At 39.1% G+C, this 142,644-nt stretch overlaps 8 protein-coding genes and 1 pseudogene across 13 annotated transcripts in view; 6 read left to right on the top strand and 3 right to left on the bottom strand.

Moving 5' to 3' along the window:
- The first annotated feature begins 3,251 nt into the window (after positions 1-3,251).
- On the top strand, positions 3,252-36,329 carry LOC146461771 (DNA-directed RNA polymerase I subunit RPA2-like). The gene is made up of 36 exons (XM_085086535.1): positions 3,252-3,359; positions 3,444-3,521; positions 4,442-4,501; positions 5,228-5,302; positions 6,333-6,452; positions 7,138-7,203; positions 8,567-8,641; positions 9,123-9,221; positions 9,950-10,045; positions 11,797-11,873; positions 12,198-12,271; positions 12,774-12,846; positions 12,976-13,029; positions 13,114-13,231; positions 14,322-14,406; positions 14,677-14,783; positions 15,130-15,265; positions 15,719-15,792; positions 16,414-16,620; positions 22,716-22,868; positions 23,012-23,056; positions 23,296-23,403; positions 23,873-23,947; positions 24,688-24,789; positions 25,599-25,682; positions 25,836-25,893; positions 26,687-26,783; positions 28,053-28,125; positions 28,274-28,342; positions 29,893-29,951; positions 30,733-30,830; positions 30,918-31,043; positions 31,516-31,643; positions 32,454-32,501; positions 32,936-33,052; positions 34,026-36,329. Exons 1-36 carry the CDS (start codon positions 3,267-3,269, stop codon positions 34,257-34,259), a joined length of 3,441 nt encoding a protein of 1,146 aa, XP_084942661.1. The 5' UTR covers positions 3,252-3,266; the 3' UTR covers positions 34,260-36,329.
- On the top strand, positions 17,435-21,251 carry LOC146461772 (uncharacterized). 3 transcript variants are annotated; one of them, XM_085086534.1, is made up of 4 exons: positions 17,435-17,907; positions 18,024-18,263; positions 18,549-18,750; positions 21,115-21,251. In XM_085086534.1, the coding sequence occupies exons 1-4, from the start codon at positions 17,529-17,531 to the stop codon at positions 21,155-21,157; spliced, it is 864 nt and encodes a 287-aa protein (XP_084942660.1). In that variant the 5' UTR covers positions 17,435-17,528; the 3' UTR covers positions 21,158-21,251. The 3 variants fall into 3 exon arrangements, with proteins under 3 accessions (XP_084942660.1, XP_084942659.1, XP_084942658.1); XM_085086533.1 differs by lacking the exon at positions 21,115-21,251 and adding an exon at positions 19,550-19,757 and having other exon boundaries at positions 17,443-17,907; positions 18,555-18,750; XM_085086532.1 differs by lacking the exon at positions 21,115-21,251 and adding an exon at positions 19,550-19,757 and having other exon boundaries at positions 17,444-17,907.
- A 1,119-nt stretch (positions 36,330-37,448) lies between the features above and the next one.
- LOC146461773 (uncharacterized) lies at positions 37,449-49,437 on the bottom strand. Its single transcript, XM_085086688.1, has 10 exons — positions 49,344-49,437; positions 44,284-44,383; positions 43,778-43,944; positions 43,638-43,684; positions 43,094-43,157; positions 42,638-42,717; positions 41,407-41,470; positions 40,198-40,266; positions 38,716-38,796; positions 37,449-38,378 (listed from the first exon to the last, which is right to left on the bottom strand). Exons 1-10 carry the CDS (start codon positions 49,383-49,385, stop codon positions 38,340-38,342), a joined length of 753 nt encoding a protein of 250 aa, XP_084942814.1. The 5' UTR covers positions 49,386-49,437; the 3' UTR covers positions 37,449-38,339.
- On the top strand, positions 45,458-48,766 carry LOC146461774 (uncharacterized; annotated as a pseudogene). The gene is made up of 4 exons (XR_014857316.1): positions 45,458-46,027; positions 46,125-46,517; positions 46,781-46,913; positions 47,210-48,766. The product of XR_014857316.1 is annotated as an uncharacterized LOC146461774 (transcript).
- On the top strand, positions 49,437-56,675 carry LOC146461775 (vacuolar-sorting protein SNF8-like). Its single transcript, XM_085086689.1, has 9 exons — positions 49,437-49,596; positions 49,712-49,762; positions 50,806-50,944; positions 52,027-52,079; positions 52,464-52,515; positions 53,459-53,528; positions 53,690-53,831; positions 54,750-54,824; positions 55,804-56,675. The coding sequence occupies exons 1-9, from the start codon at positions 49,543-49,545 to the stop codon at positions 55,894-55,896; spliced, it is 729 nt and encodes a 242-aa protein (XP_084942815.1). The 5' UTR covers positions 49,437-49,542; the 3' UTR covers positions 55,897-56,675.
- On the bottom strand, positions 56,524-71,015 carry LOC146461776 (metal cation symporter ZIP14-like). 2 transcript variants are annotated; one of them, XM_085086684.1, is made up of 11 exons: positions 70,417-71,015; positions 69,794-70,084; positions 66,776-67,273; positions 66,078-66,249; positions 64,447-64,616; positions 63,152-63,352; positions 62,544-62,687; positions 61,255-61,362; positions 60,016-60,325; positions 58,802-58,989; positions 56,524-58,215 (listed from the first exon to the last, which is right to left on the bottom strand). In XM_085086684.1, exons 1-11 carry the CDS (start codon positions 70,633-70,635, stop codon positions 58,072-58,074), a joined length of 2,445 nt encoding a protein of 814 aa, XP_084942810.1. In that variant the 5' UTR covers positions 70,636-71,015; the 3' UTR covers positions 56,524-58,071. The 2 variants fall into 2 exon arrangements, with proteins under 2 accessions (XP_084942810.1, XP_084942811.1); XM_085086685.1 differs by lacking the exon at positions 61,255-61,362 and having other exon boundaries at positions 70,417-70,998.
- Positions 71,016-91,538: 20,523 nt separating this feature from the next.
- On the bottom strand, positions 91,539-109,213 carry LOC146461777 (metal cation symporter ZIP14-like). 2 transcript variants are annotated; one of them, XM_085086687.1, is made up of 10 exons: positions 108,931-109,213; positions 108,253-108,540; positions 104,379-104,852; positions 103,618-103,789; positions 101,214-101,383; positions 99,820-100,020; positions 97,950-98,093; positions 96,026-96,311; positions 95,163-95,350; positions 91,539-93,134 (listed from the first exon to the last, which is right to left on the bottom strand). In XM_085086687.1, exons 1-10 carry the CDS (start codon positions 109,147-109,149, stop codon positions 92,991-92,993), a joined length of 2,286 nt encoding a protein of 761 aa, XP_084942813.1. In that variant the 5' UTR covers positions 109,150-109,213; the 3' UTR covers positions 91,539-92,990. The 2 variants fall into 2 exon arrangements, with proteins under 2 accessions (XP_084942813.1, XP_084942812.1); XM_085086686.1 differs by having other exon boundaries at positions 96,026-96,314; positions 108,931-109,210.
- A 6,370-nt stretch (positions 109,214-115,583) lies between these two features.
- Positions 115,584-125,747, top strand: LOC146461778 (uncharacterized). Its single transcript, XM_085086683.1, has 6 exons — positions 115,584-115,878; positions 117,284-117,871; positions 118,620-118,840; positions 119,455-121,138; positions 121,862-121,959; positions 122,431-125,747. The coding sequence occupies exons 1-5, from the start codon at positions 115,800-115,802 to the stop codon at positions 121,948-121,950; spliced, it is 2,661 nt and encodes an 886-aa protein (XP_084942809.1). The 5' UTR covers positions 115,584-115,799; the 3' UTR covers positions 121,951-121,959; positions 122,431-125,747.
- Positions 125,748-134,073: 8,326 nt separating this feature from the next.
- LOC146461779 (3-oxoacyl-[acyl-carrier-protein] synthase, mitochondrial-like) overlaps positions 134,074-142,644 on the top strand; it is a 9,821-nt gene continuing 1,250 nt past the window's right edge. The window contains exons 1-12 of the mRNA XM_085086546.1: positions 134,074-134,281; positions 135,317-135,406; positions 135,504-135,530; positions 137,031-137,101; positions 137,612-137,719; positions 138,481-138,552; positions 139,807-139,893; positions 140,714-140,865; positions 141,269-141,383; positions 141,930-141,996; positions 142,145-142,282; positions 142,630-142,644. The exon at positions 142,630-142,644 is cut by the window's right edge and continues 63 nt beyond it. Coding sequence (XP_084942672.1) covers positions 134,161-134,281; positions 135,317-135,406; positions 135,504-135,530; positions 137,031-137,101; positions 137,612-137,719; positions 138,481-138,552; positions 139,807-139,893; positions 140,714-140,865; positions 141,269-141,383; positions 141,930-141,996; positions 142,145-142,282; positions 142,630-142,644 — 1,063 coding nt within the window. The 5' untranslated portion in view covers positions 134,074-134,160. The remainder of the gene's footprint in view (positions 134,282-135,316; positions 135,407-135,503; positions 135,531-137,030; positions 137,102-137,611; positions 137,720-138,480; positions 138,553-139,806; positions 139,894-140,713; positions 140,866-141,268; positions 141,384-141,929; positions 141,997-142,144; positions 142,283-142,629) is intronic.

Below are 142,644 nucleotides of genomic sequence, written 5' to 3' on the forward strand. Positions count from 1 at the left end.
CCGTCATTCTGAATGAACAACTTTTCAAACTCGAATACTGCTTTATTTGAATTTGTAATATACCAAAAACTTCATGTTTCGTGCATTACGACACGCCATGCAAGCTAATTAGCCTTTTTATTGGTACTTTTACGCCGAACAATTAGTGTGAACAAAGTTTTTCAAATGCTTAATAATAATTCGTCAACCTTTACAAAGGAAACTTATGAAATGACAGGTATGATTAGGGTTGATTAAAAGAAACGAATAAAAACAAAAGGCGACAAGTGAACACAAAAGAAACGACTTCATTGATAAAACGAAAAGGACGGTTTATACGAATGTGCTATTGGTACTCGTCCCCAGAGCTCTTTCCTGACTCTGTCTTGGGGGCGATTTTGCGTGATGGTTAGTTCTATTCTATGCTTTTTTTGTTTGTTTTGTTGTCGTTGTTGTTGCTTTTGTAATTTAGCATAGCATTGTTGGGATTATTATTATTATTATTATTATTATTATGATTATAATTATTATTATTATTAATTAAATTCAAATTTACTTTTACTGACCAATATCAGAGCATCGTTTGATGTCGAGTGACGGTTACATACAAGGGGGACATGCCTGGCAATCTAAGCTTTCGATAGGCCATTTTACAGTTGTGTGTTTAGTGACCTGGCCTTGGATTGGGAGCGAGGCTAGGGGTGACCTTGTTTTGGTACAGACCTCACCGCTTTTCATATTTAAATGAAAACTAGTTAGCATAAGAACAGCATGATCTACATGTGAAAAGCAGTGAGGTTTGTATCAAAACAAGGTCACCCCAAGCCTCACTTCCAATCCAACGCCAGGTCACTAAGCACACAACTGTAAAATGGCCTGTTGCTTATGTTTTCGAGGCTGAGCAAGCTAAGGTGCATGACGGGAAGGCAGACTGACCGCCTCAACTGAATGTCTTGAACGTTTACAACTTTCTTTCATTCGATGTCTCCGCACAGATAATTCGGATTTTTCCTGTTTTGTACAAGCTTTGGTCAAATTTCTTACCGCTTTTTACGCCTTTTTTTTAGCATAGCAGTGTTTATATTAGTTTAGTGTAAGCTTACTGTAGTTTGAGTATTGTAAATGTTGTAAGTATTGTAAGTCATATTGTAATCATTGTATTTTCATTAATGAAAGAAAGAAAAAAAAATAGCAGTGTTGATACAAACGGTTTACGTTATGTGAGGACATTTCTACATTTCTCAAATGTTTTGCTGTCACTTTTGAATACCGGAACGAGGTTAAATAAAGCTGGCTTAGTTTAGATTCCATTTCTTGGCAAAAACACCTGCTAAAAATCTATAAGACTTTTTGAAATCTAGCTACCACGTGACCAGGGGCCCGTTTCTCGAAAGCCCCGGTAACTTACCGGGCCCGATAAGTATATTTTTAAATGTTTTTTCGCTGATTACACAGTGATTACAGACATGGTACTTGGCCAATGTTTTCATAGAATTATAAGATTTTAAAATTTAGTATTCAAAGCTAACAAAAATTGACTTCTGTTAAGAAACATCTATCACCAAAGACACTTATCGGGCCCGGTAAGTTACCGGGACTTTCGAGAAACGGGCCCCGGCCTTCGTCGGGGTTTTCTCCCGACCAGTCGCTATCTTGACTGTACTGAGTGTACATATCATCGGCAGAAAATCCAGGCAATAAGTATTAAAAAATGCAATCTACGTCAGGCTCATTAACTCGATCAGATTATCATCTTAAGTGAAAGTGTGGTGAAGGGGGTTAACATTGATGCCCGTTTCGCGTGGAATCATTTTGGGAACTGTTTATTTTCTTTCATCGTAGTCCTGGTCTTGAAGAACATAAGCACTTTTATTGTTAGAGGTCCCTGAATCTCTTCGTGGTAAATCTCGCCATATTGGAAATGATCAGCGCATACATTGTGAAATATTGAGCCTCTCTATGGGTACTGTGCGAACGCCGATTTCGTCGCGCTTTTTTCATAAAATCGTCGCTTTTATATCTAGAATCAATTTTAAGAAAAACACGACACTCCTGAGTTTTACAGACATGTTTTGGCAGTTGCCTCTGCCATCTTCAGTGTGAAATGAACAACAAATTTCAGTGAAATATAAATGCTAGAGAAATTAAAATATCTAGAATTGTTTTCCGTGAGAGCTTTATTGGTAATTGAAAGACATTTTCACTTAAAAAAAGTGACACACGGGATTTAATATAAGACGCAAAAGAACATTGGACATTCAATTCTTATTGCAGTTGAGAAAACGATTGGTATACTCGTCAAAACCTATTTACGGTTCTAGTTACTGACGCTACTTGAATGATAAGTTGTCACTAATCGTTCCTTGTCTTCCTTATAACTGACGAGAGTTAGTACGGATTCATATCACTGGCTGCACTAATGACACTGTTGATCAAGGTTACCTTTTTAGTAGTAACAGGGCCCGCGGAGCGGGTTTTGGAGCGGGGGAAGGGGGGGGGGGGGGGGCTAAGGCGAACGTGTTAGCGTGAGACAACTAGGGGTGCCTGGGGCATGCTCCCCCGGGAAAATTTTAAACTTACGTCTTCTGAAATGGCTAGAAATGCATAAAAAAAAACTGTCAACACTGATGTAAACTTTTAATGGTATCAGCTAAAATATGCCTTCTTTTCTTTTGAAGAAAGTAGTCAATGCTTCAGTCTGGCCCTAATTACTTTTGACCAACACATCACGCGGATGAGGCAGAAATTTTCGACTTGTTTTCTTGTGAAATCCAGCAGCTTGTGAAGACCCAGTTTCGTTGTTCATGTTTCCGTAAATCATATGTGCTTCTTTGTTCGTTATGACAGCAGGATTAAATGATCTAGGATGACCATAGCTGTACATAATTATCCGTTTCAAATATTTACGCGTAAAAGCGATAAGTAGCTTTCATAAATGAATGCCTTTGTGCAAAAACTCCCTCGAACTTATTCAGTGATGAAACTTTATGTTCGTGAAACACCGATCCAAGAACGTAAGGAAATGGAAACAATGGCTGAAATTCCATTATTTCACGGTTGAAATCTAATCGTCCGTTCAGCAGCAAAACTAACGACAAACTGTCTGAAATTGTCGGGTTTGTCTGTAAGTGATGGATATGGTTAAGTAAAATAAACTAAAATATTTTTTAACCATCCAAAAAGTGAGGGGGTTAAAGCCCCCTCAGCCCCTCCCCCTCCGGGGGCAACGAGCTTGCAACAAATTATTCGCAGGGGTGATGGGTAACGTAACACGTGCTGATTTCAAAATGGCGGCTGTACAAGACCAAAACAGCGCTCTTCCAAGTTTGAAGAATTTGACCTCGGAAAACTTCGGAAAACTTTCCAGTCAACAACACAAGGTAGAGTTTGTTTCGTAAGTTATTTTTAATGTAAGTTATCCAGAAAAGGTAATGGTTTTAAGTGTTTTGTTTTCTCTTTAATAGGCATTGCAAGATCTCGTCAAGCCTCACATAGAGTCCTTCGACTTTATGTTGGAGGAAGGTCTTTCTCTGGCGGTTCAGGTTTGTGGTTCAGAGTTCATTACTATGTACTGCGTTCCTAGAGAGTCGGGAAGGATAACCAAGTGTCAGGTTAAAAACAACGATAAATAAACCTATTTAAGAGTCTGTGCGCTTTAATTTTGGAAGGGAAGGTTAAAGGTGCAGCGTTTGTATGTGATTGGGACGTCCACAGCTGATTGCCCGCTCATCAGTGGTGTTCGCTCGCAGAAGGTTAAACTGTGATGTTTGTGTGTAGCTGACGAGAGGTGTTTCTTGGTTAGCGAAAAGTGCAATGTTTTTATATGTTTGGGGGGGGGGGGGTAGGGGTTAGGGGTCATGACTGAGCATTCACTTTGAAAGGGTGTCTGCTTACAAGAACAGATGTACTGTTGAAGCTCTTGTAAGTGGACACCCTCAGGATGCAAAAAGGTGTGAGTAACTGGAGCTGGCTTCTTACAAGAAAGGTTCTTGTAACTGGTCACTAAAGGGGTAAGGGATAGATGGCCGCTTAAGGGAGCTTGTCCAGCTAACAATAAACATTGGGAATGCAAAAAACAAAAACCCACAATAATGTAATAATGGCAAAAACTAATTAATCTACTGTAAAATCATTGTGACGAACAGCAATGTGCTAAATCGTAACCCCTGAAAGTGCCTGCTGCCTCTTACGGGAATGTGTGAATAGAGGGTTAATTTGTATGGGAGTTCAAACAGGGTTTTGTGAAGGTGGTTGTAAGTAGAGCTGTCTGCTTACGAGAGCATCCGTAAAAAGAGCTTCCACTGTATCAGCTTTTTTTTTGTGTATGGCTACAACCAAATTGTATGTCTGCTTGGTAGAGCTTGGTGTCCACCTTCCTGCGTAATAACAAAGGTTTGGGTACCATTGTGTCAATTAAAATCAATCAATGATAAAAATGTTTCAACTGCTTTCTCATTTTTAGGGCATCCATCCACAAGAATTTCTTCTTGCAAATGGACAAAAAGTCACTCTATACTTCACAGTAAGTTCTTTAAAATATGTTGTAGCACAATCATTGTTTTCTGTACAAAGGTCTCTGTTAGATCTTATTTATTCCTCGCGAAGCGATGGCCGAAGGCCCGAGCGTAGCAAGGTTAATAAATTTGTTGGGCCGAGCCGGCCCGAGCAGAGCTAAGCCGCGCGAATTCGAGCGAAAAATATATTTATATATATATGTTTATATCTTTGAAGGTGTCCGCACTGTTGTCTAGCAATAGTGAAAAACAAACTATGAATGACGTCAGACTGTCTGGCGTCGTCTGGAGCAAAATTTGCATACATCGGAAAAAATATGCGTGCATGATCAAATTTCAACTGCAATGTTCATCAATATTCACTGGATACAGAACTATCTCTCCAGAATCTTTTCCCTTTCTTTTAGAATTCTTTTTTTGTGAAAGATTGTATTGAAGAAATTACACGTTTTGTGGCCGGGGTAAAATAATTTTCCGTGGGAAATAAATTCATCCAACACGACAGCGCTGCACGCCCGTTGTACATTACGTCGCGTCAGAAATAGATTTTCAACCGCAAACTAGCCTGTGGAACTACGAAAAGACCATGCTCATAAAAAATATCCTATGCCCCTTTTAATCTCCTCATTTGATGCTACAATACCAGTAAAGAGGGCTTTCCACCCAGCCCCAGCTTCGCGAGGTTTTGGGAGTCTCGTATTTCTAGTTTTTTTGAGTAATTATGCTTATTTTAGGATGCTTCTGTTGGAGTGCCAACTTTGTCAGAAAACAATCTCCATGCCACTCATTACAAGGTCTATCCCTCAGAGGTTTGTTTATAATAGAGACTTAACACTTGAATGTGTCAACTATGTTAATGAAAACCAAACTGCTATTATAGAATCCTTACATACAGGGACTTAGCAGCTCTCATGAGGTCTCACATCATTGTGTGAGTACCCTTAAAGGAAACATTACAAGAAATAACAGAAGCAATGTACCTTAGCCATTATATATCACACAGCGGTTTGAAGACATGAATTTTATTTTTGAGTGGTAAAAACAAGATTTTACTCACTCGCTGCACTCATTCATAAAATAAAATATTGTTTTTACCTCTTGAAAATAAAATTCATATCTTCCAGCCACTGTGTAATTTTCTTTTTATTAATTAAGTAATATATAGACAAAAAAATGTGAATTAATTCAAAGTTACAACACTGTTTATTCTCCAAAGAGTAAGCTTCTTCACTGGCAAGAAACTCCTTGAATAATAATTATTATTTTTAAGTCTTACTAAGTTTTCTTAATATCCTGTTCCTCAATGAAGGTCTTTACATTGGCTTCAGAGAACTTCACAAATCTATCACTCGCCAGTTTTCACTGGCTATTTGCATAAACAACCATGAAAAATGAGGAAATTATGTCATCAATATCCTCACTGGCAAGGATATGAGAAAATACGTTACTCAGGTCCCAGATGTAGTTTTGTATTAATTTTATGAGTGGCTTATTTTCCAGTAAAACACTTTGGTCTGCATAATAAAGCAATATATCAGCTCCTTGCTAAAAGCAATAAAGCTAGCTGCTACGCTAATATTACTTCCATAGACTGGGTAAAAGTGAATGGTAGCGGGAAGGGCCCTGAAAATGCTTGGTACAAGATTTCTAAACAGTGACCGACAAATTATTTAAATGTACAACTATACTTCTCCATTATACATGTCTAGCTTGGCTTGATACTTGACTTCATCCAGTGAAGGACATTACAGCTTACCCTGTTTATCTGTTCTTTGTAACTGCCACCTCTTTCTTTATAACTGTGTGGCTCAGAGGCCTGTATTCATTTCTGCTTCCTAGTGTCGGGAACGTGGTACTACATATAGAGCCAAACTTCAAGTTACCTTACAGTGGAAACTTGATAACCAGCCTCAAGGAAATGTAACAAAGGCCATTGCAAATATCCCTATCATGGTTAAGGTAAGATCAAAGTATGTACTGTCTGTCTTGCTTTATAATTAAGTTGTGTTAAAGGTTCACACAAGTGGCTCAACCTCACTAAGTTTATTTTCATGTTTAGATCAGTTTGAAAACAATGGGACTTTTAATTAATTATTTTAACAGTGTAGCAGGCATCCATATTCTACATGTATGTTTTCTGTGGTAAAGCAGCGCAGTGGTGGAGTACTCTGTGTACACTTGACTAACTAGTTTGAAGCATTTACTTTAAATGTTTTGTTGAAACCATTGTAAATTTATGTCTTTTAGGATAAGTCTTATTTCCTATGATGTACAGCGCACTTGATCATTTTATGGAAAGTCGCGCTATATAAATTATTAATATTATTATTGTCAGGCATGATAATGTTATCGATTTGATGATGAAAATTACAGGTAGAATCATATTTACTCTTGTTATCTGTTGAATATTATATTTTGACCTGATGATGGTGTCATGAGGACACCGAGACGTTGTCTGAAATATGACTCTACCCGTAATTTTCATCATCAAATATTATTATTATTATTATTATTATTATTATTATTATTATTATTACTATTATTATTATTACATAGAATCAATGGAAATACAGTCCCTCCTAAACAGTTTCCTTGTTATAATAATAATATTATCATATATCCATCTGTCAATAATTTCTTGCAGTCCAACAACTGCTCTTTAGCAAAGCTCACTCCCGCTGAACTGGTCCGTCACCATGAAGAGGCAGAGGTATGTTTTAAGTCCTTAGTATGAATTTTAGTTATTTATAGTTTGTTATGTCCTGTGGAGAGAGTGAGAAGGTAGGCAAAAATATATTTTCTTGTCATAAGGTAGTGTTAGCTGTTGTGTTTTAAAATTTTTCAAACCAGTTAGATATTTAACTTTTATTTTCCTTTGTGCAGTATTAATTACCATAAATTATCTAAGACAAAGGGAAATAAAAATCAAACTGGTTTGAAAAATTTTGACAATGGAAGATTTTGTAAAACATTCTAGAATAAACAGCAGCAATATAAAAACATGACATTTCGGCAACGACATGTCACCATTATCAAATGCAAATAATTATTACAAGATTGGTAACGTTATATATGGACTCCATTCCAGTGAAACTGTTTACTTAGTTATTTCCTTTTTTTTATTCATTTATTTTTTCCACATCTCATTTTATCCAAAGGCTAATATGTTTTCAAACTTTCATTTCTATATATAACGTTACCAATCTTGTAATAATTTGTATTTGATGATGGTGACATGCCGTCGCCGAAAAGTCATGATCTATGTCGCTACTGTTAATTGAAAAATTTTAAACCAAAAAAATTTAAACCACAACATATACTAACAACTGTACATGTAGGCGGTGATTCAGTTACTGCGAAACCATGCCCTATAATATTAATTATATAGAGCATTGATTTCTGTCCTGAGTGTGTGAGACGTTATGCAAAAAATTGCAGCACATGATGGAGGAGAAAATAATGATTGGGGGGAGGCCTCTTATTTTTATTGCATTCTTGTCTCATGTCTCTCATGCTCTTAGGAAGAAAAATTAATGATGTTTACACCAGTGGTACCTACTATAATATACCTGCCAACTTTTTCTGGGTCAAATGCGTGACATTTTTGCCTCATCATGAGCGGGATTTCCGAAAACGTCCGAGCCACTTCCGAAGATTTCCGACGATTTTACGAAGACTTCCGAACGTTGCCGAGAATGTCCGAAGATATTTGACGACCTTTGAACACTTAAGATTCAAACGCATTGTAGACATTTGAAAGCTTTTGCGATTGTTATAAAGGGCAAAGAAATAATACATAACAAATCTGAAATAAAATGAAGTTTTTTTAGAACAACTCGTCCGGATTTTTGAGTCAGGCGTGAGAAATTGTCCTTGATGCATGAGATCGCTGTCTTTAGTCCGCAGGCGTGAGACTTGGCAGGTATACTATAATAATCACTGTTACGCAGGCGCAACCAATTGTCCACATCTTCTTGAGAGTTTATTGTAGCCCTGAATGAGTACTATGCTCAAGACTAAACTGATCAATAGCCAATATTTCGTGTCCTTAAATAATAAACTCTCTCTTGTAGGAGGCTGGAGGTTATTTTATAATCAATGGTATTGAAAAGGTGATCAGAATGCTTATCCTTCCAAGAAGAAACTTTGTAAGTTTGTTTATTTTCTTGTAATACAAACTAGTCTGGAGTATCCTTAAACAACAAAACTTTGTTTAGAAAGAAGTGGAAGTCTACCACAGAACAGTCATTTAAGTTGGGCCGAAAAGGAAGTTAGATGAGATAAAATATAGATCATAAAATAAAACATGTAGCTTTCTTTTTCCATACTACATGTAGTGCAAACACCTACATGGCAACGTCCACACATCTGTAGAACGGTGGGCCTGGAGGGAGGGGGGGGGGGGGGTTTGGTATTAAGTCACTTAAGCACAGATATTGTAACTCCAGAGTTAGAGGTTGTTGATGTGTATGACTGAGAATTGATTAAAGTGAGGGAGGAAGGTGGGGGGGGGGGGGGGGGGTAAACATCACAGTGGAGTATGTGGTCATTTAAGGGAGGTCAAAATATTGTTGCTTTTGAGATTGGTGACTGTAACATGTGCATATTGTGATCTTTTTTTTTTTTCAGCCATTAGCTATCACCAGACCGTCATGGAAAACAAGAGGTCCTTTATATACAGAATATGGAATACAAATGAGATCTGTTAGAAAAGATCAAACAGCTGTGGTAGGTGCTGTTAAGTGATATGCATATATTTAATTGCTAGCAGGATATTTCTGTGTCAACTCAAATTTTAAAGCCAATACAATTTTGTCAGTTATGTCCGTGAGATAGGTGGCATCTTCTATGACCCCCTTACCCCTGACAGGGTGGATCCTCTTCGAACAAACTTGTTATGACCAGTTCGCTGAAAGGGTTAAATGTGGGACACAAAATATTGCCAAGGAATCCAATGTTACTACTACTGGAACTTTTAAGAAAGAGTCAAAAATAAATATGAACTTTACAGCTCCAATTCACCATTAATTGAAATCTAAAGTAGCTGTACTGAGAAGTTCACACATCCATGGTCCCCTTTCTTGGAAACAGGCCCTCTAAAATCCTCTGGAATGGAGCCCTCATTAGTCCGTTTATGGAATAGAACAATAAATTGTACAGTCAATAAGAGATTTGCTTTGATATGTAATCTGCAAATTTGACTGACTTTATCATTCAGCCTGTTTCTCAACTTGTGTACATTGTGCTTAAGGTAGGGGACTCAGTTTTTCCTCACACCATTTTGCATCATTGTAGCCCATCTGTTCGGTACAATTTCACAGTCAAATTGTTAACCAAAAGTAATAGTTTTTCCATTGATTTTCTGATACCCAAACGAAAAAACACAATTAAACATAATTGATAAATAGTATTCATTATAATTGTAACTATATATTAACTTTCATCATATCTTGCAGAATATGATTCTTCATTACTTATCAGATGGAGTGATAATGACTTCAATTAACTTCAGAAAAGAAATATTTTTTATTCCTCTTGTTTTCATTCTCAAGGCAAGTACCAAAAATGTGTGAAGTAGTAAATCCCTGGGCAAGGGATAATAAAATATAAAATTGACATCTGGGCCAGTATGCCTCTGTACTTTTACAGTATCAATAAAATTGGATAATTGCAAAGTTTCTTCATTCCCAATTATATTCTTCCGCCAAGGCCAGAATAATAAGTAATTATTTTATTCTACTGGTCAGATTGTTTGAAAGTCTAACAACAACACAAAAATTATTCATAATCCTGTTGTTCAAAAACTAGTGAACACTAACCCATGATTGAATGTTAACCAAGTTTTCACATTGTTCTTTGAAAAAGTTTTTCTAAGCTCAAGTCTAAGTCCAAACTAAAGACCAAATTAAAATCATTGGGAAATATCTTAAATTATTATTTTCTAGTGATTTAACTGGAATCAAAGTTCACACTAGCCCTAGCACAGGATTACAGCTGTATCAAATGAATATGTTTTGTTTAATCTTACTTACACTGTAAAAGATATTTAGTAAGTTATTAGCTTGGCTTTAGTTTTGAAACACCAATTAATAAGTTATTCAAAAAGGATAGAGATATCATTCTCAAATTTATGTTACTTTCCAGAACTGTATGAAGTCAAATTCTAATTCAAATTTGATACCAATCTTGGATAATTTATGTTAGCTACGACACATTGAACAAACAGGCACTAAATTCCAATTCCAGTATCATGTTCTCCAGCTGAGCCAAATATCCTGTTGAAACAAATTGAAAGGCTCAGTGCATACATGTATTCTCGGTTTTCACGTGACGTCACAAAATTCTAGAATTCAAAACTGGGAGGCCTACAAAATTTTTACCTTCATTCAAGGAAAGATTACCTAAAAATATGTCTGTTCACAATTTCTTAGGTCGATGTCGTGCTTCCTTTTGAAAATAGAACAGTTTCAATTTCCGAGTTTCCATTGTGCGTGACATAAGGAGGATGGCCGTGACAGAGCTTTTCCGTATCTTTAAAATGACTCTTCGGGTGATTTTCAGCATTCTAAACAATTTAAGTTTGAGGAGAAATATTAATCTAAACATTCGAAAATTCACAAGGGCAAACAAACCTCTTTTCTGGCAAAAAGTGAACTCCAGATGTTTTTTCGTATTTCCGGCCGCCATGTTTGTGCCCCTCAGAGGGACACAAACATGGCGTCTCCATACTAAGCTCTATAAATTTATGTGGAACATTTTGTCAAATAACTCGAGTACGGAATGCTGCACCGACCTGACACTTAGATGCCTTATTTATTTATCCTCTATACCATGTCAATTTCTTGACTTTATTCATGGAATGGTTTCGATTTTTTTTTTCAATGGCGTGACAGTGAAAACCGAGAATAACCGACTAATAGTGCATTTCAGATCGCTTTTTGTTGTTTTAGCTCAAATTCACTAGAGCTTTGCTTGTGGCCTTAAATGAGTTCATTCAGGAAATGTTGCTCCAATGTTTTATCTACTGTTTTGCACTTTGTTTTGTGATTAAAATGGAGTCATGTCCATAATCATAGGTTTTTATTACAAACGAAGCACAAAACAGTGGATAAAACATTGGAGCAACATTTCTTGAAAGAATCCAATGCCGTATTCAAAAATTCTGGTGAATCTGAGTTAAAACAACAAAAAGCTTTCTGAAATGCGACATAGGTCGGTAATGCTCTGAGCCCTTCAATTTGTTTCCACAGTGTGAGAAATGTATAAGACTGCTCATTTCCTTATTGTTGTTGTCACATTCAAGGCCTTGGTAAACATCACGGATCAACAGATCTATCGTGATCTTGTTGCAGGGGAGGAAGACAACACATTCCTTAAAGAGTGAGTTGAAAAAGTTCCGGTGTTAATTTCTGTATTCCGGTCGAAAATTCACTTTAATAATTAAAGTGGACAAGTGGAAGCAAGAAAGACAAATTATTTGTCTTTCTTGCTTCCACTTGTCCAGTTGCATATTCGTTTATTATAATTGTGTATGTCTGTTTACTCTACTACTGACCTCATTACATGTAGTGCACTACAAAAACGAGACAATGAAGGTTAATAAATCATCTGGGCGTATTGTGAGAAGAAGTTGCCATTGTTCATCCATAAATTAAAGTAAAAGGCATTTTCCTTTTGTTAACTTTTCTGTTATTCTTGTTTAAGCTGTATTGCAAGTATGCTACGAACAGCACAGTCAGAGGGGGCATCTACCCAACAGGCTATTCTTAAGTACATAGGTAAGAGAGAAAGGTGACATGATTATCATTTTTACTGACCTGACCCTATTGTCTACATAGGTTTCAACTGAATGAGATGTACCAACTATTCCACAAGTGGCTGCCTGTCTGGGTGATAGACACCACCCCTTTTGTAAAAAAAATATGCCTAGGGAACCCCAGGCTTTAGTCTTGCTCCTTCTTCCTTAAGGTCTCCTCGTTACAAGATATTCTGGAGCTACGCTACAACCTTCCTGTCAGAATACTTGTCTTGAATCCTATTAGTACCTAGTATACATGCTCTCCCGCAAACTACTTTATGAAATTCCATTATGCAAGGGGCCTGGCCTGGCCATTCTCACCTTTAGTTGTCAATCAACCATCAGAGTGTAAATAACTGACAAATATGCATCTTTTTCTTTGATCCTTACTGATAAAATTGGCTTAGTTTTGGGAATAAACTCTGTAAACCAAATCAACTAGACAAGTATTAGTTACAGATTTGTTTGCCATTTTCCAAAAGGTGAAAGATTTAAAGTCAAGATGGGATTACCAGAGTGGTATTCGCATGAAGCTATAGCAAAATATCTTATCAAGTAAGTGATGTTTAAAAAGGTTCGAATTGCATGGCGCATAAAAAAGTGTTCAGTCTGTCTCTTTTCTTTTGGGGGGCGGGAATGTTTTTGTTCGTTTAGTAAAGTGTCTTCTGTCTTTCTCTTTGTCAGACAGTGCATTTGTGTTCACCTGGATTCCAACAAGGACAAGTTCAATTTATTAGTGTAAGTACCTTAAGTTGTTGACTTAGCTAACTGGTCAAAACTTTCTTGTTTGTTTCTGTACTTAATAACTCACACATCTTTCAGTTTTATGGCCAGGAAGCTATATGCATTAGCACTGGAGAAATGTGCGGCAGAGTCGGCAGACAGCCCTATGATGCAAGAAGTCCTACTTGGTGGTCACTTGTATCTTATGTCATTAAAGGTAATGGACAATCATCTATTCAGCATTGGGTATGAAAATGCATGATTGTAAAAGTAATGCTCTGCAATTGCCCTTATATGCCAACCCTGTATTCTGTATGTCTTGCATTGTAGTAGGTTTTCATCCTGATTTTCTTGTGTGTTTAGGTCATTATCACTTTTAAAGTAATTAAGTAAAAGTTATTTAAAGTTGAAAGCATAGGAAAAGGTTGTTGATTCTTCCAAGCAGGTGGATCCTGTTACAAGCACTTGAGCATAATAATATAGAACAAATTCTATAACATTACAACTATGCAAAATTAGAAATTATTTAGTAAAGATGCCATCCCTGCAAATGTATTGAAGACAGTACTTGAATCTCGCTAAAGTGGCCAATTTTCCTTTAGTTATCAACTCTGTTGATAAACCAAACATTCGTTTGACACAGTGCCACAGTTTCTTTATAAACTAAGGGCGCGTTTTTTTATTCACAATTCTGGAATGAGAATGGACAATGTAAAATGCACGCGTTTTTCTATTCCGCATTCCTATTCGGGAATGGACAGAATGTCATTCCATCCATTCTGCTCCCAGGGGCAGAATGAACAGAATGTTGCGAAGGAAAATCCAAGATGGCGGACGGCGAGATGAGCGCTGCGGATTCAAATACGCCTCTACCGGAGAAAAAATCAGGTTACACTTTTGGACAAAATGAAACATTGTTTCTAATTTCATTGTACCAAAAGTACGGGGAAAATTGCTGCGATAATGGCTTTAATGGCAACCTCTTTGTCGGCCGCCATATTTGTTATGCAATGTTTACTCGGCCAGGACAGACGGGGGTTTTTTTATGCAGACAATCTGAATTATTCCCAGCATTCCGTACCAACCATTCTTATTCCAGAATTATTGTGGCTGAAAAAAACGCGCCCTAAGCTCCTTATCCTCTTTCATTTGTGTGGTCACACTTTAGGTTCCATCCACAGCATCAACAATTAGGAACCATTTTTTTTTCTATGTGCAGTGCTTGATATTCTTTCATCCCATCTCAAACCTCGACAAAATTTAAACACTAGTAGAGTAAAATAACGACAAACTCTTTATTATTGCAGGAAAAGTTGGAGATATGGCTATATAATGTACGTGCAAACTTGGAAAAGGATATAAAGAAGAAACCAAATTTTAATTTAAATTCCTGTGAGTATCCTAGATCTCAAAGTCAATCGTCTAAGCACATGTAAAAATCACTCGGAAATTTCTGAAATTTAGTCCAACAGTGTCAGATGACCAACAGTTGTTTTAAAACTTTAGATTAGGCAGCCTGGAAAAGTGTTTCACAGTTTGGCAATTTTCACTTTTTTTTTGTTTCTTTGTTTGTTTGTTTTTTTAATTTAAAGCCATTTTAGAGGTTGCTCTCTCAACAGCTGTCACTCTTGCTTACTGTAGTTTTATTTCATCTTTCCACAGCCACTTTGCTTCAAGCCATGGCACGCAGCACTAACATATCACACCAGATGGAGTATCTTTTGGCAACTGGAAACCTTGTGTCTAGATCAGGCCTCGGACTTATGCAGGTTAAGATTATGAATACATTTGAATCAATTTCTAATCCTTGATAGCCTGTTGCAGGCTTTCAGATAATAAAAAGTGACACCAAAAATAATTGATGTGTGGACTGTGGAGAGAGTGGCTTTTCCTTTCTCACTCACATTATAATTATTTTGTTCCTTATGCTAATCACTGGCCATTACAAATGTTTTGATAACCTCAAATGAGAAAATTGGTATCCCCTGGAGGGAGTGGTTGGTAAGTGACCTGTGACTGTCCAAGAACCAGGCTAGATTCCGTCTTTTTTTATCAGTTTGGGAGCAGAACACCTTTCATAGACTTCTCTTCACTCACTTGATCATTTTTTTGCAGACATCTGGATTTGCTGTGGTAGCTGATCGCCTCAACTTTTACAGGTTTCTTTCCCATTTCCGCTGTGTCCATAGAGGTTCATTCTTTTCACAAATGAGGACAACTTCTGTTAGAAAGCTGTTACCAGAAGCTTGGGGTATGCTGTTGCTGAATATGGCTATTTTCTATCTCTTGTTAAAGGAGTACTGTGAAGGAGATTTTACTTTAGTTTGTTAAAAAATTCTCAAATATTTGACAAAGAACCTTTTCTCTAAAACTAAATTTTTCTTAGAGTACCTGGAGGAAAACATTAAGTGACTTATCTAGAGAAGAAAAAACTGGAATCAGTTTTTAGTGATATCTTCAAAACACACAGGAAGAACTTCAAAAAAACTGGCCAACTTTTTCAAGTTTGTAATCCATTTCCAGCAGCCAAAGATAATGAATATGTTAGCTATTGTGCACTAGTAGTGTTATTGCTAAGAAAACTTAAACATTATTTTATCATTTCCATCAGTACAAATATATTTTTTAGCTATTCATACTGTCGCTTAAAATAGGTTTTTTTTCAGCCAATTTGACCTGGTGCTTTGTTTTGTTCATCTTTTAGGGTTTTTATGCCCAGTTCATACTCCAGATGGTGCACCTTGTGGTCTGCTCAACCACATGGCTGCTTCTTGCCAGGTGAACAACATAGGTTTTATATAGTGCTTGCTCTAAAATGACAGATTAGAAGTTAACCAGCTTCAAACAAACATAGAATTCCTTACAACTGTAAGATGTCTAGATTTATAAAACATGTGATTCGTGAAACTTCCAGATTTAATAAAGCTGGGTTAACAAACAACCAGACGTAACCAAAACCAAAAAAATTACGTGGGTCAAAAACAGAAATACCTTTATCAGATTTTTTTACTGTAGTTGTTCAACTCTTTAATGAAATCCCGCAACTTGTGTACCACAAGTTGCTTTAAGTTAGATATTTCTGTGTTGCTGTCAAGAAAATTGAAAAACTTCACAAAAATAGCTATCTCACTATGTCTTGTTCTGTTTCTTGTTATGCTTTCAGAGTCCAACAATTTAACAAACTACATGTACTCCATGCACTAGGTTTCTTACTCATACTAGTCTACAACCTCTTTTCACCCTATTACTAACAAAATTACATACCAGAGCTTATCTAACTGCCTTCTACTCAGTACTATATTTTTTCCTAACTCGAAACCTACTATCTCTCACCCACACACTGGACTTGTCCCACTTAACTGCAGCGCTCACATGTTGGTACCCTGTGTTGCTCATTAGGTGGTCAATACCATGCCACAGACTGCCCATCTTCTTAGGCTGCTCTGTTCATTAGGGATGAGCCTGTATGATGCCCCAGCCCCAGCTGATATCAAGTCTTGTTATATGGTTATACTGGATGGAAGAGTGATTGGCAGGGTTGATATGGATCTCGCACCATCCCTTGTTAACAGGCTGCGTATGTTAAAAGTACTCGGACAGGAAAAGGTATTTAGTTTAGAAAGTTATTAGAGATGTTTAGAGTTTAGAGAGATGTTTTTGTTGTCTTGTTTCAGTTTAATTTAGGAAATTTTTAATCATCTAAAACAAAGACTCCAGAAACTCACTGATGGAAACAAACATGGCAACGAGAACGTCAAAAAAGTAATAGGCTTAATAACCCAAACAACCACTCTGCACGTGCATTACACTTTTTGTACATTTCTTTGCCGTCACTGCACGACTTAGACGTGAAATTTCCTGATGGGACGTTTTATGGAGGACGTAAACACACAGCGACAATTTTTTTTTCACTTTCTAAACTTTGGTGCAGTCTCCAAGAATTCAACTCCAGGAAATTTCACGTGGGAATAATGGCGACGACGTTTGAAAAAACGCAAATTCATTTTAATAGCGATGTTTTCGCTGCCGTCGCCGTTGCTAAAGCTCCCTAATTTGATGGAGTGGAAGTTCACTGACATTAATAGATGTACTCGTAAAGGAAAAAAAAACAGGTTCATTTTTTTTTTATTTGCCACCTAATAATGATACAATATTAATTTACAGAAATTTGTTAAAGTATGGTAGGAAAGCCCAAAGCGGAAACCATGAGGCTTATACAACGTGGGCTTTCCATGCTAAATTACTAAGATAAACTTAATATTAATTTAACTGAACGACAAAGGCAGAGTAACAATAATACGAAATAAAAAGGTATCAAGAAAAAGAAGACGAAGGACAAAGCTAACAAAGAAAAGGGAGAAGAGGAAGGGTATTGAAACGAAGAAACGTCTTATGTTACTTCTGCACTTAAGCCCCATTTACACTACAGCAAAAACTGGGTCCGCACCTATTAAAAAGCTGGTACCGACCTTATATTTTTGTCGTGTAAACTATCCGTACCATGTTTTCATGAAATGGATCCGGACCCGCTTTTTTCTGGTTTTGGGGCCATAGCCGCCTATGGCCCCAAAACCAAAAAAACACGAGTCCGAACCCACTTTTGCTATTCAAGAGCGCTGTGTAAACGCGTCTCCATTCCGAACCGTCTTCTTCATGTGAGCCTGCCGTACTTCACGGCGGTTTCTGGAGGCTTTGCGCATGTGCATTATTGCACTATTTTCTACAAGATGGCTTCCATGGCGTCAGAAACGAACGTGTGGACTGATGAAGAAGTTAACCTGCTATTAGACGTTTTTGCTGAAGAGACAATTCAGATAGGCCTAGAGAAAGCAAAATGCCCGAAAGACAAAAATGCTGTTTACGTGGAAGTTCAGAAGAAATTAGAAGGTCACGGTAAGCTTTTACATGCCAAAATCTATCTTTCGATAGTTGTCCAATGCCGTCAGGCCACTTTCATTTCCCTCTAATACTTTTAATTTTCTTTTTATATTCCTGGTTGTTTCACAAAGGAATGTTGAAAACTGTGGCGGCAATTACGAGCAAATTGAAGAAACTACGTTCAAAATACAAAACTGTGAAGGATAGTGCCAAGAAGAGCGGCAATTCAAGACCCAAGAAGCCTTGGAAGTTCTTGGAAAAAATGGACCTAATTTTTAAAGATAACCCAACTATTGATCCACCGCATCTGTGGGATAGCAGCAGCAATGATCACATTACTGACGTCTACAAGGAAAGCTCACTAGAAGATGGTAGGGTGTTTGTTGGTTTTGTTGTTGTGTTTTTACATTAACAACCAGAATACGTTTTTGTGATTTTTATCATACATTATTAATCTCCGTTATTATTTTTTAAAATCACCAAATAAATGTATTCTGTGTATGTTTACCATATAGCATGCCAGGTGAAAAATGTGGTGGGGATGAGAATGAGAGTTCTAATTTAGTGCGTGATTTCAAATTTTGTGATGCATGTACACAAGATAATATTTTATAAAAGGTGGTTATTTACTATGATAAGTATCACTTTTTGGCTAGGAACAGATACCTCAGCAAATAGCTCAGGCCTTACTTCTGAGAAAGAAGGTGATGTGGTCTCTGATGATAGCAGTTCTGAAAGGAAGAGATCTAAGCACATCACAGGTGCCACACCAAAAAGTTCTAAGAAGACAAAAATGGAGAAGTCAATCGAATCAGTGTGTTTGAGTCTCCGTGAATCCTCAGAAGCTGAGATGAAGAGGTAAATACAGTTGTTTGTTTTCAAAGCTTTCAAAATGTTCGTAGCTTGAATTGATTTGTACACTTTATGTGCTGATTAAATAATACATAGATAGGATACAAAGAGATAACAAAACCCTGGTAGTTTTGTAACATTGAAAAGAAAACATTGCGACTGTAAAAACAATCCTAAGGATAGTAATTATGTAATGTTTAAAAAAATTAGCAGGAATGTTTTATCGGGTTTAAAACCACCAGGCGCAGCCAATTGGTTTTAGACCCTATAAAACACATGCTGCAAGTTTTTTGAACGGCTTCAAAAACATTCCTGGAAAAGCGTGTCAATAGAGTTCATAACAACTATGCTTTTGTGAACATCGGAAATTGACACACGAGAAAAACACCGCATACTAATGAGGAGTGGTTTATTTTCTGATAAAACACCGCATACTAATAAGGAGGAGGTTTATCAATTTTATGTCACTGCACGAGATGTATTATCGACCATTTAATAGGTCAGTGGGCTTATGAATTAATAATGATTTTGAAGATGATGATGATCAAAATGATGATCATCATCATTGTTATGAGAGAAATGTGATGGTATATTTCCAGCCTGGTGAATGAATGAGAATGATGATTATTCAAGAAAGTGACGCAGGCATACTCGGAAAAAAGAAATCCGAGCACTCGGATTTCTTTTTTCCGAGTATGCCTGCGTCACTTTCTTGAATAATCATCATTCTCATCATCATTGTTGTCATTTTTGAGACTCTTGCAAGAATCAAGTTAGATTTGTTGTTTTCTGGGATCCTTCACAGATTTGAAGAAATTGAAGAGAAGAGACATGAAAGGGAGTTAAAATTTCGACTTGAAATGAGACGAGTAGAAAGAGAACATGAATTGCGTCTCCTTCAAATGATGATGCAAACAAGAGGCATTAACACTCAATGGACAACACAAGGGCAACAGGAATCTGAATATTCTCTTGATGGACAAACTTATTACCGTTTGTAAATAAATTTAAACTCCAGGGGAAAAACGAAAGATAACATTCCAAGAAAGTTACCGTTATTTTATTAAGTTACCATTGTGAATTGGTTCGTTAGTGGGAGATGGCCAGTCACTATAGGTATTGGTGAACAGCTGTGTAGGTGATTGCCATTACATCCCACTCACCACTAAAGAGCCTGTTCACAAGCAAGAAAAGCAAGAATAATAATTATTCTCTTTAGTGGTGAGTGGGATGTAATGGCCTCACTTCCAATAAAGGCCAGGTCCATTAGGCACACAACTGTAAAATGACCTATTTATTGTTTTATACCTAATGTAAATAAATGAAACAAGCATTTTGAGTTTGAAACTAAACTACACAGCTTCTGTTTCTGTAATTTAATTACCTCATGAAGTAAAATATAACAAAACGTTTCCTTTGTGGTGACCATCGTTGGTAACATTTAGTTGAGTTTCTTCTAACATGTAACTGATCTCTAGTTAAAAGCAACAATAACAACAACAACAACAACAACAACAACAACAACAACGACAGTTCAGCTATTGTTAAGTTGTGAAAACGTGCAATGACGAAAATCGGAGGTCTACACCAATTCCAAGTTTTGGCCTTCAGGTGTCATAAAAAAGGCAGCAAGAGTGTCTCTCACATCAGATCCAGCCTGTTCGTCAATTCGTTCATCCTGGATTACTTCCTCCCCAGGCTGTTCAAAACCTTCTTGCAACCACTCTTCAAAATATGGCTCCTTTCTCATCTCGCAGATGTTATGAATTACACAAGCAGCTGCTACTACCTCGACAGCTCCAGCAACCTCCATATCCAGGCGCTTGGAGAATCTTGGAAACCTTCCTTTCCAGCGTCCAAAGGTATTCTCAACTGTCATCCTGGCTCGACTGAGCCGATAATTAAAACGCCTTTGAATCCTGGGGGTGTTTACATTCTCTGGGTAACCTTTAAGTAGCCAATTTAACATGGGGTAGGCTGGGTCACCCAATATAACAGGATGAATTTCCTTTCCCAAGATTTCCTCTTTCATATCAGGTGGAAATAACCTGCCACTACACCCTAGAGTGTACAGTTGTGAGTTAGAAAAGACCCTTGCGTCATGTACACTTCCTGGCCACCCTACAACAATGTCACGAAATAAGTAACTACTGTCTACAAGAGCTTGCATCACAATGTTGTGGTACGATTTTCTGTTGATGTAACTTGCATGATTCTGTTGTGGTGTTGAAATTGGTATGTGCGTGCCATCAATTGCCCCAGCACACATGGGAAACCCCCATTTCTCCTTATAATTGGCTATCACGCGAGCAAGCTCATCTCCTTTAGCAACTGACATGTACTTTTCTTTAAATTTTCTCAACACTGCAGCAGCTACTTTGCGGATGCAAATGCAAACAAAGCCCCTGGATAAACCAAACAGGTTTGAAAGTGTTCTATAACTTGCGGTTGAAGCAATGAAGTACAAGAACACAGCCACTTTACGGTCTACTTCAACAGCTTTTCGCATCTTTGTATCTTGCAATTGCAGTTCTGGTTTAAGTTCTTCAACAAGAAATCGAAAAGTCTCCCTCGACAAGCGAAAGTTACCATACCATTCTTGGTCTGAAAAATCGTTCAATGCAAGCTGAAACCAAGCGCCTGTTCTCGGCAGCTGCCATATGGTTCTCTCGATGGTACATTGACTCATTATGATAGCCACTATAAGCATCGACCACTTAAACATTTTCTTTCTCCATTTTCTTCGAAAACGGTTCAATGTTTCTGCGGATTTGTCCCCTGAAAAGGGAGTCACTCTCCTCATAACAGGAAATCGCAAAAGCGTGGACGCCATAATGGAAGCCATGTTTCTTCCCTTCGCGCACGCTTTTTGTGTACTTACAACTGTGCTATAAGGAAAGATACCGAAGGCTCAAATAGAAAATCTGGTCCTGACTCCCAAATTCGGCAGTGTAAACAGTGTGCTAATAACGGGGCCTTAAGGCCACTATTATCATGACCCAAACCTAATTGTTACCTGTGTAAACGGCGAAAAAAAATTGGTCCGGAACACTTTTCAATGGGTCCGAACCCGGGTTTCTCTGTAGTGTAAATGCGCCTTTAGGAACATGAAAGGAACTGGCATTCCTGGTATCATAACCATGAACCTGGTTCCTTCGTAGAAAGGTGTTATTTTCAATTTCCAATTTCAACAAAACAATTTTAACAGGTAGTCATTGTTGCTCCTCTGTTACAACAATCTTGTATATTATATTGTGTTCTTGTTTGTTTTATTTGTACTCTCCTTGTTTATCATGGTTCCCTCAGGTGCCAGAGATTTGGCTCTTAAATCTGTAGTTTGTGACTCAGAGTACTTTCCAGTCTGTAAATTGGAGGGGGTGGTGCAGCAAAATCTTGAAAAATAATCACTCCGAAAATCGTACGCGCAATTTTAAAGACATTCAAAGGACTAGGATAAAACTTATCCTTCCAATAGAACCTTCTCCAAAATGGCGGCGACAGATTTGAATGAGTTAAAATTGAACTGAATGAAAAACTGATACCAGCACTGGAAAGAGCACCTTTACTTTAGTAACGTTGCAAAGTTTCAGCTTATTAGGCGTTTTATCAGCTTAGGAAATGTAAGATGAAATTTGACAAATTTACAGACGTTTGTATGACTGGGGGTATACGTCATACCCCCAGTCATACAAACGTCTGTAAGTTTTTCATTTTTCAACTAACATTTTCTCAGCTGATATAACACCTGATATTCTGAAACTTTGCAGGGTTACTAATGTAAAAGTGCCCTTTCTAGTGCTGGTATACGCTTTTAATTTTAACTTATTTGAATTTTCGGCCGCCATTTTGGAGAAGGGTCTATTGGTACATTCTGTTTACGAACTCACTGACCAGTCTGGCTGACCAGGTCTGACAAATGGAAAATGCCAAGGATGTAATCTCGTTTGGTGTATTTCTCTTGTTTTTCACAGGTTCCTCGGATGCTGGAGATTTGTCTTGTACCCATCACCAGTGTAGCCAGTCAATATCCAGGACTGTACATCTTCTCGACTTTGGCACGCATGATGAGACCTGTTCTTAACCTAGCAGCTAGTCAAGTGGAAATGATTGGCACATTTGAGCAGGTTTGTGCTACAGAGACAGTAGTTTGTGTCACTTCACAGTTGCCCAGATTGTACTTAGCTTGTTAAGTTGCTACTCTTGAAAGCCAAACCCTTTTGCATCGAACAATTTAGTTCTCAACCGATGAAATTGTATTTTTTTGTAGGTGTACACCAACGTGGCCATTGTCAAAGAAGAAGCGCATGAAGGGGTATGTAAGGAGAATATTATATAGTTTATATAGTTTATATAGAAGAAAGATTCTCGCAATCATCTACGCAACCAGATTGTTGCAAAAAAAAACCTGAAAAACAAAAATTCAGGCTTGAACCTGTTGAAGCTTTAATTTTGTTTCTTTCATCCGCAGTACGTATACATGCTTCATAATTATTTACAGTTTGTTTTCTTACTTTTTTGTATTTCAAAAACAGTTTTTTTTTCAATGCACAGGAAACAACTCATCTTGAACTGAAACAGACAAGCATGTTAAGTGCTATTGCCAGCTTAACTCCATTTTCTGATTTCAACCAAAGTCCTCGTAACATGTACCAATGTCAGGTAGGAACAACAATCCGTTCCAGGTTACAAATGTGTTGATACTGTCAAGATTTATATTGATCATTCTACTTTCTTGAAACTTAGGTCAAGAAGGTAAATAGATGCAGGGGTTTCATTAAGGTCCAGGTAGCGGCAAATTGACCATCTGTGAACAGCTGCTTGCTTTTAACAATCTCAACCAATGTTTTGCTCAAAAAAACTTATCCTATTGAATTATCCTGCCCTGGTGCACTAATCCCCTGCCTGCCAGTTCAAAATCTTAATGAAACTCCGCAGATGCAAATTGAAAACTTTTGGGGCTACTTCCGTTCTCTTTTGACGTTGCGCAGTTTCTTTATGAAAGTGTTGTCGTTTGTTCGCCCCATTTAAAACGTTGTTAGTATGTGTACCTTGAAGTGTACCAGGTGTCTGTGTATGATTGACTATAGCGGCATCAGTATCAATAGGTCAGCTTTCTTATGTTCTTTAGATGGGAAAGCAGACAATGGGAACTCCAGCACAGGCGCTGAAACATCGCGGAGACAACAAACTCTACAAACTGCAGGCGAGTCTTGGAATTATCATTAGGGTGATTTAGCAACAGAACGGGAATGTCATTTGAGGACGAGAGAGCGCGCGGAATAGTCTGGACGCGGGTCTATTTCGACTATCTTATGGGTATTCCGCTTGATGCGCGCGTCGTTGTCAACTGACGTTCCCGTTGTCTTGCTAAATCAGACTGTTAGGGAGTTTAAGACTGTCGATTCAAATTCTGTTTCAAATCAACAATTGGTTCAGCGTTTGGCAAGTTCGCCCTGATCCAAACTTTACCTTGGCAAATCAGTCCAATCCACTGCCTGTCAGTAGAATGGCTTGTAACAAGTACGACGTCCGAAAATAAATGCTTCTTTTTTTTTTTTGTTTTTGCAAACCACGATGACCTCGGATATAGCACTTGATTAAAAGGTTTAATGAGCAGGGCCATAGTTTTTTCACTAGGTGAGAAAGTTTTCTGACTCACATTGGTCTTTGTTAAATAACGAGTCATATGATCAAAGCCTAGGACTTCAATGCAATGGGAACAGAGAGCGACTTTTTGGTGCTTTTAATTGAGTCAACGTTGTCTTTGGATCAATCAAGGATGTGAGAAAGAGTTGAAGAGATTTTGGCAGTCATACCATTCTCTGCTTTGTGTACGTCTTAGTTTTTTATCAGATGAATGTACAACGTTATACTTGAAGTTATGTCGCTAATCGTTTTATGTTATCGTTCAGCTAACACTTTGCTGCTCCTTGTTTTGTTTAGACTCCGCAGTCTCCACTAGTTCGGCCCGCTGCACATGACGAGTTAGCCGTTGACAATTACGCTCTTGGAACAAATGCAGTTGTGGCTGTTATTTCCTACACCGTAAGTTATTCACAACACAAATGTGGTCAGAAAGACTCGCCTGTGATTTGTGTCTTTGTGGCAGGTCAGAAAGAGGAAGACTGAGGAACTTTGAGGGTAAAAGACATAACAACATATCAACAATTACAAACCAGTAGCATAACTGAACGCAGGTCCCTCCCCTTTCCAGTTGACATCCTTCGAACTCAAGTTTCTCTTCTCTTAGCGTTCCTGCAGCAAAAGCTTGTAATCAGTTCAAGCTGCTTCATTCAGCGCTTTTGAGACAGCAACCGTTTGAGACAAGCTGCAAATAGGACATTGCGAGAGGTGTTAATTTATACCTTGCGTTTCAGTCGAGCCTAATGTAATTCAGGCTTAGAACAAAACAACAACAACAACAACAACAAAAAGCAAAAAGAACTGGCAAAAATTGCAGTGCAAGGGTCGGGTTGCACAAGGCACCTTTAAGATAAGTGGGGGTTTTTGCAACCATTTTCTACATTCCTCAGAGGAGTTTCTTGCGTGATTCCCGGTTCTGGTCAAAGTTAATTCGGGTGAAAAGCTTCGAGGTTTTTTTTCTCGCGGCTTCGTCGTTTGTTGCGCCAGCTTTCAGCTGATAACAATCTCCGACAAATCAGACGTGAATGGTGTAAAAAAATCGAACTGAGTGCTGTTTCGATTGTTATGTCTAACAAGCAGATTCTTATTGTCAATTTGAGTGCACTGGAACAAACGTTGGCTACTCAAAACTTGACAAAAAGTGGAAAGAGCTCACTTTCAAGGTTAATTCATAACAGAACTAAGCACGACTTTGTTTTGTATCTTACAAGGGATATGATATGGAAGACGCAATGATCCTCAATAAAGCATCCTTTGAGCGTGGATTCGCTCATGGTACTGTGTTAAAGTGTGAGGTATGTAAACCTGGATAACTTTTTTTTCGTTTTTGTTTTTTCTGTATCAGTGCACTTATTTCGGCCTTGCTTCTTCACATCATTTATTTTCTTGTATGCAGTTTTTCACTGCAATGGACATTTAACCGTTCGTCGTGATTTTACCATTTTCAGATAGTGGATCTTAATAAACTTTCTGGACGCCGTGGGGAGGCTACAAGCCTCAGATTCGGTAAGCTGACGGTTTTCCTTCGTTGCTTCACCTACTGACCTGACAAACTAGCAATCCATTTCCGAACTGTCGTTAAGTGTCTTCCCTGTAACTGAGGCCTGGTGTGTAGCATTTTATATGGAAACAGATTGTAGTTCACCAGTTGTAAATAAAGTCATTTTCATTTAGTTGTTGCACCAGGCCTCGCAGTGATAACCAGTCGTCAGGTAACGTGGAAATAGTCTTCTAGTCTTCTGTCTGGGACGGTTAGGAAATTCCTCACAGTAAGCCAAAAATAAAAGGCAGTTTTTACTTTTCTTGTAAGTAATCTATTTTAGCTCACTTCGTTTACTCTGATGGGTGACAGCAAACAACCAATTAAAGTGATTTTTTGCTATTCAAATAGCTTCGTTGACCCAAAAGGTTCACTGACTTGACGTATAAACCTGACAGCTTTTATTCCCTGCGTTGAAAGTTCTCCTAGTTAATTAGATCTCTGTTTACCGTCTAGCGTCCAAATCGGAGCTTTCCTTGTGATCTTGTATCTTCCCTTAGCAGATTCCGAATTAACGGCCAACGGAGTGTTAATTCACTTCACTGAACTATTCCTTGTTTTAGTAGCTTGTCATATTTCTACGGAGAAGACTCTGTCATTTTTAAATGAAGTCTAACTTAGATAGTGTTTTAAGACAATTAATAGAATGAAATGGGTTTAGACCACGGCTTTGTTAAACCCCGTCCAGTTGGGTTGTTACTTTATATGTACGATTATTCACAAACCCATTACTACAATTTCAAACTACTTTGCATGCAGGCTGCCTTCCTAATGACGACCGAGTCCAGGGATTTTTGGATGTCGATGGTCTTCCACCAATTGGAGCTAAACTCGAGACGGGAAACCCATATTACTGGTAAGAATATGGTATTTCTGGAAAAAAAAACTGCTAAACTTGCACGACACTCGAATTACTCTAATCAAAGTCTCATTTGCAAGTTACTTTTGCAATGGCCAGAAAGTGATGACATCATGTTATGCGTGTCATTTGATTGGCTCAGCGTAAGGCGTCACGTGATCTCAACCAGTGTTTTATTGGCTGTAATTTGCGCAACGTCATTGCTCTCAGTCAACCTGATAAAACGTGAAGTCTGATTCTGGCTTTTGATCATAGTATATTTTGTCAACTTTAAAACTTAGTGATTACCATCAACCACAGCTTTTTTTTTACCAACTTTAAGGTCAAGAAACCTTGATCGTGATTTTGTCACTAGGTTCCAACCAAGATTTTTTGAATTTTTTTAACAATTGTACTTCCAACAAAATGACTTGAATGTATAAAATCATCAAATATATGAACTGTGGATAAAATATCTTATGAGTAAAAGTTGAAGTCTGGATTTATTTTTCTACAAGGGACTTTACTCCTCAAAGAAGGACTCAATACTTAAAATCCAATGTTTTCCACATAAATGTCATGAATAAGTGAATGATCCTCGCAGTTATATACGCAACTTAAACAGCTGAACGGTCTCAGTTCAAACCCATGACCTCTGCGATACCGGTGCAGTGCTCTACCGACTAAGCTATCAAGCCAAATAGGAGCAGGTCATATTGTGAATCCGCAATATACCCGTAGAGGTGATGAGATGAAAGTGAATATATGAAACTTCATACATTTGAACTGCGGAAGAAAGAATGAAAAAACTCTCGGTTTGATAAATTCATTGTGTTTGGGAAAAAAATTTACATAAATGCCAACCTCTCAATTCCTTCATTCCCACTGGTTTAAGGCGGCTAGGTTGGCGTTTACGTAATGTTTTAAGACACGAGGAGCAGTGTTTTATCGGGATTTAAAACCACGAGGCGCAGCCGAGTAATTTTAGACGATAAAACATGTGCTGCGAGTCTTTTGAACGGCTTCAAAAACTTTCCTGGAAAAGTGTGAAGAGAGTTCATAACAGTGATGCTTTTGCCAACGTTGAAAATACGAGAAAAACATTTAACACCGCATACTAATAAGGAGGAGGTTTTATGGGATATAAAACCACTGCACGTGATGTTTTATCGACCATTTGATAGGTCAATGGGCTTTGAATTAAGAGAGTACGCGGTACATTACACGGTGTTGGTCTTGGCTTTGTCAATTGTCGCTTAACTATCCTTCCTTTGGGTTCTCTTATAGTTACATAGACGACAACACCGGAAAATGCGTCATTAAGAATTACAGCAGTCTGGAAAATGCCATTGTTGATGATGTAAGTAGCGTTTTTTGTTTGCATTTGTTTCTTTGTTCCATTGATTTTGTGCGAATTAAGCGTTGCGCAAGTTCCGCGCGCTGGGTTGTTTTTGAAAAGTCTTTGCAAAAAAATAAACAAAATGTTGCGTTTTTAATCTTCATTTCAGGTAAAAGTTCTTGGAAATGACAACGGCACTGGCTTGTTGCAGAGAGTTTCCATTAAACTAAGAATTCAGGTATACTTTCCTTCACCAATGGTTTCGGCAATGATAACGGCCTTTTGTCACAACCGACAATCCATTCACTTTCATGCGCTCTAATATTATTGCAGTCACTTGCCTACAACTTTCTGTTTTAAGCCTCTGCTAAACGTTCTTCCATAGTTGAACAACAAATCCAACATTTGTTGGCTAAAAACGTTGGGTGCGCGGCTAAATGCCATTTAAGGTGGCCGAATACAGTTTTTTAGTGAACAGGTGTTAAAAGACGCTATTTGGAAACTACGTGCTTCTGGACGCCCAAAATTGGTATGGGGTAAGACTAACTAAGAAGGAATGTATTTTCGTACGTCTTGTTGAGCTTAATACCGTTTCCATGGCAACGCAGAGAAATATTAAACGTCCATAAATCATAGGTTTCCTTTATTTTTAGAAAATGTACTCATTAGATTTTTTCCATTTTTTGTATTTAGAAAAACTCACAAAACACTGACACAGTTGCACTACTTTCATGTAATTTTAACAGAGAGATCTCCTGTAAATATCGATTTTGCATTTTCATGTTTTGTGAAGTTACCCTCTGTTAGATTTAAGTTTCTCTTTGTAGACGAGTTACGCTTTTAGGGAACTATTTTCATGCCAAATGTCACGAAATTCTAATGAGCGGTTCCTTAGAAAACAGTTCATTTCCACGAAAACAACCAGTCACAATTTTTTGGTCTAATGCGCATGCGTGGCCTTAATTGGGTTTCGTGGCAACGATGAAAGCATGCATAATGTCTTAGTGAATGAATTGTTTTGCTCAGAAAGAAAAGAAAAAGTGTCCAGAAATGAGAAACTTAGCTATTTAAGACCAAATTTAACTTTATTATCCAATTCATGTGAAATTGAGGGATCACTTTATCGACCGCCGTATTAGCGTACCACAACCCTAGCGCGCGCTTAATAGCATCACTAACAGAATCTGTAAAGCGCGCGCAAAAAACTGTGTTCGGCCACCTTAACATCACCTTACCACAGCGGGATAGTAAGAAAGGAATTGGGGCAAAGTTAGCCTGTTCCAGGCTCCTAGAGAGATGCGCGAAGGAGAGTGCAAGGGGACTCCCCCTCGTTTTCGTGCCCTCGCACTCTCCTTCGCGCATCTCTCTAGGAGCCTGGAACAGGCTAGGGCAAAGTTATAAATTACAAAGTGGCGGACAGGGCAACAATCGTGGAAATAGAAGTATCAGTGGAAATTATGCTAAAGAAACTAGAAGGGTACGCGATTAGGATTTATTTATGTCTTATAAATCTCGAAGTATCCACAACAATTTCAACCGACAACTTACCGACAGATTACCAACAGTCGGCCGACATGTTACCGACAGTTGGCCGTCTGTCGACCGACAGATCGTCACCACTGTGGAAAACACTGTCGGCCGACTGTTGGTCGACTGTCGGTCGATGTTGGTCAATTGTTGGCCGACAGTCGACCGACAATCGGTGGAGGTGAGCTGTTCTTCACTTTTACCAAAACGTCTAGATAAATACCGGTGTATAAATTGACTCATACCATTGCTTTATTTCAGAGAAACCCAATCATAGGAGACAAGTTCTCCAGTCGGCATGGACAGAAAGGAATTTGTAGGTATGAGTCTTTGACTCTCCAAGTACCTACTGTGCTAACGGATAAAATAAAAAACCAGTTCACTAGCGGTGGCATCGAGTAAATAACAGTAGAATAACAGTTCGAAAGAGCAAGAGCAAACTCGATTTACTCAGAGTACCTACAGGGCGTGTTCAAACCATTCAACACAGGCTATCGAAAAAAGATAGCAACTCATTAGGGGGTCTGAAACTCGTTGCACGTTCTCCCGGCACCAGTTTCATATTTTCCCGCGCTTAGCACCGGTTACATGTTTGCCCGCGCTTGGCACCAGTTGCATGTTTTCCCGCGCTTGGCACTGGTTGCCTGTTTTCCCCGCGCTTGGCACCGGTTGCATGTCTTTCCCGCGCTTGACACCGGTTGCCTGTTTTTCCCGCGCTTGGCACCGGTTGCCTGTTTTCCCGCGCTTGGCACCGGTTGCCTGTTTTTCCCGCGCTTGGCACCGGTTGCCTGTTTTCCTGCGCTTGTCACCGGTTGCCTGTTTTTCCCGCGCTTGGCACCGGTTGCCTGTTTTCCCGCGCTTGGCACCGGTTGCCTGTTTTTCCCGCGCTTGGCACCGGTTGCCTGTTTTCCCGCGCTTGTCACCGGTTGCCTGTTTTTCCCGCGCTTGGCACCGGTTGCCTGTTTTCCCGCGCTTGGCACCGGTTGCCTGTTTTTCCCGCGCTTGGCACCGGTTGCATGTTTTCCCTCGCTTAAAACTGGTTGCATGTTTTCCCGTGTTTGATAAGTTCGTTAGATCACTTTTTTCCGTTTTTCCTTTCAGCCAAAAATGGCCGATTGAAAATATGCCATTTACAGAATCAGGAATGACCCCCGACATTATTTTCAATCCCCACGGATTTCCATCGCGTATGACAATTGGTAAGGTCGCTTTCTTTTACGGAAACTTTTGAGAGGCGAAAGGTTTCTTAAGTTTCTTTTATTTGACATCTTTATTGCATTCTGCAGGTATGATGATTGAGAGTATGGCGGGTAAATCAGCCAGTCTTAACGGAGTAGTGTATGATGCCACACCATTTACATACTCGGAGGATGACCCGGCTGTAGACTACTTTGGAAACCTCCTAAAACAATGTAAGAACCTAGCCGTCACGTTTGTTTATTTATCTTTACCGGCTACAGATTTTGTTAGTTCAACAGATATATTGAAGTTCTATTCTCAGCGGTACTTAATCAAGTATTTTCTCACGAGTTCGTGTCGCACTCAGGACAGTTGAACCATTTAAGTCACAGAAATTTGAGGAACGTAGGTTACATAAGATGTTAATGTTGTCTCGTCTGGTTTAACTTAACCAAAAAAACGTTCTTTTTTCGAATCTAATTTTCGCGATTTTTATATTTTTCCCTTTTGTTTCGTATAAAATAATGTAGAGTGGTAAGGGCGCCGGGCATGAAATCCGGAGGTTCGCCCCCCCCCCCCCGTTTGACCACTAGCTGTAGTTCATTAAGATGGAACATGATTTCGTTGTCCTTAAGGCTTAGACTGTTTTGTTTTTCTTTGTATTTTTCTGATATTTGTTCTCTACTTCAAATTATCCTATTTCAGCTGGTTACAACTACTATGGCACAGAGAGAATGTACAGTGGTACAGATGGCCGCGAGTTTGAAGCGGACATCTTCTTTGGCGTAGTTTATTATCAGCGTTTGAGACACATGGTGGCAGACAAGTATCAGGTACCCTTCCTTCCCTTCCAGTGAATTTGGTCTAGTTTGGTTTTTGATGCAGATATCTTTTTTGCGGTTTTATATGCCAGTGAATGATGACATCATATTATGCGTGTCATCTGATTGGCTCTGCGAGTTGTGTCACGTGGTCACACTAGTGTCTTACTGGTTGTTATTCACTGACTCTTCTTGTTTAGCAGTCAACATGATAAAAGCTTCTGTCTGACACTGGTGTCCTGCTGTTTGCATAAACCTATGGTTCTTTCGCCTTCTTAAACTTCATCTAAAAGGGCCGTTACACTTGGTTAGTACACAACATTTCCTACAACTTGACTCGCAAAAAAAAACCACGCAAGTTGTTCAAAAAATTGTCTACCATGTAACATGTCCTGAGGTGGAGCTTTTCACACGTATGTTTTGTTGTTGTTGCGGCAATCCTTTCGCAACTTATCTCTCCCGCTACTTTTTTTCTTGTGTTGACTTGTATTACTATGATTTGTGTCAGCAATCAATTTGAACGTTGCTAGATCACTTCTTAGGTAACAGTACACCAAACGGCTTTATCCGTAGTGAGAAAAGTTGGACGAACCTTTACCAAGTGTATCACTGTCTTCTCTAGCACAAAATGGTGGTTTTTAAAAAAGTGACTCGAATGCAAAGCCATTTTTACTCGGGATAAAATTGTAGATTTATTACAACGCACTCTTGAACGTTCTTCAGCCGTGCTTGAGAGAATAAGTGTGTGCGACAACTCCTGTATTTACAGATTCTTAGCAATATGTGAGAATTTTTGTTTTTGTTTGTTTGTTCTTGTTACAGGTCCGAACAACAGGCCCTATTGACATACTAACTCATCAGCCAGTACAGGTAACGCCTATCTTGCGTCACGTCTTCTTGTCACGCGTTCCACCAGTATGTGATGACACCAGTTTATGCGTGTCATCTGATTGGCTATGGGCAGTGTGTCACGTGGTATCATCTGGTGTTTTATTGGTTGTGTCTGTCGGACACATTTTGCCCATTGTCGATGTGATAACATTGACAGTCTGATACTGGTTGTTTCTTTTTCTTAGCCTGTGTGTTTTTAGCAACCTCTGTTTTTTTGTTAATTGTTGTTTTCTTCTTCTTTCATTCTTTTTTTGGCGGGAGGCGGGGTTGGGGGGGGGGGGGGTTGATTTGTTGTTGTTCCTTTTCTGGACGTTTCATCTTTCAAAGGTCGGTTCACAGTGTAATTCATGCAACAGGGAGGAGCTGCCGTCTTTGATCACATCAATGAGGTTTCTACTGTTTTCTCCTTTCAGGGACGTAAGCGACAAGGCGGTATTCGTTTTGGCGAAATGGAAAGAGACGCACTGTTAGCACACGGAACGTCTTTTTTGTTACAAGATCGCCTCATGAACTGCTCTGACAGAACAGTGGTAACAATTTGTTAATGTCGTTTCTTTGGTTGTTTGTTGTGTCATCTGAAACTTCACTATTCGTAAACCATTTTTAATTCTCTTTTTAATCAGTTTTTCTACTTTCGTGGAGATCGAGAGATAGCTCCAGGGTAACCAATTACCTTGCCCCATTGCCAATACGTACCCCGTTACGTCACACCGTATCTGGTGTTGCGTCGCTTCACATGTATCAACCTAAAATTCGCATACGCCCTTTATGCCCAACCCTTACAGCGGTTACCAATAACACGCGACCTACGGCATTCAAAAGAGTCGGATAAAGTTGCGTTTTGGTGGACGTCAATCAAACAAAAGCCGTTGAAATTATTTTGAATTCTGACAAGATTCCAAGGTAACCCGGCAAGAAACTAAGAATTTTACCTCGCTAAGAGAAAGAAAACTTTATTTAAATTGATTCTCGAGCCAGATCAAACGCAAATAAAAGGTTTTTTTTAATTAAAAATTTCAATTTTCACTGCACGTGATAATTTACTCACTTACACGCATCGCTGGTTTATTATCAGGTGTAGCGATTTCAAATGTTTCATAAAAAAAATACGGCTTCGTCTGCCCATTTTTTTTTAGATAATGTGGCTTGGAAATCAACTTTCATAAAGTTTACCATCCGTCAGCGGATAAAACTGTCAATTTCTTGGTTCTGTTGCATTGAAATGTTCTCAGAATTCAAAATAATTTCAACGGCTTTTCTATGATTGACGTCCACCAAAACGCAACTTTATCGGAGTCTTTTGAAGGCGATAGGTCGCGTGTTATTGGTAACCGTTGTAAAGTGTTCTTCAAAATTTCGTAAAAACCAAAATGCAAAGGTGACAAAATAAGACGCAAGTTTCTTCATGTTAAACGGAGTTCCGGTTAATTAGAGTAACAAGACAGTCCCACTTCACTCGGTAATCATTTCTTACCACCTTTCCCCCTTCTCTCCCTCCCCCAGGGTCAGGTTTGTACAAAGTGCGGCAGCATTCTCTCCAGTCTCCTGGACAAACCCGCTGTAGACGTGGCAGCTGCGGCTGCGCACAGAGAGCGCAAATGGACTTGTAAAACTTGTGAAAGTAGTGAACACATGCAGCTGTTGGCTTTTCCTTACGTGTTCCGATATCTTGTGGCTGAACTGGCGGGAATGAACATCAAAGTGTCTTTGGACGTGAAAAGAGTTGGGAGTGAGTAGAAGAAGTTCGCGATACCAGGAAAAAATTCTCGAAATGTCCACTCAGAAGTGGTTTACGCTTTGAGGGCTAGTACTTGATGTAAGACTACGTATGTTGTCCCAAGCCACACCCGATACTGTACCCACAGCACAGTGCAACCTTGTGGCCGCTTTGTGGCTGAGCTGACATAGATTATCATCCAAGGTGTCTTTGGACGTGAAGAGAGTTTGAAGCGATTGTTGAAAGGTTCGCCGAGACCAGGAGAAATTGCCGCGAAATGTCGACTGCCTTGCGGGGATATCATCAAGGTGTCTGGACGTGAAAGAGCTGGAAATGAGTGAAGAGTAATCAAGGTCGGAAGGAGAAATTATCGCGGGCTATCCACTCCGCTCAGGCTAATTAGACGTTACGTTGATGCTGCGTGAATTGTCAGCATGAAAATCAAAGTGTTTTGGTCCATGAAAAGAGTTGAAAGCGAGACCAAGGGGAGAAAATAAATATGATTCAATGCATTTTTCCATTGCCTTTTTGCTGAATGGAAACGGGTGAATACCCAAGTGAGTCTTCAAACACGAAAAGACCAGAAAAGGGAAATTGTGAACAGAAATCTGAACTTCGCTGAAATGAAGAGAACTGAAGAGACACATGCGGCTACGTAACAATTTTACTTGGTATCGTATCTCCGACTATACCTGAACCTCCTTCTGCAGCTAGGAACTTTGTTGACAAAATGACACATCACAGGGGCAACAAGAAAACTGGAAATTTTTAGACTATTATTTTGATTTGTACTGAGACTATTCCTGACTGAATAGTAAGGAATAAGTGTTTGGATGCTTCAGTCAACCAGAACATTCACACGGGAATATCTAAACGCTGTGTCCCCGAATTCCAATTTATTCCCAGTCCACACTTAAATTTCCAACTGGTTACTCGTTTCTCTTCGTTGGAGCTACACAACAAGGCCTGGTTCACACTAGCGAATCGTAATTGGAGTCAGAATCAGAAAATAACTTTTTGACCTAGTGTGAATCAATACGACGTAAGCAGAAACGGAAGATTCGCTTCCGTTCTAAACGGCGAAAGGCTGTCCTGTTTTTCCGTTCTAAAGGGATTGGGAATGAGCTTTGTGATTGGTTGATTTCCGATTCCGATCGACCAGGTCATACTTGATCCCAAGCGACGGAATCAGAATCTTAAGAAAAAGGTAACGTTCTGATCCTTGCTATTCTGATTCCGTCGAGCATACGATAGAGATACCGTCTCGCACTTTTTTAATTGACACTGGAACAGAAGGTTCTTTACGCTTTCGACTCGGCTTCCGATTGTCACCAGTGTGAACCAGCCCTAAACGGAACTATCGTTGTTAGAGTTTCGTTCCAAGTCGTTTTCCGGTAAATTGTTTAGAACTACACTGCACACACTTTGCAATTTACAAGTTGTGCAGGAGTTTGGGTCTTGCTTATAAATCAGGAATTAGACTCAAAGAATTCACACAAACGGAAATAAGCCGCCACGTTAAGAGAAAAAAAGTAACTTTAATACACAGAAAAACGTAAAATACAATAACAGTAATGTTACCTGGTTAGTAGCGCGTAATTAAATAACAGTCAAAAAAAGATGAACGAGAGAAATTAACATAGTATCTTTGGGCATTAGCTATAACGAAACTCGTAATAAAATCAAATTGGCTTTTTCACTGTTAAGATTTTATCCCACAATAATTCTAAGCCGAGCTAAGCCTAAACGCAAACGTTATCAGAACTTCCTCTAGAAAATGAAACATATCAACACATATAGCTTTCCCACTGTCACTATGGACTAGAGAAAAATGTTTTTCGACTGGACAAGTTAGTTTAATTTTTCTCATGCAGCAGTTAAGACTTCTTTATCGAGGGAGATTAACTTATTCAGTTTATCGAAGGAGACTAACTTAATTTCGTCGAAGAGAATTTTTCCTATAACCCACGATGCTATACAAACATGTATTCAAAACCTTTTCCCGTGTCTGATTCACTTTGCAAAAGATCTTGTAAGAGTCTGACATTAAACCACATCGAGACAGAGGAAGATGGACAGTCTAAAACGTATTATTAAAAACTGAATCATTGTATAATGCAATTCGAGGGATTTGATTGGCTTAGCGGCCATGGTATATCAGCTATTATACCATGGCCGAGAAATGGCGACCATTAAATTTTCTGCTGGTTATTCCTGCACAGCGAAATCAGTAGGATTCTTGATTGTTTTTAATAAAACAATTATTCCACTTGCGCTTGTTAATTATTCGCCAAGACAAATAAGGAATACAAGCTTCACACGAAATATTCGCCTACTTTGTCTCAGTTGAGTAATGTGTCAAGGCCATAAACGCAAAACGGATAAAAAATCCCACTGTGTAATGTAAACCTCGCGATGATTGACCGTGTGTGATTGTATCTCGAGCTATTCGTTGCGTTCCTTTTCAACAGCGCACTGATAGTAGAAAAGTCAAAAAAAGGCTTAGTAAATAGCGAAATCGTTAGATGGACGGTAGGCCATAATTATTTTATGCTTTGGGTTATAATAAAGGCCCTGGCCCTCGTAAACGATAAAAAAAACAGTGTGAATGTCAATATTTCGTCGCTTGCGTACACACGAAGCACTTGCTATGGAAGGAAAATTTGCTTTTCAGACACAGCGCGGATCAAGTGCGCGCGAAAGCGGATAAGAGTGTTCTTGCAACAAGGTGATCAATAAGTTTGTCAAGTGGATCTTAGTTGCTAAGTAAAAGAAAGCAGACGTTTACGAAAATTGAGAGACAAGGCTTTGTACTTAAAACGCGTTTCCAGGTTGGCATATTGGCATCATCACAAGAGTTGGATAATAATATATAAAGAAACCAAAACGTTTAGTGAAGAACAAATAAAACTAACTTTTCGCACTGCTCGTATTAACATCTGTGAAGATATGAATGTGTGTGCAACACAACAAATCTACCAAGAATTTGATTCTCAATGAATGCTTGCCAGAAACAACTGTGTGCAATTTCAAACAAATCAGAAATCCTCACGATCGTATAACAACTCTTACTTGTCACATGGAAAGTACCGTTTCACAAAATCAAACCACGGTTACCGGGTTTGGCGTGATCATGTTGGCGTCGCAATCCAAGTCGATATGTCAATGCTTGTCCATCCTGGCCGTTGTAATTCACCCTCACAGGCTAATTATTATTTCCTCAAGTTAGGGGCACTAGCCCCCCGTCCTGTGGGCGCATGAGCAAGGAGACCATGGACACTGTACACTAATTTCTCAGATCCTTTTGATGAGCAATGGGCCTTTTGCACTAACTGGTCACATGGTACAAAATCCACTATACTGGATGGCAAAGTAGATTCGAATACAAAGGAATTCCAACCTGTCAAGCTTGACTTTCCTTTGTTCCCGGTGTCCCAGTGGAGGATGCCACGCTTTTTTGCCATCCACCATGGCGGATTTTTACCATGTTACCAGTTAGTGCAAAAGGCCCATTAACTGTCTTGATGGGAAGGTTGTAATTCAAACCCAAGTTTAAAAAAGATGTATATTTTCTTGGAATAAGGGTCTACTAACTATCTGCTAACTAGATTAATGCGTTAGAAAAAAAAAACAACTTAAAACTTGACTAGTATGATTATTACCTTAAACTGTAGTAAACTTTAAAAACTGAACAGCCATCACCCGTGCACGGGCACACCTTTCACCTCTGTGTGGTCACAACAGTCGACGAAACATCACGGAAAACACATCGCCACTTCATGGACCATTCATGCTGGCCAAAGACGAGTTACTTGATGATTGGAGCTTAAATTACTGACTCTTCTAGCACCCAGTATGACATGTTCATTATCAGGCAATTGTCAATTTACATCGTTAAGGTAAAACTCTGAGCCCCATTTTATCATACAGAATCATATACACTGATCTGTTTGTTTTACAAAATCCACCAGACTTGTTTGCAATATACAAGAACTGTAATCAATTCCACTGGAGAACTAATTCCACGGAAACATTTAAAACAATGTCTTCCTTGAGTTATAAGACTAGTTCTGTTCCTGTGAAATCATTGGACAATTGCCTCAAAGCCCAAACCTCTCTGCTCTCTTTTTCTTTTTCGCCTACCAAGAATAAAAATCAGATAATAATTAAACAACTTAAGTAAATCTGGTCCTTTCATTTCAAAATTACTGGTAATATATATATTTAGCCACTGAGCCTAAAAGCGGAGCTCCCCAATTCCTTTTTTTTTGTCTAAAACGCAGTTGGGCATGCACCTTCCCGCCAAACAAACGCGGGCGGCAGCACGGGCTCCACATACTTGAGTGTGTCACTCACATTGGTTGTCCTGTGGTGCTGCATATGCGCGTGCTCCGCAGGCGTATCACAGCTCCACTACAAAACACATTGGATTAAAACTAATTTCTTTAAACATACTTGCAGGGTTACAAAACTTACATCAGTGCTATCTCCAGGAGATGAAGAAACAGCAACACCAAACCGCTGTTTCCTCTTAAATAATTTATCACTTTCTTCAAGCTGTGAACAAAAAAAACTGTTGTCATCAACTTTGCCTGGCCTTTTTTAAGCTCAAGGGAATATGTTAGGGAACTTTAGCAATGATGTCGGCAACGGCAGCGAAAACGTCACTATTAAAATGAATTTGTGTTTTGTCAAAAGTCGTCGCGATTATTCCAACTCGCTTTATGTACAATTTCCTGGAGTTGAATTCTTGGAGACCGCACTCAAGTTTAGAAAGCGAATGAAAAGTTCTCTGTCATGCATTTATGTCCTCCATAAAACGTCCCATTAGGAAATTTCACATCCTAGTCGCGAAGTGACGGCAAAGCAGTGTACCAAAAAGTGTAATGCAAGTGCAGAGTTGTTGTTTGGTAGTTGAGCCTATTGCTTTTTTGACGTTCTCGTTGCTGTTGCCGTCGCCGTCGCCGTTTTCGACATAAACATTTGGATGCAAAAACTGCTTATGAACAATAACAGAAACGAAACCAATAATAGTAAGAATACAATTGCAGAGTGGTCATTTTCTTCCATAGTTTCAATGTCACTATATTATAGGGGCAGTTCTCAGAAAGGGGGCTTGGAGTCCCTTGTTTTTCCAAGTAAGGAGACGCCACCCAAGGGGATACAGCATGTCTTCGCACTCACGCGTTTCACCAGAGTTAATATCACTAAGAAAGGTAAGGGGCTACTTATAGTTTACTGATAAATTGAATCATTATGCTAATTGTCAATAATATCTGCACCTCTCCACCCTACCACCACCTCTGCCAAGCTTTTGAGGGGAAGTATCACGCAAATTTGCTGTCATTTCAAAAGCCAAAAATGTTTGTCTTTCAGCAGAAACAAAGAAATAATTGCCAAATTTGTTAAAACTTATCACCCCAGTGCAATAAAATTGTCGATTAGTGCCTCTGGCCAGAGACAGAGTAGGCCAGTGTGGATTGAAACTTGAAAAATGTTAGGCTAATGTTTTTCAAGTTCTCGCATTTTTGTTTCCAAAATGTGCTAGAACAGATCACGAGTTCCAAGAATTGAGTTGATTTCTTTCCTCTCCTCATTCTAGAACTATTTCGCAGCTGATTGAAGGTCTTATTTCATCATTTTTAACAAAACATATAAAACTCCATGATACTTCCCCTTTAATGGTATCAGCTTCTGTAGCTACATGTACCAGTATTTGAACTCAAGAGTCTGCTTAATTGGTCAAGTGAATTTCACTTGTCAGTAAATGTATATATATTATTCAACGGCCAGGAGGTCCGAATTGGGAAAAAACTGTGCTATCTTTTTGTGCATGAGTGTAAGGAAGAGCACATGTGAACCCCAGAGCAAAAGGAGCAAGAGATCGAACTCCCATCAAATCTTCACATTCCTGTTTGATCCCATTTTTACTTCAGAATAATTCTGCGTCAGTTGTACCTTGGTCATGACAGGAGAAACTGCACCAAATCTTTCAGCTCTTTTCTTTAGCTTGTCAACATCCACACCCTGTGTTTAGAAACATACCACCAGTGAATGTTTTAAATATTTAAGTGAATACTGTGTTGTAAAGAAGAGAAGAGCAAATTACTAATACATGACCAAGATAATTTAGACTGCAAGCAGCATCTTTCTTCTCTCATTTTTATTTTTTTTTTCAACAGGAATACGAATGAGGGGAGGGGGGGGAAGAAATTTTCATTTCTCCCCAATCCCACCTTGCTTTTACTGTTAATTTACATAAAGCCAGCGACACATTTGGCAATTTTATACGCCGATCCCTGCAATCAGCGTACAAAATGTCAGATATCGGCAATTGAATTTGCCGGCATTCACAAAGTGTGCCCGTTTCCGTGTTTTTCTACGCTCCTCGCTGCGAATCCCCAGTAAAGTGAACCACCTTTAGTTAGTTAATTTCTCACCTTCATGAACTCTTTGAATGATTTTTTTGCTTTCATTACTATATTTGATTATTTATTCTTATTGTTTTATACAGATCTCCATTTAAACCAGCTACGCTGAACTGGAATTTCTGTTTAAATAATGTATATAAATAAATAAATATACAATCAGGTTGGGCGATTTTGTCACATGACTTTTCAAAACGCCCCTCGATGGAGCCTAGGAACAAGGTTGAAGTGTCACATCGCCGCAATCAGCGCAAAAAAGTGTGCCCGTTTTCGTGTTTTTCTACGCTCCTCGCTGCGAATCCCCAGTAAAGTGAACCACCTTAGTTAATTTCTCACCTTCATGAACTGTTTGAATGATTTTTTGCTTTCATTTCTATATTTGATTATTTATTCTTATTGTTTTATACAGATCTCCATTTAAACCAGCTACGCTGAACTGGAATTTCTGTTTAAATAATGTATATAAATAAATAAATATACAATCAGGTTGGGCGATTTTGTCACATGACTTTTCAAAACGCCCCTCGATGGAGCCTAGGAACAAGGTTGAAGTGTCACATCGACGCAATCAGCGCAAAAAAAAAAAAACGCCAGGTGTGTCCACATCAATCGTTGGAGAAAATCGCTTGCAATTTTCGCTGCGATTGGCATAAAAAACCACCAGGTGTGTCGCTGGCTTAAGATATTCATTTCAGCTTGTGTGTTGGGGTGAGGCATATAGGATGACTGGATTACTTACTTTTTCGGCAACAATAGGAGAATTCTTTATAGAACCATTGCTGGTAGGACTAGTTAAACCAAATCTGAAAAAAATAATTTTAAATACACTGCAGTTAATTTTAAGAACATAAATTAACCTATCTTTAAAGGGGCAGTATCATGGGAGATATCATGATTTTTGGCCAAAATTCACTAAATTTAAATTTTGAACACCGTGTTTATTAATTTCTCAATCGTTAATTCAAAGAAATATTAATAGCGATTCTAAGACGAAAGGTTGAACCAAAATATAATACAACCGGCGATTTTTAGTGCGTTACAACAGCGAAATTTGAAAACGTCCGGCAGACGTTTCCAAATTTGAACCCCTCTCTATCTTGGTCATCTGCCGGCGAAAATATCCGTGGATAGTTTCTTTGCATTCTGATAGTCTTTTAATGGAATTTTGTCATTATATCTTGGCTGTCATCAACCAAATAGCGTCTTTCCGATTTTCAATGTGTTACTAAAAATAGCGTGATACTGCCCCTTTAAGTTATCGATTTTTTGAAGCTAGCCACACGAGGCTATTCTTTTCTTACATTGAACTTGTGACGTGTCAAAACTTTGTTGCACCATTACCACCCAAGCTCGGCAAGAGTTTCATTTTTATCACAAAACGAAGAGAAAAGCAGTGGATGAAACATTGGAGCACTGTTTTGCCCCACTTTCCTGAAGGAATTCAAGGCCATATGCAAAAACTCTGGTGAATCTGAGCTTAAACAACAAAAAATGCACCAAAGGTTGGTTGTGGCCAGAGCCCTGCAATTGCAACACAAGTTGCAGCAAGAAAAATTGCCAAGTGTAACAGGACCTTTAAAGGCCCACCTTCACCCAAGAGTCATTGCGGTCGATTGTTTTTGTTTTGAAATGCTGTATTGCCCAAACGCGTGATCTTATTGGCTGTCCGAACTCAAGCGGTTCATGCGGGTTTCCTATGCGACTCGTGCTGGAGGGAAAGAATATTCGTGATCGCTTATTGCTTTCTCACTCGACTCGCGCTCAAATAAAATGGGAGGGTTTTCATATATGAAAACTGTTCCTCGGCGCGCAATACATCTTGGGTGAATGTGGGCCTTTAATAATTCATGACAAAATGTTATGCTGGCAAGCAATGTTATGCTGAACTCAAAACTTAAAAACTTGTTAAATCAACACTCCCAACAGCCTAGTGACCTTGGCAAAAAAATTTCTGTGGGAGCTTGACTCACCTCTGGGCTCTAGCTTGCTTCTTGTCAACTTCTGTGACTGGTGGGGACTGGCCAAATCTTGCCAGTCTTTGGGATTTTTTCTGTCAACAACAATGAAAACAAATTCTATTTTCAAGCAGTAAAGCCACTTAGTTATAATTATTATTATAAACCTAGCACTGTATTTGATAATTCTTTCCCTACTCAGAAATAAACAGTCCAAGTCAACATGTTTTTGCAATTTGTTTTGACGAATGCTCCACACCTCTTAGATGTCTGAATTGAAGTTAGTGCATAAGATTGCAAACACGTTTGCTCTTTGCTACATGTATGTGCATGTAGTATACATTGTATGTCTTGACTGGCTCTGTAACATAACAGCTAGTCTGCAAAGCAAGCATTTCTGTGGAGTTTTGTGCATCTTTCACTTTTTGTATACCAGCTGACATGAATTCCAACCATTTCTTCAGCAATTACCTCTTCATCAGTGAGCGTCACTTGACTGGGCTTTTTTCCTGGGGGTGTGATGAGCACCTTTTTCCTGGGAAAAAAGAAAAGTAATGAAAGGAAATGTGATAAAGAAAATTGGGGAAAGCACATATTTTTCTGAGATAATCAAGCAACAATTCTAAACGTTTTAAAATATAGAGCCATTTATGGCATTTTCTGTCCATATTGAAGCACTGACTACCATGCAAAAATACCTTTTCACTAGTAGGCAATGTCCTTAAGAAACCTGAGTCGCTCAGACCATCTTAAGACATGCAGAATGTAAGCACATTGCACAGTAACAAAAGAGGGCACCATCCTTAAGAGTTTAATAGATACAGTAAAACTACTTGCTAATGGCCAGCTCTAAATGTATAAAACAACCTTGTTTTCCTGTACCAAACAGCCATTCAATCACTCAGATGATGTCTACAACCATCACCTCACCATGCTATTGCAGAGAGATTCAACTGTAGTTTGTTCTAAATGACAAGACAGTACATGTAAATGACATTATTTAATATCTACATACACAGGGCTAGTAGCTGGTTCTTTCTGTTTCTCTGCCGCTAGAGTCTCCTGACGAAAAAAAAAAAACTATACAATCAAGCAAATGAAACTTGGAATTAAAAACCCTGAGCCACAAAAAGGTCTTGTAAAAGTAAAACTCACTTTGCTATTTGCTTTGTCTGTTTCATGTTCTTCCAAGTCTTCCGTGTCCAGATGTTCATCTTCACCATCATCAACGTCATCCAAGTCATCAGCATCATTGTCCAAGTCATCTTCAACATCATGCTCGTCAATAACCTCTTCACTTTCATCTTGATTAAGAACCACTCCTGACAAAAACGATTGACTGTTATTTAACTAGAAAACAAATGCATAACAAGCAAGGATCTCCAAAGGTTTCAAAACGTGATTCTTGAATAACTAATGTTCTGAAGCCCAGTTTTATGATGATTTATGCATAATTTATTTTGGAGAGCCCATTAGGAGAGCTGGAATGATCAGCATGGAATTCTTGTCCTTAGACTGGATGACACATAGCACATATGGACCAGATTTGTCGGGCCTGAAAAATGGGTCTGTATACAGAGGTCAATTAATGTTTCATTCCCACAAGCTTACATGACAACTGGGAGGTATGACTGTGAGAAAATGCACTGTACTCAGCTCACCTTGATCTGAAAGACATTGCTCCAATCTTGCTTGTAACACAGCCTTGGTGCCCTTGATTGGAAGACCACGGTCTGCAAGTTCCTTCTTTAACTCAGCTACCTTTGATATTACAAAAAAAGCTTACCGGTATGTACAACTGGGTTTAATGTATTTGAATGTATGAACCTTTATATTTAAGTGTCAAATTAAACAACTGGAAATTCTAGCACCAAGTCTGAAGAGCACGGCAGGCGCACAAACAAGTTTAAGAAAAAGGCTCTGCACGGTTTACGGTCGTTTCGCTACAAAGTCGTTTCGCTTCAAGTCGATTCGCTGCAAATATAAGTCGATTCGCTGCACATGTTAAGTCGATTCGTTACAACCTCATGATACTCGAGGTCGTTTCGTTACAAAATACTATAACGTATATATTAGCTTAACAAACCTTTCATCATAACACGGCTTGACCGAACACAAACCCCCGTTGTAATTGTAATTGAAACGTACGTACCCAGACCTCCGTGAGAATGAAACGTACGTACCCAAACCTCCAGACTTTCTAAAAGTCGTTCGCTTCTCGTTTCCAGTTTGGTAGTAGAACAAGGCGATTTCATGTTGGTTTAGTTTATTTATCAAGACTAAAGAGACTATAAATACATGTGGGACTTCAACTACAACTAAAGCGCATATTATCCCTTCGATCAAGAAATACAAATACGATCAATAATGTCGTGTAACTCGATGTAACGGACCTAAAAGGAAACAACAGTTCTTCTGGCGCATGTAAATTATCATATCAATAGACGCGTAAACAAATTGTTTTTAAAAACTTGCTTAATTTACTCTATTGTTCAAGTGATAGCCTATAAACCAATCCTATTACTTTAAACTAACAGACATGATATTTCGATCCTCCTGATTGTATAAAACACACGAGAATCTGAAGATTGATCATTCGATCTTACGAGTTATCACGAGTAATCACGAGTAATCACGAGTTCTAACGATGGCGTCTGCGCAGATTTTTAACTGTATTGTCTGCAATGAACCTGTTAAGCCCCGACAGCAAGGCATTCAGTGCGATGGCTGTTTTCGCTGGAATCATCGAATCTGCAACACCGGTAAGTTTTCAGTATACCCTGAGACTTCGACGGTTCTCCACTTCGACACCTTCCGAGCTTAACTTTATCCTAACTCAGATTTTTTTTCTTTCTAGGTATATCGCAAGACGTTTACCGGGCAGCTGTTAGAGATGGCAAAGACATTGACTGGCAGTGTGGTGTATGTGCGCGTCCGAGTCCTGAGTCCTACGTCGATCCTCCCAGCTACTTAGAATCGGAACCAGACCTTACCTTCGCTGATCCTGATGCGGAGAGCACCCGAATTGAGTACAGCGTCGATCCTGAAGAATCCTCCCTTCATGACCCTACCCCAGCAGAGCAGTCCTCTAGTTTCGCCGCAACGTACGAAATCGTGGAAAACTGTTCAAAAAGAGGTCGACCAAAACTGATAGACAGCCAAGGATACACCTACAACCTGCAGAGGCGGCGAGGGCTAGTCACCGACTGGCAATGTTCAATCCGACCCAAAGTAAACCCCTGTAGAGCCACAGTGAAACAGCGAGGCAACCAGTTCCAGTGCGGCAGCCATGTTCACAATCACCCTGCTCAAGTGGGGGCACTGACGGCGGCTAAAATCACCGTGCAAGTAAAAGCCAAGGCAGTAGAGGACATCTTTAAACCAGCGCCGGCTATTGTTGACAAGGTAATGTAACAAATTCTAAGACAAATTTGGGCCTAAAGTTCAGTTTATGAAAAATAGGAAAGACTATTTATTAATCAATATTTTTTTTCTCTTATAGGTCCTTCTTGCAGAACTGACAAATGCGCCGTGTCCTGCCGTACCGAAACCAGAACTGATAGCCCGACAAGCGAACAGACTTCGCCAGCGTCTAAGGCCCCAAGAACCAACAGACCTAGACTTCAGCCTTGAGGAACAGCATTTACCAGACGCCTTCCTGCAAAAAGATTTGAGCGTCCGTGGTCGCCGACACCTGGTGTTTGCCACATCCGAACAGCTGGTTCACCTAAGTAGAGCCAAAACCTGGTACATCGATGGTACGTTTAAGCTGGTTCGTCACCCTTTCATGCAGCTGCTGACCATCAACGCGTTCGTTAGAAAAGATGACCATGCGAAGCAGGTGCCCCTGGTGTTTGTTCTCATGTCAGGCAAAAAGAAGAAGGACTACCGTGCGGTAAGTATTCTGTGATATATACAGCTGTTTCGACAAAGGTTGTTCAAAGAAGCGTATAAGCCAAAAGGTTGAGGCATTATCGATTCTGGGCTTTTATTGAAATTTATTGGGTATTTCCCAGACCGTACCTTTCTGCATAATCGCGTACGCTTGTCTTGGACAATCTTTGTCGAACAGCTGTATTATGTAAACATCACCGCATTTATATATGCACGCATGAATAACTGCGATGATCTGGTATTGACTTCTTTTTTCTATCGTAGGTACTGAAAAGTGTGCTTGAGCTGCTGTCCCCGAATCCTGCCCTAAAACGAGTGACCATCGACTTTGAGAAGGCTGTGTGGAGTGTTATCAGAGAGCTGCGTGTTTCACTGGACGCAGGCTCTGTGGAGAAAGGTTAGTAAGGAAACGGGAACTGATTAGTAAACATATAGCTCAATTTAGCTTGAAAAAAAAAACAGAAAACAAAACAAAAAAAACAAAAACAAACAGATCAAAATAGCCTTATGTAACTTCATCATAGCTTTTTAAGGAATATAAGTCAGTCAAATCTGAGGTAATAGGGACCTTAAGTAGAGACGAGGACGGCAACGAAAAAAATTACATTCGTGTTTCCTGAAAAAAATGTGCGATTTAGATCGATACAATGTAGCTTATTTAATTAATTAACGTGTGTTCTATTCTTTTTTCAGGTCCAAGAGTTGGGACTTCAGGCGGACTATACAAACGACCGGGGAACGTACGCGTACATCAGAAAGACCATGGCCCTGCCGTTCCTTCCAGCAAACGAGATTCCTGATATGCATGAACGGCTTCAAACAATGGCGTCAACTCCGAAACTCCAGCAGTTTATCCAGTACGTCGGCAGCACCTGGATCACAGGCAACACGTGGCCGCCTTCATCGTGGAGTATCTTCATGAAATCCATCCGCACGAACAACGACATCGAGGGCTGGCATCTTGGGCTGAATCGCCGCGCGTCTGGAAAATCCCAGCTTCCTTTGTACCTGCTCATCAGTCTCCTTTACCGTGAGGCCCGTCGGACATCCCTTCAAATCAGGCTTGTTTCCGAGAAAAAGTTAAGGCGCATCCAGAAGAAAAAGTTCCGAGACCTCCAGACCAAGATCTTCAACCTCTGGGACGAGTTCAACTCTGGTGCCCGCAGTGCAAGAAAGTTATTGAAAGCCTGCTCCTACCTCAACGGCCCCGCAGCTTCATAAAACGGCTCTTCTAGGAGCCAACCCAACAGCTTCCTAAAACGGCTCTTCTAGGAGCCAAATCGACATTGCACTTAGTCGATTTCCTGCAGACCAAAAACGGCTCTTTTAGGAGCCACCACATCTGTGAAAGTCATGACCAACTTATAAGTACTTTATCATTTAATTATTTAATATTCAATAAAGTTTATTCTTATTTGACCTTTGGGAAAACTGGGTAATACAATTCCATCGATCGAGCCCGCTTGTGCAGAAAACCAGTTCAAATTTTCACCGAAGAAATTACAAACGAAAACTAACTTTGTTCTTATTTGGCTGCGAGAAAACTGGGTAACACAATTCCATCGAACGAGTCCGCTTGTGATACTTTCCATTGTTCAATAGAATACTTCAAATTTTCACCAAACATATTAATTACATACGAAAACTAACTTTATTCTTATTTGACCTTTGGGAAAGCTGGGTAATACAATTTCATCGATCGAGCCCGCTTGTGCAGAAAACCAGTTCAAAAGGTCTTCAAATTTTCACCGAACATATTACATACGAAGACTAACTTTGTTCTTATTTGGCCGCGAGAAAACTGGGTAACACAATTCCATCGATCGAGTCCGCTTGAGATAATTTGTTCAATAGAATACTTCAAATTTAAACCGAAGATATTACATGTTACATACGAAAGCTAACATTATTGACCTTTGGGAAAACTGGGTAATACAATTCCATCGATCGAGTCCGCTTGGGATAATTTGTTTAATAGAATACTCCAAATTTACACCAAAGATATTACATGTTACATACGAAAGCTAACATTATTGACCTTTGGGAAAACTGGGTAATACAAATGATTCCATCGATCGAGAACTTTGGGAAAACTCGAGTTTAATTCTGTAGCGAAACGACTTTGTAGTGAAACAACTTCACTGAAGCGAAACGACTTTACATGTGCAGCGAATCGACTTCTATTTGCAGCGAAACGACTTGTAGCGAAACGACTTTGTAGCGAAACGACCGGACTCCCTCTGCACACATGGTCAAGTTTTGCCATACTCTGCAGACTAGCGCTGGAGCAGCACTACTGTAATTGGGGACACTAGTACATGTATTATATAAGAAAGCTAGGATTGAAGATTGTAAAACTTCAAATAACTGTGGTTATTCCTATTCATATTTACTGCTTGAAATTAAAATAAAGAGACATATACATCACTAATCAACACCACTAATCAAATGGGTTGTGCTTGGGCTGCCCTGTGAGTTTGAAGCTCTCGGAAAGAAATGAGCTTGTAAAAGGATTTTCAACTGCATAACAGATTTATAATATCCAAATTATTTGCAACTTCACTGTCTGATTATCAGTCCAGTATCACTGTATAATAGCTATTACATCTGCTGGTGGTTTACATGAGAGTTTGTCTGAGTTTGAATAGCAAACATCGCTTTGTAAAAGCAAACTGACGCTTTTGATCGAAGCTGAAGCTTTGATCACATATCATCGTCTAACAAATAATCTGATTTGCTATTTATCAGTATAACTTTTGCCCATAACAGTTATTGCATCTGTTTCTAGACAAAATCAGTGGTTTACGCCCTAAAGACATCACAATACCTTTAGTTTCTTGATGTTTATCACTGCTTCGGCGTCCGCCATCTTGTCTTGCTGAGCTTCACTGCGCACGTGTCGTGCGCCCCTCGTGTATTCTGGGTAATTACTCTTCGCAGGATTACCGCTGAAAATGGCGGAGAGAAGAAGGTAAAGACACAACTAAAAACACACGTTTGCTTTGGGAGGAAATTTCATTTTCAAGATGCGGAGAGGACCTGGAGGAGTTGGTGCGATCAACAGGCAGCGTCTTGCAAAAGTAGGCTTTTTATTTTATAGAACAACATCACAGGCACAGTATCTTTATGATAGAAATATAAGCTCTTACCAGCTCCCCGACAACTGACTCTGTCACTTTGGGACTTTTTCGGCAGGAAAAGTACGCTACAAAGGGAACGGAAATAGCAGACATTCAGCTTTCTCAGGTGATTAAAAAGCTAATTAAATTTATGTCATTTTTCCCTTCAATTAAGTCCAAAATGGCGTTAGATTGTACCATTGGGTCCCCCCCTCCCCCCCTATTGAAGGCTTTTGTATCTACCCCTATCAGAAATAACTTTTGGGTATCCCTTCAGAAATTAAGATCAACGTGCCAACACGCTCCCCCTTAGGAAAAGAGAAAAAGTTAAAAGATACCAACGTAAATGTCCCCTCAGAAATAACTCTTAAAGACCCCCTCCCCCGGGGGGGAGGGGGGGGCACTTGACCTATGTTTGGGTATAGGGGTGCCGCTGGGGGTTTGAAACCCTGACCCTGTTTAGGACGGAAATAACCTTAAATACCTACCCCGTGTAGGACAATGTCCTCTATTTTAAGATCCTATTTAGGACAAAGGACAACATCTAGCTCTTGTGTTACACACTGTCACTTACCAGACGTGATGTTTACGCATTGCAACGCGAATACCAATCACAACAGATAAAATAATACACTTCCTAGAAGTGATTGCGAAAAATCCCAAAATTTCGCATTAACAGCGGTGAACCTTAAGTGGAAACTCAATTGACGTGAAGCATTGTTCACTAAGATAAATACAGACTAACATGTCTGATTTCGGATTGCCAAATACTCAACGACAGTCTTGCAACCATACCCTATCTAGGACGGGTCCAGGACAGACTCGCTTGAAATTATATAGTGTTCAGGGCAGAGAGGCCAAAAACCATACCCTATCCAGCGGCACGTCCCCGTATAGCCCATGTAAGGGAAGAACCCCCCGGGCCCCCTCCCTCCCCCTCAGATTTCACAGTCCCTCGATAGGGGGCTACCAGATATTAAATGGGATGGCTCATTATCTACAGTCAAGCCTATTTTTATTTATTTATTTCCCATGGAATGGCCGAGGGGGCCAAAATTTTGTTGGCTTCTTTGAAGTAATATTCCAACAGCTGCCAAAATGTTTGGAATGTCCTGCTGCATAACCTTGACCAGCAACTTTAAATGACTGAAATGAACTTTATTTTACCAGATGGGTAAACAGCTAGAATCCTTCAAGACATCTCTTGAAGACTTTGCTGGGAGGTACAAACAGGAAATCAGGAAAAATCAAGAGTTTAGAGGTCACTTTCAGCAGATGTGTGCACGCATCGGTGTCGACCCTTTGGCATGTATGTCACATCGCAGTTTAATACTGGCTTTTGAAATGACTGAAATGATGAAAACATTTCTTATGTTACTAGTTTCCTTTGTTCTCGCGATCAACATGTTTGATCAAGGTATTATATTGGTGACCATTGGACCACCATCTAATTAAAATAAATAAACAAAAAATACAAATCACTTTATTTGTCACTGCATTTAGCACAGAACACTTATTGGGGACACTCTCCAGATCAAATTGGAATTTGGAAATGTTGGTTTTTGAGGAGAGGAGAAGGGATGTTGCAGTGGTAAGAGCACTCGCCTCCCACCAATGTGGCTTGGGTTCGATTCCCAGACTCAACGTTACATCTAGGTTGAGTTTGTTGTTGGTTCTTGTCCTTAATCCAAGAAGTTTTTCTCTGGGTAACCTCTCGAAGCAAGGACAAGAACCAACTACGTGTACAAACTCAACCCAGAGATGGCACCAAGTCCAGCAATTGAACCCAGGCCTCACTGGTGGGAGGCTAGTGCTCTCACCGATGCGCAATCTCTGCTCTCCTTCTCCTTTCTTTTTCTCCTGACAATATCACAACTTCCTCAAACATGTAGAATGAATTCATGAACCTTTATTTTAGTGTCATGTACAAGTGCAAATTCTAGCACTGAAGCAGTACTTATTGGGTATACTAGAATGTATAATAAGAAAGATAAGATATGAGATTGTAAAAATTTGAATAGCTGAGGTTATTCCCCTTCATATTTACAGCTTAAAAAAAACCACAAAGAGACTGATACATCACTAATCAAATAAATTTAAAATAGGTTTATGTATAGTGTATGTACATTAAGAGGGAATAAAAATGTAGCTGTTGCACAAGTAGTAAGAGGCATGGCTGTTATCATCCAAAATAATTATGATGAAATGTATGATCACCAATGGTAAATGGCTTGATTTCCAAACAAATTCTTCCAACTAGAGCCTTAAGAGATACATAGAGAACAATGACAAGAATCTGCATTTTGATATATTGGGGCTGAAAGGGTTAGGTGGCAAAAGTAAAGAATGCAACACTGTTAATGTTCTGATGCAAACTCCATTCATATTCAGCAAGCAAAGGTTTCTGGGCAGAGCTACTTGGTGTGGGAGATTTTTACTACGAGGTTTGTAATTGAGGCTTGTTAACTATGATTAGTTTATTTAGAGTGAAAAATACAGTGATTAACTTTGAACCTTGTATCCATTAACATTATGAGAAAAACAAACACTAACACATGGTTAGAGAACAGAGGTTGAAAGCAGGAGCCCTGGACAGGCCATTTTCATGATGGCATTATTTTTACTCATTCAGCATTTTGTTTCCTTGTGCAAATTGTTATTTAAACCTCCTTGGAACTAAAAAGTTTAAATAAGAAAAGAAAAACATAATGAATTCTGCTAATTGTGGTCAAATAACACCATCACATTCAGTTTCTTAGCCACTAGGCTACACTGTATCCTCAATAATAAGCCAGGATAATAATTTTTGAACGTTTTTTCATCAACAGCTAGGTGTCCAGATCATTGAAATCTGTATGGCAATGAGGCCAAGGAATGGAGGTTTGTGCATTCATGACATCCTTAGTCAGTAACAAATTACAGCAAGCTGCTCTCTGTGCTTTTGTTCCTTGTTCTCAAAGTCCAGTGTGCATCAGTCACCCTTGGGCATGTCAATTAGCATGCATCACTATGCTCTGGATCTGAACCTTTAAAAGATTTGTCAGAGGCTAACCTTTGCTCCCTGATAGGTTGAACCCTCACCCTTCAAGCTTCAGTGTAGATCAGCAGCTAATTTCTCCTCATAATGTCCCTACTTGATCAAACATACAGGTCAGGAGAATAACAGAAATGATCAGCAAATATGACAAGCTTGATTTTTAAGCAAATTCTCTCAACTAGTATGATAAAAAATAAAGAAAGATTGGTGAAGAGAATATGCGTGTTGATACTAGGACTAAAATGGTTAATGGTCAAGAGAGGGGGGAAGCCCGGGGACCAGATTCACAAAGTGCCTAAGTTAGGATGTATCCTAAGCACTGTCTCTTAACAAAAGCCTCCCTTGGGGAGCAGTGATGGCACAGTGGTGAGAGCACTCGCCTCCCATCAGTGTGGCCTGGGTTTGATTCCCGGATTTGATGTCATATCTGGGTTGAGTTTGTTGCTGGTTCTTGTCCCCGCTCCAAAGGTTTTTCTCCGGGTACTCCGGTTTTCCTCCCTCCACAAAAACCAATATTTCCAAATTCCAATTCGACCTGGAAACAGTGGACGAATAGCCACTCGGTGGATGTGCCACTGAAATTCCCATTTATTTATTAATTTTTATTTATTATATTTTATTTGTTGGAATAACAACAGACTATTGTTTGGAAACGATACTCAGGATACATCTTCACTAAGGAGGGCTTTGTAAATCTTGCCTTTGGATAGAACAGCCCCTGGTCTCCAGATGGAGGTTGAGGTGCAGGGCTAAAACTTCCTTGGTTTGCTTTTTCTCTGGACACAGGTTTGATGGCTCTGGATGACTTGCATAAGAAAATACTGAAGACTAGCAAGTCAAGACAAGATGTCAGCGAGTGAGTATTACACCACTTGGTAGTGTTGATCAAGATTTGGTCAGCACTGATGCTTTACACAGTTTACAAACTGAAAATTAATACAATAATAAATTGTAGAATATTAAATTTCGGCTGCATTAATCACATCAAAATAACAGGTTGAATCTTCTTTAATCCAGGGATGACTTGGCAAGGGCCATTAAAAAGCTTCACATCATGGGCAGCGGTTTCCAGATCCTACCAGTTGGTAACAAGCGGCTTGTCCAGTCAGTACCTGGAGAACTGAGTATGGATCATGCAGCCGCATTGCAGTTGGCACAGGTTATTGCTGTGTTTACTTGTTATTTTCTTATTCAATTTGTTATTCATCCTCGGAGACACTGCGACGGTCAGTCACGGGGCAGGGGAAATGACACAACCAAAGTTTTCTTCGCCCGTTCTTGGAAACTTTTGACGTACCATTTCCTCTGCTCACTGACTGACTGCCGCTGGGTCTCTGAGTATGGTTGGTATTGCCAAATAAATTTAAGTGTTGGATTCGAGGATAAGGAGTGTGGGGGAGGGGGGAGGGGAAAATGAACTTTGGGCTGATGTAGCCAATGTGACTGGGCTTATCCTGGCTTCTGTAGGATGTAATGTGAAGCAACTAGGGGTATTGCTACATCTCCCGCCCACCAGCATTTTGTTACTGGTATACATTTATACAATTGGATAGACATTGTGAAGAAAGATTTCTTGGCCTAAGGAAACAACACAATACAATACAGCGCCAGCATTGTGTACTATTTGAGGTCGGATGGCAAACTAACACGCGGGATATGTACTCAAACTCAGCACACTCTAATATCAATACACAAAATAATGTCCTTCACAAGATGGCCACCGTGCTCTGGCTAGCAATGCTTTGTGGCTTAAATCTGCATAAGTAAATAACAGCAATCACGTGAACACATTGAACTACCAACCCACCAGTATTGTAACCAGAACTTTGATCGAAAGCGCAGTATGCTTTAACAGCTGCGTCACTTTGCCTCATCACTGACCATGAATGAAGCATCCTTGTGTGTGACTTTCTGGTTGTCTTATTTTTCAATCAATCAACACTGATAAAATAGCAAAGAGCCTATTTGAAAGAATTACTCACACTCTATCTGCTAACAGTTACCTTCAACTCATTAATATTCCTGATGAAATGAGACCTGATCATTCAGGTTTGACAGTGTTTTCTTGTTCCTTCAGGGGAGTGGTTTTACATCAGTTACAGCCATGACAAAGGATTTAGGCTGGGAGAGGGATCGCGCTATTCGAACTTTGGTAAGTATCAAGTAATATACGAAACATGAGCAAGAGTGGTCATCAGATATCAAAACATGGAGAAGTGGGAATGATGTATTATTCAGTGAGTGACATAGGCGTACTTGGATAAAGGAAATCCGAGTGCTCCTATCAGGAGTCGAACCTAAGACCTTCCAATTACTACATGTAGTTCAGATGCTCTACCACTGAGCTACAGGAGACTTGTGGGAGCTAAGGCCTTTAAACTAGGTTTATGGGACAAACATCCTGCATACTGCTAGGATGTCAATGTGTGGCATATGCTCAATGAAATACAGTTGACTCCCGATAACTCGGAACCCTTCGCTAACTCAGATCAATTTTCCTTTCCTTTCAGGTAATTTTCTATATAATTTTACCCTCGATAGCTCAAACCTTTTTCAGTTTCCCTTGAAGGTTCGAGTTATCGGGAGTCGACTGTAAATGTGATGGAATATTTTAAGGGGAGTGGTTATTAATGGAGAAGTGGGTTGATAAAGCAAGACAATTTTGTGGTTTTGTGTTACGGGTTTGGGGTGTGAGCATACTTAACTGTACCTGATGAAACAATCTTGAGTGATTGATGTTGCTTCTCAAACAATGCGCAATATTCTTGAAGAAATTAAAAGCAAATTTTCACCAATTTTTCTGGTAATTAGGACCGCATTTTTAAACCTCTTTTGCAGTAGTGATTGCTTTGGTTTCCCTTTATGAATCATTAAATGAATGGGTGCATGGAAAAAAGCCCTAAGTGACACCTGATAGACTGCTAGATTCTCCTACTAAATTCCCTTGTTCTACTTTATATGAACAAAGGAGAATTTAACATGCGATCATGAATCACCTAGGGCTTTATTCCACACACCCCTTCAAGTAAATTTGAGAAGTGTCTAACTAAAAAGGTTCAATTTCCAAGGAAAGGCATGCTTACTGGTTATGAGAATTTACTATTCTGATCATTGTACTTTGTTTGTTACAGGATCACATGGTTCATGAAAAGATGGCCTGGGTAGATGACCAAGCACCAAGTGAAAGATTATACTGGTTCCCCAGCCTCTTTCCAGAAACCTGAATTGAGGGGTCTTGGGACAAGAAAAGAAATAAAAACTCAACCAGGGACTCCAGGGGGATACTCCCTACCCCACCCCACTCCACCTTAAACATGAGCACAACGGACACAGAGAGAAGTACATGCCCTTTGTTTAGGGAAATTTTCACAACGAGGTGTATTTGTTTAAATACATTTCTGGAACAAGCGAATCTCTACAAGTTCTGTTTAAGGATGGTGCCTACTAATACCGAAATATCTTTGAGCGGTTTATGACGATGCAGGAAAGACAGATCTTAGCAAGGGCTATTGGAATCCAAAAAGAAAATTGGGGGTAACGACACGTTTTTCAGAGATAATTAAGCAGTGATATCTCTAAAAAATGCCAAAATATAAAGCAATGTATGGGATTTCTTCATAAATTGAAGCTTAATGCATGGTTACCCCCCATTTTCTTTTGTGATACCAAAAGCATTTAGTAAGTTCTGCTTTCTCCGTATAGTTTTTAACTTCGCAAAAATATTCCTGCATTAGTAGGCACCATCCGTAGGAAACTCCAGTATCTCGCAATGCGCAGAACGTTTGTACAGTAACAATAGTAGGCACCGTCGTTAAGGAAAACCGATGGTTCTTAATTACAGAACATGAAACTTTGTTTTAAAGAATTGCTTTATTTTCTTTTGCAAAATATCTCAGCATGTCAAACCCAACGCAGATTATACTTAGTTCAAAATGTCAACATAATAATTATGTTTATTGTAATTAAATATTTCATACTAGTAAAAATGAACGTGCAAAAATAACAGTTGATTTTGTGATAAATATTGTAAAAATAAAACCAATGTAACTTCTTTATCTGAATGGTCTGCAATAGTTTGCAGTTGTCATAACAGTTTACTTTAACATGTTTGGTGAACAGATGGATTTCTAAGTAACACAATCTAACAACTGCAAATGTTACTTTAATTACTTAAGTTATTCAAACAACAATTACTTTCAAAAACTTGCTAACTATTTTGACTTGCAGAAGATGAACAGTACGACTGTACTTATATTCAGCACACTTTAAAAACTAAAGATAATCATTCATACCCAGACTGTATCTGCAAAACGTGCACAATGGATTTACAGCTGGTCATTTTGCCATGTACATTGATTGTTAAATGCCAATTACTTTACTCCGACTCACATTCAGGGCATTTAATCAGGGAATGTGGTATCTTTACCAGCCTAGGATATTCCTGGCTGCTCAAACCAAATTTTAAATTTCTGAAATTTTCTCACAAGTTAAGGGTCAACAACCACAGCCTCTGATTTTCAACACACCAAAATTAATACAATTAAAAAACTTATAAGCCCTACTATTTTCCAATGACTTCCAAGTAAAATACTATTATCCCTTATGTTGCAGGTCATACATATATCTTCCGTTCAAGAAAAATGCCTTAGTTACGATAAATATTGATTTGCAATGGATTACACCCTTTTAAGTCCCCCAAAAAAGTTTGTAGGAAAACTTTTTCAGTATATCTGAATCTTAACAACTTGGATTGTTAGCAGAAATACAAAACTGTTACTCAAGAGGTAATGTTTAAGGGTTGAACACAGTGCACAACATGTCTGTCCACCTTCATTTCTTGTTCATTACATTGTTGAAACAACACAGAACAATTTCAGGAGGTGTACTGAAAGAATTGTCCATCATGTTGCACTGCATGTCCAGAGGTCAGTTACATAAAGCAATTCATATCTATAATTGGAGTGGAGGTTTTAAGCAAACATCTCGATTTCTAGAGGGTACACTGGTGCTCTTTCAGCATCACTTACGATCGACAGGCTGCCTGGTGTTGAAAGAATAACACAAAATATCATCATCCTGCCCCAGTTAATCAAAGAGTGAATACGTTATTGAGCGGATAAATTTTTGCTCTCCAGCTGATAAAATGTATTGATTAGAATACATTTTATCCGCTGGATAGCGATTTATCGACTCTATAGCATTATCTGCTCTTTGAACAACTGGGGCCAGAACATAAGGAATGTTGAAAGCATAAAACCTCCACTGTTTTACTTACTGAGATTTAGATCAGATTTATACAAAAGTCAGAGTTATTTAACAAGAGTTCAGACAAGCTACTGCAATTTGGCAGTAAATATACCTCTGCAGGCTGCTTGCAAGAGGGCAGATCTCAAACTGCGCTAGAAATTTATAGCCATTAAGTCCTCCTCAAACAAGGCTATGATCAGCATGATGACAAATCCCAGAAGCAGACCAATGTTTTGCAACAAAAATGTGGCAAAAGGTTCTGTCTGCAATGCCTCGCTGTGCATCAGATCAGGAAGCTAGAGAATTTAGAGAAGAGTAGAATTTAGTAAAAATAAAAGAGAAAATTTAGTAATCAACACTCTTAAAATGCAACATACAACAGACTCCCACCATCTCCAACAACAACCATATCAAACTCCTTCCCTATCTTAAACAAAAACTCACTTTAAATCCTCTGGATATTACTGCTGGGCAGGCTATCCTAGAACACTATTTCTCTGGAATGATTTTTTTGTTCCATTGAGTTCTCAGGTAATGGAAGTGTGCTCTAGACTACTCATTCTAAAGCTTAAATTTGCAGGTGCAGCTTGTATCAGAGCTTAAAACATAATTTTATTCTCTGAAATAACACCTACTGTGAGACAATTATAAACCCTGAGATTACGGTAAACTTCCCACCCAGTGGTCCCCTGAAAAAAATCAGATAGTGAACCCTTTTTATGCAACCTAATTCACAACAATATTGTGGTATAAGTTCAGAAAATTCCCAAATCTCTGTTGTACAAGTCTATAGTACAACTTATCCCAAGGTGTTATCACATTAACCCCTACCCCACACCCCCCCTGAATAAACGATCGCAGAAGTGAAAAGAAGTCTCTTACCATGTCAACCAATGCTACGTATAGGAACATCCCTGCAGCAATAGCAAAGATCCAGAATCGTACGTCGCCTTGTTGACCAATATAAATGCCAATGGCTAAGCCAATGTAACAGGACATGGCAGACAGCAGGTTTGCGAGCAGTGCCATCTTCACTGACACACCAGCTGTTAGCAGGACAGCAAAATCCCCTGTGGCCAAAACAAAATGCTGTTAGAGAATGTTAAAAATTGACATGAAGAGAGGATGTGGCAATTCCTGTCAGGAAGTCTGAGGCAAAGGACGACTTGGGTTCACACCGTCCCATGAAAAATCACATACGTGGATTACTGTATGTTGTCACCATTATATAATCAAGCAATATTTGGGCGCAGGATGCATAAAAAGTAACTTACAGGTATTTAACACTCCATAATGGAACATTGTTTGTTTCACAAACATTTTTGGGGGAGCAGGGTCGGCGCAGTGGTAGAGCACTTGCCTTCCACCAATGTGGCCGGGTTCGATTCCCGGACTCGGCGTCATAAGTGGGCTGAGTTTGTTGGTTCTCTATTCCGCTCCGAGAGGTTTTTCTCCGGGTACTCCGGTTTTCCCCTCTCCTCAAAAACTAACATTTGATTTGATTTGATTTGTGTTAAGTTGAGTTGATTTGAATTGCTTTGATTTAAAAGGGGATACCCGCGATAGGGATAACCTCTGGTATCTCCTGTTCATGGTATTGCTGTTTACATTGATCAGATTGAATAAAGCCTTATTATTATTATTCACAAAGGAAAAAAACTGGTTCTAGACACAAAAAAAATGGTGGTGTATCGTATTGAGTGAAAATTTACTGCCATACTATAGGTCAAAACATCCAATGTAAGAGATTTACTGTTTTATCCAACTTGAGCATGTCTCATTAGTAGCGAAGAAAAGTACGAGGAAAACCTGAAGATAAACGCCAGTTTTTTACTGTATGAATAACCACCAAAACAGTCTTTTCACAGGACAAAAAACTAGCTGTGCAAATATCACATCATACATGTATTTGTGCTCATTTTGCATGTTATTCGAACAGCACAAAGTGCAGTTGGATAATAATATGTCTGGACGTTTTGACAAATTCTCCCTACTACTATAGGAACAAAAAGATTGTGAAACAGTGAGGAGAATTTTATAGTTGATATAAGGGATTAAAGAGTTAAACAAAGTTGATAACAGTTAGAGATCATTACCAAGTTCATGAGGAAGTTCGTGACAAAATACGGCAATAGAGGTACTGATTCCTCCAGAAATACCAGAGCTACCACCCTCTGAAAAAGCAGCACCAATGGCTAAACCATCGCTTATATTATGAAGTGTATCCCCTATAATAATCATCCAAGCCACAGCAGAGATACGCTTCAAGGGCGTCTCTCTTCGTATTTCCTCGTCACTGAATACTGAGCGTCGTCGCAAGCTTGATGTAAAATCTCTCTTTGGTTTCGCTGTTGAACCTTGTGGAACTCCATTTTCAGTATGATCTTCCAACTGGGCTTTAGCATTCTGCTTATGATTTAATAAGAGAAATTTGACTCATTAATCACTTGATGTTACAGATAATTTAGGCTAAATGAGGTCTTAGTAAGTTAAGATTGTGTCGTTCAAGAAATTATCCATAACCCTCCCACAGAAGCTTTCCTCATTTGGAACTCCCACTGCTGAAGAATTCAACTTTCAACCCTTTAAGCCCTAACAGTGATCAGCATCAAATTTCTCCTTGTTATATCAATTGTTTGTTCAACCTCTGAGATCGTCAGAATTAAGGATATGATCACCAAAGGTTTTTTTTTTTTTTTAACAACGTCTCTCCAGTACTTTTATAAGAAAAGTATGGAGACGACAAAGGAAAATTTGTTCTTTGATATTAGGGGTTAATTTACTCTTCCTAACACTGAAAAGTACTTCAGTCTGTACTTAATAAAATGCAAATCTTATAGGAATATTGAAAACATGTTTTTGACACTGTTATCTAATCATGTTGACTATAGACTGTATTTGTGTTTAACCGCCATTCCACTTTCATTTGTTGAATAATTTTTTCTTATGATTATCATTTTTTTAAAAGGCTGTTAGTTATAATAAATTTTATTAATTAATACTTGATTCAGAATGTTTTCAGTTAACATTAAGGTTGTGACACATTCCGATTTTTTTCAAAGGAGTCGGAAAAAATTTAAACCCTTGCTGAATGAGTAAATAGTAATTATTGAATCTGAAGTTACTCCCAGTTACAGATGTTATAAATACCTGAATCATTATGCAAGCATGAATTAATTGAACAAATTATGCAATTTTGTTTAATATCTGCCTTTAAAATCAAAACCTTATAATGCTACACTTGTAACTAATTTATGAAAACTACAAACGAAATCAATTTTGCTAAATAAAAATGTTTATTTTACATTTAGCATCTATTTTAATCACATATTTACCTCAAATTCACCCTCTTCAGTATCTGTACCAGAAACGTGTTCATAAACACAATGGGAGTGAAATGTACATGAAGGACTGGAGTTATAATTATTTCCTATCGGACCTTCCTTTAGTGACAAAAAATGCAAATTAAAGTTAACAAAAGTTGTTATTCAGCACAGTTATTTTAGAGAAAACTATCAATTGTGCAGTTACAAAAAAAACCCATGCCCAGGCCATAGAATAGTCATCAGAAATTCCTGGGGGTGGGGGGGGGGGGGATCTTAGAAGTCAAAATTTTAGAAGCAAAGGATGACACTAACCTGGAACTTCCTAGGGGGAGGGGGGTGCAAACAAAAACCCTTCCATGGGGGAGTATGGATATTTTCTGAAATTGCACACTTTTAAATTAAATCCTTTTCCCTAAAACCCCTAACAGAGCCTCTCTGATTTATTTTTACCCGTGATAGGTAACAAAACAAAGCATTTACTGACATTTTCACATTATTATTTTTTAGTGGCAACAGAGTTCATGTTCTATTTGTCCCTTTTTGCAAGTTTTTTTAAACCTACTTTCCACTACATTGTTACAGCAGTTAAACAGCTTTATGTCCTCTTCAGATGGCAAAAAAATAATAATCCAGTCACAAGTCATAATAAATTTTATTATTAATATTACATCCAAGTCAATGCTTATGTGAAATTCAGGGGTGAAATGAAGATAGAACAAACATACACACTGTACATTTAGTAAAATAAGCAATTGATGAACATTATTTTTAATTAGGGATTTGTGTCAAGGTTACAGTAAACACGATGTTAGGGTTAACGTTCTTTAAATAGTTTAGCAATTTTAGGAGCAAGAAACTTGTGAACACTTTTATTTGTCACTGTAGAAGAATACACAATCATTGTGTTTGGTCACAATGTGAGTAATCAGCAATTGCAAGTAATCCCCTCCAACAGGCACCTTCTGTAGACCCCTTCCCCTTCTAATACACCCATCTCACCCCACCCACCTTTGTGTGACCTAAAATAAATAAGTCCCAAGGGGCCTTAGAAGAGGAGGAAATATGGTATGACAAGACAGAACTTCATCTTGACAATGATCTGATTACCACCTACAAATTATTTTTTACTCAAACCCCACCCCCCACCCTCCCTTCAAATACACCCACCTCCCCATTGCATGACTTAATAAGCCCCCAAAGGACCTAAAAAGAGGAGATTCACTGTAATGTATAATGAGAAGACAAGAGTTCATCTTGACACTGATCTGATTACCACCAACAAATTATTTTTTACTCACCACATTTGTCAAAACAATGTCACCATTTTCTTCTGGCAATTTCTCTTCATTCTTCCCCAGTGGAGGGGCACCTTCATGATGTTCCAAGTTGGAACAAGTTCTTCTCTTTTTGAAACTCATGTGCCGACTGGAAGGCCCAGGAAGCTGTCACAAAAACAAAGATGTTTGCCTTTTACACAAGAATCCAGAATATTATTTTTTTACTTGTTGACCATTGCTATGGAAATGCGCAGGCTCTGATGATAACCATTTTTTTCAACTTTTTCTCAACATCCCAAATGTCGGACAGTTTTAATTTTATTCAGCCAAACACCAAACCAATAACTCAAGCCAGACATTGTAGTAATGAAATGTAAATTACATCAAATCAAGGATTCTTTCTTTCATCAAATTCATTGCAAAAAATTGCAAAATATTTATTCTGTCAACAGCAGTTTTGCTGATGATAACCTAATCATTCCTAAAGAAACGCATGGAAATGTTTGGGACCAGATCAATGCTAAGCCAATACTATTGTACAACTAAGGAAAAACATTAGAGTTTGCACAAAAACCTGATACAAGTTTTTTCTTATCTAAATAAAATATCACACTTATATAATAACTGACCTCAACGTCAACGTGACTGTGGCCGCCATGTTCACCAACTTTGCTCTTTAGACCCAAATGCATCAAAGTTTCAAACAGGAAAAAGGCATAAACAGAGGTCAGCACAACTAAAGCCTTCCAAATGAACCCAGTGTTTTCTGAATGATCATCATGGCCACCACCAGCAGCGTCATGTTCTTCATGGGCATGAAGACCAAACGCCTGTGGTCAAAAATCAAATAAACACAATTATCAATAGCTAATGGCATTTAATATCACTAATTATTGATCAAACATATTGGTGACGTGAATAAGGGAAATGACAGCTACAGATAAAATGTCTTGATGTTGAAAGAAATTTTCCCAAATAGTTCTTTATGAAATATACTAGCTATGCAATGCTTTCTTGTGGTATACATGTACTGTGAAATACCCCACAAGTGACTTGAGTTTTCTTAGTATACACACTTGCCTAAAGGCTAGTGTGTACATATAAAGAAAAATCAAGTCATGAGTGGGATATTCACGGTGTACCACAAGAAAGCACTGCATGACTAATTTATCTTATGTACTCATTTAATTAACTTTCCTGTTTGACGTCTGGTTTCAGGTCTCAAAATTAAGGTCAAAACTGGGATATTCTTCTTCCACGTTTTAGTTGTTGACAGTAATTTTTTCTGTATGAAAATTTTGACTTGTCCTAGGCTGTTCAATCGATCCTCTGGTGAGTAAACTTTGTAGGCTGAGAGGAATGCTACCCATTGCATACCACAGAATATGCAACATATTTCTAGCTTTCTGATCGGCTGTATTCTCTGACTGGCATGGGATAATAGGGAGAGAAGTGATATTAAAGTGACCAGGGTGATCTTTGTACCTTTTTGGTGATAAAATTTGTGGTTTGATAACCATTAGGGTGCTAACATCTGAAAAGCCTCCCGTCAGAGGTATGGTGGTACCTTTTAGAATATTGAGCCAAAAAATATGAGAGAAAGTAAATGTCAGTCAATTGACTTTGTACCTCTCACTGACTCAGGGGTAAAAAATTATTCAGACCATGCCCACAAAACAGAATTCTATCAGTTACGGACCTTTTAAGGGTTCTTTTCAAAACTTCCAATGATCACCCCCATCACTTTCTTATGAGAGTCCCCCCCCCCCCCCCCCCCCTTCCTTGGAAAGTTGTCGCACTTGATCTTCAATTTGCAACCGGGAGAGTGACCTCATCATTTCTCCACGTGAGCAAAAAAATATACTGGAATTTGATGTTCTGAACAAGGCTTATCAAACTTGAATATTTACTGAACTGTGCTTACATGAGGCAACAGATGAAGTAAGCTGTCTCCTGCCAAGGTTCCCACAGCAAGTGCCACCAGCAAGGCCAAGATCTTCTTGTACATTTTCTTTCCAACAAACGGAATGGTAGCCACACCCACCAAAGATGTAAGGCTGATAATGGTCACTGCAGCAAACCCATAACCCCAGACTATCAATAGAACAAAACCACAAAGGTCATCAGTTACATGTTACAGCGGTTTTCATTTCACTGTTGTAAAACCAAACCCAAAGTAATTACTCTGGTCAATCATGAGAGATGTAAACAGCACAATAAACCAATCAGAACTCGAAGCAAATACAAGTAACCTATGCTAAGCCACAGGAAAACACATGCGGGCAAGGTATGATTGGTTTTGGTTTTGCTTCTTATTGGTTGAAAAATTGATGTGCGTTTCGCTAACCAATCATAGAGCGTAGTAATGCAAAACCAAAGCAATTACCAAATTACTTTCAACACTCAATTGAAAAGTGCTCTATTGATATATTTTACAATCAATAAACTGACAAGTGACTGTCTTTACAAGAAATGCCACTTTCAAAACCCCTTCAACAGCTGAATCAGTTGTGCATCAACAGCAACAGCAATAACCTTATTAATACACGATGAGTGGTTAAAGCAGAAACCAAACAATCAAACAGGAGCTCTACGGTCTGATGTCTGATAGACAGCAATGGAAGGGTATCTGGGGTGCATACAACTGGAAACCCAGTTGACATGATAGATAGTATAAAGCTTGTGGGATCATGTATAAATTACAGGAAAAATTAAAGACCATATTGATTGATTGCTTGATAGAAAAGGAAGACCTAATACTAGGAAAGAATTTGTTACTTTTCATGACATTGTGCAATTAAGGGTTTCTGTGAGGTTTTGAGGAGACAAAACCAAAAATCATTTTCATGGGCAATTGCTGGTTAAGATTGGCACTATCATTACGGCACCAATCTGTAGAGCAGACAAGATCATTTTGGCTGTACTCGACACCTTGTTTTGCCTCAGTTCAGATATTAGGGACTTTTGAGACTTGACTATGAGTATGAGATTGAGTATCAGCACAACTTTTCAGAATTAGATAATCACTTAAAGCTTTAATACCAGGCTTGTTTCTAGGGTCTCCTTATCTTGTGTTAAACAACGAGAAAGAGTGAGAGTTTCAGGGACAGGACTGGTTTGAAATTTGAAAGTGGTATTCACACTCAACCTTGCACTCCTACTAAGAAATGAAAGCCCCTGTTACAACAGAATGGGCAATTTTAACCCTTTCACTTCATGATTTGAATGTTAATTCTCCTGACTGACTGCCATATATTTCTTTTTTTAAAGTAAGTTCACAGAATTTGACATAACATTATATTTGAACAATATCACCTAGTGGATGATTTTCTTTATTCTCATCACCTGTCTGATTGACAATGTATAGGTAATGTAAGGAGAAATTACATGTTGATCACTCCTGGGAGTGAAAAGGTTAATGCACCTGTGCCACTGCTTGCATCAGGGTTGTGGTCCTTAAGAATAGTGGCAGACCTGTTCTTGCTATATTTATTGAGTGCTATACCAATGGTTCAACCACCAGCTAAGGGTTTGGTTGCCATTCCAAACACTTACTTTTGCCGAAATGTTTGTCTGTGTCAGCTTTTGTTTTGTTTGTTTGATCTTTACAAGCTCCACTCTTGGCTTGTTGCACAAATGCCGGGCAAAGCTGTGTGAAGTCATAACTATCTGCTCCAGTGGAGTGATCAATGTCAAAGACGGTCAGCATGTCATCCAGTGAGTAACACTAAAAACAAAAGGATGAAAACATTTGAAGTCTCAGTTTATCAAAAGTATGTGACGAGTGGACTGGGAACTGTAGAAACTGGTTTTAACTGTGGAGGGTTGGTAAGAGAGATTGAGGGAGGAAGGAAAACGAAGGGAGCCAAGAAGGAGGATAGGAGGGAAGGAGGGACAAATGGTCAAATTGAAAGAGGAAGGAAGGATGAAACGGACAGAGGGAGGGAGGGAACAAAGTAGAGAGAAAGAGAGAGCAATAGAAAGAATTCAACTGGCTTGAAATATCTCTATATCTACATAGCCAAGGTAAGCAACACCCGACTTGTACCATACTGTATATGAACTGTGACTGATATCAAGTAACTTAAACTTCTCACTCCCAAGTCATAACACAAGTATGACCAATCACTTGAAAGCCACGTGTATATTACAACATTTGCATGTTGCTAACTGAAATTTTGGAATTTCCCCAGACATGACTTGCAGTAACAAAAGGGTTAAATTTCTTTGCTTACTGTTCACATACAACTTACACTGCCACTCTTTCCATTGGTTTCATGGCCATGGTCATCAACTGCACGGCGGTGAATGACATGAGATGCTGCTGATTCCTGCTGTGGCAACAATACCCCTGCTGACCTTCGGCGCCTATGATTATGACCATGATCATGATCATGCCCTCCACTTGACGACGACGCTGATGACTCGGGGGTTTTTGCTATGCCAAGGCTGTCTGTAATCTTCTTTAAGTCATCTTCAGATAGATGAGTTTTTCCATTGAAGATATCTTTGATGAAGAATTCTTTTGATGGCAGTTTTTTTGATTCTGTTTCGTTGTGCCCATGTCCTTTCTCAATACAGTATCCTTGTACCAGATGAAGAACAATGCTTGCACAGGCTTTCTCAAAGGCATGTTGATCAAGGATCTCCTCCGTGGTGTTCTCGTGGTGTTCTCCAGCATGTTCTTCATGATTGTGTCCATGGTGTTCCTCCTCTTTGATCTCCTTGATGATGCTTTCAGCAGAAAAACACTAGTAACAGAAAGGTGACACAGATTCAGATGGATCATCTTTCCTCTCCCTTCCCTGGTGGGACACTCTTCACGGGGAGTGGGCAGGGGAAAGATACTAAGCTATGGCCCGAGGCCTGGGTGACTTTTCCCAATAGGGACCAACCTAGATTGGTCAATAATATTTTTATTTATTTCAGGAGAAAACAAGGCCCAGCTCTTGCAACAAACCTGCTGCTGTTGGAACTAATCAAATTGTATGATTTCCAGAATTGTACATGCTCACACACTGAGAAAACAATTAAGCATGTTACTTTAAAAATTTTCTCTCACGCTACGCCAATAGGCTCATAAAAAGTCCATATCCAAATTAAATGACCTAACAAACTGAGATGACATACTAGGACAGATGAACACACAAATGTATCAGCCAGGTATTAACAGCTGCACAGATTTAGCAAACAGTGTGTAGGATTTTGGCAGGGCACCACCTTTGAACAATGGATTGAAAGCCAGCAAAGGACTATGCTTATCCCCCCAATAATAAGATTTAAGACTTAAGATTTTTTGCATACATTTTGCCAAAAAATGACATTTTTCTTGTTTCTTGTTTTCAGGTTTTTGTATTTTGTCTACATTGAAGACAATGGAAATACTTGTTTTCACCTTTATTTTTTAAGGAGTAAAATTATCAGCAGGAAATGGGTTTCAGAGTTCATCGATGCGTGCATGTTTTAGTTACATTGTTTCAAATTAGCTCGTCTTTGGCCCACAGACTAGATATTATACAAGAATGATAGCTACATCACTAAGCTTTCCAAAACCGCAAGCAACTCATGACCGAGCAAGACAGTGTTATTTGAATTCTTGTCTGAAATAAAATCATCCAAGCATCAACTCATCTTTTGCATGAATTGCTAAACAAGGCTCTACTAACATCATAGTCTAGGTATGGACGGGCCTTCTGACAACATAATCCTTAGATCTCTGTTTGCCAAAATACATTTGGAACAAGGTAGATTTCTAACCCAAAAATTCACAGATGCCAATATTATCAATAACTTAAGTCTGATTGGTGGTCTGGCTAAAATGTGAACTAATGACCTATAACATTTAAGTCCAAAAATGTAAAAACCAACAAACCAACCTGACAAATATAAAGGGAAAATAAGTGCTATGGATGTTTGCACAAATTGTACATCTTTAAAGTGCACTCAATTTGTGTTATAATGTCATGCCACATCATGTCCTAACCATGTACACCAAAGAAGAAATCTAAACACATGCAGCGCTGACAACCATTGCATTAACTTTGCCTGAATTGAACTCTCTTTCATTTTTTCTTTCTTTCTCTCTATACCAATAATCTGTTGACACTTTCCATGAATAATATTATTCTAAAGAACAACCTTTTTGTTCTGGAAGTATGAAATTTTAGCCTGTCTACTTTTCTATCGATTCACCACTGACTTCCGCTCACATTAGCATGCTAAGTGTTTACAAAAAATGGCATGCTAAACAATTCTGTTCAGCGATCTGAAAGGATGGCAACATCTATGGGCAAAAAAATTATTTACTACTAGTAAGTATTGAGATCCCATTTGACAAAGGTTTGCCTTCAGTGATTTCTCTCAGAGTTCGTTATTTCTGAACAGTCATACGTACATACATACATACTTTATTTGATCTCGCAGATTAAAAAGACTGGCAGCCGTTGGCTGATGTGGACCTGCGTTACTAGTTTACAATAATTACAACTAATAAAAGAGAAAAAAAATAATAAAGACCAAATATGTATAATGTACAAGTAAAAAAAAAAGCAATCAGTCATGTCACGTTCTGATTGCTAAGACTTCAACATCAGGTTACTTTTGCATGCATCAGGCCTCTAATAGAAAGCCCTTCTAGCCTGCAAGAGCAGACATTTTTTCCGGCTGAACCCACAGCCGGAAAAGGAGTCTGCTCTCGAAGGCTAAAAGCCCTTCAAACACCACGCTATCTTTTTTCAAGTTTATTTGAGGGTCGGTGTTCATTGTGATTAAAAAAGATGTGAAGTGGTCACAGTTGACAGTGTCAGCAGAAGCCTTCTGGCTCTTAAATGACCATTAACTGGATCCTCAAATTCTTTCCTAAAGCACGAAGTATACCCAGTTGTGGCTCTCTGTATGCCTATTGTGATAATTATTGTTTCACATCGTATATTATCTGAAGTCTGGTGTACATGTATGTCATATAAGCTTATGACCGTAATAAAATCTGACAGTGATGCATTTAGATTGGCTTGAAACGTCTAAAAAGCTTATTTGAACCACAGAATCTTCAGAGAAGCAATTGTAAAATTTGATAATAAACTAAGGTATTTGGCTTTCGAAACGTCATATAATCTGCTAATAAAGACATTGATAAAACATCTACAGCGAGTTCAATCACGACTTGCAAGCGTGAATGAATGTCAGGAGTCAAAAATTTAAGACTTTCATGCGTGCAAAATAAAAGTTCCCGGAAGATACCTTCGAGTAATTTGCGTAGCGAGATCGCCTACCTTCTTCGCAGTTAAAAAATGGCCGATCGTTTTGTTTATCCCCTCGACAATATGGTCCAAAGCGTGGTGTGTGATCACTTGCTTCCCATGACTGAAATTCCTCGCGAACGAGAGGTAAAGTTCGCTGTGGTTCCTGGGAGAAACGTCGCAACGTACTTGACCAGAATTCAATTCACGCGCAGGCAAGAGGCAATAAACAATCACAGGACTGACTTCCGCAAATTCGCTGGAATTCAGGGCCGTCAACACCGGCGATCCGCCGAAGTCGTGCAGATCTGTCGGCGTAAAACACTACAAGAAAGAAACAAAGTGTTCAAAGGATATGAGACGCAAAGGGAACCGCGTGTTTGGTAATACAAGTTCGCGTCCCGTTCGCTTCGAAGTTTTAATGGGTCCGCGTCGTAAGCCTTTTTTCCACCCCTAACGCCTTACGATCCGTACTTCGTCGTGTATCTTCTTCAGTTCTCTAGATAAGCTTATTTTTTTATAATTTCATGGGGAATGCGTTCAACTTTGCCAAACAACGTGAAACTATGAAACGTAAGCTATCAATAAGCTTTGATAAAAATAGCGAAGCGCAAAATTTATTCGTTGCAGAAATCAATGATCTTTCTTGTGCTTACCTGTCGGTAATCCTCGCTGGTTTTGTTATCGGAACAGTTCAAGAAATGCAGCTTGTGAAAAAGTCTCTGTTGATCTTCAGGAGAGAGCGAATCGCCATCGACTGCCTCACGGAGGTCTTTGAACGAGTAATGCTCGTGTTTTCGGCTTTCGTGTGAAAGAACAGAATCGAAAAAACACAGCTTCAAGCATAGAAGAAATCTTATTTTCAGGGAAAACATTTCTGCAGGAGTCTATGACAATTTTAAGCAATCCCACGTCACTTCTTTATTATACTTCTTTGGCTCTTTGATTTGCAGTAAATATACTGGACTGGTCGCAAATGGTTTGTCCATGTGTATTCGACTATGACATTAGCAGGCGAGCGCTGATTGGCTAACGCTAGGTGCCTTTGTTAAGACAGTTCCAGTTTCGTAATATCAAATAGAGGAGAAAAGGTTTGGCTCAGTGCCTGTTTATCAAATTTCGTTGGTAAGGAAATAATTTTAATGATTATCTGGCCCCAGTTGCTCAAAAAGCGGATTCTATCCAGTTGATTAATCACTATCCAGCGGATAAAATGTTCTCAACCAAAACATTTTACCCGCTGGATAGCAACTTATCCCCTGGCTAAAATTATCCTTTCTTTGAACAACTGAGACGACCTGGTGCCAGATTGTAAATGTTTGTCTGTCTCAAATAAATTTCTTCCGCTTCGTTTATGAGCTAAAGCATGCAGAGGCTTCTAAAGAACTTATTAAAAGTAAAAATCATCTTTTTGTTATATTCACTTGAGCCTCAGGAAGAACAACAAATTAAACCACGCTAAGAAAAGTTTGTGACGTATACAAACCCCTTACCCAGCAATCTTTTAAAAGAAATTCCTTGTTTAATTAACGCGCTTATATTAGTAAAGGAATGTTTAGAAAGTTCCTTTTTGGCTTTTCAGTGGACATAAAGTGCTTGTCACTATTCAGCTAAATAACTACCAATATAGAGTTCACTTCAAATGAAATGAAGATTTAACTGACATTTTCCAACCGAAAATTAGTACTTTACAGTGAGGGTGAACTATCAGGTTTACTAGGAACTAAAACTATTCTTAACAAAGGAATTTCGGCATCATTTCCATTTCAAAAGAACGCCACACAAAAGGAGTTGCGCAATCATTAACAGCAAATACAGTGTCTGCACGATACAGGTTGCTAGAAATATAATCACAAGTTACGTTCTTTCTTTACAAACTGCTCAACACAATGTATAAAATTCGCCGATAGAAATAACAATGGCACAGTATAGTAGCGTTATACGTGCGGCAGGTCTGCAACTACTCTTGGAAGATCAGTCGTCTGTTTTTAATATCTCCCTTTATCATCGCGTTCAGTTACAAAAATAGCCCTGCTTATCATATCATGTTTGTATAAGAATGCGTACTGTTGAAACTTGTTTTCTTTAGCTACGACAATATTTCCACATTCTTTTTATATATTAACACCGTGTTTCAATAATGCAGTAGCGTAGCAGCCTGTTAACTTGTAAATGTTTTCATTGTGTAGCCGAGCTGCTATTGTTTTTAGGGTTGGAGGTATTGTTCGGTTGATGTTGATATGGTGGACAGAAGATAGTTACCAATGGTAACTGCTTTTCTGCAACAAATCCGCTTCCACAACGGACTAAATATATAGTTTTTGTTTATTTAGTTTTTGTTTTTCGTGCCAAGTCATTGGAAAACTAGCCTCCTACGCCTCGTCATGCATTCCTTCCCCAACAACAAGTGGCTAAAAATACCGTAAATACCAGCCTAAGTCCGTTTTTAATTACAATTAATGCCCTGGGGATCAATTAATGGTATGCTAATATCCCTTTAAAAGGATACACGTGGTTGATCTTTATGCATTGCCTCTCTAGACCGTGTTACAGAGCTGATAGTGACCCTCCCACGCTCCCTGCGAGGAAGCCGGGTTGGAGGCGACACTTGTCCATGTTGTTCAACTCCTTCGCTTGGTTTGGGCTCATCCCAGGCGAGAACGATTCCCCGTACCTCACTTGCTTATTATGAATAACAATACCCTAGGCAGGATATTATACATTGGGAAACTTTGTTTTTACAGAAAACAGGTTGGGCTTATCAATGAAAACAGCTCGATCAAAGCATGAAAGAGGTTGGAAGCGGCTAGCCCTAACAGCATCTGGGCTTGCATTCGTAGGGCCGTGGGCTTATTATCGGATGGATTTTTAGCGACTGCTATCTTGGAGTTTATATTTGGTGCCCCCCGGAAGGGGTCTACTTGGAATTTTAGGAACGATAACATACACGAACGTTAAGTGGTAAAGGAACCTTACTGGAGCCAGTTTAATTGTCTTATTATACACAACAAAGGATAAATGCGTAATCTTGTGTTATAGCCCCTAAATCAAAGAATGCACCTAAAATGGTACAAAATAGCCATGAAGCACGAGATTAATTCAAGATTTGGCAAACGAAAGGAAAAACATTCTTTCAGTTAAAATTTTTCATTGCGCTTAAAGTGCGCGTGCATATTTCAACTTCTAGATGTAGTGACGGCTACTGAGCGAACCCGGCTCGTCTTCAGTCAATCTTCTTCAATAAAGTCCCGGAAATAAAGTCAGCGTTGGTGAAAAATGACGGCAGAAAAGTCCATGCCTAGGCTATTCTCCCACTACTATTCTTCCTTGACGACTCTTGCATGCTAACAGATCCATTCATCCTGTGGTACTGCTCTTTGGTTCGACAGAGTTGCTAACTAAAGGTATATTGGCTACCGAGATTCGAGCAATAAAATTTCCAGCGTTAGCCTCATAAGGACAACTGACCAATGACTTTACCTTTAGTTATAAACTCTGTGGATAAACCAAACATTCGTTTTCTACTCCCCACCCCGGCCGTTTCTATTTATCTTGTGGAACTGCATTCGATTTGTTTGAATGTTGCTGTTCAGTTGTTGTTCTTATTGGCAAAGCTCAACCGACCCAAACCGTAACTGCTGACTTTGCGTCTAAATTATATGCTAATTCCGCGCGTTCATCGCTAAACAACAATGGATGTCAGTTGCTTGTACGTGACCTTCTCACGTTATTATTGTGTAGCAACAGGAAAACAAACTACATTTGTTTGTGTGTCGATTGTACTTTCGTGCCGGATGCCATGCTACCGTTGTCAAAACATCTGATAAGTTACCGAGTCTTCTTTATTGAAAAAGATTGTTTCTGCTGAGGTGGCTAAGTTAGAATAACGTGTTATCCGTAGTAATCTACAAGTGTTCAAAATAAGGAAAGAACTGACTGCAATTAAATTATTTTTTAATGCATGGCTTTCATCCTTAACCCACAAGAGTGTACGCACTTGTCTGTGCACTTAGGTAGAACGAAGATGTGCGCGCTCAGACGAGTCTTCAATGGAGTGTTCATCGATCATTGTCTAGGATGGGTGTGTGGGTGTGTGTGTGTGTGTGGGAGGGGAGGGGGAGAGTTTACCGGGCTGTCTTATTTCCCCCTATTTTCAATTAATTTCATACTTAAAACGTGTGGTGTTTACGTAACGAGTAAACGTCTTTCCCAACCACACGCCCACACACACCATAACTAATGAACACTCCCTGATCCCTGACGTCGTTCGTATTGACTTTGCACACAACTTTTCATTTTTCTTCAAAACTATTGGATGCACGAGACTGGTCCAGTCGTCATCCACCTCTCCGTAATGTCGTGGGGGAAAAGGAACGTGGGCACCGACAACGGCAAAAAATTGGGACATTAGCATCCAGCGTTCAGAGATTGAGCATGATTTTCAGTTTGTGCGCGCGGGGGTGAGCTTCTTTCAGGGCCCTAGATATTACGCAATCAGTCAGCGCGCTTTTTTGTTAGCATGCCTGGCTGGATTCACTCTGACGAAGGGCTAACGCTCGAAACGTCAGCACTCGAATCTCTTTACGAAGACCAATTTACCTTTAGTTGTCAACTCTGTTGATAAATCAAATATTCCGGCGTCCCAGATAGTGGGGTTGACGATTGGCTAAAATCAGAAAAGGGAACGCGAAAATTAAAAAACGTACGAGAAAACCTTACACCTGCCCTTTACTGACTGAGAACCAACTTTGTTCCCAGGGATGTGAAGAGCAGAGACCCTGGAAACGAGGTTAACTGAGAGCCTGTAGCAGTAAAGTTGCACCTACTTTATTCGCACAAATCTCATTAAACCACACTGACCACACAAACTATTGTTATCGCTCATCTGCCTCAAGTCCGCAGTTTTCGCATACAATACAATACAATATTTATTTTGCCATATACAGCATTTGCAGACGGAAAAAAATGAAGAAAATTGATGTAAGAAAATAAATGGCGAGAAAACCTGAAAGAAACCCTGACGCATGTTTTGATCCCACTAATCAGTCAACACCTTGGACTTAAGCCAAGGTCCAAGTATTTTTAACTGACGCCAATTTGTCCCACCCTAAAGCAACTCTTGCTGTGCGCTGGGAGCACGGAAATAATTGATCATGCAAGACAACCACTGAGAGTCAACAAAATACACGGTAGGATCAAAAGAGGAAAAATTGGGTATCCCACAATGCCTCGCTTCCAACTATATTATCAACTCGATGTTGACTCGTGATTTCGCATTTGCGATGGAGTTTCTCGGAGTGAACGCTGATCCAAGCGTTAAGCATTATACCACAGGATATGAGTTTCATCGGGTTTGTTAGCAGGCAAGGCAGCTTCGATTCAGTGCAAGAGAGGATCGTGTCCGAGGACTGTGTCCACATGCGACCTACAGGAGATTCACTATTCATGAAGCCGACTTCGCTGACTTCGAAGAATTAAAAATAGCTCACGAAATGTTACTTACGATCTGGCTATGCGCTTGTTAATACAATCACATCTAAAACTATGTTGCCATAAGGCTGATTTAATCTTGACTACATCTGCTACGTTATTAAGCTACTTGCTGATTAACGTGAAACACTGAGTTGGGAACAAAAAGGAGCGCGCGATCACCCATATCTAAGGGAGATAACACAAGGTCATTCTGTGTGATATGATTCTATTAGATCGTACATTTTTTATTGTCATAGACCTTTGTAATTAATTTAATTATAGATTTTGTTTCTTGTACTTTATACACGTAATTCAGTCTTCAGACAGCGAGGTGTTCTATTCAATAAACGCTTTACCTTACCTTTATTTATCGATATATACTGATATCTGAGAGAGCGAGTTGCTGATTGGCCTAGTTTCGTTGTCGCAAACGTTGCATTTCGTTTTCCCTTCCGAGAGGCAACCTGAAGCCAGCTATTATTAAGATCAAAAGTGGCGACGACCGAAAATAAAAGCATTTTAATCCACCACCTGGCCAATTTTTTTTTTTTTTCATTATTTTACCCCGCAGCTGTCTTTATGTCTAACAATACTCTTTAATTAGCATGTCTAGCAGAAAAGCGGAAAAACAAATCAATTTGCAAGTCGTGGATTAAAACCCTCTTCTGTTTTCAGTTTCGGGTGGTTTCAAGCCGTTTTTAAACGAGAAGAAAGAACTGGGCTGGCGTCTAAGATAAACTCTTGCAATGAATGTTCAGTGTGTGTGTGTGGGAGGGGAAGGGGAGAGTTCACCGGGCTGTCTTATAGAAATACTTGCAAGCTCCCCTGAATGTTAGAGCCTTTCCCCCTATTTTCAATTAATTCCATACTTAAAAGGTGTAGCGTTTACGTAACGGGTAAACGCCGGTGTTTCCCAACCACACGCCCACACACACCATAACTAATGAACACTCCCTGATCCCTGACGTCGTTCGTTTTGACTTTGCACACAACTCTTCATTTTTCTTCAAAACTATTGGATGCACGAGGCTGGTCCAGTCGTCATCCACCTCTCCGTAATGTCGTGGGGGAAAAGTAACGTGGACACCGACAACGGCAAAAAATTGGGTCATTAGCATTTAGCATTCAGAGATTGAGCATAATTTTCTGTTAGCGCGCTCGGGGGTGAGCTTCTTTCAGGGTCTTAGGTATTACGTAATCAGTCAGCACGCTTTTTTATCAGCATGCCTGGTGTGATTCGCTCTGCCGAAGGGCTAACGCTCGAAACGTCAGCACTCGAATCTCTTTACGGTGGCCAAGTTACCTTTAGTTGCCAATGAACTCTGTTGATAAATCCAACATTCGTCCCAGGTAGTGGGGTTGACGATCGGCTAAGATCAGAAAAGAAACGCAAAAAAAATGCGCGAGGAAACCTTACCCCGGCCCTTTACTGACTGAGAACCAACTTTGTTCCCAGGGATGTGAAGAGGAGAGACCCTGGAAACGAGGTTAACTGAGAGCCTGTAGCAGTAAAGTTGCACCTACTTTATTCGAACAAATCTCATTAAACCACACTGACCATACAAACTATTGTTATTGCTCATCTGCCTCAAGTCCGCAGTTTTCGCATGTTTTGATCCCACTAACTAATCAGTCAACACCTTGGACTTACGCCAAGGTCCAAGTATTTTTAACTGACGCCAATTTGTCCCGCCCTAAAGCAACTCTTGCTGTACGGTGTCAACACGGAAATAATTGATCTTGCAAGACAACCACTGAGAGTCATCAAAATACACGGTAGGCTCAGAGGAGTAAAGTTTAGCATTTATACCACAGGATACGAGTTTCATCGGTTTTGTTAGCAGGTAAGGCAGCTTTGATTCAGTGCGAGAGAGAATCGTGCCCGGAGGGTCGTGTCCACATGCACCTACAGGAGATTCACTATGCGTGAAGCCGACTTCGAAGAATTAAAAAATAGCTCACGAAATGTTGCTTACGATCTTCCTATGCTATGGTTTAATCCTGACTACATCTGCTACATTATTAATTAAGCTATTTGCTGATAACGTAAAATAGTTGGGAACAAATAGGAGCGTGCGATAACTCATATCTAACGGAGATATATACTGATATCTAAGGGAGCGAATTGCCGAGGGGCGACCTGAAGCCAGCTATTATTAAGATCAAAAGTGGCGACGACCCCCAACTGTTAGTTAGAAAATGAAAAGCATTTTAATCCACCACCTGGCGCTATTTTTTTTTTTTCATTATCTTACCCCGCAGCTGTCTTTATGTCTAACAATACTCTTTAATTAGCATGTCTAGCAGAAAAGCGGAAAAACAAATCAATTTGCAAGTCGTGGATTAAAATCCTCTTCTGTTTTCAGTTTCGGGTGGTTTCAAGCCGTTTTTAAACGGGAAGAAAGAACTGGGTTCGCGTCTAAGATAAACTCTTTGCAATGAATGTTCAACGGATAATGTTGGCGCTATAATGTTTTGTCTATAGAGCGGTTTTCAATCGAGTGTTGTAAAACCAAAACCAAAGTAATTACTCTGGCCAAACACAACAGACGCAAGCAGCGCAACGAACCAATCAGAATTCAAAGCAAATACATGTGCATGTAACGTGCGCAAATGGCGGGAAAACGCGTGGGCTCAAGCCACGATTGATCTTGGCATTGCTTCTCATTGGTTGAGAAAGTGGCACGAGTTTTGTTAACCAATCACAGAGCGTTGTTAAGCCAAACCAAAGCAAACGTGATTTACTTTTGCACACTCTATTGAAAAACCGCTCTATCATGACTGGCCAGTACAAATAAACTTGCCTTATCTATCTTGTTTGCATCGCAGCTTTCAAATGAGTTATTTCATCCTTTTCAATTCCAGAGCAGTATTCGTCTTTGACTCTGTTTAATCGCCAGTGTTGAACAAGGTGTTTCTAAGTTTTGAACACTGAACTGAACGGCATGATTAGAATGAAAGTTATTGAGCGGTTCTTTCCTATCTTCAGGGGTTCGAATCTCGTTCAAGTCTGATTTTTTTCCATACTTCTTTTCGCAAATGCTCAAGTTGCGTACTAACTGCGAGGATCTTTCTTGATTTAATCTTTCTTCCGCAGTTCAAATAGATGTTTCATACATTCATATCCATTCTTTCCTATAGTCTTGTTTATTATGCTGTACAGGGTGGTTCTGCCATCTTAATTCTGTGGATTGAACATGACCATGGAATAATGATGTTGCATCTTGTGATGCTGTCACCTGTCTGAAATTTTAAAATGAACATATATTGTCTGGGACACCCTTGGATAAGCACTGTTGGCGCCTTTTGTTTTTCTCAATCAACCAAAGACCAATACCAAACAGGACGCAGGGTCACCCTCATATAGGTGGATGCATTACCACCATGTTGGTGTCAATTTAACAAAATAAATTTGCTCACATAGTTTGCATAAAAATGGCAGTTAACTCCCAGAGGAGAAAAACCTTTTTGCTCCTATCCATTAACATGGCCGCCACGACGTCACATGCAATCGACCTTTCCCTCGTATTAATATTTTCATATCGCCCTCATATTGACTTGTTTCCTTAGCTTCACTGCAATGTCTCTAAAACTACTTTTAGTCACATGTTTCAATACCACAACAACTTGAGACGTATTAATTAACAGTAGAAGAAAGAGATAACAGCACCCAATATAAATTTCTTACCCCACAAACACGTAGGACTTGCGAATATTGGTAAATTAGTCTTAAATTAAAACAAAGGGAAAACAGATGTTGTAGCTTTGTACTCATATCAGTCACCTGATAGTATTGTACCTGGCTGAATTGTTTCTAACTAAGTTTATCAACCGGAAAATATATTAACTACAAACCTATTTTTATGATCAGTTGCCTCTTTAGCGACTGATATTAAAAATATTGATCTAATATTTTGGTGTACTCGATTTTTAATGATTACCCTAAATATTGATCTAAAAATTGTCCATCGCCAAATACACGCTATGATCGTGCCGAACTTTTCAAAATTGCACCAGTTCCTTGTAATACAATAATTAATGCTTCCAGCATTGCAAGCAGAGAAAATTGACCTTTCCTTCACTTTTATCTGTGAGCAAATCGTTTTTACTACCAAAGCGCGAACAGCAAATCCCTGCATGAATGCGGTTTATAGGTTTACAGATTTTTTAGTGTAGCTGCGCCTACACTGTCGAACGCGCTCCCAGCAAGCCTGCGCAGTGTTGATTCCATTTTAACTTTTAAATCTTGTCTCAAAAAATATTTTTTTAAGTTAGCTTTTAGCTTTTAAGTAGCGCTTAAATAACTTTTTTACTGTTAAATTTAGTTTATGTACATATTTAGTATATTCTAATATTGTAATGCGCTTTTGATCATTGTATGTTAAAAAGCGCAATATCAATTAATGAATTATTAATTATTATTATCCTTGATACAGAATAACAGAGTTATAACTGATACCACAAGCAAAATTAACCAAAATTAAAACTTCAATATAATAGAAATTTAGAATGAGTTTACAGCGAACGGCAGAGGTGACCACGTGACCACGTTTATCGTTCATTTGCCACTCGCTGTTTTCAGTTTCTCAGTAAGATTGAATAGTTTGGCGTTGACAAGAAAGGCCAGAATTGTTTTGCACTATTCTCATCAATGTACTCTTATTTTAAGAAAGCATAAACGCGAATCTTACGTTTCCCGGCCGGCGTTTACCGTCCCAACGCGATTCTAAGTCCTTTGCAATATATTTTTTGTCACAGATGTTTCCTGCAACAACTTTCTTTGCCGCCTTTTTTTATCATTAATCATGTAACCTTGATAATGGCGCAAGATGCACCGCAATGTCGGTTTCTATCACTTATATTTCTTGTCTCATGTATTTCCAAATCGTTCCTTATAAAACTTTCTGATGCCAAAAAAAAAATGATAGTAAAATTTGCTTATTATAGGTTTAAAACGGCTAGTCTTGATTCCCTTTTTATACAAAGTTTTTACTTCTAAAATAGCACAATTTAACCACGGCGAAGGAATGGAGCCAAATCTCAAGGAGAATGACGTCATTTTACTGGCTTGAGTGTACTTTGGGGCACTCTATCATGTCTATTTTAGGTGCACGTCTATTTCAGTCTCAGTTCTTGGAGCGAGTAGTGTTGGTACGTTGTCCGTATTCTGCAACTCGTAGTCAAAGACAGGCACAGATGGAAGCAGATCGTCGATGACTTATATCCCGGTGGAAAAAAGCAAAACTAAGCTAATATAAGCAAAGCTAAGTTGTCCGTATTATAGAGAGGGTCCCTATGATAAGTTCTTTAATAGAGAATACGTGTAGATTTTGCCTGGACACGGGAACTGTCCAGAATGGAGGTATCCATAATTGGAGAGTGATTTGACTGTAATTGCAAAAACAGATAATCAAAGGCTCCTGTGAGCCAACTCGTGAATGCAGATCACACATAGTAATTGAAATTTAGACGGCTACGGAAACTTCCTTGAAAGCTAAAAGAAACTATATCTTTGCCCGATTATGTAACGAAAAATAACCATTACTGTACTCTTGTATTCTGATGCGCCGATTAAAAAAAATCACGTGTTTTTTCTGATTCAAAGTTCATAGAAGCACGCCATGTGCAGCTACGTCATGCAAATTCGTGTCCCCGATAGTCCAGGGCTACTGGATTTTGCGATCGGGCTAGTGGATTCTAACCATCACTTGCCCGATGGGCAAGTGAAGTTTTTTTGGGAATTTAAATTACAAAATTACTGTAGGGCAAGCCGATCTCACAAAGGGAAATCTGTTCAACAAAGTATCACATTACATTTCATGCCCGACATAAATGCGTGAAATTTTTCCTTTGGAGTTCAGTCCACGCAATCCTCAAGTAAAAATAATGAACTATGACAAGCTCTTGCTAAATAAGAATTATTTATCGACCGCGTCCGTTTGCTTTCCCATAAATTACCAGTTGTAAATTTCGAAAATGAAACATTTTTTCCCTTTGAAACCTCTATGAAAGCTGACAAGATCTTAAAGTGTTCATTTCACCAGATATTTGCATCATTTTGTTTAAGACGTCAATGATGCGTGACATGGCACGTCCCGCTTTCGCGTGAAAACTGACAAATTAAATTATTTTTTAATTAAATTATTTCTAAATTAAATTATTTTTAATTCTTAAAAGAAACCGCACTTTGTAGAAAAAACGAAACAAACCTATAACTTTGCTCAGATTCAACGAAAAATCTCCATTCTTACACTAAAATGATTGTCAAATTATTCTCTACAGAATGAATGAGAGAATTCTGACGCGTCGTGAAAAAAATTTTCACGTTTTTTTTTTTCACTAATTGAGTTTACGACCCCTGACTTTCTGAAAAACTAAAAAAACTTGTAACTTTGCTCAGATTGAACGACAAATCTCCATTCTTGCACTGAACGATCGTCAAATTATTCTCTACATATTGAATAAGAATTTCCTGATGCGCCGTGAACAATAAATGTTCGCGTGTTTTTTCCACTAATTGAATTTAAAACTCATTCACTGCGCACGCCCGAAAGTTAACGACAAAACCGACCGACCGACCGACCGACCAATCTCGTACCCAGAGTCCTCAGGCTTTTTGGTCAGCGGGGCGGCGCCAGGAGAGACTCTGGGATAATGGAATTTCTTATCCCAATCTCGTTCCCAGAGGCTGCGTTCCTTTTGGTCAGCACCAAGGAAGCAAGACCTCTGGAACACAGCGGCAAAATGAGTGCGCATGCTCCGGGGATTTGTGATTCAATCGTGAATCGATTACGAATGCTCCACTTCAATCGCCAAATTCACACCTGTTATCAAAATATTTTTATTGTTGAATAAGATATGTGATGGAGCAAGTTCGAAGGAACCTTTCCTGAAAGCGGCAACCTTAGCTATTTTGATTTGGGCTTATCCACGCGAAATGAGAACAAGCAATTGAAATTTTAAAAAAGCCGCCATTTTGCCGAGTAAGATTGCTCACGCGTGACGAGCATGCGCACTCATTTGACCGCTGTGTGGACCTCTGGGCTAATCAATGTCAAAATCCAGCAAATCGAAATCTGATTGGATATTACATTTTACCGGAAGTGTCTTTGAATCGGAGGTTTCAAAACAAGAAACGAAATAGACTGTCAAAGATATCGAAGCAAAAACCGCCATAGAATTATCGAAATGCAACTAAATTTTCATACGCTTTGTTTTTGCAGTAAGTAAACACGAAAAAGATAACAAGTCAAATCACATGACTAAACAGAAAAGGCGCGAAAACCTTTGCGATATGTTGCAGCGTTTGACAAAGCTGAATGACAGTATGACACTTGCGACGGTCGAGGTTAGCGAAGAACCTGACAATTTTCGGAAAAATTCCGCTAATTTTCGACTCTGAAATGTGGTTCATAGTCAATGCTGGCCGTTTAAAATCGTTCTTAACATTGTCTAAAGCGAATAAGAGTTAAACAGCCTTTCTCGTGCTGTTGAAGGAACTGAAAGAAGCAAACTTGTAATCAATTCGCACCGCGGAGTCTGCGAGTTGATCTGACTGGAGCAGAATTTATTGAAGATTACTTTGTTGAACAGGAACAGATATTCTTTCAGCAGCCCAGCAGAAACATAATTGAACTTGAACAAGGAAAACCAACGGCCTTTGTTACCACTGCGTAAAAGCGGAGTATTCAAGAATGCGTGGCCCAAAAAGTGGTTCAGAAAGCGGATGGACAGAAAGACAAAAATATTAACGCTTGGAATAGCGATCGTTGTCACTCTTTACACAACAGTTCATTTGTGAGCTTTGTAAGTTTGCAGCTTATAGGACTGATAAACCACATCGAGTGCAGGTAAAATATTTTTTTCAGGGTGAGTTTCTTAAGCTTACACTGAGTGTGTGAATTGAAAAAAATTGCCGATCTTTCTGATAAGCTTAGATTTTCAAGTTGCTGGTTATTTCAGTTGAACGTTTACAGAGTTGCGTCTTGTTATTAAATGTACTTCTGCCATTTTATTGTATTTATTCTGAGATCATGGTATCTGGGTAAGCAAAAGCTGATCTTGTGAAAAACCTATCGTTTGTAAATTTCACGGCGGAAAAAATGAAGCTTACGTTTGTAAACATTTGTTGGTATTTGTCGTCGACGGCAGTCAGGTTGGGAACGATATCTTGCTGAAGTTTATCCAATGTTGTTTGAAAATCTTTACCCTGTTTAGTTAATTAGGTTGAAGCTTATATAACCTCCGACCAGGCTTTATTTTCCTTTCGCTATTAACTTTACCGTGGTGTCATGAAAAAACTTGGCTATCTCGTACTGCATGGACTGCGTATATTCACCCCCATTTTTAAGTTTTAAAAACTACATTTTACAAGCGAAAACAAGCTTAATTTAATTCCAAATGCGTATAGTACAACAAATGGTTTCTAATCGCCATAGCCTATATATGTTTTTTTACCCCTGCCTATGGAAAATGTTTGGTTTTCTCAAAAAACGACCAGAAAATGTGCAAAATGAATTTGTCGCGGTTGAGAGAGGCAAATTGCCGACAAACCCAGATTTTACGCAGCCTTTGTTTTGGTTGTTTTGTTTTCAAGGAAGTCTCACATGAATGACAATCACTGGCAAACGGGAGGGATGGAGGTTGTCGCCATTTTCACTCGTTTTCTTGGCCTTTGATGCTCTTTACCAGAGGCTGTCTTCCTCTCGGTCAGCAGTATCCCCCTTTAAACCGGAAGCAGGATCCTTGCTTCCGGTTTCTGATTAGCCCAGAGCTCGTGGACGTGTGGCCACCGCTGGCCTAAAACGCGCGCGGGCTCTGGGGACGAGATTGTTCTTATCCCAGAAAACGTGGGATTCCGGTCTTAGTGCGCATGCTTACGATTAAAACGGAAGTCAAATGCCCCAAAAAGGCAGCCGTGTTATTGTTATTGGGCCTGAAGGTTTTATCGGGTCTTGAAAGTGTTCGAGAAAGCCAAAATTGATTTTTCCACGCGATCAAAAGGAAGTAGATTTTTTTCCCGTAAGAGCGGATCAAAGCAACTGGATTTTTTTTCATGTAAGAGCGAGCGAAAGGTGGACTTGATTCGACGTTGCTACAACAGACAAGTAACATATTTCTTTATTACTGTTTATACTTACAAATAAAAAAGGAACCAGCAGCTGACTGTGTATTGAATTTATGTTCAAATTACCTTCTCCCCTTCCCTTAACAGTTTACGTCCAAATGGGATTCAATGAACACATACATGTTACCATTTGACAATAATTTAAATCACCTCTTAATATTAGTACTAGTAATATTTACTGTCGTAAATTAAGGTTTTTTTTGTCCCAAAAATTGTTAATTTTATTAGACTGAATTGTGTGTACGCTTTTCTTAAAGTGAATTTAAGAAAGTCATATGTGTTCGAGTGCAAGCTAGTACAATTTCAACATCAGCATATTTAATACATGCCATGAATTCAAGAGCAGCTTTGGAGTTTTTCTTTCTGAATCAACATTCCTTTTGCCTAGCTTTTGGCAAAACTGATAGAGAGTGTTCACATCTTGCATGCTTTTAGTGCTGTAGAGTTGCTCCCAGGTATACTAATAATGTATCTAGAAATAAAATGAAGTAGTATAACAGAGATTGGATAATTGTGTCAACAGGCTTTGAAAATAAGGATAGTGAGTTGTGTTGAGGTTTAATTTGTTAACTATTCTGCCTTACCACAGAGTAATTATATGAGAACTGTATGGAGAGTGGTGATCATGCCACCTCTCATCAGTAAATTGGTTATAATGTGATTGTTGAGCTAGACTGTTGATAACCTGACTATATTATATTTCATTTAGTCAGTAAATGTCTATACCGTGCATATAATCTCCTTAGTCTGTTCTTGTATACATGTAATCAAGGTAAAATAATTTAAAACTATCTTATGTGGGTTCTCTTGTAATTTTGGGTGCAGTGTAGGAAGCACAGCGAAGGGGTCGAAAGATTGGGGAAATCGTGTTTATATTATAAATTGAAATAATTTTGGTGGGTCCTGACTTCATCTGGTTGTGGAGTGCACACTTTAAGTAAGAGCTGAGTCAGATAGCTCAGATACTGACACACATTACCTAATGTATTCTGATTGATTAGGGCACATTACTGGTAAATTGATAATTGCTGAGGGATTTGCCATTTCTTTTGAGTACTGGATGGTGATGTGATTTGGTATCACACGTTTAATTGACTTCAGGCTAGGCAAGGGAAGTATTATACTCAACCAACACTCTGCTGAATTGTATAATATAATCTCCTCTCTGATCTTGCAGCTCTTGCTTTGACGACAGATGATTACTATTGTCAAACTCCCCAATATCCTGAATGATTGGCACAGTGTTGTGAGACCTTTGCTGAACTGTGTAAATTATCCAGCACTTGTGGGAATTTGTGGTCCCTTGACAATAATGTTAGCTATAAACTAAAACTGAAAATTGTCAAACGTGACTCTTATTTCAAGCCCTTCCTGGGCTCTGATTGTCTATTAGGCCACAATGTAAGTCATCCAGCATATTGCATAATGTTTGTGGGACTGGACCAAGCCTTATCAGCTGCATCGATCAAATGTCTAGAACAATAGAAATACACATTCAAAATAATAATTCAAAATCATTTAAATTTGTCATACCATCAGTTACAAAACTATATCTAAAAAGATGTTTCAAATTTCTTTTTAGCTGGTTAGCAGAAAAAACAATAAGGCTATAAGTGATGTTTCTTTAACCCATAAGATAGATTGAATAGTAATTCTTTTTTTTTTGGGGGGGGAGGGTCTAACAAGCATTGACTGTAAAACTTCATGTTTCATCTATAATCACTCTATAATTAACAGTTTTGTTAACAAATTATACTTAAGAATTCTACATACTTGATGAGATAATGGTTACACATAATTTTATTAGTTACCCCTTAACAGGGAAGGGGAAGGGAGTAAAGGACCCATATTGGAATCCTTGAAATGTTCAACATATTTTATAGACTTGTCACTCTTTAATAAATATTGAATGCAGTTTTTTTGCAAGCTAGTATTGTAGTGTCTGAAAGTTTTTCTTTTGTTTGATTATCAGTGCAAAATAACAATAAACGGTAGGATTCACTGAGAAGTATAATTTTTATGCTTAAACCTGCTGGCTACCACAAATTTCTTGCTAATATTTACTAGCAATAATAATTACACGAATGAATATTACATGAAGAAATGATAGACGGGGTTGTTTTCACCAAATTATTCAGTAAAATCCATCCACTGCCAAAATAATCATGTCAGTAAATTTACCAATTACAAGTGGAGTGTTTGATAAGGATATAATTATGATGAAAGTGGTCACTTTCTGCACAAGGCTGTGCAAGCATTATCTGCAGGTCATATGCCACACAAACTTGGGGTACTTGGCTTCCATGTTTATGTACAACGGGTACACTTGCAGTGGAATGAAATCGAGCAGGGGCCTTCTCTTGTATCTCCTCAATATAATAGCGTCCCAATTGAACCCTTTAAGGGAAGACTTGGTGTTCTTCCTTATAACATATAGCACAAGTCAGAAAGTCACACCACCGCTCATCTATTTTTTTTTTTCAACAACTGGTACTTTAGGCATGATTGCACACTTGTCTACAAGGGAACCCACAGTTTCCTTGTCTCATACTTCTTCAAATATGGAGTATTTGTATGTTTTGTCAGATGAAGGGAAAAATAATATTTTAAAAAAGTTAGATTGTTTTTACTTACATATTAATGTCAGTACATTAACAGAGTACAATTAAACTATCATTACCTTCAAATTTTTGCCATCTTTATTTTAAACTCAGTGTACATTATTTGTTTAGTTATAAAAAAACTCCAAGCAATATATTATGTAATAACTTTTGTATATCAGTTTTAAGATTGGGGAGGCTTAATATTCATAAGCCTCATGGTATCTTTTATTGAGCCTGATCCTCTCCACTACTTGAGTTTTTTTTTCTTTTATTTGTTTGTCTGTGTACGTGTGGGAAATAAATAAATGTAAAGATTTTAAGGTACTTCTGCATTTCGAAGTCCAGCTTTAGGCTTCAGTATATTTATCTACACATGTTTTTTGACTGGTCAAGTTGGGTGACTCTTCACTGTCACAGTGTGTTGACTTTCTTGCAGAGAAGATGGTTGTGAGTAACAGGCAACAAGTCTTTATTCTCAACTGCCCCTATATACTGTAAAAGTAAACTTCAAATCTGTATGTACTATTACATTTGAGATTAAACTTCATCTGAAGGTAACCTAAAACCACGGCCTTATACACTTTTTAGGACAAATAATTAATTGTTCTTATTTTGCATGGAATATGGAACAGTGAGAAAAAAATCTGACAAAATTTCTCAAAACAAAATCTCTCAAAATTTAAGAAAAATGTTCAACACACCATTACCTCCGCCTGAAATGGCAAACTGGCCAATATGGGCCGTGACTGAAAAAAGTGAAACTTTTGCTCTCGTGTGCGGCGTTTGATCATCGTGAAGATGTCTTCAGCGTTTCCCTTGTGGCAAAACCGAAAGGGAATTAATCGAAACGGAAACCTGAGATGGACTCCACTCCACAACAGATCAGTCATCTCCAAATTTTTATCCACAACAAAATTTATAGATGTTAAAGAACTTCTCTATTTTTCCATGATAACCTTCACTAGTAAATAACATGTTCGAATTATTCACAACGTTGACGACACCAATGTCCTCTCTATTACGTTTAATGTTTCCATACTTGCGAACGGCTTCACCAATTCGTTCTCCTACCGCTTTTTCTCCCAAACTGACCAATGATATTTTTCCGAAAATAATTTTTCATAACAGCAACAGTAATCAGTTTAAGCTGTTTGCATTTTGCCGTGATTTACCGTCGTATGACAGTAGTGGCAAACTTCCTACGATAAAACGGCTGATGTTTAGCCGGCTAGAAATTGTTTCACTGACATAATTCAAAACCTGTCTTTGAATTGGAGTGTTTCTAATTTTTGGTGTGAAAAAAATAAAATAAAATAACCGTGACACACACATAAAAATTACAAAACTCCGAGTTTGGCATTTCAAATCTCCCTCCAAAACAAGGAAAGTTGGTAGGGGGGTTTCCGGTTTGGTTAACTTCCGCAAATGACCAACGGACTTCCTGTCGGTCTTCCATTGTTATGCAGACGACCAATCAAAAAAATGATATTTTTCCATTGTCCCAGAGTCTCTCCTGGCGCCGCCCCGCTGACCAAAAAGCCTGAGGACTCTGGGTACGAGATTGCCGACCGACCGACCAAGTCAACAGTCAGCTATTGCTATAACTCGTTCATTGCGCTACGCGCATTCACGAGTTAAAAATGAGAAAACAAAACATACTAATTGCTAAAAAAATGAACTGTAGAAAGAATTGTGGTAAAGACGGCCCTTGAGCCACTAATATAAAAAGAAGTGGATTCTTTCAGCGAGATCGAACATTGGAAAGCAGGCCATGTTGTTGTGCGCGTATGACGTCATATTCCCCTTGGTGCAACTAGATCCAGCTCTCTATGTGGTTCACGGGCATTTTTCGATTCGAGTAATGGCGGCAGAGCGAAGCTGAACTTCGCGATTAAAATAACTGGTCTTCCCTTTAGAATTTCGATGTAAAATTTGGCGTTGTAAGTATTTATCAATCCTACTTTCTAAAGCTGAAGAAAAAAGGATGGAAATTTTTGATCGTAGTGGCACAATAAGACTCTATAGTGATTTCAAGCACCGTAACTGGGTTCTCTGTGTTTGTAACTCTACCCTCTTTTTGTTTACTGGTAGCCTTTCAAGTAAGATTATCTTAAGGAAAATTGAGCTGCTTTTCTCACCCTGGAAATATTTTTGCTACCTATTCATGTTTTCTCTGAGCGCCTCCCTAAGTTTGTCAATAAAATGACCAATATTTACCATACCTGCGTAATCGTATCCTTTCCATCTCTTGAAAAAGTACTTTGCAACGGAAGCTTGGGAATTAGACCAACGCAAATGCTGACGGTATTCTTAGCTGAGGTAAAAGAGAAGTTCTCTTTTAAAATAGAAACCAGCAAGCGGTAGACTTATAACAAAGAAAGTAAAGGTCTTATAGATGAAATGTGGTCCAGTGGCAATCGGTTATAGACTAAAGTGGGAATTTCTCTCTACTGTTTTTCGTTCTTGTTTAACTACTGACTTCCTAACTTGATAGCAAGCGTCTCTCCTGCGATATTTTCTGCGAAATCTGTAATTTCCTTTGGTCATAATATGACAACGCTATATATATATACTTATTTCCCTGTACCATACAGTAATTAATGACGATGCACTTTGATCATTCCACCAGTCGAGAATATAGCGTTATCGAACACGTTCTCTTTTTATCGGACCTTCGCAATTTTCACTGAAAACACGCGATTTACGTTGTAAAGTTTTCTACACCTTAACCACCCCTAACAACCATCAGTTGATTATCAGCAAGCTTGAAAAATTGAAATACAGAAATACAACTAACATATCAACGGCAGTTTTGTATGGTGTATACACTTATAGACCATAAAATGATGTCGTAAAATGTTCAAAACTCAAGTGGTTTCAGTGAAAAGTTTTGAACATTTCATGGCGTCATTTTATGGGCTATAAGAGTATAGACCATAGAAGACTACCTTTGATAGTATTTGATGGAATTGCTACGTTGATTTTTACGAAAATAAATCACTATTCAGGCAGATGAAGAATACGGAGGATTGTTTCACTGGGTAGACTTGATCTTTTTGGAAACATTGACATTGACTCTCCTGACAAGTCAGTTATCTTTACGAAATGGACATTTGCAGTTTGGCTTTGCTCCGGCTTGAAAAGTATATCTTCGACCAATCGTAATACTAGCTGTATTTTGTTTTTCCTGTTTTTCATTAACTGTTCATAAATATTTAGTTATTTATCTGTTTTTAGTTACATTCACCCGGCAAAAAGCGATATTCGGTGAGATGAACGTTACGGAGTAATGCCGAGAAATAGCGTCGACATGTTCTCTACTCAACACTCGATTTCACCTCCTAACGCAAATCCTCAGAAAAGCGGATAGCAAATGGCAAATGGGGAAAAAATGGATCGAGAAGAAACGTTTATCTTTCTTGCCAGCGCCTCAGCAGTTTATTTTCCCTCTTCTCGTTAACATCCGCTCGAATTATATTACCTAAACAAGCGGAGAGACCACCATCCGATTTATTTTCTTCCAGTATTCTGTCCCCTTCCTTCCAGACAATCAGTAACACGACAGACGATTTACGATTTTTCGATTTGAAGTTGACTAAGAGAACAGTGACTGGTTTAACCCTGAAAGACTGTGCTTGTTTTGCTTACATATTTCCTCTTACCTGTTGCTGTTTTACAATTTTCACCAGTCGGCGCTGCTTCTTGGTCCTTCTTTAATCAAACAACTTCGTTGTCGTTCGCATTGAATACATACAATTAACGCATTTTATATTTAAAAGGTGATTGTTAAGGTTAAAGTCATGTGTAGAGTATTTTATTTTCGTCCAAAAATTAAAACCTAGAATTCCCCCAAGCCACTATTTTAGAATCTCTTGGTAATAAGCGCATTAGATTTTCTTGTTGTCTTCCTGATAACCCAGAGACAGGTTTAAGTTCCGGCCAGGAACCTGTGGCCCAATTGGGCAAGTAATTCATGTTAAGGTACCATATAGTCACCCACATAACCCTAACATTAAGTGCAACTCAGTCTATTTTATTCTTCCAAATACCGCTTGTTCATATGATGCCTTGTTTTTGCCAGTGACGCAAGCCGCACAAACGCAGGTATAGGCAAGGGCAAAGCATCAAAACATTTCGGATTCTCTTCCTTTCGCTTGGGTTTCATTGTGTTTGTATGCACACTTCTATCTGTGCTTATGCTTACGTCTCTAGTGAAAACCAACCCTGAGGATGGAAATCGCTCGGTTCAGTACACGAAACAACTTTTCCTAAAACTTCCAACGACAAGTTGCGGACGAAATGGCGCGTATAACACCCCCCTTGAAAACTTTCCCCGCGATGAAAACTTGCGTTGCGAGTTGCAAGAAAGATAAAATAGTCTTGTATTTTTCGAAAGATCGCGATTGCGTTGTAACGCGTGTGACATGTTTTCTGAAAATTCCAAAGCCATTCTGTTATCATTGTGTTGCAAATTAAGAGACAGCTGCTTCGTGTAATGACGTGACTTTCTAGTATTATGCTATTATCCCTAAGAAGAAATATATAAATGTAGGTCATACATGTATCTTCTATTCAACAACAACAACAACAACAACAACAATTTATTCAGGTATTTCCATATCTATACATGGCATTACCTAAGTTAGTTATTCAAATGTAAAAAATTACAAGTTTTAGTACGATTTACTTAAGAAATAACCTTTTGTATCTAAACTTCATAATATCGAAAATGAAAGCAGCAACTGATCTGCAAATGAAGGGGTCTATACTATTAAAAAGAAACAAAATTTTTGAGTTGACGTCTAGGTCTTTAAAAGAGTTATCTTTTTGAAAAATGCCTTAGTTATGCTAAATATTGATTTACAATAGCTTACCCCCTTATTAGTTCCCAAAAAAGTTGGTAGGAAAACTTTTTCAGTATATCTGAATCCTTCAACTTGGAGTCAGAGAGTGTTAGCAGAAATACAAACCTGTTGGTCAGGGGTTAATGTTTAAATAATCAAAAGTAAAAAAAAAACATTTCTTGTTCATTACATCGTTGAAACGTTAAATACAACACAGTGTTGAGGTGTACTCTGAGAATTGTCCATCATGTTGCACTGCATGTCCAGAGCTCAGTTGCATAAAGCAATATTGATATCTATAATTGGAGTGGGAGGTTTATGCAAACATCCCGATTTCTTGAAGGTACACTGCCCGGGGGGGGGGGGGGGTACTTCCTTATAAGAGGCAAATGGGGATGTGCCGCTGGATGGGGTCGCATTTTTCACGACTCGATTGACTAGAATGGGTTGCATTTTCAATAGAGTTACTGGAATGGGGTCGCACATTTTCGGATTTTTGGGGTAAGAAAATTCTATTAAGTAGGAATTCAAAATGGTCTCGGTTAAAAAGTTCAGAAAGTTGTTGTTTATTAAATATAACAATCACCTCGCATTACATTCCGTTCTTGAAAGTAGATGCATAAATAGGAGGTGACTTAGTTGGGATCGCGAAAATTACATTTTCCCAAAAAGTGACTAGGATGGGGTCTATAACTGGCCACAAAATAGACTATAATGAAGCAGGGGCTCTGAGAGGCCAGCGGCACATACCCAGCAAAACTGAACCCAAGTACCCCCCCCCCCCCCCCGGGGTACACTGGTGCTCTTTCAGCATCACTTACAATCAACAGGCTGCCAGGTGTTGAAAGAACAACACAGGAATTATTCTGGCCCCAGTTTCTCAAAGAGTAGATATGTTATCCAGCATATAAATTTTTGCTCTCCAGCTGATAAAATGTATTGGTTAGAATAAATTTTATCCACTGGATAGCGTCATCCGCTCTTTGAACAACTGGGGCCAGAACACAAAGAATGTCGAAAGCATGATTGAAACTTCTACTGTTTCACTAACTGAGCTTTGGATCAGATAAATACAAAAGTCAGAGTTATTTAGAGTTATGTAACAAGAGCTCAGACAAGCTACTGTAATTGGGAGTAAATATACTTCTGCAGGCTGCTTGCAAGAAGGCAGATTTCAAACTGTGCTAGAAGTTTACAGCCATTAAGTCCTCCTCATACAAGGCTATGATCAGCATGATGCCAAATCCCAGAAGCAGACCAATGTTTTGCATCAAAAATGTGACAAGAGGTTCTGTCTGTAATGTCTCGCTGTGCATCAGATCAGGAAGCTACAGAGAGAAAATTCAACACTCTTAAAATGCAACATACAACAGGCTCCCACCATCTCCAACAGCAACTATATCAAACTCCCTTCCTATCTCAAACAAAAACTCACTTAAATCCCCTGGATACTATTCACATTAATTTACTGCTGGGCAGGCCACCTTGAAGGCTAGTTCTCTGGGATGAATTTTGGTTTCCATTGAGTGCTCAGGTAATGGAAGTGTGCTATAGAGCACACATTACTCGGGCCATAAGGCGGCACGAGTTAAGTTCTCGGTCACGTTTGCAAATTCTTTATTATTATTATTATTATTATTATTATTATTATTATTATTATTATTATTATTATTATTATTATTTTTTTTTTGTACTCGGGCACAAGTTAAGTTCTCGGTCGCGTTTGCAAGATCTTTTTTATTTATTTATTTATTTATTTATTTATTTATTTATTTATTTATTTATTTATTCATTTATTATTTTTTTGGGGGGGAGTGGGGGTGGGGTAGGGGGGGAGGTCGCGATGGGCCAAGAGATAAGACTTTGGGCCATGAGTTAAGTTCTCGGTCGCGTTCTTTGTACGGGTCTTGGTAATCTGCGCGCCAGCGAGACATGCGACATGATGTGAGGCATACTCAGGTTAGTATATGTAATAGGACTACATGCTGTCCAATTTGGAAATAATTGGATGAGAAAAATTACGGCCTCGTCCAATTTGGCAGTCCGAGGAATTTTTTGTTCATCCCTCGCACGTCTGCCTCGCATGCCTCGCTGACTCGCATATTGTATACACTCCCCAAGTATGTAATCGGGCCGTGAGGCGCCGAGTTAAGTTCAACACATGACGAGTCACAAACAGGATGGCAGATGACTAAAAATAAATGACTAAAAATAAGACGTATTCCCCATAGAATTTATTTTTAAACGACATTCGCTTACCAAGACAGGTATTTTCTATTTCCAAGGCGAAGACTCTTAAACTTTATGCGATGAACAGAGGCGAAGAAACTTAATCTGTTTATATGTCTATTTTATAGTGTCTTTTGTGCATCTTTTAACTTTCGAAGTTTTTCAACCATCCATATTTCATCTTTTCATTACTAGCACTTTAAAAATTCGAAAGGGTTATATCGTTTAACCGAAAATTTGGCAACTAAATCACTCTATGACCCCGCGGGCCAAGACAGATACAGATCTGTCTCACGTTTACTATTGAAAAACAATCAATGTAGAGACGGTTTCTGTCTTCAAATGAAAGGTGAATAACCAGTGCTTTCCTCTGAATTTCATTTAAAAATATAAACAGCGGAACATTGAAAAACGTTTGAGAGTAACGTACGCGTGATCCGTAACGTTTCTCTAGATCATACCGCAAATTACGATCCGTCATTGACCTGGCGTCACATACACATTAGGACCGTACAAATGGTTTCTGTCTCCAAATGAAAGGTGAAAATGTAACAATTAAAGCCCGGTGATTACAAAAAGCATCCGTACGACAAATGTCGTTTTCCTCTGTATTTCATTCTGACTGCAAGAAATGCAATTCTATCTGGTGGTTACTTATTGCCTCACTATATCTCTGTATCTATCTATTTGGGGGAATTAGCGATGCTGGAGGTTATCACTGCTAAAAGATTGTAGGCTTACGCACCACTCAGTCAAATGTGGCCCGCGTATAAGCTGAAAACGACTTCTTGTTCGTAAAGCTTAAAATTGCAGGTGCAGCTTGTATTAGAGCTCAAACATTATTTTATTCTCCAAAATAACACCTACTGTGAGACAATAAACCCTGAGAATAACCTAAACTTCCCACCTGGTGGTTCCCTTGAAAAAAATCAGATAGTGAACCCTTTTTATGCAACCTGATTCAAAACAAAATTGTGGTAAGTTGCATCTGGAAATTCCCAAATCTCTGTTGCACATGCCTATAGTACAACTTCCCCAAAGGTGCAATCACCCTAACAAGTACCCCCCCCCCCCCCCACCCCAACCCCTAGAATAAAAAATCACAGCGGTCAAAGCAAGTCTCTTACCATGTCAACATATGCTACGTAAAGGAATATCCCAGCAGCAATAGCAAAGATCCAGAATCGTACGTCGCCTTGTTGACCAATAGAAAGACCAATGGCTAAGCCAATGTAACAGGACATGGCAGACAGCAGGTTTGCTAGCATTGCCATCTTGACTGACATACCGGCTCTTAGCAGGACAGCAAAATCCCCTGTGGTCGAAACAAAACATTGTTAAAGAATATTGAAAATTGACATGAAGAAAGGTCTAAAGTGGCAGTTAATGTCATAGATCTGACCCAAAGGAAGACTGGGCCCATACGCATGAAAATTTATAAATGGATCATGTTGCTGTCATTTTACATGTATAATCAAGTAACATTTGGGAACAGGATGCACTAAAAGTGACTTTTAGCATACAATAAAAGAACATGTTATTTGTTTCACAAAGGAAAAAAAATGGTTCTTGACACAAAAAAATGGTGATGTATAGTATACTGCTGTACTATAGACCAAAACATCTGATATAAGAGATTTATTATCCAAGTTAAGCTTTTCTCATTAATAGCAAAGGAAACTACAAAGAAAACCTGAAGTAAGATGAGTGGCCAAACAATAGAAACCAGTTTTTACTGTACAAATAACCCCCAAACCAGTTTTTTACAGTAAAAATAACTAACTGTGCAAATAACATCACATTTTTGCTCATTTTGCTTGTTATTCTAACAGTACAAATGGCAGTCGGATAATAATATGTCTGGATGTTTTGACAAATTCTCCCTTCAAATACAGAAACAAAAAGATTGTGAAACAGTGAGGAGAACTTTATTGCTGATATTTAGGGATTAAGGGGTTAAACAAAGTTAACAGCAGTTAGAGATCATTACCAAGTTCATGAGGAAGTTCGTGACAAAATATGGCAATAGAGGTACTTATTCCTCCAGAAATCCCAGCGCTAAAAGCAGCACCAATGGCCAATCCATCAGTTATATTATGAAGTGTATCGCCTATTATAATCATCCACGCAACAGGAGATATCTGTTTCAGGGATTTCTTTTTTCCTTCCTTGTCCCTAAACACCCGTGACCAGGTAGATTCAAAAGCCTTCTTTGGTTTGCCTGTTGCAGGTTGTGGAACTCCATCAGCTTGATCCTCCAAGTGGCCTTTACCATTCTGCTGAAGATTACAAGAAATTTGACTCATTAATCACTCAAGTGTGCACATAATTTAGGCCTTGTGAGGTCTTGCTAACAGTTTAGATTGTATCAAAGAAAAGATTCTCACAGTTATCTGGAAAAGAAAAACTTGAAAAAAAATTCAGGATTGAACGGGATTCAAACCCATGACCTCTGTGAAGCCAGGGCAGTATTCTACCAACTGAGCTATCAAGCCAAGTGGGGGCTGGTCATGTTCCGAGTCCAATTTAGCTGGTTGCATAGATAACTGCAGTGCATAAATTATACACTTTCATATAGTTTGTATTGTGTTGTTCATAAAATTACCCGGCCCTCTCCTCCCACAGAAGCTTGTTTGGTTTGGAACTTCCACCACTCTAGAAATTCAATTTTAGATTCATACTTTCCTCAATAACTTTGGATTATGAGATCCCCTGACCCCACAGAAGTACTAATGGCCTTCTGTGGTGGGGAGGGGGAAGGGGTATAGGCTAGGTTACTGCTTTCATATCTCATCCCTCCACAAAATTTGTGGTGCCCACAAAATTAACCACAATCCTTTGCATTTTACAAGAAAGCTCTAACAAGGCCCATACATATATTTCTGTGCCGATTAGAGTTGCTGCCTTGCTCGGTCGCTTCAGGCTCCCTCGCTGTGGCAGCAATAAACTTGTAAGACACACATTCATAAAAACTTGTGAACACCTTTATTTGTCACTGTAGAAGTATACACAATCACTGTGTTTGGTTACAATGTGAGTAATCAGTAAATGCATTTGTAGAAATAGTTATTCCCTCCCTCTAACAGGCAACCCCTTCCCCTCCCTTTTCTAATATTCATGCCTACTTCCCCTTTGTGTGACCTAAACTTAATTCAGGGTTCTCCCGAAATTTTGGAGTAGAAGGAGAATAAAATGGAGTAGCTGGCAGAGGAATTTATAAAGGCGCGTAAGTGCCTTCCATGCGCCTCTGGCTCGCTCGCATTTTGCACGTGTTGGAATACATAGTATGTTGTCTAATATGGAGTGTTTTTCGTCTGTAACCACTGCCTTGCAATCTGAGCCTGTTTCGTTTGCTGAACGTTCGATTGACGTCTGCAAGCAGATTCAAGCGATTGTGTGGCGAAATTCTCGACGAAACTTTCAAGTTTATCCAGTCAAAAACATTTTTTTACCCAAGGGAAAGTAGGCGTCGCAAATGGAAAGGTTGCCGTTGGATGCAAAAAAAGTATTTACTTACTTTTTTTTTTTTAATTGGATCAGAGTAGCTGGCGCGCCAAGGACAACTAGCCCGCAATTTTCGCCGGTTGCCAAGGCTTACAGAGATCTCTGCTTAATTAATTAATAAATTAATTAATTGATTAACTAAGTCCCAAGGGGCCTTAGAAGAGGAAATGTGGTATGACAACAAGTCAGAACTTCATCTTGACAACAGTCTGATTAACACCTACAAATTATTTTTTATTGAAATCCCATCCCCACCTTCCCTTCAAATACACCCATCTCCCCACTGTGTGATTTAAACTTATCCCCCCCCCCCCCAGAGGACCTAAAAAGAGGAATACAGTATAATAAGAAGACAAGACTTCATCTTGACACTGCATCTGATTACTACCAACATATTATTGTTTACTCACCACATTTGTCAAAACAATGTCACCATTTCCTGCTGGCAATTTCTCTTCACTCTTCCCCAGTGAAAGGTCACCTTCATGATGTTCCAACTCTGAACAAGTTCTTTTCCTCTTGAAACTCATGTGCCGACTGGAAGGCCCAGGAAGCTGTCGCAAAAACAGAAATGTTTGCCTTTAACAAAACAATCTGGAATATTTATTTTTTTACTAGTTGGCTATTGCTATGGCAATGTGCAAGCTCTAATGATGCCCATTTTGGCCCAACTTGTTTTTCCTCGACTACTCAACCCCCTGGATATCCAGTTTTAATTTCAGACATTGTGGTAACAAAACATAAAATCATCTTGCATCAAATGTTGGGTTGATTTTTTATTTTACTCAAAAGTGGGCATCGGGCTGTTTTTGTTGTTGTTGTTGTTTTGCTAGTTTTAGCTTATTTTTCAAGAAAAACCAGGGCCAAAATATAGAGTCGGTGTCACTTCACATTGAAAAGAGAGCAACAAAGCAGAACAACAGACACTGTTCGTTCACTTAATTAAATCTTGCTCTCTAAAAAGTTAAAATTACAAAACATTCACTATCAACAACAGTTTTGCTGATGATGACCTAATCATTCCTAAAGAAACGAATGAACATGTTTGGGACCAAATCAATGCTAAGCCAATACTCTTGTACAATGAAATTGTAAGCTATATAACTAAGGAAAATGTTAGAGGTTGCCCAAAAACCTGATACAAGTTTTTTCTTATGGTGGAATCCAGATTTCTCGAACCCTCGGTTTCACGAACCTCCTAATATCTCGAACCAAACCTTGCTTCCCTTGGATTTGCCTCACTCAAGCTCTATAATTTCACCCCCGATTTCTTGAACCCTTGATTCCTTGAAACTCCCAGTAACTCAAACCAATTTTGGCTCCCGTGGGACAAATTGACCCTCGATAACTCAAACGTGCGAAAATTTCGAAACCACTTAGTGTGGATGTCAATAACTTATGACTGAACTTGCAACAGAGACTGCAACAACTGGCATTGTTGTGAAATGTGATGGTGATGTGGCTACTTTTGTAGCTGATCTCCTAACTGATGAGGATATATTAGCAGAGTTTAACCACTCAGCAGATGTAAATGAAGAGGAAGAAGAAGAAATAGATGAGGATGAGATTGTGATTGTAGACGAACCACCCAAACCACCAACACAGTGTGAATTGTGCCAGGCAATCGGCATGCTTAACACATTCAGCTTTTTTGCTGATGATGCGCACCTCGATAATCTGCGCTAAAGCACCAGGAACATTTCTTAAATCATAGACCACAGCTCCCGGTTGCAAAGATGTAACAAATTATCGCAAATTATTTCAGCTAAATTGAGTGAGCAATATATACAGACTCTACAGGACATGTGTTCTGCTATGGTCTGTTTTTGTCTTTTAGTACATTTTGTTTGTAAATAAAGGTCAAGATCTACATTAAAAAGGATGTATTTTTTCATCAGCAAACAATACCCGGCCAATTAAGTGTAATTTGATGCCACCTTGGATTTCTCGAACTCCCTATTTCTTGAACTAATTAGCATTTTGCCTGGAGGTTCAAGAAATCGAGATACCACTGTATTTAAACTAGTAATAATCGCAGATTAGAGAGTGCGTTTGTCACAGGTCAAACAAGCCCAGGCCAATCTCAATCCCAGGCGCTCTCTCTTTGTGATGTCATCCGCCCCTAAAAAAAAAAAAAAGCGGTGGATGCCAGATGTGCATCTCAAGATCTATCCACCCATCCACGACAAGTCCCATAAAATCTCGACTCAAATCCGTATTAGGAAGTGTTCTTCTTACGTCGAACGCAATAAAATTTCCCATTCATGTGTAATAACTGACCTCAGCGTCAATGTGACTGTGGCTGCCAAGTTCAACAACTTTGCTCTTTAGTGCCAAATGCATCAGAGTTTCAAACACGAAAAAGGCATAAACAGAGGCCAGCACAACTAAAGCCTTCCAAATGAATCCAGTGTCTTCTGAATGATCATCATGGCCACCACCAGCAGCGTCATGTTCTCCATGGGCATGAAGACCAAACGCCTTATCAATAATCAAATAAACACAATTATCATCACAGGGGAAACTCCCTAACCCTTTAGGCCTCAATAGCAACCGGCATTTAATATCATTACTTGATCAAACATATTGGTGATGAGAATAAGGAAAAGAAGCCAAAGACAAAATGTCTTGATGTTGAAAGAAATTCTCCCAAATAGTTCTATATGAAATATACAGTTACTTGTAGCTACGCAATGCTTTTGAGTGGCATACCGTGAAATATCCCACAGGTGACTTGAGTTTTCTTAGTATACACACTCGCCTTTAGGCGAGTGTGTATACAAAGAATAATCAAATCATGAGTGGGATATTCATGGTATAACATCAGGATTTTTTCATGGAATACTACCCATTGCATGCTGCAGAATATGCAATGGGTTTCTAGCTTTCTGATTAGCTCTCTTCTCTGTGGCATGGGATAAATATGGAGAGAAGTGGGAAAAATAATAATTATGATTGCCCCTTCAGTTTCCTCATGCTTTTAATCTTGCAAAACATATTTACAAGGTTATAAAAAATTTCCGTTTCCTTCCAAACTCCACCACTTCACACAAATGCCACGTTCCTTGGATCTTACATGTTTTTCTCCCGCATCCCATCACCTTCTCTCCCAGACTGTCTCCTTATCTTTTACGCTGTATAGTCACTGCCCCTCAGGACAGGCAGAATTTGAAGTCTGGCAAAGTGACAAACACAAGCTTTCTCACATATATTTACCACAATTTGTCCACGGGATTCCCATATAAAAGTGACCCGTGTGATCGTTGTACCTTTTAGGTGTTAAAATTTGTGGTTTGGTACCCATTAGGGTGCTAAAATCTGAAATGCCTTCTGTCAGAGGTACGGTGGTACCTTTTGGGGTATTGAGCTGAAAAAAGTATGAGGACCAAAGTAAAAACTAATGTCAGTCAACCGACTTTGTACCTCGCCACAAAACAGAATTCTGTCACCTTTTAGGGGTTCTTTTCAAAACTTCCGACGATCATCCCCGTCACTTTTTTACAAGAGTCCCTCCCCCACTTGGAAAATTCCCACACTTGATCTTCTGTTTGCACACTGGAGAGGCCGCTTGACCTTATTATTTTCCTATTTCTCCATGTAAGCAAAAAATGTACAACAAGTTGATGTTCTGAACAAGGCTTATCAAACTTGAACATTTACTGAACTGTGCTTACATGAGGCAACAGATGAAGTAAGCTGTCTGCTGACAAGGTTCCCACAGCAAGTGCCACCAGCAAGGCCAAGATGTTCTTGTACAATTTCTTTCCGGCAAACGGAATGGTAGCGACACCCACCAAAGATGTAAGGCTGATAATGGTCACTGCAGCAAACCCATAACCCCAAACTATCAATAGAACAAAACCACAAAGGTCATCAGTTACATGTTACAGCGGTTTTCATTTCACTGTTGTAAAACTAAACCCAAAGTAATTACTCTGGCCAATCATAAGAGATGCAAACACAGCAATGAACCAATGAGAACTCGAAACAAATACAGGTAACCTTCTTATTGGCTGAAAAAGTGGTGTGAGTTTTGCTAACAAATCACAGAGTGAAGTAGAGTAAAACCAAAGCAATTACCAAATCACTTTCAACACTCAATTGAAAAGCACTCTTTTGACATGTTTTACTAATCAATTTACCAACAAGTGACAGTCTTTACATGAAATGCCACTTTCAAAACCTCTTCAAAAGCTGAATCAATTGTGCATCAACAACAACAGCAATAACCTTATCAACACACGATGAGTGGTTAACGCAGAAACCAAACAATCAAACAGGAGCTCTACGGTCTGATGTCTGATAGACAGCAATGGAAGGGTATCCGGGGTGCATACAACTGGAAACCCAGTTGACACATGATAGGCAGTCTAAAGCTTGTGGGATCATGCATAAACTACAGGAAAAATAAAGGACCATATTGATTGATTGCTTGATGGAAAAGACTGCTTGCTACCAAGAAAGAAATTATTACTTTTCATGACATTATGCATTTGAGGGTTCCTGTGAGGACTTTAGGAGTCAAAGCCAAGAATTTTATGGGCTGTAAAGCTGTAGAGAAGACAAGATTATTTTGGCTGTACTTAACACCTTGTGTTGCCTCAGTTCAGATATTAGGGACTTTTAAGATTTGACTGTGAGTATGAGATTGAGTAAGAGCACAACATTTTGGAATTATTATTGTTTTTGATTGCTTGATGGAAAAGACTGCTTGCTACCAAGAAAGAATTTATTACTTTTCATGACATTATGCATTTGAGGGTTCCTGTGAGGACTTGCAGAGTCAAAGCCAAGAATTTTATGGGCTGTAAAGCTGCAGAGCTGACAAGATAACCACTTAAAGCTTATCAGGCTTAATTCTAGGGTCTCCTTATCTGCTGTAAACAACGAGAAAGAGTGAGAGTTTCAGGGACAGGACTGGTTTGAAATTTGAAAGTTGTATTCACACTCAACCTTGTACTCCTACTCAGAAATGAAAGCCCCTACTATAACAGAATAGACCTTTATCACGAAAATTTAAAATTTTTATGTAGGCCTGATAACGCAAAACAATTAATACTGCTGGAAAGAGCACCTTAAAGTAGTAAAAAGGCCAAGTTTGAGATCTGGTCTTTTAAAGAAGCGAAGATATGGCTCCGTAAAGTCTGGAAATTCTATAGACGTTTGCCCGTCGTCATACAAACGTTTGGAAAAGTTCCTGAATTCACGGAACTATTAATATCTTCGCTACTTTAAAAGACCAGACTCTCAAACTTGGCCTTTTTACTAATTTTAAGGTACTCTTTCCAGCAGTATCAAGCAGTATCAATAATTATTGTTTTGCGTTATCAGGCCTACATAAAAAATTTGAAATTTCTGTGATAAGGGAGAATGGCCAATTTTAACCCTTCCACTCACATGATCTAAATGTTAATTCTCCTGACTGACTGCCATACATTTCTTTTTAAAGTAATTAGTTTACAGAATTTGACATTACATTATATATAAACAATAGCCTCCACTTGGCCCGAAAATATGCTCAGATATTTGTCCGCCGACATTATCTGTTCTGAGAAGCGAACAGTTCGCTCGAGGAAAACTGTGAGCTTGGAGGTGCAGATAATGTCCAAGGACAAATATCTGAGCATATTTTTAAAGCCAAATTGAGGCTATTGTGGTTATTATCCTTCAAATATTTTTCGCAACATGTAACAACGAGCTTGCGTATTTGAACATTTCGTTTAAGAACAGTTTACCGTCAAAAACGTTTAGAGCGTATGTTGTTTTCTGATACTGCTTTATCGACCAGTATTTGATGGATTATTATTAACAATATCAGCTAGTTGATGATTTTCTTTATTCTCATCACCTGTCTGGTTGATAATGTATTTGGTAATGTAAGGAGAAATTATATATTGATCACTCCTGTGAGTGAAAGGGTTAATGAACTTGTGTCACTGCTTGAATCAGGGTGATGTCGCGGTCCTTAAGTATTGTGGCAGACCTGTTCTCATTTTATTCATTGAGTGCTATTATGTAAGTGTATTACCGATGGTACAACCACCAGTTAAGGGTGCAGTTGCCATTCCAAACACTTACTTTTGGCGAGATGTTTGTCTGGGTCAGCTTTTGTTTGCTTTGATTGATCTTTACAAGCTCCACTCTTGGCTTGTTGCACAAATGCCGGGCAAAGCTGTGTGAAGTCATAACTATCTGCTCCAGTGGAGTGATCGATGTCAAAAACGGTCAGCATGTCATCCAGTGAGTAACACTAAAAACAAAAGGATGAAAATATTTGAAGTCTCAGTTTACCAAAAGTATGTGACGAGTGGGCTGGGAACTGTAGAAACTGGTTTTAACTATAGAGGGATGGTAAGAGAGACTGACGGAGGAAGGAAAGGTGTGACAGAGGAAGGGAAAAAGGGAGAAGAGAGAGAGAGCTGAGGAGTAGGGTAAGAGGAAGGGAAGGACAAATGGTCAGATTGAAGGAGGAAGGAAGCATAGATGGAAGGGAGAGAGGGAGGGGGAAACAAAGTAGAGACAGAGAGAGAGAGAGAGAGGAAAGGACGCTATAGCAAGAATTCAACTGGTCTGAAATATCTCTATATCTTCACAGCCAACGTAAGCAACACCTGACTTGTACCATGTACTGTTAGTGTATATGAACTGTGATTGGTATTAAGTAACTTAAACATTTCACTCTCAAGTCATAACACAAGTATGACCAATCACTTGAAAGCCACGTGTATAATTATGTACAAATTTCCAACATTTGCATGTTGCTACAAAACATGCAGTCCCTAGATGTGACTCGCAATACCAAAAGGATTTCATTTACATTCTATTCACATACAACTTACATTGCCACTCCCTCCATTGGTTTCATGGCCATGGTCATCAACTGCACGGCGGTGAACAACATGAGATGCTGCTGATTCCTGCTGTGGCAACAATACCCCTGCTGACCTTCGGCGCCTATGATTATGACCATGATCATGACCTCCACTTGACGACGACGCTGATGACTCGGGTTTTTTTGCTATGCCAAGGCTGTCTGTAATCTTCTTTAAGTCATCTTCAGATAGATGAGTTTTTCCATTGAAGATATCTTTGATGAAGAATTCTTTTGATGGCAGTTTTGATCCCGTTTCGTTGTGGCCATGTCCTTCCTCAATACAGTATCCTTGTACCAGATGAAGGACAATGCTTGCACAAGCTTTCTCAAAGGCATGCTGATCAAGGCTCTTCTCCTCTTCTTCGTGGTGTTCTCCAGCATGTTCTCCATGGTGTTCCTCCTCTTTGATCTCCTTGATGATGCTTTCAGCAGAAAAACACTAGTAAGAGAAAGGTGACACAGACTCAGATGGATCATCGGTCCTCTCCCTATCCTGGTGGGGCACTTTCATGGGGAGTGGACAGGGGAAAGATACTAAGCTATGGCCTGAGGCCTGGGTACTCAAGACAGAGGGCACAGTTTTTTCCCAATAGGGACCAACCTTAAGGTTGGTGAATAACATTTTTATTTATTTCAGGAGAAAACAAGGCCCAGGTCTTGGAACAAATCTGCCCACTGTTGGAACAGATCATAGTGCAGCTTCACCCAGTCCCGTAAATTGTCCATGACATAGTAATCCTCCCCACCCCTCTAAAATGTCCATGACATTGCACTGTGTGACGAGCAAACAGCTGCCTGCAATGCAGATATATACCTGATGTAGACTGTAAGCGCTAACATTTTTTGACATTCTAGCATGAATCAGATGTAATATTTTCGGGAACTATAAACCAAGCAATACTTCACAAATGACCAAACCGTCGAAGAAGATGCAGCATTGATGAAATGTGCCGAAAGTTTATCAAAGATTTGTTTTCGACTACTGAATATGTTGACAGTTTATAGAAACAAAGCTCAAACTTATGCCATGAGCGACCAGAGAATCGTGCTAAAATGGCCTTTGGACCTGTCTTTTACAGCATATTATAAGGTTAGAACATTTCGGCAGGCAAGTTGCTGCTGGCAACCGCTATGGGGCGCTACTTCAAACCGTAATTGCCACAAAATTTGAAAATTTCTGAACTTTTTTTCACCGGCCTCCAATTAACTACACATTTGGCCATGTCTTGGCCAAGTTTGGGCTTCATTTGTCAAATCTTCTCCGCGAAAAGCGAAGCTCAAGTCCTTCAGGTAGGTTATAAACTATGATCTCTGGAAAAGTCAGCGACCAAAGGAAATCTAAACATGCGGCCCATTTTATATCAGCCAATCAACACTTCACGACCTTTGGGCAGGGTATTTGAAACGTAACGGTCACGAAGTGTTGATTGGCTGATTCAAAATGGACCAAATGTTTAGAATTCCTTTGGTTGCTGACTTTGCTACAGATCATAGTTTGTAAACTACCTGGAGGACTTGAGCTCTGTTTTTCTTGGAGAAAATTTGACGAATGAAGCCCAAACTCGACCAAGACATGGCCAAATGTGTAGTTAATCTGAGGCCGGCGAAAAAAAAGTTAAGAATTTTTAAAATTTTGCGACAATTACGGTTTGAAGAAGTGTCCCATAGCAGTCGCTGGGGGCGACTTGCCTGCCTTGTTCTTCTTCTCTCAAGTACAGTTGAACCTGTATATAGCAGCCCTGTATTAAGCGGCCAGTTTTCAAAGTCCTGACTGCTCGTTCATACAAATGCTGTATTTGTTACCTGTATTAGGCGGCCACCTGTATTAAGCGGCCGTGGCCACTCTGTAGGAGTCCTATGTTTGGCTTTGCTTGTTATTTTTACCTGTATTAAGTGGCCATTCTTGAATGGAAACTAAGCCACATGTTATCCTATGCGGCATTTTATTGTGTTTAAAATGCAATCCAGCATCACTATAAAGAAATAACCTGTACAAAGCTACTGTAAGCTGATACTCAGCTGTTTACTATCGTTAACACTTCTCAGATGTCCGCAATGTGCTGAAGTACAGTACCATATCACGAACACTAAAATAAGTTTGTGTTGAATATCCTTCATTCTTTAGCAAAAAATTCCTCTTTAGTTAGCTTGTTCTTCAGCCATGTGACATTGAACATTGAGCGCAACAACTATGAAATGACAGAATGAGGTATTTTGTTGTTAACTGTAACTCACAAAAAATAGAGCACTGTATACCGTAGAAGAGTAGAGGACAATTTATTGTATAGTACTTTTACACAATGTTACGTATATTATACCATTATTACAAGTTGGCACTGAACTTTGTTTAAAGTATTGATCACTTGAAAGACGGTTGATTGTCCTATTGTTTCCTTGCATGAAGTGTGTTTGTATGATACGCCATTAAAATTGACATTAGACAATGCCCAGAGAGTAGTTTTAGTGATCCTGTATTAAGCGGCCAGTTCTTCAAGTCCTGAGAGTGGCCATTATATACAGGTTCGACTGTACTGGCCTTTAGCCGGTACCAGCAAAAACTCGCCAGAGAGAGGTTTTTATGGCTCGGAATGGCAAAAAACACCACGCGTGACTCAAACAACATTATTTTCCTTGAAACTTTATTTCAACACAAAGGTAAAAGGCAACTATAACATCTCCACTAAAATTTCAACCGATCGTGTCGCGTCAATATTAAGTCTCAAGTTTGAAACAGCAATTACACCACACAAGCAGAGGGTGGTCTGCCTGTGCTGTGAAGCCTGTTCTCCATCTCCTCAGCTGTAGGATTTTCCTTGCAAGGGGCTAGAGCAATAATCTCTCTTGTAATCTCATGCCCTTATTTACGAAGAATGCAAAGAGCCAGAAATCGAAACCGCTGAGGTTTCTGGTTAGCAAAAATCAAAAGCAAAAGAGCCACAATTGTCTAATCATGCGCCCAGACTCCACGGCGGAATGAAGCCATTGACTTGAAAATCAGTAATGCAAATTAATGACAAAGGAATGTCTGTATTATTCACATCTGTCACCAGCTTAACGTTAACTTAACTACCCTTTTTAACCATAGTCACGCCTTTTACTACAGTAAAATCTCAAGTGTGACCTCAGCCATTGGAATCAAAACACGTGAAAAGTTTTTCCTCGCGAAGCAAGGTAAATAAATCTGTCACACCAAGCGGAGCTAAGCCGCACGAATTCGAGCGAAAAATTTTTTTATATATTTATAGGATGTCCGCAATGTTGCCTAGCAACAGTGAAAAACAAAGTATGAATGACGTCTGGCAAAAACAGGTTGGGTGACACACTGGCGTCAACAGTTTGCTGGAGCAAAATTTGCATACTTCGGGAAAGTTTGCGTTCAGATCAAAGTTCAACTGCAATGTTCATCAATATTCACTGGATAGAGATATCTCTGCAGAATCTTTCCCCTTTCTTCCAGAAATCTTTTTTGGGAAAGATTGCATCGAAGAAATTACACGTTTTGTGGCCGCTATAAAATAATTTTCCGTGGGAAATAAATTCATCGAACACGACAGCGCTGCACGCCCGTAGTACATTTCGTCGTGTCAGAAAAAGATTTCAACCGTAAACTAGCCTGTGGAACTATGAAAAGACCATGCTCATCAAAATAGTTGCTATGTTCAGAAACCTTTCAATCTCCTCATTTGATGCTACAATACGAGTTCAGAGGGCTTTCCACCCAGCCCCAGCTTCGCGAGGTTTTGCGAGTCACGTATTTCTAGTGTATATGCGTGCAAAATATCCCTAAAGAAAGTTCCCGGAAGATACGTTTGAGTAATTTGCGAAACAAAATCGCCTACCTTCTTCGCAGTTAAAAATTCGCCAATCGTTTTGTTTATCTCCTCGACAATATGCTCCAAAGCGTGGTGTGTAACTACTTGTTTCCCATGACTGTAATTCCTCGCGAACGAGAGGTAGAGTTCGCTATGGTTCCTGGGAGAAATTTGGCAACGTTGATGACCAGAATTCTTTTCACGCGCAGGCAATAGGCAATACACAATCACCGGACTGACTTCAGCAAATTCGCTGGAATTTAGAGTTGACAGCGTTGATCCGTCGAAGCTGTGTAGATCGGTCAGTGTAAAACACTGCAACAAAGAAACAAAGTGTTCAAAGGATATGAGAGTCAAAGGGAACCACGTGTTTGGTAATACAAGTTTGCGTTTCCCTTACGCTTCGACGTTTTGATGGATTCGCATTTATCCAACTTATCTAGGAAGATCGAAGGGCCTCTGCTCGCAGGGTAATTCGCATTGAGAACCTTGTTTATATTCACCCCTCATGTCTTACCCGGCTCTCTCACGATCTTCACCTCGTGGTGTCTCTTCTTTAGATACATAATTTTTGTGGGCAATACTTTTAGCTTTGCCAAACAACGTGAAACTATAAAACCTAAGCTATTAATGAGCTTTCAGGGAAAAAATATCGCAACGCAAAATTTACTCGTAGAAGGAATCAATGATCTTTCTTGTGCTTACCTGTCGGTAATCCTGGCTGCGTTTGCTAACGGAACAGTTCAAGAAATTCAGCTTCTCAAAAAGTCTCTGTTGATCTTCAGGCGAAAGCGAATCGCCATTGACTGCCTCTCGGAGATCTTTGAACGAGTAATGCTCGTGTTTTCGGCTTTCGTGTGAAAGAACAGAATCGAAAAAACACAGCTTCAAGCATAGAAGAAAGCTTATTTTCAGGGAAAACATTTCTGTACGAGTCTATGACCCACGCCACTTCCTTATAATAGTCGAATTTATAAACTAAATTCGATTTTCAGACGACATTACGGCTGAATAATGACGGCGTTGGGAGAAAACATATTCCGTATTTGGTGGAGTCGCGAAGCGACGGAGCCCAATACGGAATATATTTTCTCCCAACGCCGTCATTATAAAGCCGTACTGTCGTCTCAAAATCGAAGTTAGTTTTTTATCGAGATACAGACATTTTGTTGGAGAGAGCAAACGGATAAAGTACAAATCGTGCTCTGATTGAAAAAGAAATTCTTACTCCAGTCAAACTGTCGTAGCCATGGTAATATCCCGTACGCGAAATTTTTTCTCGGGACGGGTAACTTGCATTTTTGGCTTTACTGCGCCTTATCAAGTTTTCGACGAGTAGGCAAACACGCTCGAAATAACACTGTTCGCATGGAAATCCGATCTCAAATATTTTTTTATAAAACATCGCTTCTGAAAAATTCATGAATCAGTCAGCAGAGCTCAGATCCGCTCATGCACAACTCAGTACACGACATTACATGACATTAGCGCTGTCGCGTAAATTATATGCAAACGAACACTATAGAAAACCACTAGAATTATAACATAGCGCGTGTGCATCCTAATCTAATTCCTATTGGCGTCATCATGGTACATTTCTCAACATACGCACGGCCGTGCGTCCATCCAATGACGTGTGCAAGTCAGATGGGGGAAACATGTGTGCCTGTGTTATTAAAAAACTTTCACAGAGAGACTAACACCATAAATAATGTATATTTATGAGAGCTTGAAGCTTAATGAAACGTTAAGATTAAACCGATATGAGAAACCAGTTTCGCCTTTTTTTTTGTACAGAGAATTTTGCAATTAATGAGGAACAAAACCTGTTTTCCAGGAATTATTTACTTTATTTTCACTATGTTCTAAAAGAATTGGTTCATGCTTTTACCTGTGCGTATATCGAGTTATGGATGCACTTGGGAAGTTTGGAGAGCACCCAAGAAGCTTGAGTTGCTCTCGGCTACGCCTCGAGCAACTCTTACGCTTCTCTCGTGCTCTCCAAAGTTCCCGCGTGCATCCATAACACGATATACGCGCGCTAAGCACGAACCAATTCTTAAACGAATAATGTAAGTCGATAATTTATTAGGTTATTTCTTTTTCACAACTTTTGTGGACTCCCTGTGATCTGTGCGCGCCGAACCCATTCAAGTGCCGTGCTTACATGACAGTCAGCTTAAGCCAATCAGAAACTGGATTTTGAGACGACATTATCGCAAAATAACGCCGCCTCAGCCCAGTAAGAAGATCCCCCCAGGATCCTGCTATAAGCACTTTGATCTGCAGTAATATACTTGCTTGGTCTAGTCGCAAATGCTTTGTACACGTGTATTTGGCCATGACATTAGTAGGCGAACGCTGATTGGCTAACGCTTTGTACCTTTGTTTAAGACAGTTCGAGTTTCGTCAGCCTTGGCTCAGTTCCCCTTTAAGGGGAAAGGAAAGAAAAGTGTAAGGAAATAATTTTTTATGATTATCTGGCCCTGGTTGCTCAAAGAGCGGATATCCATCCAGTGGATAAATCGCTATCCAGCGGATAACATGTACTCCAGCCAAAACATTCCACCCGCTAGATAAAATTTATCCATTCTTTGAACAAATGGAACCTGGTAGATTGTAAATGTTTGTCTTTCTAAAATTCTATAGCTTCACTTATGAGCCAAAGCATGCAGAGGTTTCTGAAGAACTTATTTAAAGTAAAAATCATCTTTTTGTTACATTCAGTCGAGCCTCGGCAAGAACAACAATATAAACCACGCTAAGATAAAATTTATGACGTATACAAACCCTTATTCAGCAACCTTTAAAAAAGATTTTCTTGTTTAATTAACGCGCTTTTATTAGCAAAGGAATGTTTAGAAAGTTCTTTTTGGCTTTTCAGTGGATGTGAAGTGCTTGTCAGTATTCAGCTAAATCATTACCAATACAGAGTTCACTGCAAAAATGACGATCTAACTGACATTTTCCACCCGAAAAGTACTAAGTACTCTACAGTGAAAGTGAACTTTGGACTATAACTGTTTTTAACAAAAGAATTTCCGCATCATTTCCATTTCAAAAGAACGCAACACAAAGGAGTTGTGCAATCATTGACAGCAAATACACTGTCCATACAAGAAGGTAACACTGATGTTGCACCTTCTTATTGCAACAAATCTCATTAAACCACAATGACATCACAAACAATTCAGTTTCATCGCTCCGTGATCTGCCTCAAGTCCCAGTTTTCGTTTGTTTTGATCCCACTATTACGTAATCAATCAGCACGAGAGACTTTGAGTAGTTTGGCGAAGGTCAATCAAAGCCTTTTTAACTGACGCTAATTTGTCTCACCCGTACCCTAAGGCAACTCTTGCTGTGCGGTGTTTAAAAAGAACGGGTGTACGGAGAAATTGATCATGCAAGACAATTACTGAGAGTCGACAGAGGATTTTAAAGTTTAGCATCATATCACAGGATATGAGTTTCATCGGGTTTGTTAGCAGGCAAGGTAGCTTCGATTCAGTGCAAGAGAGGATCGTGCCCAGGGAACCGTGTCCACTTGCGCCTACAGGAGATTCTTTATGCGTGAAGTCGACTTCGATGAATTCAAACTGAATAGCTCACGAAATGTTACTTGCGATTTTCCTATGCGCTTGTTAATATAATCACATTTGAAACTGTGATGTCATAACGCTGGTTCTTGACTACATCTGCTGCATTTGCTGATAACGTAAAACAGTTGGGAACAAATAGAAATTAATCATACTTGACGGTTGTCCCACTCTGAGAGGCGACCTGAAGCCGGCTATTGTTTAGATCAAAAATGACGACGGCCCCTAACTGTTTCTAGTTAAAATTAGAAAATAAAAGCACTTTAATTTACCAGCTGGCCTAATTTTTTTATTATTATTTTACCCCGCAGCTGTCTTTATGTCTAACAATACTCTTTAATTAGCGTGTCTAACAGAACAGCGGAAAAACAAATCAATTTGCAAGTCGTGGATTAAAATCCTCTTCTGTTTTCAGTTCCGCTGGTTTCAAGTCGTTTTCAAACGAGAAGAAAGAACTGGGTTCGCGTCTAAGAAAAACTTTTTGCAATGAATCGATGTTCTTCGGATACACAGCTGTGGCGCGTATTCGAGGGCGGCGCTTATTAATCAGTCCGCTCCTTGTGCGGCGCTTAATCGAGGGCGGCGCTTATTCGGGGGCGGCGCTTATTCGAGTAAATACGGTAAAGTTAGCGCTTTAATCTGAGACCATATGACCATATCAGTGCAAGCCAACAAATTGCCGGATTATAATGAAGAAATGTTTTGTCTAAAGAGTAAGAGCGGTTTTCAATTGATATGATAAAACCAAAACAAAAGTAATTACTCTGGCCAAACACAACAGATGCAAGCAGTGCAAAATCAGAGCTCAAAGCAAATACATGTGCATACAACGTGCACAAATGGCGGGATAACGCGTGCGCGTAAGCCAGATTGGTTTTGGGTTTGCTTTTCATTGGTTGAGAAAGTGGCGCGAGTTTTTAGTGTTAACCAATAACAGAGCGTAGTAAAGAAAAACCAAAGCAAGGGCGAATTACTTTCGACACTATCGTCAGGGGTTCAAATCTCGTTTAAGCCTGAATTTTTTCCAGGCTTTCTTTTCGCAAATGCATAAGTTGCGTCCTAACTGCGAGGATCTTTCTTCGATTTAATCTTTCTTCCGCAGTTCAAATACAGGCATATGTTTCATATATTCATATTCATTCTTTCCTATAGTGTTGTTTATTATGCTGTACAGGGTGGTTCTGCCATCTTAATTCTGTGGATTGAACATGACCATGGAATAATGATGTTGCATCTTGTGATGCTGTCACCTGTCTGGAATTTTAAAATGAACTTATATTGGCTCGGGCACCCTTGGATAAGCACTGTTGGCGCCTTTTGTTTTTCTCAATCAACCACAAACAGGACCGCAGGGTCACCCTCATATAGGTGGATGCATTGCCACCATGTTGCTGTCAATTTAACAAAATAAAATTTGCTCACATAGTTTGCATAAAAATGGAAGTTAACTCTCAGAGGAGGAAACATCTTATTGTTCCTATCCACCAACATGACCGCCATGACGTCACATGCAATCAACCTATTGTTTGAAACTCCCTCGTATTAATATTCTCATATCGCCCTCATATTGACTTGTTTCCTTAGCTTCACTGCAATGTCTCTAAAACTACTTTTAGTCACATGTTTCAATATCACAACAACTTGAGACGTATTAATTACCGGTAGAAGAAAGAGATAAACAGCACCCAATATAGATTTCTTACACCACAAATACACGCTGTGATTGTGCCGAACTTTTCAAAATTGCATCAGTTCCTTGCAATACAATAATTTGCTTCCAGCATTTCAAGCAGAGAAAATTGACCTTTCCTTCGCTTGTAGCTGTGAGCAAATCGCTTCATTACTACCAAAGCAAATAGCATGAATGTGGCTTATCCTTGACTGGAATACTGATTACAGAATAACAGAGCTAGTTATAACTGATACCACAAGCACAAAAGACTATGAGGCATAGTCTTTTGACAAGCAATATTAACCAAAATAAAAAAAACTTCAATATAATAGAGAATACGTGTAGATTTTGCCTGGACACGGGAACTGTCCATAGTAGAGGTATCCGTAACTGGAGAGTGATTCGACTGTAATTACAAAAACAGATAAAAATGAGAAAACAAACCATACTGATTGCTAAAAAATGAACTTTATAGAAATAACTGTAGTACACAAGAAAGTAGGCTTTAAGACTTCAGAGTGATTTCACGCACCCTAAGGTTCTTTGTGAGTTTGTAACTCTACCCTCTTTTTGTTCACTGGTAGCCTTTGAAGTACGCCGATTATTTTAAGGAAAATTGAACTTCTTTTCTTACCCTGGAAATATTTTTGCTATCCATCCAAGTTATCTCTGAGCGCCTCTCTAAGTTTGTTAACAAAATGACCAATATTTACCATAACTGCGTAATCGTATCGTTCCCATCTCTTGAAAAAGTACTTTGCAACGGAAACTTGGGAATTAGAACAACGCAAATGCTGACGTTATTCTTAGCTGAGGTATAAGAGAAGTACAGGCAGAAGTTTAAAATAGAAACTAGCAAGCGTCTTTCCTGCGATATTAACTGCGAAATCTGTAATTTCCTTTGGTCATATAGCCTCCAACGCAGACGTCGTTAGGGGTTCGTCACGCGTTTCCTCCCCCACTTGGTCATAATATGAGAACGCTATATATATACTACTTATTGCCCTGTACCATACAGTAATTAATGACGATGCACTTTGTTTATTCCACCAGTTGAGAATAGAACCTTTCGAACATGTTCTCTTTTTATCAGGCCTTAGCAATTCTCACTGAAAACACGCGATTTACATTGTAAAGGATTCCTACACCTTAACCATTTTCCACCCTTAACAACCACGGTCACCGCCGCGTCATCAGCTGATTATCAACAGGCTTGAAAAAGTTGAAATACGGAAATACAACTAACATATCGAAGGCACTTTTGTATGGTGTATACACTTATAGACCATAAAATGATGCCTCATAAAATGTTCAAAACTCAAGTGGTTTCACTGAAAAGTTTTGAACATTTAATGGCGTCATTTTATGGTCTATAAGAGTAAGTAGACCATAGAATTCGAAGACTACCGTCGATAGTATTTGATGGAATTGTTACGTTGATTTTCTCGAAAATAAATCAATATTCAGGCAGATGAAGAATGCGGAGGATTATTTCGCTGGGTAGAGTTTATTTTTTATGGAAACATTGACATTGACTACCCTGACAAGTCAGTTATCTTTACGAAATAGACATTTGCAGTTTGGCTTTGCTCCGGCTTGAAAATATATCTTCGACCAATCGTGATATATACTAGCCGTGTTTTGTTTTTCCTGTTATTCATTAACCTGTTCATAAATATTTTTAGTTTTACATTCACCCAAAAAGCGATATTCGGTGAGATGAACGTTTCGGAGTAATGCCGAGAAATAGCGTCGACATGTTCTCTACTCATCACTTGATTTCACTTCCTCACGCAAATCCTCAGAAAAGCGGATAGCAAATGGCAAATGGGGAAAAAACGGATCGAGAATAAACGTTTATCTTTCTTGCCAGCGTCTCATCAGTTTATTTTGCCTCTTCTCGTTAATATCCGCTCGAATTATATTATCCAAAAAAGCGGAGAGACCACCATCCGATTTATTTTCTTCGTATTCTGTGTCCCCTTCCTTCCAGACAATCAGTAACACGACAGACGATTTACGATTTTACGATTTGAAGTTGACTAGGAGAACAGTGACTGGTTTAACCCTGAAAGACTGTGCTTGTTTTGCTTATATATTTCCTCTTACCTGTTGCTGTTTTACAGTTTTCACCAGTCGGCGCTGCTTCTTGGTCCTTCTTAAATTAAACAACTTCATTGTTGTCAAAACATTTGCGCACGAATACAAGAAATACCAACGTGATAAGCAAATCGGCAGTCGCTAAATCAATTTGGATTACTGAAGTCGAATCCTTAATATCTGAAAACAAGAAACACAGCACCAAAATGAATTGGAAAGTAGTGTTTGCTCTTCTTTTTGTTTTTGTCACATTGGTTTACAGAGCTGGCAGTAGTAACAGCAAAGGTAGGAGGTTTCGCGTGATTTTTTTTTACTATCTCCAAGCTGTTCAGTGGCTGTTGAACATGTTTACTAGTGATCTAATCTTAAACATCAAGAAGGATGAACAATTTCAAACATGACAGAGCGCTGTATTTGCGAGTTGGAAGGATCATTATTTTGTAATGATCGGGAAAAGCTAGTGTTTAATTTTGAATCAAACTGGCGTTTTCGTGAAGAAAATGGTTGTAAAGCAAAGCAAACTTTTGTTGTCCGATATTTATTGTTAACGTCCCAACCATTGATTTTCAAGGAGTACCCTTTGTAGCTTGAAATTAGTTTGCAGCGCAATTCTTCTAGAAGCATCGCTGACAACTTATCGATTCAAGCTCCCTCTTTTTAGCCACAATTTAGTGAATTTGGTTGCCGTGCCAACATTGTTGTCGTTTCGCTCTCTGAGTTTTACTCCTTTCATTGACCATCGCCGCAACCAAAAACAAATTTCTTTGACATTGAATACATAAAACACATTTTATTTTTAAAAGGCGATTGATGAGGTTAAAGTCATGTGTAGAGTATTTGATTTTCCTCCAAAAATTAAAACCTAGAATACCCCCAAGAGACTATTTTAGAATCCCATGGTAAAAAGTGCATTAGATTTTCTTGTTGTCTTCCTGATAACACAAAGACAGAACCTGTGGCCCAATTGGGCAAGTAATTCATGTTAAGGTACCATATAGTGACCCATATAACCCTAACCCTAAATGCGACTCAATCTAATTTTATTCTTCCAAATACCGCTTGTTCATATGATGCCTTGTTTTTTCCAGTGACGCAAGCCGCACAAACGCAGGTATAAGCAAGGGCAAAGCATCAAAACATTTCGGATTCTTGTGCTTGCGTTTGGGTTTCATTGTGTTTGTATGTACACTTCGATGTAAATCGCTCGGTTACACGAAGCAATTTTTCCTAAAACTTACAACGACAAGTTGTGGACGAAATGGCACGTATAACACCCCTCTTGAAAACTTTCCCCGCGATGAAAACTTGCGTTGTACGTTGCAAGAAATGTAAAATAGTCTTGTATTTTTCGAAAGATTGCAATTGCGTTGAAACGCGTGTAACATGTTTTCTGAAAATTCCAAAGCCATTCTGTTGTTTTAATTGCGTTGTAAATTAAAGAGACAGCTGCTTCGTGTAAAAGCATTTGGGATACTCATCGATTTTTTACATTACATCATCAACTTTCCAGTGAAGTGTGATTTCAAGGAACAAACCACCAATATATATCCTCTCGTTCCTGCCATTTTCTTAATGGCCGGAGAAGCGTTTTGTTCGGTTACCCGAAAGGAGTACATAAATATTTTAAATAAATCAATTTGATCTGGGTGAACATAATATCTTACATTAATGACTTATTTTCTTCTCTTAGATGCTAAAAGAAAAGCGGTTAGCCTAAAGGCAAAGCTACATCAAAAGACATTCCATCATCAACATCACCACCATGTTCATCATCACAATAAACATCACCACCATCACCATCATCATCCACATCATCACAATAACCATGATAAACACAAACACCACCATCACCACCATCGTCATTACCATCATCACCACAACCCATTCAAACATTATCTTCATCATTCGCACCATCATCGTCATCATCATCATCATCATCATCCCCATCATCACCATCATCATGATCGTGTTCATCATCGTCACCATCATCAACATTATCACCAACCGATTCATCAACAACCCAAGCACAAGGTTCAGCCGAAGTTGTTGCGGCGGGCTCACGCTGATCACCATGACAATCGGAGAAGTCATATAAGCCATCCTCCTCTTTTTAGCATTCCCAGCAAGCTAAAGCTACATGTGCAAATAAAAGATGAACAATCTGTCAAGCGAGACTCTCTCCCCGAATTGTTGTCCAATCTCGGACACAATTTAATGAAACTGGGGACTAGCATGTCACCAAAACAATCGCAACTGGAAGTTCCCGTCAAGTCAGCTGGTAAGTAGCCCAGTTTAGGCAATCCCATCAGCATAATCTAACATCGATTGTTTATCATCTTTGACAATTACATTTCCAAATCTTACCCGTCGGCAAACAGGTGGCATATTACAGAATAGTTAAAAGTGAGGTGTATGGCATTAGGTATTAACCGGATGAGTTGATTATCAATACATTTTTCAAATGCCTAGGATCAGGGTTCACAAGGCAATGAATCGGCATCAGTTCACGTTCGAGAAATCAGGAATAGGTTGTGCAACATTGCGTGGGATGAAGAATAGAAATTTGTTAGGCTTTTGGAAGACTGTCTTGTTAAAAGAACGATCAGTGATGAAAAAAGAACTTTTATTTACGACCCTTCTAGACACCAGCAAGTAGGTTTGTTCCTGAAGACGCTTAACAATAGTCTTTTTCTTTTTAATTAAGGCTATAAATGGAAATAGGCACAATGACAGGATATCGGTAACAACATTTTGTGGTTTATAGGGTGTGGGTTGGGTAGCAATTCACCAGTTACCCAGCATGTTCCACTATCTCATATAGTGGCAATGAGAAAATTAAACTGGGAGCAGTGCGAAAATAAAACATGCGGAGACTGTGGTTCACCAGAGCTTTATATCTTCGCGTTCGCCCTATCAAATCTTTCGCCGTCCTCACTATCGTAGGCTTGTAACAGTTCACCATTCAAGGTGTAGTAATACTTCTAGCAAAAACATGTCATTAACTCCGTCGTCCTTATCTGCTTCAGATGGCCTTGACAAAAAAGGAGAGGTTAGTCATGGACTACCGGTTCCTCAGTTTGCTTTTAACGCTGACAGCATGTCATCGGCCTCTGCAGTTTTTTCAGCACATTCGCATGAAAAGAATGTGACCGCAGAAGACCTCGAGATGCTCTTACGTAAGGCTCTTGACGGAGCAAGTGAAGATTACTTAGAAAACGGTTCCGGTTCTGGAAGTGGAGACGAGTTGGTAATTATCTCTTATATGAAGTCTAACTTTGGGGTAATTTTTGCATTTCAGCTTGACCATTGGATCAATCATCTTGGGCAATTTTAGAAACATTTCATGACGCTTTTCGCTGCTTATCAGTTGATATTTGGATAAATGCATATTAGACATTATAACCGTAATCCTCCTGTTCACCGCTGGAATTCCTTTTTTGTTTTCCTTTTATTTTTTGCTAAGTCACATATCAAGCACGGACTTATTTCATTACATTACATTACAATGGCATTTTTGATATTGTAAATATTTGTCAGTCTATCCAGTCCATACTGACTTGATAGCTGCACACATGTCTCAACGTTTATCGTCGCCGACAAAATTCATCCTAGAGTTAGAAGATGTTAGAATAAAGCTGTGAAGTGGCAAAGGGTTAATTTCGGTGAAATTAGGTCAAGGCCTTCAGTCTAAAAGAAATAATAAACAAGTTTAAGTCATTGAACAAAACAAGTGAGATGGAAGGGACAAAAAGCAGGAAAAGAAACGTGGATATACGCATGTAATTTACAATTTGTTGTAGTTGTAAAGTGATACCTTTCGTATTTTTTAGTGATGCATGTTCCGTTGTTTTTCTGTTTCAGACAAATGCAGGAGACAAAAATCCAAACTCTATACCCTCAAACAAGGAATCCTCCCTTTATCAGAATCAATCATCTCCAGAGAATCCAGATAGAAGGAATCAAACATTTCCAGAAGAACCTCCTGTACACGATTCTTCCGAGGGACTTGGCAGGTACGAAACTGAGCATGAAACGCATGACACTGATGACACTCTTGGCCAATCCGCTGAGGAATCAATCCAAACAAACACCTCAGACCTTGAGTCATATGGTAAAGGTTACAGCGAACGTGTTTATGATGAAAACTCAAGGAACTTTACTTTAGAGAAAACAGGCTTAGCTGACATTAACGATACTCAAGTAAGACTATTTGAGCAAATTCAAGACAATGGCACTCGGAGCGAGGTATCATTCTCGAGAAACCACTCGTTGTTTGATCAACTAAGAAGACCAGATATTAACGCGACTTTCGAAGACAATGAGGGAAACGCTGATAAAGAAACAGACACATCTGGTGAAGAACAGCTGAAAGAGCCATTTACAGGAAACCAAGTTGCTCAAAATATGACAGAACATGAAGAGGAAGAAATTGAAACATCAGGAAGTGGGGATGAACCATCCACGGAGACCAACGATGACATCGAACATGTAAAAGCTGAAGGGAAAGTAAGTGAGGGAGAAGGTGATGCAAGAAAACCACCCAATGTTCCCATTTTTGATAATGAAGAACATGGCTCGGGACAGAATACTGTTAAAAATGGAATTAGGAATGCTGAAGATGGTGAAGTTGAGCAAAGAGTACCCATGAAGACAACTACACAGGAAACGATATTCGACGGATCGAAGACACAAATTCCAGAGGGAAACATCGATAAACAACCCGCTGTGAATGTTGAAGGAAATCAAGCTATGGTGAACCAGAGTGAAGCACCTTTCAATCAAATTAGAACTGAGGAATCGCATTTACAAGAAAACGTTGATGCTGCTTCGGAGGACAAGCTCATTAATAAATCTGAGGTAAATAAGTCTAAAAAACCAGTTACTGCGGAAACGGTTGATCGGGGTGCTACAGTCAAAGACATCGATGCATATTCCAGCGGAGACCTCGAAACACCAGCGACACAACGTGTCCGTAATGAACCCGAAAGAACTAAGTTAGGGACAGACATCGAGAAAGGTGCCCAAACAGAGAACAAGCGGCTTATCATTCAGGATGTCCATGGCCAACAAAACCTGTCAAACCAACCTGATCAGCCGGATAAACCGGTTCTAAATGAGCCAGAGGAAGCCTCAGGAGATCAGGAAAGAACGGAGGAAAGTGTTTTGAGGCAAGACCAAAGCCTGCAGATCGACAATGCAACATTGTCAGAGGGGCCTTCATTTAATGCTGCTTATTCACCAACGGTAGACACAGAGGGTACACAGCTAGCAGATCTCCACGGAGTAACATCTCCAGAAACTAGTTCTCAGGAGGACACAGATGAAGTCCCAGTATACATTTTGTCTACGCCAAGTAGTGAAGATTCATTTGCAGCAGAGGAAAACACTGCGTCGACTGTCTTTACGGCCCCGACTCCTTCCATTACGACTGAATCGGCCGCATACGCAGAGCCACCAACGTTACCAGAAGAGGGAGAAAGCACGTTGAGTGAACTTGATACACCACAAAGCCAAGATGATCAGTACACGCCTCCATCAGAAAGAAGTAAGTGGCGTTTAAAACTGAGAAAAAATAAATTAATATAATAATTTACATTCACCACGTAATTTCTCTTTAATGACTATGAGAAAGGAGAGTCAAGCAGCACCAGTCATTTTGGGGAACGACTCTGGGGACGAGTTCTCACAACAATAGACTATGAACTTAAAAGAAGAAAAAGACATAGGTACGCAAAGTGTACCTGTGCAATTTCAATTGAGGTCCTTCCTAACTGGTGAGAAACATAATAAACTTGGGACAAACGCGACAGGAAGTTGCAACAACCTAAAAAGCATTTACGTGACCGTTATTCTATTTTTGTAAATGATGTCACGTCTCTCTAATTTAACCCGTTGAATAAGGGGAGCCCCTGAACGGATTGGAACGCAGCCATTGTGAATCATAGCAGTGTATGAACCTATGTTGTATTTTAGACCCAAAATGCGAATATAAACATACCGCTTGGAACCTATATGATTTACTCTAGAGAGTAGCTCCCGAGATCTATACATGTCCATTCTTCAAACCTCTGACTTACGTTGGTGTCTTATTTAATGTGGCTCATAGTGTTTATGCTGATCATTCTGTAAGGAGAAACGTTTGTACTGACTGTTGCCATATGTCCTTTACACTGTTGCGATCGTTAGAATAATATTTGTAGGTTACTCAATGTAAATAACTACACTAGTAGCCCCCAGTATGTCAATTCAATTATCTACACATTCTCAGATTCCTCCTCAGTTGGTTACCAAAGAGACATGCTTGATGATCCGGTTGAGGAATCCTTAGAAACCGCTGTTGACAGCAAATCTAGCTAGAAATTAAAGGTATGTGGCAGATATATTTTTACTGAATATAAATCATCGCCGGAACCCATTTCGGGTTGCTCATACTAATTTCATTTCCATGGCAAATGTAGTTAGTCAATATTCAGTAGACTTGCTACAAGGTCCACCTTGGAAGTGAAGATCGCCTGCGTATCAGGCGTAATTGGAGAGGGGGAGGGGGAGGGGTGCGAGAAAAAGTGAGAGAAAAGTCCCACTTTTTCTCTCCCCCCCCCCCCCCCACCGATTAAGAAAACAACATTTGGGAGATAACGTTGTTTGGGTCTTTTAGAAAGCCTACATTTTCTGGTTCGTCAGTAGTAGGCATCAAGAATGGAGAGGTGTTTTAGGAGATGTCCATCTTCTCTTGTCAAAAATGAACAACCATGACCAACTTCAGGTCACTGATTCGTGGCAAGTTCAGAGGTTAATAAAGCAATAACTGGGTTTGTTATTTATTATTCCTTTTTTTAGGTGAACACAACACAAAGGATTGATGTGAATCTCCGCGTGGAGCCTTCTTTTATTTGCCGGATCATTATATCGTCAACTACTTTCTCTCACTGATAAACATTTCACTGTGACATTTCTGTCCTGGTGTTCATCTTCATCCCTATTGAGGAGTGGACTACACTGAGGTGCTGTGGCAGATCTCTTGGAGGGGAACGGGCCCCCCTGGGGGAGGGAATAATGTCATGTATAGCCTACACGCGGATATGCCGCCTAGTGCAGTATGGTTTCTCTTCTTAGGTCGCGTTCGATTGACCGTTTTCAATAAGAATAAACAGAATACCCTCTAGATTTCTCGTTTCAAAACAAATCTGCAAAGTTTTACTTGCACACGATGTTCAAGCCCCATTTTGTATTGCAGTTACTCCAAAAACCTCTTATGGAGGATTCAGTCTTAGTAATAATTGCATGAAAAATTATTCAGGAATCCGACCAATCGAACGCACCTTGAGTTCGATCGCGATCATACCCGATAGATTATGGATTTTTGACTTGACAGGGGAACCCCTTCGACAGGTTTCTCTCACCCCCACCCTCCCCAACCCCACCGGTTCCCTCACCTTTTGGTAGTCATGCCCTGTTCGGAATCGCTTTTCATTCTAGTTGAAAGTTTTCGCTTCACTTCTGGGGTCCGTTTCTTGAAGGTCCCGAGAACTTACCAGGCCCGAAAAGTATCTTTGGTGATAAATGTTTCTCAACAGAAGTCAATTTTTATTACCTTTGAATGTTAAATTTTAAAACCTTTATAATTCTATGAATACATTGGCCAAGAACCATGCCTGTAATCGGCGAAAAGACATTTAAAAATATACTTATCGGGGCCGGTAAGTTATCGGGAATTTCGAGAAATGGGCACCAGGGGTCCGTTTCTCGAAAGTCCCTGTAACTTACCGGCCCCGATAAGTATATAAATGTTTTTTCGTCGATTACACAGTGATTACAGACATGGCAGTTGGCCAATGTTTTCATAGAATTATAAGATTTTAAAATTTAGTATTCAAAGCTAACAAAAATTGACTTCTGTTAAGAAACATTTACCACCAAAGACACTTATCGGGCCCGATAGGTTACTGGGACTTTCGAGAAACGGGCCCAAGGCCCGTTGGCCCTCAACTTACAGGTAGTTCTGAATCGACCACTGAGTCGTGCCTGCAGTATTTATTTTTTAATGTAGAAACTTTGGTTGTAATAATGATTTTCTCAGCTTATGTTGCAAACTTGGCAGAAACAATAACCGGGACATCAGTTTTGAAATGTGAAGATAAATAACCAAAAAAAGTAGAATACGACTCCTTGGTGCTTTTGAGCCAAGTGTTATCCTGAAAGAAACGATCGACTAAAATTTGCTCTATATATTTGAATCCTTTTGTACCCGCATCAGAAACCGGTACAGACCATATAATCCATTGTACATGTACATTTATTCATACATGTTTAAACAATCATATTTAGCTTGTTTTCCAGGTTCAGATTATGAAAAGTTCTGAGTGGACAAAAAGAAGATTAGATTACATCTAGGTAAACGATTCTGCTCTCTTAGTGTCCACCAATACCACTGGTCCTTACCCCATTTGAGCCTTAAATCTTAGAGGGTGAGAGTATGTATGCGTGGATCGCGTATTCCAGCATGAAATGTTTTGATTCTTGACTTGTTCTTCTCGTTCGCTGCTGCTCCAAAATATCAGGTTTTAGAACCATGCTCATAAGTCTTTATCAGAGCCTATTTTCTCGACTATATTGTGAAATGCTATACTGAATGGCAAAACAAAATTCTTTGAAGAAAAAAATCCCTTTTAGAAATATAAAAATGTTCAATCCTGTCGCTAGGAACGCTTGTAAATCTACAGTAATAAGCAATACAAAGATACGAAAGTTTTCTTTCAAACCATTAGGCCATTTTTTCTCTCTTTAGCGTCGTTTCGGTTTGAAATGTTTGCATCGGTCAGTCCGTCGGAGAAATTAAAAAAATTGAAATGCAAAATAATTGATCTTTTGGGCATAGGCCTTAAAAAACAAATACAAAAAATAACAACAATAACCACAACATAAAAGATAAGTCCATGATGCTGAATTAAGCGACTTCACTTCCTGCATAGCATTCGGTTACTGCTGGGGGGCGTATAGCCTGTGCGCATGCGTACGTGTACTATTTCCTTTGAGCGGAAAAAAAGAAAGAAAAAATAGGAGACGTTTGCGCGCAGGCTAGAGGACGTAATGTTACCATCAGTATTGTCTTTTTATAGCAGCTAAAATCTGGGTGTGCCGAAGCACGGTAAATAAAGTGAAAAAGGGGATGGCATTACTCATACTAAATACTTATAGCACTTTCCATTAGCGTGAACTGAATGGTCAGTTCGTAAATGGACTGCACCATTTTTAAGGTCAGGATCTACAAATTGTTCAAGGTTGCAAAATCAGAGAGATGTAAGTGCCATTTTGAAGAAATTCGAAGAGCTGGGGTATAACCAAGCCTTCAAATTGGAAAATTCCGTCCGAAAAATGACAGGTTTGGCTGGTCAGTTCTGGCAAATGGAAAGTTCCCTTAGGCTCACAAAGAACGTTTAATGAGCTTATAGTGCTATACACATCTCGTGTATTTTATTAGATCTATATAGCAGTATCAAGAGCATTCTTTATTCACTAATAAGTATTGGTTTTAAGTAAAACCCGACAACACTTCTTATGTTATTGAAACTTTACTTACCGCTTCACTCGAGACCTTAAGCACAATAAAGCAGGAAAGAGAAAGTCCTCGAAATCTTTTAGGATGCAAAATAAGCAGCTGACAATGACTGCAATAAACAGTTCTTAAAATAGAGTAAAACAGCTAATTTCTGATAAGACTACTGCTGTTAATACGCAAAACACTTACATTAGATTACGTTCTGATACAAAATAAGCATATATACATGTATATCTCGAAGTATACAATATAAAGTTCAATAGTGATTGTAATAAACACTGCTGAAAATACAATAAATTAGTTAATCCTTTACAAGATCGCGAAAATCACAATATGAAAAAACCAACACCTTTGATTAACTAGAAATAGTAATCACAGATTAAAAAGTGCAGTCGACATACCAATTGGTATGTTGAAGAGAGAGGACTTGTGTGGGTGAAATCTTCACGTGAAAATGAGGCCAGATTCTTGCATCAAAACAAGGTAAATTTATGCGACAGAGAAACAAAATGGCCGCTAACCTCGATTTGTTGCGTATGCATTTGCACAGGCAGCCCAACACAAACACAAAATTAGACTTGCGGTCTTCCATCGTCGACCGCGAAAATTGAGGTAAATTAAAGTATAAAATTTGACTCAGCAAAGCTAAAGTTTTGTAAGTTTCGTGACAATTCACTCGCCGAAAAATCCAAATTAACCCATGTAAATATGTAAATATAAAATTCAAGCAAAAAAATTACCAAAATGGAAAAATGGCAAGCTGAAAACAAACTTAATTATTATTGAAAGCAATGAGATCATCGTGTTATGTTTCTGACCTAGCGAGAAAAACATAGAAGAATTTTTCAGTGACGCAGGTATACTCGAAGAGAAATTCCGAGTTCTCCCAAAAGAAGCAGAACCTATGACCTTCTGATTACTCAGTTCGGATGCCCTACCACTGAGCTACAGGAGACTCGTGGACAAGCTTCCTGCATACTGCTACGATTTGAGTGTTCAATACAAAAAACACGCTATCAGCTTGCGGGCATATGAATACAGAGCATGGTATGTAATTTAGGTACTGAGATTTCCTTACCGAATACAAATGCAACTTCGCCTTACAAATTTTAGTTTTGTGAGCCAGTGACATGGAGAGTTCTCAAAAACAGTTCTTTATCGAACACTGGAAAAAGAAGTAGCCGAGGGATTGTGTGTACGTGTAAATAAATCTCAGTATCTATAACCCCATTTTCTAATAGGATGTGTAACGATAAAAAACTCTTTCAAAATGTTTATTGGTTGGCTTTTCTTCGTGACATCCTTGGCATCGAGTCAGGGGAATACCGCCAGAGTTGAAGACACATGGAGCCTGATACATGACGGGTAAATACGCATTCGGTGTCGGAATCTCCAGCGAAAGTCCCTGGGAAGGACAGTTTGAACCTTGTCTTACTTCTTTGCGCCATTTGAAACGTCGGTTCTTGAACCAAGACTGAGGAGAAGAAAATGGAGAAGAAAACGTGAAGGTAAACACACAAATACAAAGAAAGAAAGAAAGAAAGAAAGAAAGAAAGAAAGAAAGAAAGAAAGAAAGACAAAAAATCATGAGCCCATGGGTTGCTGAGGAATTAATCTCGTACCCAGATCTCACTCTGCAGTTTTGGAAAAGTGAAAATGTGAGAGATCTGGATACGATATTACTGAGGAATGGCTTTTCGAAAATGTTTCTAACTAAACTTGTTGTCGTTAGTTACACAGAGACAACGTTGCATCATAATTGTAAATTTAGCGAAGTTTAGCAACGTTCTAGGTGGTAACAAAATACTTCATTGAAGGAAACACTAGATTTCATTCATGAAAATTACAAGTTGAAAAACAAAAAAAAAAAGGCTCCTGAAGTCTACTCTGTGCCTTGGTGAAATAAGAAGGTAGACTGTGGGTTTTCAGCGGAGGCTCGGCGCCTCGTAAATGGAGTCAAGCACTTTGAAGGAAAGGAATACGTTTACTCTCGGTGGTTCGATGCTTGCCAGTACACTGGTAGCTGCTAACCTAGTCAGCTCGGGAACGATTTACGTAAAAGTAGAATTGCTTCAAGTCGCCCTCTTATGAGCCGAAAATAGTGACCGACGAGCGACGAGCGAGACTGGGCTTCCGCGAAAATGGACTTTGAGAGAGTCTAAAGTAAAAGTGGCCCTGTATTCTGCAGTTTTAATGCTGATAAGTTACCTGGACAGCTACTGGTTTGACATTCAGTTTCTCGGCCAGAGCAAGGCGGTGTCTTGGTGCAAGATATGGCGAAGCGGTGAAAGCTTTTTCCAACTCTGCCCTCTGATAAATGTTGAAACGAGTGCGTTGTCGTTTCTTCTCCGGCACAGCAACGAAAGCATTTTGTCCTTTCATGTGTGGATCTTCGTCTATAAGAAGAAGAACAGGAATAGCCCGGCTTTGTTATGAGTTTTTAAATGAAAGTTAAACAGGTGTACATGTATTGGCAAGGAGAGGCGGCGTGGCCCAGTGGTAAGGTCGCCAGACTTTAAATCCGGAGGTCCCGGGTTCAAGTCCCGCCTCGGCCACACTTGTAAATAGCCAGCTGGTTTGCCTCCTGCCAGTTGGGATTTTTAACATGTTATGTTCGATTTGATTATTATATGTTTCCCGTTATTTCTGAGTGGAATGCCTGTAAACTAGCTTTGGGTAGCAAAGTGCATTTCCACTATAAACAAAGCATTTATTTTTTATTTTTTTTTAATGGCCGCTCGCCTCAGAACTTCAGATTCAATTGTAAAGCAAACAATGTATTAAAGTGCTGAGAGGGGATGTTATTGGTGCTAAACGCGGAGAAACATACAGCCTGCACCACTCTTTCCTGGTCAAAAAAGGATGATGTAACGTGACTGAATGGGAAGGTGAATGAGAATTCGTTGCTTGCCTTGCTGCAATTAAGTAAAAAGTTTGGAAAGCCCAAAAATCGTGTCAGCCTGTCGTTCTTGGAGAGATTGACGTTACAGCCCAGCATTATTGATTTTCGCAGCAGAAATTATGGGCTAAAAAGTGGTCTTAGTTTGCGAGCATTGACGAGCTTGCTAACACAGCTATAACCGTTTGCGATAGCGAGGACTGATCAAGACGGCTAACTTTAACCGGCTTACGAGTAACAAACACTTTACGCAAAAGGAAAAAATACTACTGGACAAGTTTGGGCGCTTTGAAACTGAAATTTCGGCATTAACCAACCTAAGCTTGGAATTGTGTTCCATTTTTCACTTGTCGTTATATAGAAAGCAATGTAGACTTGTATCCCTTGCCTCCTAAAACAACAAGCCCGATTGAAGAAAAAACCTGTGATCAATTTGTGACTACTGGCATCTGATATTTTTCGCTTATTTCATGTTACCTTTTATGGCAAATGGAATCTAACCGACGCGTGAAAACGTGATTCTTTGCGCGCTTGATGACAGTAGCCAACGTGCGGCATGGGACATCAGTGCAATAGACCTTTCTCACTCGGTAGCCATGTTGAGTCTCAGGAGAATAAAAAGCTTTGTTTTTGCACGGCAAGCCTCGCACTGAATTCGGGAGTGGGCGAGGCTAACCGTGCAAAAACAAAGCTTTTTATTCTTATTCTTTTGAGACTCAACATGGCCACCGAGTGAGAAAGGTCTATTCCCCCTCCGCCCAAATGCAACCAATCCTCGTGATTACGCAATCACGCTCGTTGAGTGAACTGACTTGGTCTGTATTCTTCCAATCAGGGGGATCGCTTTTACGTTCATTTTCCCGGGAAGGCCCTTGAACAAGTTATCCCTCCTCTTTCAAAGTACAAGCATTCAAGTTACAGCTTACTCGTTTCCATACTCTCGGAAAACACTCGAGAAAAGAGAAAAGGCAATGAATTAGAATTTTTTCTGCTTTTTTGGAAACAATTGGTTGGTTAGGAGATTGGAAAGGAAACATTTTTCGGGGGGATATCCCTTCGCACCTTTGTGACACGAAAACATCGCAACAGGATATTATATTTAAAAAAAATTAGTAGAGGAACGTAAAAGTTTTCACATTTCTAAGGCTGAACTTCTAACAGTGTTTTATTACAGTGTTCTGCTATAATGGACTATTTGTCCGTAGTCTTAAAATTAGCCTGTTAACGTGAGGTTAGTAATAAGCTGGAGGCACATATCACGTTTTTGAGATTCTTTTCAAACTGACTGATAGATTTAATAGCATAAAATCAGTTAAGGACGGTGCCTACTATTGTTACTGCGCATACATTCTACGCATCTCGAGATACTCGGGTTTCCTATGGATGGTGCCTACTAATACAGGGATATTTTTGCGCGGTTTAAAACTATGCGGAGAACGCAGAACTTAGCAAGTGCTCTTGGTATCCAAAAAGAAAATTGGGGGTAACCTCGCGTTTTTCAGAGATAAAAAAGCTTCAATTTTGAACAAAACGCCATATATTTCTTTGTTTTTTACTGTTTTTTTTTTAGAATAATTGTTGCTTAATTATCTCTAAAAAATGCGGGGTAATACCCCCAAATTTCTTTTTAGATTTCAATAGCCCTCGCTAAGATCTGCTTTCCCCGCATAGTCATAAACTAAACAAAAATACTTTTTTATTAGTAGACACTGTCCTTATGTTTGTCCTTGTTTTTACGCAAATGGATTGATTTTTTGTATTTCGCCATTGACTGAATTTCACCCATGCAGTAGGAAATGATCGGCTATGATTCAGGCTATTACAATTCCACTTATATCGTCTTTTACTCTTTTCTAATTAATCTCAGATAATTTGCGCTTGGTCATTTGCCGCATACTTTAATCGATATAATTATAAAAATTGGTCCAGAGCTTCAAATTAAAGGGTATACTAAAGCTATGACGATTTACTAAAGGCACCGTTACAAGAATATGAATTTACCTGGGATAGTTTACCTCAATCTGTTTGGGTGAGCTAAACATGGCTGACAATCGCAAACGTTGAGTTCTCGATTTGCTTTCGCTGTTTCTTACTGTCGGTCCCTTTTATTTATGGTAGCAGTAATATCTTTGATTTAATTAGAGCATTAAAAAAAAAACAGTGTTTCTTTTCCACAGTGAACAGAGAATTTATTGATTATGAGCCTTGCGTCACAACGACGTTTTTCTCCAGAGCAGAAAGTAAAGAAAGTTTAACACGTGTTTTAACTTAACTTGTCCTGCTTGATCAGGGCAGAGGTTGTTAAACAGTATATCATCTTCATCCAAATTGTTATTAGACCCTTTCTACGAACACTTTCTGGTAACATTCTGGTTCAAAATTTAGTTCCAATTTTTATGTGATATACCAAACACGAGAATGAGTGTTGAAGTCTGATTTCCGAAAACCAAGACGTAACTGAACTTGTAATCGGAAGGTCTTAGGTTCGACTCCTGATAAGAGCACTCGGATGTTTTTCCGAGTATGCCCGTGTCATTTACTGATTAATGCATGACCGGTCATTCTCATTTACTCACCAGGCTTAACATATTCCATCACATTATTTCCATCGATAAGTAGTTTGTAAAAGCAAGGCGCAACCGAGTTTTTTTAAACCAACTTCGAGGCTTTTGAAAATCGAATGAAACGTTCTATCGAGTGAACCATCATTGATTCTTGGAGAAATTCATAGCAAAAGTTCACCAAATTTTATGACAATTAAGATCACATTTCCAAACCTCCTTCACGGAAGTGATTTCCTTTGTTTTTCTTCGTGAATTATTGAGAAGTAAATGTAATTAATGCTTATCCGTAACAAATAATTGTGAAATTGCTAATTACAAGCTAATAACACTAACTTCTGATTATTAACTTTATACTGCCCTAGGTAATTTAATTAGTGATATTCACGACGCGCGACGTGGTTTGGTACATAGAGAATGAACCCAATCTGGAGCCACGGTAACTGTGAAGAACATTACTTAAAAAGGGGTCATCAAGAATTTTGGTTCCAATAATATTTTACAGTGGCGTGTTCAAGAGGATTGCCGAGTCGACACTCACCGACCGCGCAGTTTTGCGGTCTAGAAATGTTTTGAAGGCTTGAACTGGACACCTCCATTTATTTTCAGTTCTATTTGTTCTTTATCGCAACATCTAGGTTAATGAGCCACAATTTTGAGGCTGAAATTGTTATAGGTTTCCTCTATTATAGTTTGCTTTTTTCGTTGTTATATAAAGTAGCCTGTGTAGCCGTCAAATAGGTTTTAACCTGAAGCAAACGTCTTTTCAGATGCTCATGAGAATAAAAAAATTGCCGCTTAAAGATCAGTTGAACTCGTTGTCCAGTGTAAGCAGAGTGCTTTGACTTTTTCGTCTTCGCAGCCTTTTTTTGCCATTAACTCTGATTTCAGACATTAGCAGGGAAAAGATATTATTCATGTTAGACAAATCTTAGACAAATCTTATTCTTAGAGTTAAGTGGTCTATTTAGGTCAAACTAGTTTAAAGTGAAGGGAGACATCTTTTCAGATTCTGAGAGAAAAAAATGACCAGCCTCTTCAAAAATAAATTCAGATATCGTTGTTGAATTGAAGCTGACTTGTTTGGGCTTTTCTCATTTCAATCACGCTTTTTTTGTCGTTCAATCAAGTTTGAACCAGCTAGCAATGAAACATTTAAGCAAATTAGGCAGAAATAGGCGAAGCGAAAAAATTACAATTCAAGATCAGAAAGGAAAGTAAAACTGTCTCAACCCAGTTCCATCCAAATCAATTCGAACCTCCAAAAAAATTGCGTGAAAATGATTTTCACGAATATGATTTTTTTGTCGATTCAAACTGTGATATTTACTGCCGTCGTGAACTTACGAAGAAAAATAAGTACCATAAAATTGGTGTCCTTTACACGGACCGACGAGTGTCTTTCTTTGTTCTGGCCGAATGAGACCAATCTAATTTACTGTGCACTTCCAAGTGAATAAAAGAAACCAATTGCCTTGTGCGAACCAAGGTAAAAAAACAACAACAACAACAGGGAATTATAAGGGAAAAATGTAATTAATATTAAAGATTTTGTACCTACTTACTTGACATACCGTGCCGAGTTGTTGGTGAATTGCTTTGCTCGTCATCAGAAATTGTTTCTTCCTCGATGGTAAATGGAAGGGCAACTTCTTGGATATCATCACTACATCCTAAATTGCAATTTTCTTCCATTTTTGTGGGCTGTAACGGGATTAGAAACACTCAACCACGGGAACAAAGTAGACTGTTAACCTCACTCTCTGGGAGATTAGCTCCGATTGACGAAAACATCTTTTTATTTCCTTTTTATTAAATTTAAATTGCTAATTTATCTATAACATTCCGGACCGTGTCATGTTACCTTTTATGGTCAGTAATAGCTCCGCCCAGTCTCCATGGCGGTAGGCATGCAGGTGGGACTCTGACCAAGCCGCAGTGTACGTGAGTGGTGCTTTCAGTAAATATTCCTTTCCAATCAGCGGCAACACATTAAATGCAAAAATGAAGTCTTTAAGTTCCTCAACGATAGAGTAAGAATAAGCTAAGTGTAAAAATGTAGATTGTAGACCATGGCCAAAAGCTAAAGGCAATATGCAGACTTCAGACGGCGAAAGTTAACCCACTGAGTGCTTGTTGTGTGAAGTTTAACGTCAGAAGTAACTGCTACGTTGAGACTTTTGGTCATTCTCATTCCCAGAGCCGCGTTCCTTTTGGCGTGGCGCCGGCCAAAAGGAAACGCAGCTTTGGTTGGTTGGTCGAGAGAATAAAAAAACGAAAAACAGAACGATACTTCCAACCCTAAAAAACAATGCAGCTGCAGTTTATCAGGGCTTAGAGAAAATAGAGCTTTTGAAAGGTGTAGGTCTATTGACGAGAATGACATTCAATGTCTCACGTTACCAGTTACACCTTTAACGAAAATAGTCCCAAAGGATGCGATTAGATAAGGTCGACCTTTTTGGACCAGAATCTTTGATCGGACATAATCTAGTCCCAGATTAAGTCTGCAGTCTATGGTCTGTGTTTCTAATACTATTGATACAGAAATTGTGAAGAGACCAGTGGCATCAATTACCTGTTAAAAAGATATAAAAGGAATTAAAGCTAGAAAGAGTCTATAATTAATTTTCAATACAAAATTAAGTGGAATCGTCCCAGTATCCCACTGCGAATAGTAAAAATCTGCTTCCAAATCTCTGAAATCTTTAAGTGGAGTACTGAAAAAGAGGAAAAGTTCGAGGCTGTCTCAAATAGTACTTATAATGTAAAGAAACAGGCAATCAGATAGATCATGAATTTGGCATGATTTATCAAGCACGGACGGCATAAAACCTACGAGTTACAATCTCGCGCCGATCATTACTAGGTGAGTCCAGCTTAAGCTCAGTAATACGCTCGCTATAAGACAAATCAGGCAGCATAATCTTCGTGGCTCTCCTCTAAACTTGTTCGACTTGATTCCTGAGTTTCTGGATAAGAGACGAGTGCCACACGGGACAGGCGTATTCTAAGATCGGACGCCAAAAACAGCAGTAGAAGCCGATCAAGTAGACCACAGGAGCACCACTTCGTTTGAGTAAACGGAGAGAATACAGTCGTTTGCTAGCCTTGGAACAAATATAGTCGATGTCATTCCGTTCATCACTGCACCTAGACTGATTCCCTAGACTGTGCATAATAGTGAGCTTACGCAACAGGACGGCTGAGGGAAGGGTGACATCTTAGTACCTTCACAGTTTTATGCGATTTTCGACTAAAACTGGGGTTCTCTCATCTGTGACAATCTGAAAACCACGAGCGATAGGAATGTTACAATCTAGAGTCATGAATACTCTGCCGTCACCTTGGTCACACAAACACAATTTGCCGTCCCACCTCATCAGCTGTCCTGTTGGGGGAGCGTGTGTAGCCTGTGGATGCTTGCGTGTGCCCCAGATCCCTTCCATATAGGAGGGCGTGGTTACAAAGGAAAATGGCGGAAAATTGGAAAACGCATTACAAATCCCGCTGATTTTCGGTGAAAATTTCTCGTGCTTTTCGCTATAACGATGAACATGCAAAACCGGACTCTTGCCTTAACAAGGTCAACGTGTTGGAATTGGATCTTTGGGAGGCAATGTGGAAATATGGCCCGAGCATTGTATCGACGAGTTGTTGTGACTGGTCTTGGTATGTATCTCACTTCACTTGTAGGCGAGATTTCCGCACAGCCTCATACATTTATCATGTCTAAATTTTACGACTCAAACTCTGTTCCTGCTCGCCGTTTTTTGAAGAGAGTTAGAATGAAAATGTACGTGTAATTAATGTACGGGTCTGTGCCTTCCCTTAAGAACTTTAACGATTACACCTTCCCCCCCCCCCCCCCCCCTCGCAACCCAAGAGTGAATGGCTGTGCGTTCCCTTAAGAACGCTAACGATTACACCTCCCCCCCCCACCCAAGAGTGAATGGTAAGTGGTTATTTCAATTTTCACGAGGGGGCCTGCATGTGAGGGAGGTCGATCAATTTAGGAGAAGCAGTATAGGGTGGGAAATAAACTAGAGGATTTCATATTTCCACCTCTTTTCCAATAATTGAAAAATATAGTGTTTCTGAGTCTGTACAGCATGGCAAGTGGATGGGTGCTAGGCTGCATTTTATGTACCGTAGGTTACGCCAAGATCTTTGGCGTGGGTGTCCAAATCGCTCTGCGTACTGGCACACAATCGTGGTGTAATTGGCATAAAGTGGCATAACACAGAGGTTATGAATTCCTGGCTTTAGATTATATCATAGGTGTAATGGACAAAAAACTATCTAGGCTTCTGAAACTTCCACCATTCAAACAAACTGTTTTTGTGCAAAAATATCCGGGATTTCTCTCTTGTTGTAGGAATTTGAGTGTACAGGCAGGCGGCATAACATTTACCTGGGGAACGCATTTTGGCAGCCATGGAATGCACCTTGGCATGCGCAAGATTTTGGATAATGCCTTGTGTTACTCCTTTCAAAAAGTGCCACTGCTTGTGTGAGATCTCATTGAGTTCAGCCATACTCTTCAGACTGTGCACAGTTTGAATAATTTGAGTAAACTGTGATCCTTCCACACACTTTGGGTGGGTGTTGTCATCACTGAGCTACAGCGTGACTTAAAAAAAAAAAAAAGAAATATCATTAACGAAAGGGAAAGTTAATGTTCCTCAATTTGATATTTCTACACAGGTTTGGTTACTCCACTTGGAATTGGCACAGACAGGGTCTGGAAAAACTTAGTAGAAGGGAAGTGTGGAATAACAGAAATAAAAAGTGAAGGTATATAGTAAACCTAATCTACAGGTTTCTGATTTATACTATACCAATCATTGTTATTGCTGATTGTAAATTTGATTTTTACTTGTTGCACAACTAGAGTACAAAGGGATTCCAGCAAAAATAGGTATGAATTTACCCTTCTAAGATTGTCACTTTTTATTTGATCTTCAAAAGGAATTATTCCAGAATTACTCCATCAATCTTCCACATTTCCCCAGTGAAGAGTTGGATGTGTGCTCTCTCCTTCCAGGCTCTTCTATCATCTGCTGCTGATGCTACCTCCACCATTAATATAGATTATTTTTATTACTGGTAGCATATACAGTAAGCGCCTTTGAACTGCAAGGATACTGGTGCTATATAAATATTTTATTATTATTATTATTATTATTATTATTATAATGGCAGTAAAAGCTTCTGGATGCCCAGATATCCTAAACAATGATTAGACAGCCAGCCGTAGCCAATCAATGCAACGACCAAAGTCCTTACAAATAAAATCCCAACTCCTAATCATATAGATCCTAGTAATTAAATTCTAAAACTATTTACTATCCATAAAATCCTCAATCTAAATACTAAAACTTCTGTTCCTCCCGATGGAAACACTTAAAAAAAAGTATAATAAAACGCCTAATGTCCATTATTTCAAAAGCTTAAAGCACCTTGCAATATTGAGTGAGCTTGTGGTGACTGACTTCTGTATCTGCACAGCTATTGTGTCGCTTTTATCTCCCACTAGCTCTTTAAGTGCCTTTCTGACATCTCTTGAGTAACCTCCGAGTACATCCGCAATAATATTGAACTGTGTCACATGATATTCAGGATATCTCTGCTTGGGCTCCCAGCGTAATGGCCCGTACTTTGTTGTCTTCTAGGCATCTTTCTCCTCCCTGTTTTCAACCCAAGGGCAGCTCATCTCTATCACTGATACTTTCTTCTTATTATTATTATTATTATTATTATTATTATTATTATTATTATTATTATATAATGGTAACATCAAACTAGAAGTTTGAATGACAGGTTATTTTGAAAACATTAAAGTTTGGTTCATAACAATACTGTTATCCCTTTGATTGCTGAAAAAAGTAATAAGGAATGCTTGGTATTGAATTCTTCTACTGTAAGTGGTGGTCACTTTCAAGGTATCAAAAATTTAATATAGAGTACTGACTAAATGTGACATCCCAAAAATAACTGAATTTGTGAACTGTAGGATTTGATGTGGTATTTAGGCAAATAAGCTATCTGACAAAATGACCGCTTGCCCAAATTAGCTCCGTTTTTAATTCACAGATGATCTCACTGCATTGGTTTATTCAGTTCAGACAGGCACAAAACTAGAAAGATTTGTTAGCAGAAAAGAGGACTTGGTAAAGTAAACAGTTCTCATCAGTGTATTGTAATCAGGAGCTAATTTTTTGGCAAGTGGACATTTGCTCTTTTGTAAATAGATTTCACAAATTCTAAAATTTTGTGAATGCCATCACTTTGACAGTACTTTACTGTATGTGCGGTTTGACTGAAGAAAAAATTTACTACCAGAAAGAAGTGTTTGCTCATGAGTTAAAGTTCAACAGCCTTACTGTAATTTTGTTTTAAGTTTTTGGTTCTTTCTCAGCTGCATTTGTCCCTCGAGGTGACAATCCTGGGGAATTTGATGAGGCACACTGGCAAAAAGAACTTAAAGTGGTGAGAAGTATTTCCTAATGCATGGTAAATCCTCCCTCATTTAAGCAGACTCCTTTTGAACCATGTTAAGTGCCAGTCTGGCTAAGAGTGGTCACTGCTTATGGGAATTCAAAAAAGTAAAGTAGCCAGTGAAGACTAGACTGTCTGCTTAAAGAGAGGTGTAGGTTATGGCAGATTTCTTTGTTCAATATATAATACAGTCGGACCTCTATTAAGCGGCCACCCTGGGGACTTTGAAAACTGGCCGCTTAATAGAGGTTGGCCGTTGAAAAGAGGTATTGAATACAGCACTTTACTGACAAAATAATAATTCGGGACTTTGGAAAGTGTCCGCTTAATGGAGGGTGGCCGCTTAATAGGTGGCCGCTTAATAGAGGTCCGACTGTAGTTACAAGTCCAGAATGCAAATAGATGGAAACTTCCATCTTGTGTCTATTTGACTCAGCTATATGTTTTACACTGTCTGTTGATCATGATTATGATTAATATGTTGATTAATTTCTGACACAGGACAAGAGAAGTACCACAATAGAAGGCCTGTTTGCTGTTGTAGCTGCTAATGAAGCCCTTGAGGATTGTAAATGGAGACCTATTAGCCAGGAGCAGAAAGAAAGAGCAGTATGTAAAGCATGGTTTCTTTGTTAAAGTGTTTTCAAGTTTATTAAATTGGATTGACTGTTGTATGCAGTAAAATGTAATATATGCGCTAGTTTAACAACAAATAACAGGTGTCTATGTTGTAGGTTAAAATGATTCCAGCCTAGGTTGATTTGTATTTTCATTTGTTAAGGTTGGGTAATTTATATCTGAAACAGAGGAAAATTCAAATCAACCTAGGTTGAAATCATTTTAACCTACAACATCTACCCTGTTTGGTGGTTAGCAGTTCAATATTTTGGTACAAGTTTAGGAAAAGCATCATGTCCACCTTGTAGCAGGCATTTGCTAGCATGCTTGGTGCTTCTGGTCTTGTCCTTGATTCTCTTAGCCTCCCTCGCAGACGTTCTTTTGGCTCAAAACACAATCTTTGTCTTGTTGCGTGACTAGTCAAAAGAGCATCTGTGAAGGGAGGCTATGATTCTCATGGCCAGTCCATCTGATGCTCAGTTTTTCTTCTTCCACTCCCTTCCCAACCCCCCTCCCATTCTTAACACCATTAATTCATTGAAATAGGTGCCCATTTATCTTGTGTTGTGATTCATGACCAGATTGTGGGGATTTGCCAATTATGGGAGTGGCACTGTAGTGCTCTGTTTAGGGGATGGTTGAGAAATAGAGAAGGGCGTGTCTCGATAATACACTGATGACCAGCTTACCTAGATTTGGATATATGTGTAAATGATACTGTTATAAGTAATCTCTTTCTTTTTTCTTATGAGGGCGTGTCTGTTGGCATGGGAATGACTGGGCTGAGGGATACTCTAGAGGCTGGAGATGCTCTTAACAAACAGGTGAGATTTATTCAACGCTGCAACAAATGAAACGTCAATTTAATGCTGTTTCAGATAATGATTCTCATGAAAGTTTTTGTTTTTTCAGATAACTAACTGGTAACCACTAAAATCATAAAGATATCCATAGCTTGCTGCCATGATGGAGAATACTCTTTTGCAATCTTTCATTGTCTCACATACACTATATAATGGTCAGATACTCCTTCAAGCCCCCTTAAAGGAAAATACCGTATAATCTCAATTAAATGCCGGACCCTGATTAAATGCCAGCTTTGTATAAACGGCGGGTCGAAACTGCCGATTTTTAAATAAACGCCGGGTGCGTTTAATCGGGGCCCCGGTGTTTGTTCGGGTTCCCGGCATGTATTAGCGTGTAATTAAAACTTAAATAATTTGCACACATTGGGTGACACAAACAATGATGATGTTGGTGACATTACCGTTTATAAACTTAAAACTTTGTACTCATATCATTTACTTGCTCTTACATCATTCATATATTGTTTATGTGCTGTTTCTGTAAATTAGTCTTCTCACTACCCGCCTAGATTAGCTCTAGCTACTTGCGGGTTAGTGTTGTCTTTGAATTTTTATGTTAAACATTTTTGAATAAACTTGAAACAAACTTGGTTGTTAGTGATAAAAATCTTGATTGCAACATGGCGCATGGCTGTATGTACGGTACCATAATACTGTAACTTCGGGTAATCCAGGGAAAAATTGTCCAGCACTTACAAACTGCCCCTAGGTTTCCGAGGATCGGTAATAATAAATCAACGTGGAAAAATGGCTGAAAATCGCATTTCATTAATAAATGCCAGACTCCAATTAAATGCCGGCCTCAAAAAAACGCCGGGTTGAATTTTAAATAAACGCCGGGGGCGTTTAATCGAGAAAATACGATATGGAGCTACATCTCCAGTGGTGTATGGGGACTTAGAAAAGAGTCCCTTCTGTATGGAGCGGGAGAGGATATTTTCTGGAACTAAACATTTCATTGCTGAAATAGCACACAGAGAACCCAAACTGCAAGTCGCTCAAATTTGATATAGATTAATGTAGAAACCTTGTTTCCTTGCCCACCTGATTATGAAACTAACTAAAGATACTTGTGATGTTGTCAATGACTTTTTAAAACCACACTATTTCTAAATGTCCATGTAAAACAGCTCTATGTGATTATTCAGTATCTGTTGTCAATTTGTTGCAGTAGAAACCTCTCAATAATAAATTATTGGAAATTTCTTTTAGGGATACCGGAGAGTGAACACGTTTTTTGTGCCTCGAGTTCTTTTGAACATGCCGGCTGGATTAATAAGTATGACCTTTGGACTCCAGGTTGGTGTGTTAAGTTTACATTTTAAAATCTTTTTCTACCAGCTGTACTCATTAAAATGCCTCATTCTTCTGTATAAAAGTCAGCTCAACTAATTACATTCAACAAAAGCTCAATGTCTGTATTGACTCGTAAAATTTGTCTTGGAAATTTATTTGGCCATTTTGCGTATTTGTGTGGTGCTGATTCAAATATTGCATTTCTGCTGTGTACATCCAGGTGCATATATTATTAGTGGTAAAATTAAAAAAGTTATTTTCTGTGAGGACAAATACAATTTAATCAGCTGCTTAAGTGTCTGAAAAGCTGTTGTTAAGTTGTGAATTCCATGTTGCTTTTGTTCATATATTAGTTACCCATGTAAGAGACTTACTGCTTTGTACATAAATTGAACCTTCAACAGCAAGATCACCCATAATATCGAGGTTCCATCAAGCATACTCAGTTGTATCATGTGTTACAATATATGATTCTTAATGAGAACCATGGTCTGAATCAACAGGCCAATCTCTGGTAAATTTAAATGCATTGAACTTAACATGGCAAACATGAGGCATTTGAAATAAGATTGCAGCTAGTACATTTAACCATGATTCCTAGCGTATGAAATCCCTGAAAACGTACAGAAAAGTTTTAAAATTTTCAAACCTAGAAACCACAATGTTGTTCGTACAGGTACATAAGTACGAATTTTGAATATGACTTTGTATGCGCCTATTGGCTGTGTTAGGTTCGCAAGGTATTATGGTAAAATGTACAGACGCCATCGTTTTTTTGTACTCATGGATTGGCCTCAGTTGAATCCAACGCTTCTTCCCTCAGGGTCCAAATCATGCCGTCTCCACCGCGTGTGCAGCTGGTGCGCATGCTATTGGCGATGCTTTTAGAATGATCCGTTACGGTGATGCTGATGTGATGGTGGCAGGTGGAGTTGAAGCATGCATTATGCCACTTTCAATGGCAGGTTTTTGCAAGTAAGCATATCACTCAAACATCATGTCTTCATATCTTATTTCAGGAACAACACAGTGGTGAGATTAGTCGCATAAACAAGAAGTCTAAGAGGAATTGTACACGGTCAATAGCTGTGTGTTGTTTTTTCTGCAGGGGGTGCAAAGCCCCGAATGGGTGAGAGGGGAGGGTATGGGAAGTCGGGAGTTCAGAGCATCTGGAACTTACAAAAATTGCCAAAAAATGGCAAGTAAAATTATTGCGGGTAAAATTGTTGCGATATTTGACTAGTCACTAGCAAAAAATGGGAAAAGTTTCCAGCCTTGAATAGAAAGTTGACTAGTTTTTACGGGCTTAATTTTTCGCAAAATTTAAAACATGACGATCATGCTGATATTAACCCTATTTTTTCCTTTTTGAAAACAGAATGCGAGCTCTGACTACAAAATTCAATGATCGACCCCATGAGGCATCACGGCCGTTTGATAGTCAGAGGTCTGGGTTTGTGATGGGTGAAGGAGCTGGTATTATGGTTCTTGAGGTACATCATAGCAGGCTGTATATTCTTAATTTATGAAATTTATTCAGGACTGGCGATTAAGAGTGGATTCACCTTGATAAAAGTATTTGAGACATGATGAAGAAAATAAATATTGAACGTTATACATGTAAAAGGGTAAGCCCAAGTTTCTGTGCCATTTTCCATATTGGTATTCCTGTTGGCCGTAATCTAGTATTAAGTGTTCCATGTGCTCTAAGCGCGGGAAAACGCCACAGGTGTTGAAAGCGCGGGAAAACATACAAGCGGTGCGAGGCGCGGAAAGGACGAACGGTGAAACGGTGCAGAGACAACGGATGCGAAGCGCGGGAAAAGCGTGCAACCGGTGCCAAGCTTGGTAAAACCCGCGTAAGCCAAGTCGCGTTCAAGTCGCGATATTTTTTTTGCACGTCACTTAAGCAGCGTCCTTTCTCTGATTGGTTGGAGTTTGTAGAGCTGTCAAACTTCAAAAGCAAACTTATAATTAACTTCCACATTCATTTTCTTACTAACGAGACCCATCACACTGTAATCTACGTTGTACCACAGGAATACGAACATGCTGTTAGTCGCGGGGCCAAAATATACGCTGAACTTGTCGGATACGGCCTGTCAGGTATGGGCTATTTCAGTGTAGTGAAACCGTTCTGTTTGTACAAATAAAATGAGCTGCTGCTTCTCGCGTCATTTTGCAGTTAGAAAGTTCTTCAATTTTTGAATTTTCTTTTCTTTCAGCAATACAGTTTTGCCCTTTGTTTTTGTAGGAGACGCTTATCATATAACAGCCCCGTCAGAGGGAGGGTATGGGGCATATTTAGCTATGAGGAATGCTGTCAGGGATGCAGGGCTCAAGCCACAGGACATCCACTATATTAACGCTCACGCTACATCCACTCCACTTGGTAGGTCTGTGTTTGCGAGACTGCTTTTTCTGTAATACTGAAATCATAAGCGTGGTGGTCGAACAACAATAAGGATTATTTCCTTGTTAGGCGTTGGACATCTTGCAGCATACATCCATACATCTGGATGAAAATGAAAGAAAAAAAAAGCAGAGTAAAGTTTTTTGTCCAAGGAAACTAGACCCGACAACGCCACTCGGAACGCGGATGTAGTTTGTTATGAATTTTAGGAGTGGTGTATTTTCCAGGAAAACACTTGTCTACATTATAAACACGAATAACATCTGTCAACCGGAAGATATAGCACATATCCCTTTTCCTCTCAACCATGATAATTTTACCTACAGGAGATGCTGGAGAGA

Source organism: Pavona decussata, unplaced genomic scaffold (assembly GCF_977016875.1).
Source record: "Pavona decussata unplaced genomic scaffold, jaPavDecu1.1 SCAFFOLD_195, whole genome shotgun sequence".
In the NCBI taxonomy this organism is placed as follows: Eukaryota; Metazoa; Cnidaria; class Anthozoa; order Scleractinia; family Agariciidae; genus Pavona; species Pavona decussata.

What these genes read in the sequence shown, in the direction of transcription:
- LOC146461775 (XM_085086689.1), top strand. Translation starts at nt 49,543, where the DNA reads ATGCGGAGAGGACCTGGAGGAGTTGGTGCGATCAACAGGCAGCGTCTT. An exon ending in ACAGGCAGCGTCTTGCAAAA is followed by an intron (nt 49,597 to 49,711) that starts GTAGGCTTTTTA and finishes CTTTTTCGGCAG; the next exon opens with GAAAAGTACGCTACAAAGGG. An exon ending in TCAAGACAAGATGTCAGCGA is followed by an intron (nt 53,529 to 53,689) that starts GTGAGTATTACA and finishes TCTTTAATCCAG; the next exon opens with GGATGACTTGGCAAGGGCCA.
- LOC146461776 (XM_085086684.1), bottom strand. Translation starts at nt 70,635, where the DNA reads ATGTTTTCCCTGAAAATAAGATTTCTTCTATGCTTGAAGCTGTGTTTT. An exon ending in CCAGCGAGGATTACCGACAG is followed by an intron (nt 70,085 to 70,416) that starts GTAAGCACAAGA and finishes TCTTTCTTGTAG; the next exon opens with TGTTTTACGCCGACAGATCT. An exon ending in CTGAAGAGGGTGAATTTGAG is followed by an intron (nt 60,326 to 61,254) that starts GTAAATATGTGA and finishes AATCATAAGCAG; the next exon opens with AATGCTAAAGCCCAGTTGGA.
- LOC146461771 (XM_085086535.1), top strand. Translation starts at nt 3,267, where the DNA reads ATGGCGGCTGTACAAGACCAAAACAGCGCTCTTCCAAGTTTGAAGAAT. An exon ending in ACAAGGTCTATCCCTCAGAG is followed by an intron (nt 5,303 to 6,332) that starts GTTTGTTTATAA and finishes TCTGCTTCCTAG; the next exon opens with TGTCGGGAACGTGGTACTAC. An exon ending in GGCTATTCTTAAGTACATAG is followed by an intron (nt 12,272 to 12,773) that starts GTAAGAGAGAAA and finishes ATTTTCCAAAAG; the next exon opens with GTGAAAGATTTAAAGTCAAG.
- LOC146461773 (XM_085086688.1), bottom strand. Translation starts at nt 49,385, where the DNA reads ATGGCGGACGCCGAAGCAGTGATAAACATCAAGAAACTAAAG. An exon ending in GCAATGTCTTTCAGATCAAG is followed by an intron (nt 43,945 to 44,283) that starts GTGAGCTGAGTA and finishes CGTTTTTGTCAG; the next exon opens with GAGTGGTTCTTAATCAAGAT. An exon ending in AAGCAAGCTAGAGCCCAGAG is followed by an intron (nt 41,471 to 42,637) that starts GTGAGTCAAGCT and finishes TATTTTTTTCAG; the next exon opens with ATTTGGTTTAACTAGTCCTA.
- LOC146461772 (XM_085086532.1), top strand. Translation starts at nt 17,529, where the DNA reads ATGGATCCGGACCCGCTTTTTTCTGGTTTTGGGGCCATAGCCGCCTAT. An exon ending in GAAGAAATTAGAAGGTCACG is followed by an intron (nt 17,908 to 18,023) that starts GTAAGCTTTTAC and finishes TGTTTCACAAAG; the next exon opens with GAATGTTGAAAACTGTGGCG. An exon ending in TCAGAAGCTGAGATGAAGAG is followed by an intron (nt 18,751 to 19,549) that starts GTAAATACAGTT and finishes GATCCTTCACAG; the next exon opens with ATTTGAAGAAATTGAAGAGA.
- LOC146461777 (XM_085086686.1), bottom strand. Translation starts at nt 109,149, where the DNA reads ATGTTTTCCCTGAAAATAAGCTTTCTTCTATGCTTGAAGCTGTGTTTT. An exon ending in GCAGCCAGGATTACCGACAG is followed by an intron (nt 108,541 to 108,930) that starts GTAAGCACAAGA and finishes TCTTTGTTGCAG; the next exon opens with TGTTTTACACTGACCGATCT. An exon ending in AGACAAACATCTCGCCAAAA is followed by an intron (nt 101,384 to 103,617) that starts GTAAGTGTTTGG and finishes TTCTATTGATAG; the next exon opens with TTTGGGGTTATGGGTTTGCT.
- LOC146461778 (XM_085086683.1), top strand. Translation starts at nt 115,800, where the DNA reads ATGAATTGGAAAGTAGTGTTTGCTCTTCTTTTTGTTTTTGTCACATTG. An exon ending in TGGCAGTAGTAACAGCAAAG is followed by an intron (nt 115,879 to 117,283) that starts GTAGGAGGTTTC and finishes TTCTTCTCTTAG; the next exon opens with ATGCTAAAAGAAAAGCGGTT. An exon ending in AGTTCCCGTCAAGTCAGCTG is followed by an intron (nt 117,872 to 118,619) that starts GTAAGTAGCCCA and finishes TATCTGCTTCAG; the next exon opens with ATGGCCTTGACAAAAAAGGA.